General features: G+C 39.7%; 4 protein-coding genes and 3 long non-coding RNA genes across 20 annotated transcripts in view; 5 read left to right on the forward strand and 2 right to left on the reverse strand.

Annotated features, from left to right (window-relative positions):
• The first annotated feature begins 3,296 nt into the window (after positions 1–3,296).
• PPM1B (protein phosphatase, Mg2+/Mn2+ dependent 1B) lies at positions 3,297–64,450 on the forward strand. Of its 4 annotated transcripts, none has more exons than XM_062636986.1 (8): positions 3,297–3,434; positions 18,182–18,296; positions 28,132–28,276; positions 41,584–42,447; positions 44,286–44,403; positions 51,879–51,990; positions 54,910–54,967; positions 60,666–61,767. In XM_062636986.1, the coding sequence occupies exons 4-8, from the start codon at positions 41,602–41,604 to the stop codon at positions 60,969–60,971; spliced, it is 1,440 nt and encodes a 479-aa protein (XP_062492970.1). In that variant the 5' UTR covers positions 3,297–3,434; positions 18,182–18,296; positions 28,132–28,276; positions 41,584–41,601; the 3' UTR covers positions 60,972–61,767. The 4 variants fall into 4 exon arrangements, with proteins under 4 accessions (XP_062492970.1, XP_062492971.1, XP_062492972.1 ...); XM_062636987.1 differs by lacking the exon at positions 18,182–18,296 and adding an exon at positions 32,188–32,346; XM_062636988.1 differs by lacking the exons at positions 18,182–18,296; positions 60,666–61,767 and adding an exon at positions 62,570–64,450.
• On the reverse strand, positions 16,086–25,228 carry LOC134173214 (uncharacterized). 2 transcript variants are annotated; one of them, XR_009968175.1, is made up of 4 exons: positions 25,159–25,228; positions 23,148–23,264; positions 19,900–19,966; positions 16,086–16,288 (listed from the first exon to the last, which is right to left on the reverse strand). It is a non-coding gene; the product is annotated as an uncharacterized LOC134173214 (long non-coding RNA). The 2 variants fall into 2 exon arrangements; XR_009968176.1 differs by lacking the exon at positions 23,148–23,264.
• On the forward strand, positions 56,137–58,189 carry LOC134173213 (uncharacterized). The gene is made up of 2 exons (XR_009968174.1): positions 56,137–57,816; positions 57,881–58,189. It is a non-coding gene; the product is annotated as an uncharacterized LOC134173213 (long non-coding RNA).
• An 8,918-nt stretch (positions 64,451–73,368) lies between the features above and the next one.
• Positions 73,369–86,706, forward strand: SLC3A1 (solute carrier family 3 member 1). Its single transcript, XM_062636982.1, has 10 exons — positions 73,369–73,868; positions 75,075–75,254; positions 76,280–76,434; positions 77,385–77,510; positions 80,440–80,559; positions 81,202–81,326; positions 81,886–82,084; positions 82,835–82,981; positions 85,233–85,349; positions 86,125–86,706. Exons 1-10 carry the CDS (start codon positions 73,472–73,474, stop codon positions 86,563–86,565), a joined length of 2,007 nt encoding a protein of 668 aa, XP_062492966.1. The 5' UTR covers positions 73,369–73,471; the 3' UTR covers positions 86,566–86,706.
• A 1,584-nt stretch (positions 86,707–88,290) lies between these two features.
• On the reverse strand, positions 88,291–106,102 carry PREPL (prolyl endopeptidase like). 7 transcript variants are annotated; one of them, XM_062636975.1, is made up of 16 exons: positions 105,830–106,102; positions 105,091–105,320; positions 103,478–103,549; positions 102,359–102,559; positions 101,803–101,869; positions 100,938–101,144; positions 98,755–98,878; positions 96,236–96,452; positions 95,508–95,693; positions 93,879–94,082; positions 92,960–93,135; positions 91,333–91,549; positions 91,000–91,149; positions 90,429–90,555; positions 89,288–89,370; positions 88,291–88,389 (listed from the first exon to the last, which is right to left on the reverse strand). In XM_062636975.1, the coding sequence occupies exons 2-16, from the start codon at positions 105,307–105,309 to the stop codon at positions 88,312–88,314; spliced, it is 2,328 nt and encodes a 775-aa protein (XP_062492959.1). In that variant the 5' UTR covers positions 105,310–105,320; positions 105,830–106,102; the 3' UTR covers positions 88,291–88,311. The 7 variants fall into 7 exon arrangements, 6 of the variants coding, with proteins under 6 accessions (XP_062492959.1, XP_062492958.1, XP_062492962.1 ...); XM_062636974.1 differs by having other exon boundaries at positions 105,811–106,102; XM_062636978.1 differs by lacking the exon at positions 103,478–103,549 and having other exon boundaries at positions 100,938–101,141; positions 102,359–102,556; positions 105,811–106,102.
• Positions 90,646–98,878, forward strand: LOC134173211 (uncharacterized). Its single transcript, XR_009968172.1, has 2 exons — positions 90,646–90,677; positions 97,753–98,878. It is a non-coding gene; the product is annotated as an uncharacterized LOC134173211 (long non-coding RNA).
• A 6-nt stretch (positions 106,103–106,108) lies between the features above and the next one.
• CAMKMT (calmodulin-lysine N-methyltransferase) overlaps positions 106,109–143,216 on the forward strand; it is a 208,922-nt gene continuing 171,814 nt past the window's right edge. For 2 of the 4 annotated variants that reach the window (XM_062636993.1, XM_062636995.1), the window contains exons 1-3: positions 106,110–106,356; positions 112,217–112,383; positions 120,447–120,511. In XM_062636993.1, the coding sequence (XP_062492977.1) occupies positions 106,258–106,356; positions 112,217–112,383; positions 120,447–120,511 (331 nt within the window). In that variant the 5' untranslated portion in view covers positions 106,110–106,257. Of the gene's footprint in view, positions 106,357–112,216; positions 112,384–120,446; positions 120,512–143,216 lie in introns of all 4 variants that reach the window. The other 2 variants (XM_062636996.1, XM_062636994.1) reach the window with 2 other exon arrangements.

A 143,216-nucleotide genomic window follows, 5' to 3' on the forward strand; every position in this document is an offset into this window, starting at 1 on the left:
TGAAAATGCTGTCAGATCAAGTAGCTTCCCAAAGTTGCTGATATTTTGTCAAGACTTGGTTTACAGCTCATACATTTGAACATGAAACAAATTTAATCACTGTGAAAAGGACAAATTTGTTCACCAATAGCAACAGAACTTAGAAAATACGAGAATTTTAAAAACTCTGTGCTAAGAATTTACTTTCATTCCTTTGAGGTGCAGTGTCAGTTGTTTGCGAATTAACTTTATCTTGTACAATCTGGTTTTCTATAGTTAATCATTATTTTCATCAGCACTAAGAACTGGATGCCCGCACATTGCATGTGTTAGAATACGCACGTACTTTCCGGCATGCACACATTACTGTCAATCCAACACACGTGTACTCTCAAACAAATATCCTGCTTCAGTAATCTTACGGGACGCTTCACTGGGGCCAGCCATGAAAAGGCACAAAATCCCTAGATTAGCCATTAACTCCACGTTGCCACATACAACCATTATTTCACCTACTTATTACTTCACCCCCCACCCCTGCTGCCCGTCGCTGTGCTGCTTGCCTCTTGCCACACACCTCTTGAGCAATGCCAGTGTTCAGTTTTAGCCCACATAAACCAGCCAGATACGCACATTTTCTAGTGGTTAGCAATGTGCTGTTTACACTGGGTTGAGGACTCGTGTGCATGGTGTAGATTTCTAGTTAATCTCTAACATTTAAGCAGGTCATGTTTGAGAAGCAATAGAGGATATGATTTATTACATTAGAGATAAGGGTAATATTTTGGGAAGTCAATTCTGTAAAGGTTGCACTGGTGGTGAGGTGCTATGATAAGCAAGTATTTGATTATGTTCAAAATTAGCTATAAAATGATATCTGCAGTTACAGCTGAAATGAAGGGGATAAGAACAGTGCCAAATCTAGAAGCCAAGGAGAAAGGCAGGGCCAGAGAGGGTTTGAATGACAACTGAAAAGACAAACTTGTGATTTCCTGTGGTATTTCTTTATGCTTTTGTTTTAGCAGTCACTGTGGCGAAAATGGCTGCTACCGTCAATTAGACGGAGGAGTTAGTTAGCAGCTGAGTATACCTTGGTCACACTGAGGAATATTATCTAATGCTGCCTATGGTATCTCTCTGGCAGGTAGCCAGGAGGCAAAGTAGTGGGTGTAAACCAAGACCTGCTAAAATTACAGCCTGGTTCTGTCCCTGCTGAAATCTGTGCAAGGTTTGCCATTACTTTAAAGAGTGGCAGGCTCCAAGAAAATTCCTGGGGAATCGCTTGAAATAAAAGCTGTTTCAAAAGGCCAAGAAGTATCTAGGCTGAATGAAATTTACATTCATCAACCTGAAGATATAGCAGTTTTTAGCCCGATTTGTCATTGCTTTAAGAATACATGAATTGTGTTTAAATGCCTACAAGATATAAGCCTGAGGAAAGAAAAAAAAAACCCAAACCCAAAAACCTAGCTAGACATATGAGTATCTTGAGTCTCAGATCATGTGGGCACCACAAAATTAACTAGGTTGATTGGCAGCTGGGTCTGGGCACTCAAATTAGCTTGTCTGTGAGCAAGTTTTCTATGACAGAAGGCTAACTGCAGGCTCAGCGTTCTGGCTGTTTCTGAACTTGCTCACGAGTGCCTGTGCTGAGGCAATCAGGGTTTCATTCTCAGTCAACTCCATCAGCCGGTACAGAGCTGTGGGAAGCAGCACCATCATGCTGGTGTGACCCTTCCCAATGTGCTGTTGAGGAACAGGTGCGCTTGAACCCAGTAAAAGCAACGCTTCGGCTCTTAGAGCTCCAGTTGCATCAGTTACCTGAGCTCAAAGTGCCTCCAGAGCTCTATGCAAGGAATTTCTAAGTGAGCAGTGGTGCTGATGACCTGAAAGCTAAAAGCTGCATAGCATTTACTATGGGTGTAACTGGGGACCCTGGAAAAATAACCCCACAGTGTGCCTGTGTGGAAGACTTAGGAAAGAATGCCTGCTCCAAAGGGGAAGTTCTTGTCTCCAGAGGAGACAAGGATAAATCAAAATGTTACATAAACTGTGTTGAGACCCATGATCTCAAGTCCTGCATGTTACAAGCAGACACATGTAGTGTGTGTGGAGGAAACACCACATAGTACATGGACAAGGGATCAATTAATGTACAGGTGGTACATTAAGTTAGGGCACCCGGCAGTGAAAGGCAAGGACATTACTTCGGCCATTTAGCTTACAGGTTAAAACCGATGTCTGACCGCAGTGGGCAGAACGGCTGTAAAGAGCGGGGCAGGAGTCGGGTCCGTCTCCAGAGGTGAGCCCCAGCTGGCTCTCAGTTGATGGAGAAAGGCGTCAATAGCAATGGGTTAGGAGGCATGGGCACATTTTCATGCTCCTTCCCGATCAAACATTTACGTGCGGGGGTCAGAAAGCGGCCAAAGACGAGGCGAGCTCCCGCACGGGCTGAGCTGCGGCCTGCCCCGGGGAGGCTCCGGCTCACAGCAGTTGCCCGCTCCTGCGCTGGCCTCCGTGTCCGAGACCAGCGGCCCCCGTGGGCGGGTGGGGGGGGGTCCTTGCGGCAGTGAACGGGGCGCGCACCGGAACGCCCCGCGCCTCCTCCTTCCCTCCGTGCGGAGCGACGCACGCGCCGGGACTAGCTCCGCCGAAGCCCGCCGGCCCTTCCCCAACGCCTTGATTGGCGGGGGCGACGGCCAATCAGGAGAAGGCACCCAGCGGCTGATTCACGCCTACTTCGCGGGGCGAGCGATGCGGGACTGGCGGCGCGGAGAGCCAATGGCCTGCAGGCAAACCGCGCCGGGAGGGAGAGGATGTGGCCGGGAGGAGGGCGGCTGGGAGGGGCGAGGGCGCTCGCTGACAGCCGCTTCCGTCAGTCCTGCCCAGGCTGCGAGGCCGGGTAAAACGTGCGGAGAGAGGCAGGGTCCGTGCGGTGGCTCCGTGACTGACGGGAGCCGCAGCCAATTGTGACCAAACACAGGGGAAAGGCCCAATCACGAGACAGGTTTTGGGCGGGGCTGGCGGGTGAGCGGTGAAGGGTTCGACCAATGACACCAAAGCAGGGTGGAGCCGGCAAGGCGACCGGCCAATGGTCACTGGGAGAGGGCGGGACAGGGTGAGCGACGGCAGCGGCAGCCACTAGGCTGGGGAGGACGCGAGGCGGCCCGTCCGGTAACGGTCGCGGGGCGGTGGGGGTGGGTCCGTGTGCCGTGCCCCGCCCGCCCCTCCCGGGGCGCTGTGACGTGTGCGGTGGGGAGGGCGGGCCGAGCTGCGGCCTCTGGGACAGGGGCTCCCAACATGTCTGCGCTGCTGGCGGCGACTGCGGCCGGCGGCGGCCAGTGCGGGGCGGCCCGCGCCTGAGGCCGAGCCAGGGTCCCCTCAGCCGGGCTGGGCCCTGCAACGGCTGCCTGGGGCTGTGACGCCGGGGGACGCCGGCGCTCGTCCTCCGACAGGTAGAGGGGTTAGGGCCCGCCGTGGAGCGCGGGCGAGCGGGTCGTAGCCGCGCCGGGGCGGGTGGAAAGGCGGAAGGGTCCGGGAGGCCGGGTCGGGCCTGGGCGTGCGTGTTGCCGAGCGGCGGGGCCTGCGCCGTGCCGGGGAAAGTGGGGGCTGGCAGCGCCGGCCTGCTCCGGGGGGCGGCGGGCAGGGCCTGCTGCTGCTGAGCCTCCCCGGGGGGGCGGGCGCCGCGCAGGCCCGGCCGACGACTCTTTCCGCCGGGGAAAGTAGAAGAGGGCCGGTGGCCGTACTGACACGGCCTCCCTCCCAGCGGGGGAGCCGGGGCAGGCGCACGGGGGATGGACGGCGAGGAAGCGGCGGGGAAACCGAGCCCGCCGGTGTAGCTGGGGATGGGGGACGGCTGGCCCGCCCTCCGCGGGGCGGGCCGGGGCGGTGGCAGGAGGCCCGGCGGGCCAGGCCCCGCACGCCGACCGCTGCGTGTGCGGGAGCGGGCCGGCCGGGTTCCGCGTGGGTAACGCGCTGTGCCGGGAGGGCAGGGGAAGGGGCCTGGAGGTGGCCGGCGGGCCGGTGCCTGCGTGCGGAGCACAGTCGGGGGGGTCGGCGGGCCGAGCCTGTGCACGTGCATTGGTCGGGGCCGGGGGAGTGGCGGGGTCGGTGTTTACCGACGGGGTGGGGTGGTGGGAGGTGGCGAGCTGCGGAGCGGCCTTGGTGTTAGAGCGAGAGGCTGCCGTTGGGCCCGAGTGGTGGTGACGAGGTGGTGGTGTGCAGGGGGGATGAAGTCACAGATGGGCAGTGCCTGGGTGCTGCCTCTGGCGTGGAAGGGGAAAGAAGTTGAAGGCGGTTCTGTCTTGTAGTTTGGGACTTGCTGGCTCTGTGAGCCCAGTGGATGTAAACGTGGATATGCTTTTACTGTAATTTGTGGCTAGTTGAAGGCAGGGAGTCATTTTGACGGGCTGGAGGCAGCTGGAAAAATCTCTGTTGTTTTATGTGCTGTGGTAGGTTGAGGGATGTGTTTGTGCTGTGGGGATGCAGACGGTGCGTGAAACCACATGTATTTAGGAACAGTGGTACATGAAGGCCTAAGAATTTAGGAGTGATAGGTAAACAATACTGTGTGTGTTGTGAGAAGTAAGGTGATAACTTGGTTGGCTTCTGGGTGTTGTGGAGGAGGGAGGCTTTGGGTGGTAAGCCTATGTACAACTTAAAGGAACAGTGGTAACAGGTTGCTACAAGGTTCTGAACTTGTTTTGTTTGGTGGCCAATGTGGTTAGACTTAATGTGTGAGACCTTCGTGTGTAATATGAGATGGTATGTAGACAGAAAGGCACTCATGTTCCTACAGCGTGTACATTGGTTTGCTGCTCGCACCGAGAGAGGTGCCTGCCTATCGCCAGCTCAGAGCACCCTGTTTCTTGGGCATTGAGATGGGCTAGGGCAGCAAGCAGGGCAGAGAGCCCTGTTTCTTGGGCACTGAGGTGGTCTCTGTCCTGGGAACATGAAAGGTGCTGTCAACTGCTGTCTTACCTCTTGGTGAAACTGAAAGGCAGTCATGTTGGGTGGTTATTGTTTGAGACATTGGATACAAATTTGAAAGCATTTAGCAAATGCCAGGTGTTGTTGGGGTCATGTTAGTGCTGTTTGGAAGAAAGCCTGTAGGTACCTGTATTTGTGACAGGTGTCAGGCAGCGTAAATTTCTGTCTATAAGGGCATCAGTACACTCTTGTGGGTAGATTTCCATGGGTCATAAGAAAGTGAGGGGACTTAGGTGAATATGTAGAGGTAGAAATGAATGGTGGAGTCTTTGACAGATTTGTGTACCTTTGTAAAGGGAGGATCTGATGAATTTTTGGGGATTATGCATATACAGGGTGAAGATTGTTAGTCTATGTATATACGCGTGTATCAGGGGAATGGCATTTGTGCAAAAGGGAGACTGGAGTTTTCGTATTGCTGAGTTAGTGGGACTGTGTGTGGAGAGGAGGCAAGCGGTTTTGGCTGAGGCTAGGAAAAGTTGAAATGGTGGGGGGAAAAGATGATAAACTGGGTCTGGTGTCCCAGGTACATCCTGAGCAGGTGGGAGCCTGTAGGGATTCTTTGTTCCTCTTGCTATGGAGAGAAGTATTTTATAGTTGTGACAGCCAGTGCAAGCTAAAAAAAACAAAAACAAAGCAAAAAAGTGAATGAAGATCAGGCAATTTGTGACCTTTGTGAATATTATCAGATTAAAGGAGACTACAAAATAATCAAGGGGTTTCTGTTTAAGGTGCTTTTTGTCTGTTTTGTTCTTTTTGTTCCACTGGCTGAATTGGCTGAAACTTGCACTCATAATGGTGTTGATAGGTCAGCAGCACTTAATGTGGTGTGCCCCGATATATGTGTGAGCTCGGGCTCAAATGTCTGCTATATATATTTATGATGTGTGTTATATATAACTTTATACACTTTAACAGTTAGAGTGCATGTATCCAGAAGGTATGAAGTCTTTTGTATCGAGCTTACACTTGCATTTGAGAGGGTTAGTGCATAAACATTTGAGGGTCAGAGATGTGTGAAAAGACAATCTGTTTAGAATGGAAAGCTGCTTGGCTCAGGTGGAAATGAGGAAAAATTGAATGTGTGTATCTGATGTTCTGCAGGCATGTAATAGTATTATTTGTTTACACAGCCCCTTGTCTCCTGCTCTGCAGAGATATTTAGAGGAGGTTGTTATATAGGATGATGATTTAATTAAGGTACATAAGATAAAGATGAGGGAAAAACAGAATTAATGTTGTATGGAGAGTGCCCAGATCCATTTTTCTGTTGCGGTGGCTGTGAAGTGGCCAGTTAGTGAGGTAAGGAACTAGAGAACTATAGAAAAGAGTAGTCTTCGTAGTAATTATCCTGGGTAATCCAGTTCCTTTCTTGTCTCCAGTGTGGAATTAGCACTGTTTACTTGAACTTTTCCAGTGGTGATCACTGTGTGCTTCTGACTTAATAAACTTGAGACCCTGTCTTGCAGAAATATAAACCCATCAAAGTTGAAATTAAATCTTGTGAAATCTGGTTTGAACATAGTCTTTTAAGGTGCTCAGTGTCAAGAACTACTGCTCTCAGAGGGGACAATTGAGAACGAGTATTTATTATACGAATGTGTTGCCTCCATATTACAAAAAAAAAAGGGGAAAGGCAGTAAAATTCCACGCTTAACATTGGATCTAAAAATCAGTGTCTGTGAAGTATTATAATAATGAATACCACTCTTTGGAGCACAGTTTATTCAGACTGCAGGAAGGGATGGGGTTGTATGTTCAGAGAGTAATGTCAATCCTGAAAGAAGCAAACTGCAGCATACCTAGCTAAATACTGCCATAAAGTTCCTAGGTGTATGTGTGGGTGGTTTTTCATTCGTATATTTTTTTGTTTGTTGGGTTTTGTTTGTTTGTTTCAGAATTTCTTGGGTTAAAAAGAAATAAATTGAAAGTGATCATTTGTTAGTCTTGGATCATCTGTCCAGTAGGAATGCTTAAATCTGCTGCGCAGGCCTAGTGCTGTAGCTTTGTGAGTGCTAAATAGCTGTTCTTTTCCAGTCATCACTGGAAGATAGCTAGCTTACCATTGGTTTTTGCAAGCACAATCTCTTCTGAGTGAATGGGAGAGCCTTGGTGAAAGAATGCAAGCTCTACACTCAATGTATGGATTGTAGAGAGTGATTGCTGCAACAGGTCATGCATATCTTTGTGTTTACAGTATTTGTTTTCTCTAATGTAAATTTGTTTTCTGCCCACCACCCTGATTGCATCAAGGATGCTCTGTTGGCTGGTGGGTTATTTTCTCTCTTTTTAATTCTCACAACCTTGTACAAACAGGTTTTCTCTCAGTGAAAAAGAAGCAGCAGTGTTCAGATTTTGGGCCTCTTAACAACCCAGGTGATTTGATCTGAATATTCGCCTCCTCAGACCAATGGTGGTTTCTTTGGAAAACTTAAAAGTTTTTGCTATCTTGGATCCTTCCCTCTCTTTCTGTTCGCTCATTCTGTTCAGTTGTTTATGCTTGATCATCTTCAAGATTTGGCTTATAGAGAGGTACAGCGTGTGCGTTATGGCTTCTTTCTCACTGTATGTTAGCAGTGTGAATGCAGGATAAATGTTCTGTGAAACTTCGAGGAGGGTCTGGTTTAGCCCTGGTCTTCAGCATATCTAGTATATGTAAAGCCATCAGGGAATTTAACTTAAAACTCTGGACAAGTCACTGCATGTTCTTAATGGGAAAAAAAGAAATAATTAAAAAGGCACCCCAACTGAAGTACCATCAGACTACCAAAGCCCAGAAGAGAGAAATTGTTTGCATTGACAATGAAAGATGTGTCCCAGGTGCAAGAACAAGGATGCTGTTTCCAAAAGGATTGTCAAACCCATTTAACAGACAAACTTGCAAACTTCTCAGCTATTTGGCTGGTGTCTTTCAGTCTTGGGCAGATAAACCTAGCATGGAGTAACTTTGGTCAAACTGCTTAAAATTTGGCAAATGAATCTTGTACAGATTTCTGTCTGTGCTAAAGCCAAGTAAAAATACTGAAGAACTAATGAGTGTCACTCCAAAAGGAAGCTTGTCTGAAAACCTTTGCATGAGATGGTAAGAAATAAGTGAGCTGGTGTAGCTCATCTCAGTTCCTTGCAATGAGCAGTTCAGTTCATCCCAACTTGATGATGATAAAGTTCGTCCCAACTTGGCATGATAAAACACAAGGGTTGCCAATGAGTGTAGGTTAAATTAGTCTTCTGGCTCCTAGAAAAATTCCACTGGGAGAGAAGATGTTTTAATGTAGAAAATCATAGAAGGGACAATGCCATATCTCAGTGGACAGCAGCCATTCTTATAATTTCAGAGGAAATTATTCAGGCTCAGCTATTGTTCTGCTAGGAAAAATGTCAGCCACAACTCTTTTTCCCCATGCACCATTAGTTTCTCATTAACATTACTTCAGTGTGTTATTTTGGCAGAAGTTCTCTTAATCTTTCATGGGATGTAACCTTTTCATTGAGTTTTCTGTCAAATAGCACAGCTAGGTACTTAAATCTGTTTTCACAAGAGTTAACAGGAATTCAGCTCAGAAAAACATCATTTAAAGATGTTTCAAACCAGGCTACTGGGGAGCTAAAGATGGCCCTTTAGTATCTATGGTGATGTGAAGTCAATGACCACAAACTTCAGTTAAATCAGAAAGGAAAGCATAGGTCTTTCTTAGCAGTTTTCAGGGGATTAGTGTGTTAACAGAAAATGTCCTCTTCAGTAATCCTAGTTCTGTGCCTGCACCCCAGTGCAGGAAGTTGACCTTTACTGAGTGTAGAGCAAACATGGCTCTGCATTGTTAGTATGTGAATTAATTGTTTTTATCAAGGAGGTAATGAAGTGAGATGATAATGATTTTGTTGAGTAGAGGAGGTAACGCTTTATTGTAATGAATTCATACAATACTGTTTTGCCCTGTTCTCAGTAGCTTATCTGTCTTCCTAAAGCCAGTATTGTTTATTCAAAACTCATATTTAACATTTTGTGTAGCAAAAGAAAACTTACTTAGTGACTCCATCAAATGTTGGAGTTATTTGTAAAGAACTGATATTTTGATTCAAGTGGAAAACTGAAACAATGAATATTACGTTAGTCAGCTTATTCCAAACAATAACAACAAAAAAACTTCTGGGTAGCTTTGCTGGTTAAGCTGATGTGCAAGTAATATAAAGCATTATTGAGCACATGCTACTCTTCCTTTTCTATCACCAGCTACAGTGGAGCCATTGATGTGGGTTACTGGGATGCGTTTTCACTGCTAGTTTAAAAGTTTTATAAAACAGGAAATGTAGGTGTTGCAGGAAATGTGTGGATCCTTGGGGTTTGTTTAACTTTATTCAGAGAACTTTCCTAGATGTATTCCACTAGCTTTTGACACTCCTAGCTCCAAAGGGGTGGAAGCAAAAACAGGTGAGTGGTGATACACTGCTGCTATAGCTACTCCAGGAAAAGGAGCACTGAAATTCACAGTGCAGCCTGTCTTTTCAGGGCTAATAAGTGTGTGTTGGCAGCTTAGTTTAGTTACTACTGCTTGAAGGCTCTCTTAAGTGAATAGGCAGTATCTGCCACATTGATTATATTTACAATATGTAAGTAATATTGCAGTATGCTGCAATTGATACTGTAGAGTGAAGCTATAATAAGTTAGGCAGACCCACTGTTCATGGTGTATGTACTTCAAAGGGCTTTATTTCGAATTAGTTGTAGTCTTGTTCTGTGGACCAGGTAAACTCCAAACATAAGTAGCTATTACATGTTTTCCCAGAGTTTTGGTTCAGATCAATCTGAGATCGTGTGTTCAGGAACTTCTTTGAGATGTGAACCAAAGCACAGTAAGTGTTGTGACTCAGGTTTACTTCAAAAGTGCTAACATAGATATACAGACTGGGTCTCTAAAAAGCATGCTGGGGATTGCAGAGGGTGTTGGTCTATGTGTGAGGCTGGGTTCTGCCTTCTCCTGCCTCCAGAGTGCTGTTTGGACTGCAGAAACTGTCTTGCTGCTCTCTGACTAAGGATTGTTTGTTTATCTCGACGGGTATCTAAATCTCTGCTCCCAAATTATCATCCCTAGTTTTGAAATTGTGTGTGGAAATGACTGGTGTTGAAACTACAATAAATTCTAGAAAGCAGTTCTTTCACAGTTTTACCTCAGTTAATCAAGAATGAAACTAGCTGTGTGAGCAACAGGTTATGAAGCCTGACTTCCTGTGGCTTTGTGTCTTTGGTTGGATTTTTCTGGGTATACTGTATTGTGAGCCCTGAGAGTATTTTCACGTGTTTGGGGCACTATCTATCCTGCTGTCCTGTATGGGAGGTTGGTTTTTGGTAACATAGCTGAGCTGCTGCTGCACTCGTCCTGAAGGGGCACTAATTTGGGCCTCTCTCCTTGATCTGACTTTGTTTCCACAGAACTCACTGGAGCTGATTATCTATGAAATATTTACCCTTGTGTTATTGTCTGGACTGAAGCCAGTTTCAATAAAACTTGGGGGGGGGATGACACACACGGTAGCTTGGCTTTCTAAATTTGTAACTTATTTTCCACTAATGGCATCTCTTGCTTTGCTGTCTTTTTATATTTACCACTATTGAAAATTTATTCCAGAAGTGTTAGTAGTATTCACCCTTCTCCCGCAGCATTTCAGGCAATGTATCTAGAAGTAGAAAATTAGGTTCCTAATGACAGCAACTTAAGGGCTACTAAAAGTCTTCTCTGTAGGATAGATAAAGTTTTAAAGAGTATCTACATGCTTATTAAACCACCTCCAAATAAATACAGACAGGTCTAAAGTCGCCTTTGATATGCATTGCAGCCTTTTATAATAGACGCTGTTACCACATATGGTAGTTTTGGACCACGATTCTAGGAGAAGTGAATGACAGTTTTGAAAATGAATGATGTATTGAAGTCTGAAGGAGAGCTAGAGTGGATTTGGAGGGTGGTGGATTAGGAGTTGGAGGGGGAGGGGACTTGTGTTTGTGATTGCCCTTGTGACCGTGAAAAGCTGCTGGAACTGTAATCTGCTTTGAAACTTCAGATGGGAAGTACTGTACTGAAGTGATACGGTACTGTAGGCTGAGCTCTCAGAGTTCTGTCTTCACTGTATAAAGCTGAAGAAGTAGTTCCTTTTGCTTCCACTTTAAGTGGGTCTGTACTCAAAGCACTGACTTCAGAGAGCTTCTGTAAAGGTATGAAAGGTGAACCTAGCACAGATATTACTCAGGTTCTGTGTCCTTTCTGTTCTGCTCTCCATTTCCCTAGTATAGTAATAAAATACTTGTTTAATTTTTTCTAGTTCTGATTGTGGTCAAAAGAATACCACTTTGTGCACAAGACTTTACTTCAGGTACGATACTAGTTGCAGGCATTGGTTTCTACTGTCTAACATTTAAAATTTGATTCTTTGTGAGGCATTCGAGGAAAAAATGTTTATAGCCGATTTTTTCCAAGAAAAGGGTCCTCTTCTTTAATATGTGTATTCAAGACAAAGATTAAGCAGTTTTCATATTTCAGGTGTTTTAAAACTGGAATCCAGACCAAACAGAGGTAGTCTTGACTCCCTGAGATAGTCAATGTAGATCAGTCCTACATCTTAGAAGGCAAAGCAGCTCCATCTATCTCAATAGAGCCTCAGCGCACAATGTAGTCTAAGACTCACGAACATCTCACTCTGTGTCATCCACAAGAACTGAAGTGATGCCTCTAAGAAGGTTATTAATAATGCCTAATTACAAGTTGGATTTACAGGCATCTTTAGTGAGTATTATCCAGTAATTGTGGGGCTACTACATATAGGTATATTAAACTGACTCCTCAGATGTGATGTTTATCCATTTGCTAGCTTGTCATGTTTGTTGCATCTTTACCACTTTTCCAGGAGATATATTGCAGCAAGGGATTTCTTGTTTCACTTTTCCTTTTCTCTGAAGTGATGCCTTTCCTGCTGTTTTTCTTACTGATTGCTTAACCTGGTGGATGAATTTATTGGAGTCATCCAAAGTCTTGGTTCTGGCTGGTTATGTTACTCTGAGGAGCGCTTTTCTAAGCTAGTGGAAGGTTGTGCATAAAAGTTCAAATAGTAGGGGTTTTATACATAAGCAAAAGGGAAACGATCTTGTGAAAACAATAGCTAGAGTTGGGGGTAAGGGTGCGTGTGTGAAACCTGTTTGTAAATCCTCCATAAGTGCACCACAATTTGAACTGCTGTTTAAAAGATAACCTAGAAGTTCATAGGCATTCAGTCATTTAATAGATGCTTTAATAATAGGAAGAGCCTGTTGTGGTTTTTTTGGGGAGGTTTTACAACCAGCCCTCCTTTAGGTTCTGTGCATCTCTTACAATGTAAAGAAACTGGAAGCAGTTTTAGGTGTCTCTCTTTTAATAGTCATTTGTGGGCCCAAAAGAAAGACGAGCATACCACTTTTGCAGACTATTATGATGGAAAGAGAGCATTCCCCAGTTTCCCCAGTGTTTGCTGGAGTTAAATAGCTGTGCAGTCTCCTCTGCAGGCAGACATTTGAGAGCTCATCTGTTTTTTATAAATGATAAAGGCTATAGTTTAATGTTTTCCTGTGTTTTAAAAATGAAATAATAATTAGGCTTTGTGTGTGGTATGGAAGGAAAGCATTGTTAGTACTCTGCCAGATAGTAACCAATAGTATTTATTTCACTTCTGTTTCTCGCTTGGTTTGCCTTATGGTGAACCAAGTCCATGCTTCTATATGTTTTATTACTGTATTTGAGTGTAAGAGCGATGGAGGTTAAGAGCTTTTGGAGATCAGTATCTAGCTTGTAACATTAAATCCAGTAGGATGACTTCTCACTCTGTTAACTAGAATGCATTTAACACAAGCAATTCTAGACCAGAGAAGAAATCTAAAAATACTTAATGAACTCAAAATAGTAGCTATTGTTAACCATAGCAGCATACCATGTGGTTTTGACTACTGCTGTGCTATTGTTTTAATTTAATGAAAACCCAGAATTCTGTCAACTTAAAATATCTAGCTTTGGGAGGGAAGAGGATAAGGTTACAGGCTGTCCAAAGAATTTATGATTTAACATGAAGTAAGGTAGGGCTTGACTTAAAAAGTCAGAGGGGAAGAAACAGAATTCTAGCACAGGTCAGGATTCTTGAAATGAGCTTGTGGGCTGCAGTTGCCAATGGCAGGGAATATAGAATTTAACACAGTCAGAAAAATGTCACTGGGGAAAGTACTCTGAAATTGTTGGGTTTGGGGTTTTTTTTTAACCCTCTATTAATTTATAGTTGGAAAACAGTTGCCTTGAAAAATACTATGTATTCTCAGATATATTTAATGACCATCCTCTTTTCAATCTTAAGTTTTCCCTATTTCTAAGTCTGTATAGAGGGAAAGTAGGCCTCATCTAGGAAAAGCACTGGTCAGTTATTACTTGTTTGCGGTTACCAGATTCAGATGTGTTTGTATAACCAAAAACTTGGGGTAAATTCTGTAACTTGAAAGGTGTCTTAAGGTTTGTCCAGACTTGAAACCTGGTTATATTGTCAGTTCCACAAAGAACAGCAAGCTAATGTTGAAAACTACTTAGTATGTCCGTGTTGTCCCTTCCTCCGTAGGTCTTGTTTGTTTATTGAAGCACTGATTAAAACAGCCCTTGCATACAAAGCAGACATGACAGCTTAGATCTGTCATGAGTTGTCAGATTTGTGCTTGAAACCTTTCTAAAGTCAGTCAGTCCTAGAACACCATATTGAGTCTCCATCATCCTTTTCTGCTATTTATCTGTTTTTGGTAATAACCTTAAGCTATCAATAGTACAAAAAGAACTGGTGAACCTGGGCTATCTGTGAGCAAACTTTCTTCTGTACTGTTTATTTTGGTCTGAGTTCAGAACTGTTGATTCTTTCTACTTGCTGTTTGTCCTCTCCTTTCTTTGGGTCAAAGTCTGATACTGTTACTGCAGGAAATAAACTGAAATAAGGCAGGAGAGGAAATAATCTGTGCTCTTAATGAGGAAGAAAAATACAATACTTTCTGAAGAAGTGAAGCCATAAATCCACCAAAATCTTAAGCTAACCCAGACAATACTTGAGTAGGCAGAGCACGTTACTCATTGAGGAGTATTCTTCCTTATTCTCTTATCACAGGGTTCTGTTTTGTATTCATTTGTCAGTTCATAATGTGAAAGATTTTTATCAGCAAATATGCAACCTTTTATTACAAAGTTCTGCTGTCTGCTGCTAGCCTACTGTAATTGTTTGCCTTTCAGAGGTATCATGACTCTGATACTGGCATGGGTGAAATCCAACAAGTATAAATTGACCACTGACATCTGTGCTGCTGGGTGAAATGGGGGGGGGGGAGCTTCTTTATATTAGTCTTCATTCTCCTTATTTTTATTGATGTGTGGTTTGTTTGAGCTCATTTTCTCCTGTTTTGTGTCCCTTCTTGAGAAGGGTTGGGGTGGATGGGAGAAAATTTAGTCTATAGTGCTTTTTCCTGAACTGTGTAAATGTTGGCTGTGGCTTTTTTTGTTTGTTTTTACCCTGAACTGTGTCAAAAGCCCTGCAGATAGAGGAGAAATTAGTGCATGGCATGATCTATTCTTATTACGGATTTAAGGTGCCATAGAACTGGCAGACTCGCATCACTGTTACTGAGGAAGGGTTCCTGGAAAGTCTTTGAGTGATTGAAAGGATGTACTTGGCTAAACTACTGTGTTCAGAGAAGGAAAGGAAAATTAGAGCGGGTTTATGTGACCCAAATAATTTTTCTATTGAGAGTGGAAAAAGCAGTAAGTCTTGTTTGGTTCAACTGCCAAAGGTTAGTGCCTTCAAAACCCTAGAGGCAGGGCAAAAGTAAGCCCATCTCAGTTAAAGTAGTAGCTAGTGTATAATTCAGTTGGAGCCGAGTTTTTAATTCTGAATTTCTTCTATATTGATTTCTAGTCATTAAATCTCTTGGTACCACAGTGGAAGTGCTGGGCAGTAGATGTATTTGCTTCCTTTGGCAGCCAGGCACTGATTTTAAGCATCTGTAAAGAAATAATAACAACGGATGTAACGTCTTGGAGGCTGGCTTGCTTGATGTATGTAATACAAGCTTTGGTTTTGTCTCTTTGTTATGGGGAGTTGGCTCCCCCTACCCAAACAGCTTTCTGCTACATGCTGCCTAGTTGGTGAGCATCTGGTATTCCTCTTTTTGGTTAAAAGTCCTTAGAATCATTTGGTTGGGGTTTTTTTTTGCCATTTTTCAGTGTTACAGTACAGAAAAAAAATCTTATTAGGCTTCTGCTCCGGCATTTGCTTCTGGAACCCACTCATAATCCTGACTGTTTCATTGCAGAAAAGGTTCTTGTATAATTAGCTAAGTATGTTAATGCTGTTGTATTTCTGCAGCCTTCTTCCTCTGACCATGTGCCTTTCTTCCTGCTCATGCTGATATTTGGCTGTGTCTCATCTCATGGTGAGAGATAGTTATGTGATGTGTGTATGTTTGGTATCTGTTGCTAAGGTTAATTTTCTTCTAGTTCAGCCTCTTGAATCAATTTGCTGCATGAGGATATGAGGGCAACTACTGGTGCAGAAATTGGAGTAGAAAATGCACAAAGCGGGAGGTGAGCTTACGATAGTTACTGGTTTAGCTTAGCCTATCCTCTTGTAAGACTGTACTCTGAGATGTTTCAAAGGAGGTTCTTCTAAGGTGTAGGTATTAGTGTTGGTTCTTAACATTAATGGTTTGGATACCTGATGAACTGTCTTGCGAGTGCAAGTCCTAAACTTACTTGGAAGGCTACTGGTGATGAAGAGAAGGCTGTACTGGGAGTCGCATATCTGTGACATTTGCAGCAGTGTCACCAGCCGTGTTACAATCCTGAAGTAAAAGAACTCTCAATTAAAATGCAGATATTAAAACCTGTATAATAACTAAATTAAAAATATCCATATCTTCCTTTGGATTTTCCCCAAATGCATAGCCTGCTGCAGATGTTGATATGATTCCCTTCACAGCAGTCATTCCGGTTTAATTAAATATCAGCACTTGCTGACAAGAATATTTCTATTCTGTAAGCACATGAGAATACAGAAGAAACCGAAACTTTACATAGCAAAGGTCACGGTAAGGAGTTTGTCGGAAAGTTCCTGAGCGAGTCAAGCTGTTTCTCTGTGCTTTTTGTCACGTTTGCAAATTTCCTTAGGGGATAAGATGAGCCTCTGCTCATCCACTGTGGTGTTGTCATTGTTCACTGCTTAATGTGGAGCTGGAGAATCTTATCTGCTCCCTTCTTCAAGCACGTTTTGGGGATCTGCAAAGGGACTGAAGTGTTTAGGGTGAAACATGAGTAATGTCATCACTGGGAGAGACTAGAGTTGGCAATTATCAGGCACTGACTGGTTTTGTGTCCAGGAGTTCCTGTAGTTGTTCAAGTTCAGGGGTCTCGAAGTGGGTGTTGGTTTTCTTTTCAATATAGGCCAAGAGAAGTTAAACCCATCTGAAAATGTGTAAGCCACCTGAATTTCCAAAATGCCTTCTAAGGTGCATAATGAAATATGCTTAAGTTGTCTTGGCCATTTGCTTTTCTTCTCCACTCCTTCCCTTTCTCAGCCACCAGTTGTAACAAATACTAGGTACAGTTACGAACACCAAGTTTTTCCTATCATGATCTCTGCTGCTATTACCATCTTGTTGCCAGATACCTTGAAAATGGCCAGAAACTCAATTGCTTGATGGCTGTGCTCTCTTGTTGAGACCTGCTTATTTTTATGCGCAGAGTTTTTAGATTTTAGCTTTGGAACATTTGAATCCTGCAAACTGTTGAAGCCAGAGATGGTTCCTCTTCACTGTTTCAGGCATCCTTGCTATGTTGTAGAAAGTTTTCTTTATTATATTTCACTTGATAAAAGCATTAAGGTACTGATTTACTTTGGTAGCACTACCAGTAATAGTTTGTATCAACCTGCAGCAAAACATTTCTTGGCCCTTGAAGAAGAAGGTGACTGGAAATAGCATGGCATTCATTACCAGGGGTCAGTCATGCTTGACCCATCTGACTGCCTTCTGTCAAATGACTAGGTCTTCAGGTGAGGGTAGAGCTGTGGATGTTTGTGGCTTGGTTTGGGTTTTTTTTTCGCTTTGACCTTAGCAAGGCTTTTTACAGTGTCCCACAGCATACTCCTGTTTACAGTCTGAATGGGAGGATGACTGGATAAAGTTAAAACCAGTTGAAAAGTTGTCTCAAAGGGTAGCTGATAGTTCATACTCTGCCTATAGAGTAGTTACAGCTGGAGCTCCTCAAGTTTTTGAATTTCATAGTGATCATTATGCCTTGTCTCTCACCTGCCTTCACCCATTTTTCCAAACCTTGTGGTAAAACAAAGCAATTTCTAGAGCATTTGTTGTTTGAAGTTACTGGTGGAAAAAAAAGAGACTGGAAAAGGAAACTAAATCACAGTTTCTCTGAGATTGATTCACTTCCCTCTTTGCCCAGGCCTGTGAAAAGAAGCTGTCATCCCAGATGCTGCAGGTAGACATCTTCAAAATAAAGGTTTTGGGTAGATTCGTGCTGCAGAAATTGTATGCTGGTATAGTGGGCATAGTGGGTTTAACTGTGGTAGCCCTTCTCATATCTTTGTGAGAACTTTCTTTCTTTGTAATCAAGATGATTCTGGTGAATAGTCAGATGAGTTTATGCTTTTGATTTTTAAGAAATTTGTAGCGTAACAGGCTTCTTCGTTGTGTTTTCCATGCTTTAGGTTTAGTTTGAATCTCAGCTTTTTAGCCTTTCTTCTCCTTCAAGTCTGGGAACTGGATATATTCTTGTAAATGACTGCATTAGTATGCCAGACTTTTCCATCCTCTCAACACTTGAACAGGCATGCATATGCAGAAATGTATGCAGCCTTTCTCTCTTACATGGTTTACATATTCCTGGTTTGGAAATGGGTTTGCTTACATGCGGTGGTGGAATGTATTGATGGTGGGAGTTTCTTGGCAAGTAGTGGCCATTGAAATGTGTAGTTCAGCTCATTTCATACTTTCATCTCTGACAAGTGAAAGGTATTCATGTGATCTTTTGCTGCGTAACCGTAGACAACCAGGAACTTCTGGACTAACGTGGCCGTTTACAGTCAAGTTGCTACTAAGCAGTTCTTGAATATTGTGTCGAACTAGCAGAGAAATTGGTCAATTCTTCCATCTTGCTACTTTCAGACTCACAGGCTCTTCTGCTTTATTCACCCCTTACATACAAGGAAGAGTCTAAAGTGAATCTGTATCAGAAGGACAAAAGATCTGGAAGAAATTTTACTTTTGTACTACACTTAAGGTAAGACTGATCAGATGACAAAAAGCATGAATACCGAGGCTTGCAAAATGGTACTGTTTCTGCATTCTTGGCTTCTTGCGTATTAAACTATTTCTGCAGAGTATTGTGAGTATGTATTAAGTATTAAATACTCCTACATAATTCTCTGGAAATACACTAATGATCAGAGGCATATAAACTATCTGCGGCTGTGTTCCTTATCTAAAATAGTATGTTGTTAGTTGTAACTGATGTTTACTGTGCAAAGCTGTCTTTTGGGTCGCATAGGTGTTCCTACTTCTAAATCTGGTACACTGAGTTGCATGATACGCAATGGCATGTCATACTAAATTAGCAATGCCTTAGTAACTCTTTCTGGTTTACTTTTAGGTCCTGTGCTTAGCCATTTGTAATTTCTCTGTGAATACAATATTATAGTTCTTTAGTACGTTTCTAGTCGATTTCCAAATATCGGGACATAACTGGGAGTCAGCTTGCTGTGCTTTGGAAGGAGTGAAAAATGCATTTCTTTCAGTAAAGCGCATGAACAGTTGCAATCTGTCTGCAAGTTAGAGCACCGATGAAGTGATAGGAGCCATTAGCATCATTTGTCAGAGTGATACCATTGCCTTCAGCTTCCACTCACAGTTTAACTAGATGTCTAATAATATTTGTTGCGTTGTGCCTACACTACTGGACGGATATCACAGTGGAGGGAATATTGCTAGGAGTAGGGGGATAAAACCTGTAGCGGAACAAGTGGAATTCCTGCCAGTGGGACCAGTGTTGGGGATAATGCAGACTGGGGTATAGCTGCAAGGGTAGAACTAAAAAAGTGGTAGAGAGGTATAGAGAGGCACATAACTATCCCTGGCCGAGACAGTAGTTTGTGTAAGAGGGGGAATGCGAGGCCATGGTATCCAGCCATTGAACAGATGGTGGAGACATTCACATGGAGTCACTTAGAAGGACGTAGGAGATGTTTGGGGACTGGAAAGTACAAGTAGCACTTCATGTAGGCAGCTGATTGCCTAATGCTAACTCTTCAATTTTAGGGAGGTGGAAACCTACTGAAATTGGTTGGCACTCACGCTGAATTCAGCATCCATTTGAAGGCTCACATCAGCAGTCTTCTATTCATGTACCGGTTTCTAATTTGTTGTGGCTCTGGTTCTGGTTTTTATATAGTAGGTTTTACTGAATTATCTGTGTAATCCCCAAGCTGAATGTCTACTTTTCTTTTTAAACTGCTAAATTCATCAGATTCTTTTAGTTGTTGTTCTGCAAAAGCCTAAATACTTACGAGTGTTCCTTTGTGTGGCTTGATGTTATTTTTTTTTTATGGATACCTAGTTTTATCCAGGCAGTTCGTTCTGTCTCAGAATACATGCGGGTTAAGGTTTACATGTAGTTAAGTGGCAAGGCTGAGATGTGAGCTTTGGAAGATAGAAATAATTTTAAAGTATCTTGACATGTTGCCTCTCTAAATAGGATGAGAGAGTAGGGTGTTTGCCCGCACACTACAACTGACGTGGGGTTTTTATGCGCCTTTGCGCTGATTTCCCATCACCATTCAGTCCAGCAAGGGCATGTCTTGCAGCCAACAGCTTACAGGAGCACTAACCTTTGATGGAGCTGGAGATGGTGTCTTAATCTGTGTTATCCACATTTGCCTGCAGCTAATGTCTGACCTGATGAGTAGCGTAAAATGAATGTTGAATTATTAACATGCTTGCTTCCTGGAATCCTTTTTGCTGTCAAGTCTATGTAGGCCTATCATTACTGCATTGACTGCCTGTAATGCCCTTAAGCACCCTCTCTGATTTTTTTTGAAACTGGCATGGTCTTCTTGCATGTTAGTTTTAACATTCTTATTGACAAAATTGCCCTTTGAATTTTTGCAGGTGTAGTTCGACACCTATTATGATACTTGCATAATAGCAAAATTAAAACAGTTCTTAGTCAATAGATATATCTGAAATTGCAGCATTGAAATACATGTTGCAAATCAAGAGAGTTTAAACTGTATTGGTTTAAAGTGAGTCAGTGATTTATTGTGAAACTGAAGTTGTAGTGCTAATTGGGCAAAACCTTCGAGTATTTAAGCTTGCAAGTTGCCGAACGGCTGCTTCTTGCAAAGTACTCCTCTGTTTAGATGACAAGTGAAGCAGTTCAGATAGCCTCAATGCAGATACCTGAAAATGATTCCATGTGTCCAGGCAACGATACTGGAGGCTGCTGCCAGAAAAAAAAGGTAATGGAAATTTGCTTCACTCTGCAGTTCCTAGAAATAGTAATTTTTGTAATTAGACTTCAGACTTGTAAAGAAGAGGTTTCTCTAGCCTGCTGGAAAAGTAGGGCATGCAATAAAAGTGCAGGGGGGAGTACTGTGTTCTCTGAAGTAGTCTGACAAGCCATTTGTGATCTGAAACTTAACTTCATATACCACGCTGTGGCTTGAATAGTATGTATCATGTGATTACAGGTGTATTGATCCTGTTAGAGTACAAGAGAATACCATTACATATCATTTAGGACCAGCTGCTTCTGAAGTGTTTGTTTAGAGCTGCCTTAAAAATGCTTTGAGATATGCCTTTCTTGAAATGAACCAAAACCCTGATCAGTTCAACTGGTTTGATTTAGGAAGGTGGTAAATCTGTGTTAGCAATAGGGGAGTAACTTTTGAAGTAAATAGACCTCTTACAAATTTTAAGGTGTCTTTGCATTTCTGCCTGCTGATTCTTTTCATTTACACAAAGACAGTGCTGTTACTGAAGTAACTTTACTAGTAGCTAGAAAAAACTTCTTAACATGGAAGAAACCAAGGGAAAAAAAAAGATGTTCTAAAGCTGTAATTGAGGGATAAAAATAACTATGTGTTTTAACAATTCCTATTTGGAGCCTTCAGTTCCCATGTTATTTAAATTAGTTCTTTTGGAAGATTGTGTGTGTAGGCTGTTAGTTGATATAACAGATGCTTGAATTATCTCTTTCCAAGTTGCGTGTTTTGCAGTAAACATTAAAATGCCTATAGCATAGTAAGTGTTAATATTTGGCAGCTTGTAGTACTGGTGTTCTTATGCTACTGATTTGAATGTGCTGGTGGTTTTATTATGGTGTTGAACGACTTTTTTTTTCTGTTTAATTTAACTCTTTTTTTGTGTATAAGCCTAGCAAGTGGTAATACGGCTAAAATAAAACCACAGATAGATCCAAGTGGCTAAATAGTGCAGCAGAGAATTTGTGCTTCCGATAACTACACATCAGCTGTATCCAAATTTATTTTAATCATCTGTGATGGCTCAGGTTAGTTCATTTGAACCTGAAGGCTTACCCTTAGAAAGTGGGGGAAGAATAAGACTTGCAGAGAGGTGAAGTCCTTCACCTAATCATCAGTGTCATATAAAGAAGTAAAAAAACCATTCTTGCTGTCCCTTATAAATTTGATACAACTTGATTTGTCGTTGTCAAACATATCAACATTAGGGAATTCTTCCTGTATTTTCTGAACCTGGTGCTAACTGAACTACTGTGATTTTTTGACCTTTTTCCCTATTTTTTTCACTCCACTTTGCAGACTTTAAATTCCTTCTGAATTTTGGTTATACTTATGGTCCCGCTTAGGTTTGTGTGTTTTGTACATGTAAAATGGGGGGAAAAGTGATTAGCTGGCATGTGTATTGTAATGGCTTCAGTCCGCTGACAAAATGTGACGCCGTTGTGCCTTTAAGAATACATTTTGGGATATTTGCTATAAATACAGGATTGGTACAGAAAGACATGTTCTAGAAACCATGTTTAAGCTTCCTTCTGTAAGGAGAAGCACAAATACAGGATGTGATATAGAGGATAAAATAAATTGTTACCGGCTTTGATAGTGATAGCAAGACTTGATCTAAAAGCTGACTTGTTCTGAATGAATTGTGAGCCACTAGATGCTAGAATGAGATTCTCTACCCAGATAAAAAAATTAACTTTTGGGAACTCCAACTCTTGGCTGGCTTAAAAATCACTGAACACTGTTTAGAGAAGAGTTATCAAGACGGCCTTCACAGTATCTGTTCTTCATTTGTGTAAGCATTTCCTTTGGAAGACTCAGTGATATTAATCCTTTGAAAACTGTCAGACTTCCTGCTTGTATCCTAGACCTAGAGCATCTTAAAATTTTGGAGAAAATTGCCAGCAGACAATTATGTCAGGTTTCTTACCTCTTTATCCTGTAATGTTTTGAAGTCTGCAGCAGTGGAGTTTCTTTATTATCCAAATGCACATGCTTGCTACAAAACCAGATCCAAAATCTCTTGCTTTCTCTGATTTTCCTAAGAACTGGTTCTGTAGGAGTTTTTTATGGTATTACGTTTAAGATGTTTTCTTGAAAGCCTTAGCTGGAAAAGGCTAAGCCCTTTCTACTGCATAATCAACAGAAAAAGTTTTTTTATTTGGAAGATTACTCCTGAATTTGAGTAATACTATGGCTTGGTAACACCTTGCTCTTCTCCTGGGGAAAGGGTTGACAAACTTTTTAGTACTGCTATAGTAGATAGAGTGGACGAGACACCTCACTTCTGTGAGGGACATGCCATTTAGGCTGAGAGCCCTTCTGAATAGATGTGCTCTGTAATACTGTCAGATGCCAGGTGTGGTGGATTCTTTCTCAGAACATTTAACCAGTGCTCAGGTTGTATTTTCTGATTGTTTTAAGCAGATGGATATTTACAAAATCTAAGTAATGCACCTGGAGTGACTGTTTTTTTTTTTTAACAATGATTTGAAGGCCAGATGTTCACAAAAGCAACAAATGGACAGATGGTTTCAAACTGACTCATTAGCTTTTGCTACCTAGGTATTCTAGCTAGGTGGTAATAAATTTACCTCATAGGGAAACACCGTAGGCATGTGCTCAAAAGAGAGGCACTTCAGTACACTCTAGTATGTCTGAGCTGCAATTCTGAATCTCCATCAAGAAGATGGATGTTTGCATACTCTGCCCTTTGCATTAAGAAAAAAAGAAACACAACCCCATGCAGAGTATGAATGCATCTTCCTCAATCTGTAACTCCTGGATTGCCATGGAGGGTGTAAAGCATGTCTAGACCTTTACTTACAGCTATAATGTAATAATATAATGTAGAGAGTGATATGTATAATAGGAGCTAGTTAGAGACTTTTGTATGCTCTTCTCTAGAAAGTCCTAGCAGTCCCAATAAACATCTTAGTTCAAAGTAGAAGTCCTCTGCTTACAATCCTTCTTCGTGGTTTTAATTGAGATTTTTTTGCAAAAACCCACTAACATAAATGGACCATATTTTAACTCTTGAAGATAGTCTCTTCTTAGGTCAGCTAAAGATCAGATAACTGAAAATCTGAGGTTTCGTACTTGGATATTTTTACTGAAGCATGTTAGATGGCTTTTCTCTTCAGTGTTCCTGAAACTGGATGTTTGAAAAGCTGTCCAGCATAACTGATGGAGAGAAGATTCCTTATTTCTGTGCTTGGTTATGTTAAGCATTACTCTGATCTGTTGCAGGAGAACAGGAGGAGTAAGTGCTTGCCATTGATCTCCCAGTAGGCAAATGTATATTGCATACGTGCATTCTGAATTCTAGTAAGGCTGGCTTTTGGTATTCCTTCATCTTCTGCTCATATAATTCAATAGAGTTTGAGTTACTCATCAGCTTCATGAGCAGTCTCTGCTTCAGGCATTCACTTGTACCAGCATAACTATCTATGTCTGTTGCTCAGCCACATAGCGTGGAAATAGGAATGAGCTGCTGAGAACAAATACTGCTTAAGCCATCACTGTTGCCAAGACATCTGCATAGCCATAATGTGAATTTACTGGTCTAAAGCTTACCTAAAAGAGAATTACAGAGAATTTAGGAATTAGAGGTGCTTTACAAATATATATTAAAGATAATAAATATTTTTAATGTATTTTTAAATATGTATTTTGCAGGAAAAAAGTTTGGAATAGCTTTTGTAAGATGTATCAAAATGCAGCTTTCCAGTGCTGTAGATTAAGCCCACCATTTGTGAGGTGATACTTAAAAGTATAGACCTAATTAGAATGCTAAGCCCATAGTATTATCAAGCGTTTAGACAAGTGTGAAATACTAGTCTAATAGTGTGTTTCTGTTGGAAATTCAGTCTTGAATAGTTCCAATGACTAACTGGCAATAAAAGTTGGAACTGCAGACTTGAAACTGCTGAACCAAATGTTCACTAGAACCCCAAGTACATTAATTTCAAGGCAACATTTAGAGTTTTAAGAAGCTCTGGGTGTTCTGAAATGCAGTGGCAAGATACCATTCCACTTCTTCACAAAGTTACAACTGCTTCAAAAAGGATTAAACACTTCAAAATTACTGAGTTCTTAGTTTAACTTTTGCTTATTCTCCTTTCTTTAACTGTTGTAATAATGAACATCTTAATGCAGCTTCCACATTTGAAGGGGGGAGATGGAATGGGACAGTGTAAAAAGCCCACAGCCACAAAAACACAAACCAAGGCTTTGCTTAGTCTTGGCTGATTCACAATGTTTTTGTATAGAACCAAGTACCACTTAGCAGATGCAGAGAGAATTCATTATCCTTTTATTACAAAGGATGAGCAACTTTCTCTTCAGGGTGAAAGTTGCACATTGTCTTAAGTAATTACACATAAATTAACTCCTGTTTTAGTTCAGGCTTTGTCATATATGTAGACTAAGGGAGAGCTATGGCATGAACTTGAAGTACAGCTGGTGCACTCCCTTGGTGTGTGCTCTAACGTTCCTGGGAAAAAATCAGGTAACCTAATGAATGCCTCTTTGAGGACAGAGATGTTATCTTACGTTTACTGTATGCTAGGAACATGCAATTGGGAGACGCAATATATAGCTAACCTGTGGTAAGCTTACACTAGTGCTCTTTTCCTTCTCCTTCCCAGTATCTTTTACTTCTGCAAAATCTGTTACTGTCTTCGGTGTGAGCCAGTTTACAGTGCTGGGGGATGATAGCAGTGGTGGTATTGTGATGTCATGAGGTCAGTTATGACACATCAGATTATAGCTCTTTCTACTGGTATTCAGGGAGAGGGTTGGCTGCTTATTTACTTCTTTTAAAGCAGCAATGATTTGGTTATCTGTAAAAGGCCAGTCATAGCTGTCTGTGGAGCAGAGTAAAGCCTGTTTTCCTGGTGCTTCTCTGCCCAGAAACTTGCAGAGGACTGGTTGTTGTCATGGGCTTGTGTGTTTTAAGCATTAGGATCCAGCTTGAGGATCATTAGTGTTTTGCTGCTGGGGTGTATGTATTTTATCATTGGGAAGACCAGAATTTGATGGTCTTTTTCATTTGCTTACTTTTGAATATTGGGTTTAGTTCTTCAGCAGTGATTTACTTATGATGGCTTTGGCTGCATAGTCTTTACCTTCCGAGAAAATATTGTAAACATGGTGAAATTCAAATTCTCTGTTAGCCAAGGAATATTTAAGTTGTGCTTAATTAACAACTGTTCTACTGTAGAGTATTAGTTTCTTAATAGCAAAAACTGTAGAAGTTTACTGAACTAAGTCCTACTCAGATATTAAGCGTTTTTACATGCTCGAAAGATCTAAGGAGCCCAAATTAAATACTTAATACGTCTTGTTATTTTGTTAAGCCTCTAATAGGAAGCATTCAGCTTTATTCTGGGGATGTAATTTATGATGAGCAATCTGGGTAACACCTTTTCATTGTGTATGTGAGCATTTTCTGTGCACGAATTATTGGGAGCTGGATTCAATAGCTTGTTATCCCAAAGCTGTATCAAGAATCTAAGTGTCTTTTAATATGGAAAAAAGAATTGTGCTGCTTATTTGGAGAGGCAGGAGTCACTACTGTATAGAAGTAGGTAAGGAGTAGTGTCCCCTCTTCATGCAATGTTCAGTCATGGAGTTCATATCTTAAGATGTTACTGTGTTTTAGGACACTGCATATAGTATTTCTCACTTCTGATAATTAAGGTATAAATAGGAGCATATTCTGGGGTAAGATGCTGTTAAACTACAATATATGTGAAGCTGCCCTACTGTAAGCTGCCTAAGGTTAAAAATCACCTGTGTCTAATGAATGCTCTCACGTCCTCTGCCGAGTAAGAGAATTTGGGAGAGGTCAAGCCTCTTGCTTCTGGGGAGCATAATACTTGTCTTCCGGTCTGCTTTTGTTAGTCAGCCACTTCTGACATTACTCTAGTAGCCTTTAGAACTGAGGCTTTTGAGCACTTCATCCTGCAAGCCCCCTGTACCCTCCTAATTAAGGGGATCTTCCGAAGGTGGAAGGAAGTTCTTGAAGGGAGTTGTGTTCTGTGTTAATGCCCTTATCACTGATGTAGTTAAGAGGGAATTAGGGGCTATTTTGTGCAACTCTGTGAAGCTGTACTGCTTATGTTCTGTTGTGTTGCGGTGTTCTCCCCCCCCCCCGAAGCTCTTGGGTGTGGAAACAACTCTTCTTTTACTGAAACATTTTACCTTTTGGGGGAGGGCTTTTGCCATGTAGTCCAGTACAACGATTTAAGGTACTTGCTGTCTAGTTCTTTCAAAATACTTTTCCAGAGTTCATTAATGATTTAGTGCTAGTTAAGGTGTAATTTCACAATGCTCTGGGCAAATCTGAATCCGCAGCAGCTGCTGGTTCTACCTTTCTGTCATTGGCACTTGACTGCATTTCCTGAGCTGGTTCAGAGAGCTCAAGTGGCAGAAAGTAATTTACCTTTTCTGGCTTAGTTTGATTCCTTGAATCGTCTGTTCTGTTGTGGTGCCTGAGAAGGCAGAATGTTGGGGAAAATACAGGGCTTGAAGTATTACAGGCATAAAACTTACTGAACCTCTACAGTTCTTCAAACAGCAGCACAGTATTCCTCTTGAGGAATTTCTTGTTTATGACGCTTTATGGTAGCTGAAAATGGCAAACCATTATGAAATGTTCTCATAGCTCCTTTCTTCAATCGACAGGCTTAAAGTCAAGGTCTGTAGTATGTCTCCCTTTATCACTCATTCAGTTCATCAAAGTCCTGTAATCAGTTGAAAATCATCAGTGTTACAGTAAGGGCTTGTATTTTCCTTGTGCCCCAGACAAAGCTGGCTGTTACGCAGACTTCTTCCTTGTGACAGTTCCTTCTACCAGTGTACTCTCATGGTAACTTGTGTAAGATGCAACAGTTTATAAGATTAAATACGTAGTCCCTGACCCATGAAGGAATTTGGACATTTGCATCCCGTTCAAAAGAATGGGTAGATGCTTAGGTGGATGCACACATTTAAGTTGTTAGTCATCTGCTGCTTTTGCATTTTAAGCTGAGTTTATGATTAATTTCGTAAGAGCTTCCTCAAAAGAAACAGTGATTCTTATTTCAGAGGAGCCGAGATACTTTTGCAACTGAAGCTTACTGCTTTTATTTTAAACTCTTGTGCATTTTTATCTAAGTAAGCACAATAAAGACCTTACAAATTATACATGCTGCATTTGGTGGGTTTAAGTCTTGTCAAGTACTCAAGGGATACTCTGTCATTGGAGCAGGGGAATAAAATTAAGCAAATAGCATGAGCAGGCATGCAAAAGCTGTTCCTTCTGATACTGAATTGAAGGACTTGAGTACTAGGTGATAGGCTAGATGACTTTTTAAGTGCTGTGCTGGTGAAGGAAATAAGGAAAATGAATCTTTGTGAGTATTAATCTTTAATATGATGTTTAGAGAGTGTACTGGAAGGTCTTTTGACATCCAGGCATGGCTTTAGTTCAAGCACTTCTATTTAGGAAAAAGTTATATTCATGAAAAAATTCATGTACAAATCTGTTGTAAACCATCTGGAGTAGCTAACTACTTTCCTTGTTTCTTTTAGGAAATACCAAAATAAAGCAGATGCTGTGTCCTGTATGGTTATCTCAAGGTTTTGCAAGTCATTCTGTTATGTGCTTCTTGGCAGCAGGAATGTAAACTAATTCTTCGAGCACGGAACTAGAACCTTGACAAAGTTGCAGTTACAGGTAAGAACAAATTCTGTCACTTGGAAATTTATAGGAAAGGTATACTTGCTTTTTCTTTAGCTGTGTTTTAACTTGCAGTTTGTAATTGGCCAAGAATTTAACAGATATTTCAGAGTAGATTGGATAAAAGGATGTGGTCTTCTCTAAAAGCACTTGAGTTTTGCTTAATCCTATTTGGGAGGAATTTGAACTTAAAGTACAGCTTTTCTCTGCTCTGGTACAAAGCTCTTTCCGCAGTTGGAAAGAAATGTAATCTTTCAACACCTAAATATATGCTGACCCAGAGTTTGAACAAGGTATATGTTTACACAAAGGACTGTACGGTGTCAGTCTGTAAAAGTCATGAAGTGTTTTGCCACTGTGCGTTGAGGTCAGCTTGCTGTCTGCAGGTGGCTTTTTCTCCTCAAGGTCTGTATTTCCTTAAATGCACTAATATCAGCAGTACTGCTTAAGTTGCCTTTTTTAACTTTGCTATAGAAAATCTCTAAATTCTTTTTACAAATTCACTGTAGTTTCAACTCCTGAATCACCTTTTCAGGGGTAAAGGTTGATGTCTTCTTCCAGGTCAGTGAAAATGTTTTGGCTGCTTATTTTCTATCATAACTTTATCTGACAGTGATGGAGATAACTCTTGTCCCACTACTCAATCACTGTATTCTAAACTTGGGTGTAGGGCACTACAAACCTATATTTAAAAAAAGAAACAAAACAGAACCAAACCACCACAAATACCTGTCACTGAGATTGCATATTTTGGATGTATATTTCTGAGTAATTCATTTATGTTTTTAAACAGGGAGTATGGTTTTTGAAGACTATACGTGAGATAGCTTTATTGCATATGCTGAATCTGCAGAATTATGATCAAGTTAAGGCCTTTCAGTCTTGATTTCACGTTTTGGTGTCTTTGTCAAGAAAAGTTGCTTGCCTTAGGCTGCACCTTTTTTTTTCCTTAGTGGTAGGACAGGAGTCTGCACTGTTGATATAAAGCAGGCTAATATGTCTTACTCTGAAGTTGGATGATGCATGGGTCAGTGACAGGAGGGTCAGACAGTGCTGAGGAGATGACTTTGTTTTGCTGCTACAATGAAAGAAGGATTCAAATGTGGTTTGGGGTTTTTGGTTGGGCTTTTTGTTGTTGCTTGTGGTTTTGGTGGGCGGTTTTTTTGTTACTGTTTTGATTGAATGCTTGTACTTAATTTGCAGTGATGTAACGGGTTGAGAAAAGGCACAACTCTTGTATTGTCATAGACTAATTTATCTTGGAATGGACCTCTAGCACTCATTTAGCCCAACCCTCTGTCTGACTTCCTCAGATTTTTGTGTAAATCAACAGGTCGCTGCTCAATTATGTAAATAAATGGCTTGGTGTTTTACTGTGGTTCTACAGACCTGCTTATTCCGGACTTTCAGTCTTGTTTAGGAACATATTGGTGATATGAATTGGTGATTCACTGCTACCCCATTCTCACAAAAATGTGTGTGAAGCTTTTAGTAAACAAACATTAAAAAAGGTAGGAAAAGTTGTCTTAAATGCCTAAATCTAGAATAAGGGATGACTCATTTCTAGCGACACACTGCGTCATGCTAATGAGTAAAATAAGCCTTCACTTTTAATACCAGTAGTGTATTGGCTAAACACTGGTTCTCTTTCTTCGAAGTTTTAGATGCTATTTGTTTAAAAATTCTGGCTGGTGGTGATTAGATTAATGATTGAAAAGGAGCAAACTAAATTTAAACTCAGAATAGTTGGTCTCCTGTTGAATTTGAAGAACAAAAAAATAAGATTCAAGTAGTTCTGCATAGAGATAACTATAAACTTTATTATGGAAGAACCACTTTTATACTAGGGCAATGCTTTGTTATATTCAGGTGCCGCATGTGTATCTGGTTTGAATAGCCTAGCGCAGAAGTAAGAGCATGCTTATTGGCTACAGGAAGTACAAATGGATACAGGGAAACAAAAGGAAATTCAGTTAATATCATGCAATGTAAACCGTGTCGTAGTGTGGTCAGTAGGGACAAACAAGCCACAGTACTGTGTGAAGTTCACTTTTCTGACTTTATGTAAAGGTGAACCTGCATGATAAAGGCATGGTGACTGTAAAAATGCATCAACCTGATCACTTACGGCTTTGTACTATATGCTGTGATTGCAAAACTACATTCAGAGCCCACTTTAAGGTTTTTGTGAAGCTCATCTTGAATATCTGAAGTATGATCTCTTTGTACCTACTAAACTGCATTCCAAAAAAATAAGAAGGCTCAGCACAGAAGTGTCCAAGTCGTCCATGAGATGGTTGCCATATAAGTTGCTCTTGAAGATCTGCTACCTAGCTTCATCCATGTTTAAATAACATACAAGAAAGCAGAATATAAAATGAACCTCTGAAAAGACCGGTGTGTATGTTGTTGTGGTGTTAAAAACAGCAAAAAAGGTATAGCTCCTAACCTAGCTTCTGGTGCTCTTTCTATTCCCACCCTCTCCACCCCCCTCCCAGCTTCAAAGTACTGAAGCTAACTTGGTACCTCTTCAGTGAAGCAGTTCAAAGAGTAAGGGCAAAAATGTCTCAGCCAGCAGTTCCAGAAGAAAAGGAATTGCTTGCACAGTGTAGTGGTGAGTAGCTGAGGCAGAGCAGAAGTGATAATGTATTCAGGTATTGTTGCTGACATTGAAAATAGATACGAATCCAGTGTTAAATTACTCCTGTGGTTGGTTTGTACCTCCAGACCAGTTTAAAGCAGCTTAAGCACATTCTCAAATCTTTTTCCCCATTTTAACTTGCTGGTTTAAAAGTAGTGTGGTGGGGGAAATGTTTTGTGTTTTCTTTTTTGTCTTAACTGTTCTAAGAATAGAGATGCAGAGATGAATTTCAAGGTTACAGCTGTAGCTCCTGGCGTCTAGTCTACCTAGTGATGGGGATAACTCATAAATTTTTGTTTAATTCCTTGTTTAAAAGCCTATTGGGCTTTTTTCATGTCATCCTGACAGGAAAAGTTTCTGATAGTAGGCTCTAGATTAAAGGTTTATATTGTTATTTAATTTCTTTGTGTCACTGGCTTTGGTCAGCTGAGATCTTTCCTAATAGTAACTCCCATGGCCACAGATTATTTACAGACAAACCAACCTTTCAAAACTAATAAACCCCAGAGGGAGTGGACATGAATAGCAATCACTGTCTCACCATTAATCTTATTCTTAGATTTTGTTAACTGCTGCTTGACTCTGCCAGTACTTGTGGCTACATAGTTAGAGTAGCTGTTGCAGCCAAGATTCAAATAGAGCTTGTGCTCAAAAATTCAGTGTTTGCCTAATGTAAATTATGTAGTGTCAGTATTTTTAAGGTCAGTAAATCAAAAGCAATCCCAAGTTTTGAGATCAGTAGTGAAGACCTTTAAAGCTGATTTCAGTCATCAACTGAACTTGTATTTAGTCTATATAGTATAAATAGCGTAATTTAAGTATGGCGATAGTACAATGACAGTATATTGTAAATAAAAGATTAGTAAAAAATTACTTACATTATTATGTCACTATTTCTTGTGTAAATCGACGGGTATATAGAATCATTAGGAATGTCAAACTATCTGCAGTGTGTATAGATGCATTTAATGTGTAGAGTGTGTGTATGGATATATGTATACATGAGAGAGTGCAAAGTAGAGTCAGACAGGAGCTTTCTACCAAGTTTAAGTTTGATTTTTAATTTTTGTTTACTTAAACCAAAGAAGTTATTCCTGCACTTTCAATAACCTTGGAAGTTGCTTGTCACAGATATTTGAGTATTTATTCATCATTTACATCTTTAATATCTAGTGCAGTGTTTTCTCTTCTGAAACGTCATTTTTTTTTATAGCAGGAGCACATGTGTTTTGTAACAGGAAACTCTGGCGCTGTTTCTTTTCCATAGCACTGACTTATTAAAAATGACTGGCCCGTTGAGTGAATCCTTGTGAGGAAGAGACATTTTACAGTACACTTTTATGACCTAAGCCCTAAAGATTGATGTTGGACCATTCTCATTATATGAAAAGATACGATATTGCCTTTGGGACTGTTGACCATCAAGGTATTAGTCTAGTTTTGATGTTCTCTTTGAAACTGACATGTGATCTGAAAATTATTTTATAGTATCTAAAAAAACTTTGATTATGGCTTGTAGACCTTTATAATCTAATTACATTTTGGCTGCTGTTGTGGTTTAACCCCAGCCAGTAGCTAAGCACCACACAGCTACTCACTCACTCCCCCCCAGTGGGACTGGGGAGAGAATCAGAGGAGTAAAAGTGAGAAAACTCATGGGCTGAAATAAAGACAGTTAAATGGGACAGAAAGGGACGACATAATTATAATGTTAAATATTATTTTATAATAATAAAAAGAATATAGAGAAGTGATACACAGTGCAATTGCTCACCACTTGTTGACCGATGCCCAGCCACTCCCCAAGCAGCAGCCCCTGGCCAGCTTTCCCCTGGTTTATATGCTACGTATGACATCATACGGTGTGGAATATCCCTTTGGCTAGTTGGGGTCAGCTGTCCTGGCTGTGTCTCCTCCCAACATCTTGTGCATCCCCAGCCTCCTCATTGGCAGGGCATGAGAAGCTGCAAAGTCCTTGACTTCGTATAAACACTACTTCGCAACAATGAAAAACATCAGTGTGATATCAACATCGTTCTCATACTAAATCCAAAACACAACGCTCTTACCAGCTACTAGGAAGAACATTAACCCTATCCCAGCCAAAATGAGGATACATCATCTACCTCTTATTCTATGCTATTTATGTCCATACTGTAGGTTCTACGCTTTCCACAACATCTCAATTACCTCCACCTTTTCATGTCTTTTGAAATATACAGGCAGGTATCATTCCCTGTATGTGCCATATGTCTAAAAATGCCTGATATTATTTAATCTGTGACTTTGGGTCATCTGTCACAGTAGTCCTTCAAGGCAGGAGAGATGGTGTGTGGTGTAGGGTTGCTGCATGCTGAAACCAGTTCTAGTTCTATCACCACTACTCTTTTTTGGTTCTATCCTTAAAATTAATTCTTCATTAATCTGGATAATTTTTATCGTAATACCATTTATACAGCAACCATAGTCATGACATACAGTATCTTGTAGCAGTTAACATCATACAATTCAAATCATTGAATATTCTCACCCAGAATCAAATTCCCTTGATGTACACATTGGACTTTACCATCCTACTGTATTACCCACCAAATGCAGCCAGGTCCTTGAGCAAAAACAACCTCACAAATGGATTTGCCTTTGCCTGAGGCAGAAATAATCCAGGCTGTCTTCCCAAGCATATTTTTTATGTGCACTACAGGGACTTTGTCTCCTTCTACAGTATGAAAAGGCTTTTGATTTGGCAGGGCCAGCTTGATTGGCAGATGCCCTAGTGTTGACTAGCCAGGTGGTATATCCCAGTGTTTGAGTGTTGAACCACCTGTTGGTATAGTCTTTTAGCAGTCCATTGTACCATTTGATTTTCCCAGAGGCCGGGGTATGATAGGGGGTATGATATACTCACTTGATGCCATGACCTTTGGCCCAGGTGCCTGTGAGATTGGTTCTGAAGTGAGTACCATTGTCTAGCTCAATTCTTTCTGGGATGCCATGTCACCAGAAGACTTGTTTCTCGAGACCCGATACCTCTCTTCATGGTAGTTCTCGACTTGCCTCCAGAAGCTGAGGGCTTGTGCCCCTTTTCTAATTGTTTTATCAATTCCCCTGTTCCCTAGAAAGTGATCCTAGCTGCTTGGTTTCCCTACCCTCAAATTCCAGATTACTGGCCCCATTATCCCAGCATCAGAGCAGCCAGGTGACATTGGGCTTGCCTAGATGATGACTGAAGTCTTTCCATGTGTGTCTCAGTTCACTTGGGGATAGGGATTGGGTGGTTACCATCTCTTTTATGGGTTCTGCCTCTTCCTTTTTTCACGATGGCCCTACTTATTCATTCCTTACTGTATGAGGTGACTTTAGTATTTATTTTTTTGTGTGTAAGGGCGACCGATACTGGGATGGGTTGGTTCTCTGGTTCAGCCACAGTGCCTGTTACCAGGGTTGAAGTAACTGCCTTGCCTGTCACTTTGTTATCAGATCCAGAGATGTTCTTTTCCCCTTGAGGGTACTGAATAGTGTTGAGCAGGGCTTGGTTGGCATGGGCAAGGCCCCAGTACATTGCAGTCTTTTGTGTTTCTGGAGCTGCAAGGGTTACAGCATTCTTTTTCCAAGTCCTTAACTAGTTTTTGCAGATTCCGCACTTGTTCTGGGCGAAGTTCCAAAACACCGGGGATGCCCAGTGGCTTAGGTACTTGCCCATACTATCCCACACATCCTGCCCTATCCGTGCTTGAGGCAGATCCCTGGATGGTTATTCTTAATATAGTTGTTTAACCTTAAACAAGACATGGAACACATTCAGAAGACAGAGCAGTAGGAACATGCTAGTTTGAACATCTCGAGGATATTAAAAATTCATAAGAGATGTTGTAGCTAGCCTGGAGGAGAAGGGGAAGAGGAAGGGAAGTAGGGAGGTGTCTCCCCCATGGCTTGGGACTCTGGAGAGAAGGTAGAAGGTGCAATTATTAATAGTTTCCTATAGATGGCTCCCAAAGTACAGCGATGATGGCAATGCTGAGTATGAATACCAGATTACTTTCGCCATCAGCAATTCTGTCATATCATAAGCCAGTGTTAGAAAGTATAACATAACCTTAGGCGAGTTCCCATGGGTGATAAACAGCACAACAGGGAACATATGAAGCGAGTAAGATACTATGTTTAAGAACAAGCACACCAACTTTAAGAGCAAATAAATCAACAGTGTGACCAGTGCCTATTAAACCAGTATAACAAATGTGCATAGCAAATCTGTTCTAGCATGTTCAAGTCAGAGTTGTTGTTACCTCAACCCGTTATTCCCCATGCTAGGAACCGAAAAGGACTGTTGGGGTTTAAGCTGAGATGGCACCTAAGCACCACACAGCTGCTTGCTCACTCACCCCCAGTCGGATGGGGGAGAGAGTCAGAAGAGTGGAAGTGTGAAAACTCATGCATTGAAATGAAGGCAGTTTAATGGGTCAGAAAATTAATAATAATAATGATTATGATGCTGATAATAATGAAAGAATTGGAATATACACAAGAAATGATGCACAATCAGTTGCTCACCACTTACCGAGGCCCAGCCAGTTCCCGAGCAGCAGCCCCTGGCCAGCTTTCACTCAGTTTATATATTGAGCATGACATCAAATGGTGTGGAATATCCCTTTGCCAGTTGGGGTCAGCTGTCTTGGCTGTGTCCCCTCCCAACTCCTTGTACACCCCAGCCTTCTCGCTGGCAGGGCATGAGAAGCTGGAAAGTCCTTGACTTCATATAAACACTACTTAGCAACAGCTGAAAACACCAGTGTGTTATCAACATGGTTCTCATACTCAACCCAAAACACAACACTCTTACCAGCTACTAGGAAGAAAATTAACTCTATCCCAGCTGAAACTAGGACTGCTGCCTTCATGAGCCAGCAAGTGCATATTTTTGCCTGTTAAATATCAATCTGTATGGAAAGGAGTGTAATTTCATTTAAAGTAGCTACCTATTTTGCCTTCGTGATGTACTAGAAAATCATGGATGTCTGTACCCGAGCAAGAACCGTTTGCTATTTTATAACTAGATCTTGGGGAAAAAAAATCAGTGAGTGTGGTTGTTTTTCTGTTAACCAGAGAAATTCAAAGCTTGAGCGCAGACCTGATTTGAAGACCATTTACTCCATGGTTGATCTAATACCAAAGAAAGTCTTCACTGTGTAGCTGTGGGGAAAAGGATACTGATCACTAACTTTTCATTAACTTTTTGTATGTGTCAGAGGACATGGCTTTTGTCTTCATATTTCCCTACCTCAAAAGGGTAGATGTCTGGTTTCCTGAGCCTGAGTTACTGCTTAAGTTCTCTGTATAGGAAGTAAGGACTTCAGGTAGGATTTCTATCAGGTAGGAAACATCAGAGAAGAATGTGTGTTAGGGCTTCAGAGAAATAAGCCTTGGGTTAGGTTTTGCCCTGGGAAAGGGATGTCAGCTTTTGTTAGAAACTTACTGCCCTGAACTCTTAGGAATAGCTTATCTATTGATCTCAAACTATATGAAGAGTGTAGGGTAGAGCGGTAGCTAGAACTGCTGCATTGGCAGCACACCGCTCAGTCTTGGTTTCTTCCATTGTCAGAGAGTGGGGGGGAAAGGGCAGTATTTTCTTCCTCTAAAGGCCTTCCAAAAGCCTTTGAGCCTTGGTAATCGTTGTCATTTACCAGGTGATGATGAAGATGATGATGAGTATTATTATTATTCTTTTTCCCAGAATTGGGGAGACTGCTGGGGGAAGGGAGTCCTAGGCTTCCATTCCTCATCTGAAGACTATGTATTATTTTAAAGAATAGTCTGTGGAGCATGGATGAAAACAAAGGTGTCCTCCATTTCTAAGAAAGTTTGGGGAATTACAGTAGGTACAGTCTTCTGTATTTTGAAAGCTTCCACTAATAATCTTGCATGGGTAAATGTTTTCACCAGGGGGAAATTAAATTGTGTTTTCAGACCACTGTGTTACACAAGTTGCATTTGAAAACGGGATTTTAGGAAATTAAATCTGAAAGGCTGAAAGGGTACTGAATTTTTTGAGCTTACAGGTTGGTTAAAACCAGGGTTGAATTACTAGGTGAAGGTGGGCACTTCATCTGTTCCTCTGGCTGTGTTTTAAGATGGAATCTTGGTCTGCAAAGATGCTTGGGACTTTAAGGCATTAAGTCCCTCAAGAAATGGTGAGAGGTGTTGACCGCTGAGAGGAAGCGTAATGAAGTCTTCATTAACAGCCTGGATAGTGGAAGAGTATTTGCTCTTGGCACATTTGATACCATATTGGAGGGAGAGGTCAAGATAAAAAGATCTTGACAAGTTGGTCAGATGGTCTGATGGTGACCTCAAAAAGTTTAATCAAGTCATGTACCTGGAAGAGAGTAACCTTATCTGTCAGTGCAGGCTGGGTGATGACTGCCTAGGAATCAGCTTTGCAGAAAAAGAATTATGGGGTCTTAGTGGACAACCAGGACAAGTTAGCTTAACATTAGGGAACATTGTATCTATTGTGATGAAAGCCTGGGCCACATTAAAAAAGGTTTATACAGCATGTTGGGAGAAGTGATTATTTCCCTCTTTTTGAAACTGATGAGGCTGGAATACAGTGTGGAGTGTTGGAACCCCAGTACAAGAAAGATGCAGTAGAGCGAGTTGAGTGGAGGACCACTCTTACTTAGGGGCTGGAGCATGTGATGTAGGAAGAGAGGAGAGAGCCAAGTTCCTTCAGTCTGGAGGAGGAAAGGCCAACGGGTGGATCCAGTTGCTGTCTTCCAGGCAGGTAAGGGGAGGGTATAGATAAGATAGAGCTATGCTTTTCCCAGAGATGTGTAATGAAAGCCTAAAAGGACACAGACTGCACTGATGAGAGTTCTGTTTTCATTATGATGTAAACTGGTTGCCCAGAGGTTATAGAATCTTCATCCTTCAAGATGTTCAAAAGTTGACAAGGATTTGAACAGCCTGAACCATCTTTGGTGTTAGATATTATATTGATTGAACTTTGAATAGGGGCTTGGACTAGGTGAGTTCTAGAGATCTCTCCCAGCATGAATATATGATTTTGTAACTTGTGAATTCTGACCTGACTCCTGACTTAAACGTTAGTTAGGTGCTTGTCAGGATTGATTTGTATCTAGCTTAAAATAGAAGATGGAAACACCAGGTTAGACCTATTATAGGCTTTGCCTTCTGTAGGATTTTTGAAGGTCAGTTTGGCTGAGTTCCATTTTTAGGTGCTCAGGTGTGTTTATTGATCTAGCCTGAGCTGTTAAGAGGGACAAAACTAGATGTGAGAACCAGGGTACTGTTTCTCCAGTGGAACTGTTTCGTTTTGTGCCTTTTAATTTTAAAGAAAACAAGTAGTGTTTTGTTTCTTGTGTTGTGCTTTGTTTGTTATACAAACTGCTTTACTAAAAAAGCAAAGTTTGGTACAATACTACCAATTTTATTAAGGTATCTCAGATTTACTGAACTAATTTGTACATAGGTATATACACAGCTGATGTACTCCTAGAGATAGTGTGTGTGTTGGCATTGTAGATGTGAAGTTCAAATTACATTTGTGCATAATATCTGATAGGAATATATTGTACTCACCCATGTGCCATGTCATTTGTCTGTTATTTTCTGTAATTTAGCGTTTTTAAAATGCCACAAAAAAAGTGCTATTGTTAAAAAGGTGTAAATCATCTTTGTGCCTTACTGTCAGTGATAATTTTGATTGAAAAGCTGAGTTTCAGTGTTTCTTTCATGCTCACTAAATGACCTGACTTTTTCATCTGGTCTTGAAATCAGTTGGCTCCTTTATATAGCCTACATAATACACACAGGGATAGAAAGGCTTATGTGTTTGGTGTCTTTCATATGGCCAGCCATAAGTTGATTCCTAGACTTTTTGTTTTCTTACTGATTGCAAGTCAATTTCTGCATCCTTTATTAAAGCTCTGTAATATTAACCAGGATGTTTAGATTATCAAGATTATAATCTTTAGTATGATCTTTTCAGTTTCTCACTGCTGTAAAAAGTGAAGCTACTTACAAATAGGTAAAGCCAAGATGTGAAACTTACCTTTGTTTTTTTAACAATATATTTTATCTTATACATATAAAACACTACACTCTACTGAGCTCATAGGCTCTTGCAATTAAATAGGTTTATCTTTTTCCATAGTCATATTATTTTCCCCCATTTTTTATTTTAAGAACATAAGGACATACAGTTAAAGGACAAGGTCTGAAGTGTTGGAGGGCTTCTGTCATTTTGGCAGCACTTGAGTCCTGTGTTAAATTTTTGCTGGTTTTGTGTGTAATCTGTGAATAAGTGGTCAGCAGCTATTAGAATTCTTCCATGAATCTCCTTTACCGATGGCAGTTGAGCTATTAAACTATGTGTAACTTGTTGAGTTCGTGACTGAGAAGGTCAGTTGCTGAGGACACGTACTTGTGGTGTTCTGCAGCTCTGCCTTGCTTTGCTTTCATGACACTATTTCACACTGATTCTTTTTTGTTTGTTTTTTAAAAGCAAGATCAGATCTGTCAAGAGAAAGGGTTGTGAAAAGCATTTTGGCTGAGGACCTTGTTAAGTATTGAATTCTTCATTCCATTGCTGTGTGTTGCTTACTACTGATTTGCTATGTTGTGAATATTCTTTTCAGATAAAGAAGGAAAAATAATGATGCAGATAGTTGTGAGCAGAATGTCACTTACTACTTTCACTTGCAAATTGCATACAGTATGAAGCTTACAATGCATAATACAAGGTTGTGTAGGCCTTTTATCTTCATCTTTACTATCCCAGGTATTATAATTAGAGGCCAGTGGATGGTGAATACAGAGATAAAGAATAAAGATAATATTTGTGGTTTCTTGTGCATGGAATTCTTTAGATAATATCGTGACATTGAACTGATTGGGAAAGTGGGAAGTTTAGGATGGACAGTATGTGTTTGAAAGTATTTTGAGAATGTTAGATGTGGGTTTGAAGTCATTCTGTAACATACTTTTTTTGTATGAGATGTGCCATTATCTGAAGATTGGTATTTCTGGTTTTGTTTCATAAGATTCTGTTTGAGGACTTTTTGTGTTTATATGGAATAAATCAAATTGGTAACAGTCTCCAAGCGTGTTCTCTTAATAATTTGGGTTTATTCTAGATTCTGCAGATGTGAATATGTGCCTTGTACATGGAAAGCCTGATTTGGAGAGCAGAAAAGGCTCAAGACACTTTCTTTGGTGTCATACAATTCCTATTTTTAATAGCTACTTAAGACAATTTAGCAAGCACAAGATTTGTGTGTTGTAAATTGGACTCAGTAGCAGAAGATTGGTACCTAGAGACAAGAAGTGTGGAGTTCCCTAATAAATGAGAAAGTATCAGAAATCATGGTAGCATCTCATAGCTGGACTAGAGGGGGTAATTGCACAGTGTTAGCATTTATACTGTCCATGCAAGACCTCCGTTTCTAGCTGACTGTTCCAAGAAATCATCTTCTCAAGTAAACCTTTCTGGAGTCTCATTAGTGGTTTATTCTGTGTCAGAACAGATGATATGAAGACTTAGAACAATGCAGAGTACTCAAACATAAGAGCTGTTTCAATTCTGGCATTCCTCAGTTGATGTGACTTAGCCAGATGCTTACTCTACTCATTTTAAGAAAAAGTACATCAAGTTATATGATGTTCAGTCTCTTACAGAACCACAGTGCTCCTTTCACATAATGTTAGTAGCAGCTGAATCAAAAGCCATTAAACCTGAATGAAGACACACAGTAAAACTAGACTAAAAAGTAAACCAAATATGGAGTTGCATCAATATTTGGGAAGGTCTGTAGAAATTTGTATCGAAGTAAGAGTGAGAGACAGAGTTCAAAAGAGGCATAACCAGTGAGCAGACTGCTGGGGACTGTGTAGTAAGTGGGGATCCTCAGCACCTCACAGAGGCCACTGTAGGAAAGAGATAGTGTCAAGTCTGGATTATCTGAAGGAAAGTCCTGACTTTTTGCCCTAAAAAGGGAGGTTGGATGTAGAATCTAACTATATTTTTTTCCTGATTGCATTGTACTATAATTATATCATTTATTGAGAGAATCCAAGGGAAGCTGTCTTGGGTCAGAGCAGGATTTGCCTTCTTGTTTCCTTTGGCAGATGGTCTGCGTTCCCCTATTGTCACTTTTGCCATGCTTTACTAGAATGCAGAAGTACCAGAGTACATGCAGACATAGTGAGACTAGTCCTTGTTTATGAAGTATTAGCTTCTCTTCATGCTACAGTAAACCCGGGAAGAGGATATGAATGCTATGGGTGTTATTTTTCCGTCATGAATTAGTTTCTGCAGAAAACAACAAAATGGGCAGGGCTGCAAAGGTTTGTGAACTGCTCTGCCTTCCTATGGAGAGCTTTTAATTTTGTTGAAGTAGCTCTTTGAAAGACAAAACACCCCACCAAAAAAAACCCCAGACAAACAAAAAAGCTACCTAAAAATGCAAACAGGTGTCTGTAAATTCATGCTTTACTAAATTTTTTCCTCCTGTTATAGTTGTTGGCTTTTGCACGTGTGCATGCTTTATCACTTGTTTTATAAAGAAGAAAGATGGCAAAGAGAGAACAAAGCTTATATGAGTGGTGATTTTACAAACTAAGACTTTTCTTCTCTGTTTTCCAGATTCAATATTGTATAAACATGGGTGCATTTTTGGATAAACCAAAAACTGAGAAACATAATGCTCATGGTGCAGGGAATGGCTTGCGTTATGGCCTCAGCAGTATGCAGGGATGGAGAGTGGAAATGGAAGATGCTCACACAGCTGTTGTAGGTATTCCCCAGGGCTTAGAGGACTGGTCCTTTTTTGCTGTCTATGATGGTCACGCAGGATCTCGCGTTGCAAATTATTGCTCCGCACACTTACTAGAACACATCACTAACAATGAAGACTTTAGGGCGACAGAAAAATCTGGATCTGCTCTTGAACCTTCAGTGGAAAATGTCAAGAGTGGAATCAGAACTGGCTTTTTGAAAATTGATGAGTATATGCGCAATTTCTCAGACCTCAGAAATGGGATGGACAGAAGTGGCTCAACAGCAGTGGCAGTTTTGATTTCACCTGAGCATGTATATTTTATCAATTGTGGTGATTCACGTGCTGTTCTCTATAGGAATGGACAAGTCTGTTTTTCAACACAGGATCACAAACCTTGCAACCCAAGGGAGAAAGAACGAATCCAGAATGCAGGAGGCAGTGTAATGATTCAGCGTGTTAATGGTTCATTGGCAGTTTCTCGAGCTCTGGGGGACTATGACTACAAATGTGTTGACGGTAAAGGCCCTACAGAACAACTTGTTTCTCCAGAGCCTGAGGTTTGTGAAATTTTAAGGGCAGAAGAAGACGAGTTTATCATCTTGGCTTGTGATGGAATCTGGGATGTAATGAGCAATGAAGAGCTCTGTGAATTTGTTAAGTCTAGACTTGAAGTATCGGATGACCTGGAAAAAGTGTGCAATTGGGTAGTGGACACTTGTTTACATAAGGTACGTAACTGTTTTCTCCAAGCAACTATTCCAAAATGATCTTCTGTTTAGATGGGTGCGGTGTTAACAGCTATTCCTGGCCTACTCTTCCCCTTTTACCTCTTTATTCCCTCAACCTTCTGTACCTATTTGACTATATATCCTTTCTGATGAATATACAACATCATCCTTTGTGCCTGAAGAGGTGATGGCAATTGCAAAAATAAAGATTTGTTATTTCCTCAAGTAATACTTGCTTATGTTTCCAGATCTAAACTTTGTTTCTAAATACAAGGTTTTTAAAAATTAATGAATTCTGTGCAAGGTTGGTTTCTTATTGCTTTTCTTTCAAGTTGGGCAGTGCTTCCATCCTTTGCATAAATCCAGTGTTTGCATAATCTCCTCTTCAAGATATGGTTTATCTGTCATCTGAAGTGGTGTCCTCAACTCATTGTTGTAGCTTAGGTGGAGAAGCACTACTTCTGCATCTGAGCTTTCTCATCAAATTTTGAGTTTGCTCAGAGCAACTACAAGTCGGTCTATACACGTTTTGTAGGTATACCATTTCTAGCATTCCCGGAAAAGTGCAACTCCTGCTAGGGCAAATAGAGTTCCTTCAATAGGCCGCAGACCAAATGTGTGATTTGAATGGAAACATTAACGTTGGGAATTCTAACGCTAAAGGGTAGGTTTTCTGACCAAGTACTTGATCAGCCTTGTTAAAGGGTGATCACACTAGGATACTTTCAGTAAAACTGAGCCCTGACCTCATGTTTATAAAGTCAGATCCTGGATCTCTGCAGTTTGTGATGGTATTAGAATGGTGTCCTCTGTCTTCAGGATGTGAGTTGTACCATATGATATTAACTGCTGTAAAAGATAGGTATTCCTATATGCTTGGTACAATAGGGAATGTAGAATAACTCCTGAGTACTTCTGAAGGAATTTATTGTAATATCAGATTCCTACTTAATTTCTTTAGGAGGAGGAGCTGTTGTAAAAGATCGTAGGAACTATCCAGGAAGCTGAGCTTACACAGAAACAATATGCAGTTACCAGTGGCACTTAAAATTCTACCAAAAGTTGGGGGGAGAAGTTACGATCTTGATTTCAAACCAGGAATCTAAATTACAGTTCTGGTAAATCTCCTTGTAAGAGACTTAGACAGTGAGGTTTTAAATTTGGCAGTGGATTATAATTTTGAAAGTTAAATATGAGCAGAAAAGTGGCATCAGAGCTTACTAGTGAAGATCTGACATTAACATTAGTATCTGACAATAGCTGTTGGCTGATACTGCCGAGCATGTGATAGTCTGTAAGGTCAGCTTGGCCATACTAAATGAATTACAGTTCTGTACTTAGTTTCTTCAAGGTGCAATACATGACACAGGTGCATTCTGATAAACAGATTTTAATGAATACAGTGTCTTCTATGGACACTCTCAAACTGAAATAAATTAGTAGCTGTAGCTAACTATTCTAGTAGTGTAGGATTCTGCTTTTTATTTTGCGACAGGAGTTGTTTTTTTTTAATTTGGCCTAAGGTAACATTAAACAACTGTCAAATTTCTGACCTGTCTTTTTGATACTATTTTTAGATGGTTGACATGTAAGTAAGTCCACTAAATATCTTAGACTTAAAGGATGTACAGTAGAAATCGGTAAAATCCATTTTATCAAATAGTTCAGTTGGAAAACTTGGAGGCTCTTTTTAATCAAAATAGAGTTTTATTGCAAGGTTTCTTCTTTCCCAGGTGTATCACAGTACTGTATTTGGAACAAGTGAAAATGTGACTAAAATAGAAAAAAATACAACGAGACTCAAGATTCTAACTCTTGTTTTTTTCCTTGTCATATAGGGGAGTCGTGATAACATGAGTATCGTACTAGTTTGTTTTTCAAATGCTCCTAAGGTTTCAGATGAGGCAGTGAAAAAAGATGCTGAGTTGGATAAGTACTTGGAATCACGGGTTGAAGGTAAGAAATTCATTTTGTTCACTAGAAATGCTGTCATAACCTTCTTGAACATGAAAATAAACCCCCAAAAGCCATCATGCCACTGTATGTTGGGTCAAATTCAGGCCTGGTTATAGGTATGATATTTTCTGTGTCAGGAAAAATGTTTTAAGCTGTAAGTTTAGCTTATCCTGGTATTCTGCAAGCATTTTCTTAATGTGAGCTATGAAGTAAAGCTTTTAGGGGTTTACTTCTATCTTTACAGGTCATAATGCAACCACTGAGCTTGCAGAGTGTTGTATCAGCTAAGTAATTTGTGATAATGCCAACGTCTTGCTTATATTAAAAGGAACTCCTGTGATACCTGTTGCTTTTTTTGTGGAAGTGATAAAAAGAAAAAGCTGTTCTGGGATTTCATGAAGGGACAACTTACTCATCTAGTTATTAAAGGTTTTTTAACTGCTTCTATTTAACACACCTGTGAGTTACTTTTTACAGCAACTTTTTCTAAATGCACGTCTATGAAAACTTAGCGGTGTATAAATGATCAAAGTGGTCAAAATGATCAAAGTCATCCCTTTAGATTCTGAATGCTTATCCTGTGTGTGTATATGTGTAAATAAAAATGTGTAATCCTCTGAAAGTTTCATGGAGGACTAAACTGAATTCCTAACCTGTTTCATTTAGTCACTGATTTTATAACTCTTTAGGTGTCTGAAAGTTTGAATGCAACTTCTTTCCTTAAGCAGAAACAGTTGAAAGAAAGTTAGCTTACCTAAGAATGAAAGGCTTGCCCTTGTTTATTTATTCCTTCTCTGCAGTGCTCTTAATGTCAGAAAAACTGACATTTGAAACGGGGCTTTCAAACTGTTGCTGCTAATTTATATTCTTTTGTCACTGATTAAGGCTGTTCTAAGGTCAGACAACAGCTATGGGTAGCGGTCTCCTGGTATCTCGAATCTTCTCAGTTATGTTAGTGATCCAGGTATAGCTCAGTTTTGGTAGAATTGGCTGAACTTCAGGGCTGATATTTAAGATTTGCTTTTTTTTTCTAGTATTGTTCTTATGTTGGCACAGGTGTTTTTGCAGAAGCAGCCCAGGCATGAAAAAACCTGAGTTTCTGGGACAGTTTGTCTTGCTGTTATAAATGTTGCTAGGATAATACTGCGAAGTAGCATCACTGGAGAGAAGCAATCAATGGCTTTGAAAGCCTTGTTGTTATGATGCTTTAAACTTCTGTGATCTCATGAGAAAAGTACTGAAGCACTATCACCCACTTATGGTGATGCAGCTTATTAACCCATTTGTTTGCGCTATAAATTACAGCAGCAGTATTCAAGAAAGGAAAGGGTTTACTGAAGAGTAAGCTGGCTGAGATAACTTGTACCCTTGACTTCTTTCTGGCCTGGCCTGGATCAACAGATCCTGGTTCAGCTGTGAGTTATGAAGAGATGGTCACTTTCTAGACGGATAGTAAGTTAGGTGGCTGCCTTAGACGTTTTTGTTCCAGGTGCTGAGACCAGTAGCTTAGCTATAATAATGCTGTCTTGATGAAGCTTGTGATGTGTTTGTATGGAAAAACGTGATATTGGCAGTCTACAGGACTATTCATCAGAGTTCCCTGAAAGTAATTTTAAATTTGGGTGCCAAGATGTTTGAGACTTTGCAGGTCAGAACCAGCATGAAGCCACCATTTGGAGGCTGAAACAAGGTCTCAATAACATCAGCCACAGCTCTGGCTACAGGCTGCTTGAGTTTGAGCATTTTTTATCAAAGAAGGTGTGACTGATCAGATTTTCTCAGTGTTGAGATGGAAACTTTCCCGGCATATAGGCATGGTGTGTGTAATTTGTAGAGATACCATACTTACTTTTCTTCTCTTTATACCTATTGGGTGAGAATTACTAATACAGGACTACAGCAGTATCACATAGGAGACAGGTGCCACTTCTGTTTCTCTTGTTTTAGTTTGAGTATCTGAGTCACCCACTGGCTTTTTAACATGCTGTGATGGATACTGAAAAGGCTGATTGGATGTGCCTTCATTAGAAAGTAGTTGATATCCAAATAAGGAGCATGAGAGGTGAGTGAGAAGTAATCCTGCACTGTAGGTCTCAGGAAATCAGGAATCTTCTGAGAGTGTACAACAGCAAAAATCCCACAGCCAACCATGCAGAACTTACCTTAACACTAATTCAGTGTAAAATGCAACAGTGACATGGAAATGTACATGCTGCCACTGTAACCTGGTTTCTGTGGGCAGCTGTTAGTTTTGTCACTTTGGTATCAAAATTCTCAACCTTACTGTTAATGCTAGAAATGACACTTATTGTAGATCCTCTCTACTGAGTTTTCATTTGTGTGAAGCAGCCGTGAAAGGCACAAATCACTCATGTTCTTTGTCTATTTTTTTTTATTGCATTCTTAATCAAATGAGTTGAACTTGGAATTTTTTTTGTATCTGCTCCAATGTCCCAGTAATCTAGATAGTTGATATGTAACAAACATTAATTTTTAAATATATATAAGAAGGCCTTCAGGTAAGGATACAGGATATCTATGAATGTGCTGCTGCGTGGGGTGTCTTTCTGTCTTGTTTAAATGGGATCTAAATTGAAATGGCTTGCATGTTTGTAGTTTCTGTTGAGATTAGAGAGAGCTAATGGTCACTTCAAATGCTAACTCCAGGTGTGTTTCTCAGAACTTGGCTTTCATCCCAGGCTTCCTAGATGACACTAGTTAAGATAAATACCTGTTATCTTCCTATGTCTGAAAAGAGTACATGAGCTGTTAATAGGCTCTGGGAGAGAGCCAGGAGCAGTTACCTGCGCTGACAGCAGTCAGGTGTGCTCTCAGTGCTTACTGGCTAGTATTCCCAGCTTCTTGGTGGCTCTCCTCTCAATGTATTGAACTGCCGTGTATTTTATTGCTTTCGTAAGTGAGCTTGAAGGAGATTAATATACAAGTTGTCAAATAATTTTGATCAGAGTGATTGAATTAACTGAGAATGATGTAGGAGGCACCATTTGCGTGTAACAGTGCGGTTTTATAGCGTAATTTACTACTTATCAGAATAACTTCTCGGCAGAAATGTATTTTAGCTGTATTGTCATATTTAACAAATTTTACACATGCCAGGAAAAAAAAGTGGAGAGTCTGTAGGCTGAACTGATGCAGAGCCATTCTAAATGGAACTCTAAAGGACTGTTAAGCTTAAGTGCTCCAGAGGAATAAATTGCTTCAAAGCTTGGACTTCTGTTGCTTCAGCTCTTCTTGATTTCCCTCCTCCCCACCCCGCATGAGCTGTCTGTGTCATTATGTGTTCTGCTTATTGGACGGAGTGCAAAGCCTTTAAATGTCAAGCATTTGGCATGGAATGAGGGCATATTTGAGGGAATTCTGCCAAAAAGTGGAGAAAAGAAAGGAGACTGACTTCAGAACTTGAAATATTTACCTATTTGCTAGCAAACTCTTGCATTCATAACAAGTCCTATGAAGCTGTCATTTTGGCACAGTCAATTTCTACCTTACGTTTGTGCCTTGAGTGTTAACTAGTTCAGAAATTACACAGAGAACCTTTAACAGAATGTTTCAAACTACTAAGCAGCATGGGGAGAATCGTTTGGAAATATGTTGGATTCTTTTGAAAAAGTAGGTTTAAAAGTTCTTTTCATTTGTTTAGATGCATTCTAAATATGGTTTACACCTTAGGATATTCTTTTTCAGGGAAGTATGTTTGTTATTTATTTATAGTCCTGATGTGTTTTGAAGCTCTGAATGTGATAAGCTAGGGAGCTAAGTCTGTATGCTTAGTTACAAGTGATTGCATTTAGTGAGAATCTGTAGTAAATCTACTAATGTCTGAAATACCCAACTAGATGTACCTGGCAAAAGGCAACTACGGGACTTTGCATGCAATAATTTCACATGAACAGCAGTGTTTCTGTGTCTGTAAATAATTAGCAGCTCATAATATGTTCAGTCTGCTGCTAGCCAATAACAGTTCTATTTAGACCTGTAGTAAAAACATTCTGGAGGGGAAAAAAAACAACTGCCCTTAGAAATTCTAAGCTGCAAAGATGGAGAAGTTGTCAAAACCACAAGGTATTAGTTCTCTTAGATACTCTTGTTTCTGAGACTAATTTAAATCAGGGCGACATTGGTACTTAGTATAAAATCCTTTAGGACTTCCTGAAGCAATTTTAGGTTGATCAGTGGTGTTTGTTCTTCATGAACATACACTGTTCAACATGGAATGTTTTTTCTCTTCTTTTGAGGCCGTTAAATTTCAATCTGGCAGGACTAACCCATCAAACCTTTTAGACAGCAGGGTTTTTTTTTGCTGCTGCACTTGGGTGTTTTAAGCTCTGGCTTTGGAGAGAAGGGCATTGTTTGAAACATGCTGTTGTTTGTTTTAAAACATAAAAAAATCTGTGTTCAAAAGCAGTTTAATACTTCCATGTGTAACATTTGCACTCTGTCTTTGTACGTTCCTAAGCAGACTGCTGAGATCCTGTGTATTCGTACAGTGAGTTGAATTAGTAGTTACATAGGGTCTTTCCAGAGTTATGAAAAGGGAATTACTGTTTCAGTACAAAAAAAAAGTTGCCTTTTTTTTTTTAAACAGTTATTAAAAAACCACCCCAGGAGGTGATAGGTTACAGAGATTTCTAGTGTAAGAACTGTGTATATACTGAAGCTCTTCTGCTTGTTTGGGTCTTGAGGGTGACAGAATGTGCACAACTGCATTCCAAAGCTGCCAGTTCAAGAGTATTCCACAATATGTATGAGGTTGTAGTCAGTAGCTTGTAATGGAGTCGTTTATTATGGTGAGCACAGCCCTGCATCTTTCTTGAGTCACTTAGCCGGCTAATTTCTACAGTAATGTAAGTGTGTTGGATGGTAGTTCAGTTATGCCCCAAACAGGGGCACGTGTTCTGTTTAGGTTAACAGTCTTAATAGTAAATGAACACTCAGTTAATACAGGAGTCAAAAGGTGGAAGATATACTGTATATAAAACTGATTTATCATAATATAGCTGGAAATCCAAGGGGATGCTGGAACATAGAAAACTTGTGACGCTGTCTGGTTGGGGACTCGCATTATATAAAATGGAAATAAAATTGAATTTTCAAAATAGTCAGGTGTTGAGCTTTTAGTGAAATATATTTTAAGGAGTAAGGTAGACTTCATAGTGGACTTTCATGGATTTACATATACAGTAGTATAAGGAAATGATTCCATAAGTGTCTGAATTCTATTAGCAATGAATTAATATTAGCAATTAGCAGATGTAGAAGTTTCTGTAATTGTGTTTTGTACATTCATGGAATAAGAATTAATTGCAGGGATGATGGTGAAAACCTTGTAAATGCCTCTAAATCAGTTTCCAAAAACATTTGGTTTCTTTCTCTAGTGGCCTTTGTCAAACAAATCCCCAGTGTGATCTGCTAACTGATGTGTAATGAAAAAAGGTCGTGCTGGGTCATTTGCTTTATTGTCGAATTTTCTATTAGGAACCTTTTTAGGAGATGGTCAGCTTAGAATTCCTGATTGCGCACCTTCTAGAAATAGATGGAAGATGCTCATGGTTCAGTTGGGCACTGCCTGAGTAGTAGTTACGCAGTATAAACTAGAAGTTTACACAGTACAAAGTAAAAGCTTCCAGTACCAGGGTTATGCAGTAATCCTTAGTCATGATTGCTTTAATTCCTTTTTAAGAAGATCAAAAAATCTTATACTTGCACCAATATTTAGTAATTGCTTACTTCTGTAGCCTTTCCTTTCTTCTTATTCATTCTTGCTAGTTGCTTACTTTTGGTATGTACAGAACCAGATGTGCTCCTGGTATAAAAAGCAGTACATGCACAAGACACTTTCTGTGAGATGTGAGTCAGCAAAATTGCATTATAGTGGTATAGTCTACTTCTAACTAGGTAGAACAGCACAAAAGGATGCAATGACTTGTGGCAGGTTTATGTGAATGTGTGTGGAAGAAGTGATCAAAATACTACGATGCAAGCATACCTATACAGTTGTCACTTCCGTTGCTAGCCATGATTCATTCTTAATGGATGGATGTGTGATAATATACTTAAGGTTTCATGGAAGAATGTTTATTAACTTCCAGTGGTAGTTTATTCATTGCAGACAGTTTATGGTACGGACTTTTAAGTTGGGTTTAGAAGACAGTACCTTATTTGTTACAGAGCAGTAAAACTATACTAAGAGAATTGCTTTGTGGGGAGGGGGGCTTTCCTGATACAGAGTGAGTACCTTGCAAGCACTTTGTTGTTTTCAGTAGTCCCAAGAGAAGCCTGTGTATCACTTGCTTTCTAGGTAGGGGATAGGCATGATGAGAGGTTCAAATCCCAGGAAATCTGAAATGTAGAACTTAAAGTAGGTTGGTGATACACTTTTCTGCTAACTTCAGCAACTTAAATTGTAGCTTCTTCTGACTTCGGTTGCAGGCTCCAAATCAGGCATCCAGAATCTAATCAATAGACTGTAAGGAATTTTAAGGTATTTGTTTACCTTTGGATAGTAGCCAAGATACAACATGACTGAAGTTTATTTAGGTTGATACTTCATTTGTTCTTTTTAGTTCTTTTGTGGCTCAAACAGAACTTTAATCTAGAACGATGCCTACAGGAAATAGCACTCCATTCATTGATGTAGCTGATTGTCAGAAAAAAGTCATTCTTAAAAATGTGACACATACATACAGCTACAGTGTGTAGATAACTTAGTGAACCTTTTTCTGCTATGGTAGTAGTAGTTGAATGACTAGAGGCTGATGACTGGTACTCTTATACCAATGTCAATATATGTGCAGCTAATGTAAGTGCGCCTTACAGCAGCTTTGATGAATAAGAACATGTGAAGATTTACTTAAGTTTAGGCAGTTCTTTCCCAAGGCAGATGAACTTCCTAGCACTGGATTTTCATGCTGCTTCTGCTTTGAATACTGTATTATTAATTATCCATCCTCAGTTCTATATTCTGTTTTGACCACATGAGCGATAATAGACCATTATATATGCCACTTGATATGTGTGATGATCTTAGTGTTTATGCATGGAAGATTCAGGCCTTTGCGAATACAAGGTATTAATCTCAGTGAAGTAGGACTGAATTCCAGGGAAGCATTGGCTTTATGGCATGTAACTTCTGAGTATGTATTGTAATGCAACAGGAAGGTAATTGAAACGGCCTCTGAAAACAAGCTGCTACTTCATCCAAGTCGTAGTCTGCTTCTGACATTCTCTGAAAGAGAATGGCTAGAAGCATACAGGAAAGGCAGGCTATGGATTTGAATAGATCTGTTCCACCATGCAAAGTCTGTGTACCTAAAAAGTAAAGAATGTTTTCCTATTTACATGTAACTCTTTCATAATGTCTCTGTTAAATAGTGATAGTATCTTGTATTTCAGTGTCTTTAGGAATGGGTGGTATTAATGCAGTAATCTAAGGACTTCTTCTGTTTTTAAATTAGAAATTATGGAAAAATCGGGTGAAGAAGGAATGCCTGATCTTGCTCATGTTATTCGTATTTTAACGGCGGAGAATATCCCTAATTTACCACCAGGAGGTGGTTTAGCTGGCAAGTGAGTACATTGCTGGAATTGCTTGAATTGTTGAGTTCACTGAAACAAATATTTTCATTTAAATGTGTTAAAGCTTTTCTTATTGTAACAGGTATACTCAAAGAAAAAAGTTGGGCTTCATATTTGAAGCCAGTTTACCTTTTGTGTTACATAAACGTTTGCGTCACCATTCCTATTCCAGACTGGTAAGAGGAAACAGGTTTATCATATTCTGGTACATAACATACTGATTTACTATTTCCATATGGCCATTAAAAAAAATAAAAATATTTATTCTTGTCTTTTTACTGCTTTACATTTGTTAAGAACTCTCAATAATGTAACCAGAATATTGAAATACCAGCTCAGTTTTTGTGATGTCATGTTTCCTTTACCACCTAGTGTCCATTACAAGTTTGGGCTGATGCTTGTTTGCTCTGCATACATTCTTGTACGCAAACTGTTTTTCTTTGTTTAGTCTTAAACTGAATGTTAGATAAGCAAGAATATTAAACTAGCATATACCTTTTAAAACATAACTGGAATAAACATTCAGAAATGACATTGGTTTTCTGGAGAGGCTAGTGGTAATGTTCTAGCAACCTATCATTTAAGCGTTTTAAAGAACAGAATTTGGGATTGCATAAGCAACTGTTGATCTAGAATTCCCCAAACAGTGGAACCCATTATTTGCTCCCTGGCATAAGTCATGTTCCTTTTGGAATCTTTGTGTTTTTCCAAACATAAGATCCTGTCCCCTGAGCATTTCTGTATACATCCATTTTCATTGTGTGTTCTTATTAATGAGCACTGTTTGCCATGATAATTTTTCTTTCTAGCATTGAAAGTTCCTGTGTGTTTTGGTCCTTTTTCTTCACTTGTGTATGCGCTCCAGGCATTCAGGAAAGTTGTGGTGTGCCTGTTATTCTTCTGTTCTTCTTAGCGCCTCGCAACTGCTGAATGACTTGGTGTGTTTTGTTGTTTAGCTCATTAATAACTGCAGCATGTACTGCTTCATTATTCTGGAACCCATATATATAATCCTGTTTTCATTTGTTGACCATGTTACGTTTTAAATGGGCTTAGGTTCAGAATTTGCCTTTTGATGCCTTTCCCTCAATTTTGACTTAAGTTCTGCATTACAGAAAACTGACTTTGGGAGGTATGCATGCAGCTTCTTTTGAGAGAGTTCTTACTGCCTCATATTTTGAGACAGGAGGTCCTGAGTTTTTCCATCAAAGGACGGTACGGAGAAATACACTGTTCAAAGAAAAAGTGAATTGAAAAGATAGGAGAATTCCCAAGAGCCTGAGTTTTAACTCTGATTCAGAACTTTTGCAGTGGCTGTCTGCTGCTTCTGTGGCAGCCTTGCTTGGACTGTGGAGGTGTTTTCTGGTACAATGGTGTGAGGTGCCTTTGCTCTCCGTAGTACAGATATTAGGTCAGAATTGTGCCATTCCTCTGTCACTAAATGTGCAGTTAAACTGAGAGAGCCCTTTTCTGTATCACCTGCAAAAGGATTGTTTCTTTTCTCTAGGAAAATCTTCCACCAGTGTCAATGGATCTGATACTAGCTCAGCCATGCCTTCTAGATTTCTTCTTAAAGTGTTGACTTGAACTGATGTGAGATCCATCCTGAGAGATCTGATGCACTGTCCCGTGCATTCACTGCTCCATAAACCATCTCCTAGAGTTCTGAATATTTTAATAAACACAGTTTAAAATGTTGGATCATGACTGGAAAAATACATTCTGGTGCTGGACACTAGATACTGAGATGGCCTGATTTATTGCTTTGTCTCAGAGTGGACATACTTGCAACATCACATTCAAAACCTGAACTCTTCTGTTTTGAACATGCTTTGTGCTTCCTTGCTGTAAACATAAGAACATAGACATACAGATCAGACCAAGGATTGTTTTAGCTCTGTGTCCTAGCCACAGGATAGCTGAAAGTAGGTGCCATGGGAAGGATATAAAACTTCTCCTTTCGTTACTCAGTTTCCAGCTTCTTACAGCTGAGGTGCTTTCTGATCTTTTCCAGTAAGTTAAAATATGTTCAGAAGGAGTCTCAGCAAGCTTTTAGCATCCTTGGTGTTCTGAGGTGGAAAGTTCTGTTGCATCAAGAGCCATCACTGTACTTTTTGAAACTCTTGCTACTGTCTTAATCTGATGCCCTTGTGGTCTTTGGAAGAGTCAACAGTGTTTATCCACATTCTGTAAGACATAGTTTGTATAGATCTTGGCCACCTCCAGACTTGAGAACCCTAGTTCACTTAGCAGTTCTTTTTTTCTTGAAGGTGCCAGTAACTTTGATTGTATCGTGTACAGACATAACCTTTTTCCCTCTCAGAAGTCTGTTTATACTTCAGGGTTTGTTTTTCAGTTTTTACCTAATGGCATTTGGGGTTTAATTTCTACAGCATGAATAGACACTGGACAATGCATCTCAGACGTTGTATACTCTGAACACAGCACTTAAAAAGTTCATGGCCAGTAGTAACCTAGAGATATGTAATACAAATGGGGAAAACCCCATCTGTCTTCAAGTTCCACATCCAGAAATAAGGGAAGAAAAAAACATGAAGTATGAATAATTTTATTTCAAGTAAAATACACATTTAAGGGTTACTCTTGGCAAAATTTGACTATGCTGGAGCTTCTGAAGATGTAAAGAGGTAGATGGTAGACCATGGGGAGGGGAGAGTAAGAAAATGTTTTGCCTTGCTTAGTCTTCACAAATCCTAACTTACTGCTAAGTCCCCACACATCATATTAAAAGTGAGTAAAGGCACTAAGAGCAGGCTTCATCTTAATAAGAGGCAGGTTAAAGGCGAAACGTCTTAAACACTTTGCAGTTGTTACTGTGCTCAAACTTTTTAAATTCTTAATATTTTGAAATCCTTTCTTGTGCTTAATTTTTTGAACTTCTCTTTTTAGGCGTAATATTATTGAAGCTGTGTATAGTAGGCTGAATCCACACAGAGAGAATGAGGGGGTAAGTTCCCGTTTTGATTGCTACACCGTTTCGGTCATGAGAACACCAAAGTAGTTTCATGCATTAAGCAGCAGTGTACATCACTGCCAATAAAGGATTATAAACAGAAAATATGTATTTTAGCATACAGTTCATTTTGACCTTGTTTTGGATGGATCTGGTACAGACTTCATCCTCAAAAAGACAGTGAACTGACACCCAATTCTAAAAGACTTTTAAAACATTGGTGCTTTTTCAGCCCAACCTGTGAGGCAACAATGCAGGGGGTTTCTAAATTACAGGTTTTTCTATTGTAAAAAAAATTATGGTCAGCATATTCATTATTTAACTAGCTATTATGCCTGCTGTCTAGAAATCTATTAGAAGAAGGGGCAGACACACTTCCTGTTGTCTTCTGTAAATGTGGAAGACTTTGGTACACTGAAAATAAAAGACTAATATTGACTACTCCTGTAGAGTTTACACTATCTTTAAATATCCCATGTGCAGTGGCCTGAGAAAAGCATAAAGGGCTTTTAGTTTACTTCAGTTCTGATTTCTAAAATGGCTTATATTCTTCTGCCCAGTTCCCAGTAGTCTGGATGTTAAATAGCATGTTGAAATACAGTTTAATTTTAATCCTGATTATTAGGTGGTTATTAATATTAGCATAAAGATTAATAATTGGTGTTCGTATTAGTTGTGGTTAATTTGAAGAAAATAATCATTGGAAAACTGAAGAGCTGATAAAAACCACCACTGCTTGTGCATATGTTCCATTTCCTGTATGGTTTATGTAAATTAATGTGAGGATATCCATTTGATTTCTAGTAAATCCTTTGTCATTTTTTCATCTTGTGAGATGGCTACAAGGTCCTCAGTCAGGCAGTCATTGCAATGAATGGGGCGATGTCAACTTGTATTTTAAATACTTTGAAATGATCAGTTGTGTGCCTTGAGATTGTGACTCTGCAGTCTCACCACAGTTGTGTTTTTCTCACAGTCATCTTCTGTTGCCTACTTGTGTTTGGTTTATTCTGTTCAGTTAGAAAGCTTGTATACATGGGGGGGACACTCTTCTGTTAAACTACAAATAGAGAAGACATTTCTAACATTTTTATTTTGGGGTGGGGGTTTGTTTGGTGGGTTGTTTTTGTTGTTGCTGGGGGTTTTTTTTGGGGGGGTGTTTGTTTTGGGTTTTAGTTTGAAAGTGATAGAGTTTACATTTCTCATTTAACTTTCAACAAATTGTCCAGCAGTACCCCCAGACAAGCTAGACAAAATTTTCCTCTTTTCAGCTTCTTTAGTCCTTCAGGAAACTCTGCACCTCTGTCAGCCTGTTACTACTTTCCATATTTACCCATAGCTTTGTTTCTGTTCATGGGGTCAAGTTATTGGTGAAAGTGGCTCATTTGATGATTATGGCATAGGTTTTATAAGCTCTTGTTGTTCGCTTGCTTTTAAGATAAAACAGGTTTGTCTGAAGGTAACTTTCTAGAACTGTCATATGCCATAGTTGCATTTATGATGCAACTTTTCTAAGTCCAGATTTACTTTTCAATAGCCATGCAAGCTTGCTAAAAGTCCTAACATCCAGTACAGCATCCTTTTTGTGTATTGGCTACTTCCATGAAATTTTTGTACATCATCGGTTATAATTTAATAAAATGAAGTAACTGAACTAAATATGCAAGTTACTCATAAAGGAATATATCTTTAACCCTTATTACCATTAATAGCTTTGACCTTTATTGCCATTAGAATCCCTGGATAGTTGTCTTGAGAGTGGGTGAAGGATGCAGTTCCTTTTTGCACTTTTCCAACAAGTTGGAATTGCTGTCTTACTGTCCTTGAAATGGATGACTTTAGTGGGCCTCATCTCTGAGGTGATGAAAGCATGACTTCCTTGCTAGTCTTACTCAGTTCCAAATGTATATGTCATGATCTCTTAGTCTTTTGAACTGAATACTCTAGTGCGCAGGGTGGAGGGGTGAAAGGGAAGGAATCTGTTCAGTTACTCAACGTCAGACTCCCCACAGTATCTACACACTGTGATAATGTTGCTACGCATCTCACATTTAAACAGTAAGCAAAGGTAAGAAGGAAACATACAAGGACGTGCTAATAATGACATTTCCAACTGAGACCAAAATCTTAACTAGTAATGCCCATGTCTAAACTAGTACGAAGCAAGAGCGGGGCTTCATGCAGAAAATTAGGAGCTACAGACACAGATGCTGAGTCTGCAGAGCATAAAGGTGCAGGCTTGCGCTGAAGAATCCTTCCCTATGTGTAGTTACCCATTATTCTCCTGTAGAATGCTGCTGCTACTAACTGTAAAGTCTGCCTGTGACACTCATCTTCACCTGATGATTTTATAAAGGCTAGAACCATTTATTTTTACTTTGACAAAATCATCATGTAATTAATTGCTGAAGTATTTCTGTGAGTAAAAAGTTTTTAAAACACCACTAAAACCCATAAAACCAAAACCCAAACCAACCACATTGACTTTTGCAGCTGAGAATATCTTCCTTCTAAAGAGTATACTTTTTAGCATTGAACAATTAAACTACTTACCGTGAATTACTGTGAACTGGATCATAATAGCTTTACAAAGTAAGTTCTTAGTATATAAATTAAAACCAAGGTAGTATATTCTAGATTAGCTTTGCTTTTTTCTCAGCACTGTAAAGATTCTAGTGTTTTGCTTAGAGTTTTCTTTGTCATCCAAGACAGTGATTGTGAGTGGTAACTTCTTCCAGTTCTTCACATGCACATTTTCTTGAGAATCCTTGAGATAAAGCTTAAATCCTTGAGATAAAGTGTAAAGTGAGACACTGGGAAGTGAAAGAATCCTGACCACAGCAGTAAGCAGAGATCATTAGTGTGGCTTCAGGGTACAGCATTCATGTTTTCTTTTAGGCATCTCAGCAGAGTTAAAAGTATTTTGTAAATCCAGGGCTGGAGAGTGCCCTGCATTGGGCTCACAAAGAGCAGTGTTTGAGCAGAGACTTCTGCTATAAATGTGGTGCCTGTTGCTTTTACAAGTGCAAGTGAAATCCTAGATACCTGTTACGTGTTGGGGCTTGGTGTTTTCAGATCTTAAAAGGAAATATAAAAGAACTTCTAAATAGCTAAACAGTTGTTGCCACTCTGATACCACTGAGTCTTTGCTCTAGTTAACTTATTTAAATATTACTCTTTCTCTATTGGCTCTACTTTGACCTTATTTAAATTGAATTTATATATATATATATATATATATATATATATTCCTAAAACTAAGACATTACTATCCAGTTAGGTACAAGGAATAATGTCAGAATTTCAGTGGCTGTGTTAATAGTTTCAGTGGCATTTGCTTAAAGCTGTGTTTGAGCATCTTGTTTGAAACCAGTCATGTTTATCCCTTGCCTTTACTAATACTGTACACTTTGATAAATCAAATCACATGTCATTAAGGGCTGCTACAGATAATATTACTGGACAAAATTCTTGCATCTTCAAATATTGTAAATCCTGTCCCTAATACATAGTAGCCCGTTTTAGTATATACATAATTTAACAGAGCAGAACTTGTGTACAAGTTGTGAATGCTCTTGTCAAATATAGCTAGCACAAATTTATTCTTGGTTTTGTGGTCAGCAGCACTAAGATGAATTAGCACATAAAAGAAGACAAATAGTAACTTGCACAGAAATCATACTTTTCAGGGACCTGTTCTGGCCACGCATCATTAGAGAGAGAACCGTGTTATAGTGTATTGATAATGTATAGTATATCAGAGAGGCAGTTTCTGTCTCACTGTTGCCTGTGGGTTTTTTTTTTGTCTGCTGAGACAATGAGGGAATCTGCTAAGATGAGGGAAGCACAAGATAGCATGCACTCCTACTACCACTTGTATTGTTTAGGAGTCTCAGGGCTGCTATTACATTGCTTTCTGCTTTTACGCTTCAGTGTTGTAAGGGAGCAAAAGTTTTCACTTCAGTCTGCCAGCAGAATTTTTAAAGCTGTGAATCTTGTGAAATACGGGGATTTAGAGTGTATGTTTGCTAATGCCAGTCTTGGAGCAAAACTGATGGGATGGAGCAACTATAGACTTTAGATGTTCTCTGAACTTTAAAAAAACTGGAACTCCAGCTCCACTGCCTTGTTTGATATTAGCTAGATAAATGCATAAATAGTATCCTTTTGTCAAAACCTAAGATGTGGGATACATCTGTAGATTAATCTTTATGCCCTGAGTTTTCACTGAGGTTTGTGCTCGTGGGACATTGAAACAGTCCCGCTTCATATATTAAAACTAACTCCTTTAACTTGCTTCTCCTCACTGGGCTCTTGGAGAGCTCTCTGAACGTGAAGATGCTAGTACATGGGAGTCAAACATCTCTAAGACCTGCAAACAACAGTTGAAACAAGTATAAACTTAGAAGGATAGCATTATATGCAGTAACACTCATTTTTGTGGTTAAATTGTCCATTTTTTAACTGAGACTGTGTTAATGAATCTCGGGGCTTCGATTCCAACAACATTAGAGCATCCAAAATCTTATTGAACCCAAGAGATTGTCTTAATACTGCAGCTAAGCTTGTAAGTGAGTGGCTGCAATACTTGTAGTTCATGAAGCTTTTGGTCTAGAAGACAATAAAATAAGGTCAGCATGAAAATAAGGCAGTCTGGATTTTGCCTCTAATGTATTGCAGAATGTGCCAGCTTCCAGTGATACAGGTCCATTTGTCTAGCTTGATAACTTGCTAGGTATTAATAACTTAAAATGTATTATTCCCTCTAAGCAACGATACCACTTTAGCCCTTGGAAGTTAAAATACCTAGTATCAGTGTCACAGCCCTGTAATAGATGTGCACATCTATTGCCAGTTTTTTTCAGTTGAAGGCTTGTAGCCAAATAGGTGGCTTGCAGAGGAGACCCCCATTCCTTAATCAGTGCTGTTACTCGGATTCGGTGCTGTAGGTTATTAGGTTTGACTTTATGTAACTGTTCTGTTAACTTTTATAAACGATAACTGCCAAAAGTAGTGCCTTGTATTCAAACACCGCCACTCCTGGTGCTGATAGCTGCTTGTTTCTTTTGTGGCAGCAATCATGCATGCAGAAATCGGGGATTGTTTCCTAAAACTTTCGTGAGCACTTGTTTTGATGTGATGCTTCAACTAAACTGCTAGCAGTAGAGTTACCTCCTCTCTTCAGTAAGCTTTTCACAGGACTGTGTTGCTATTGGCTGTGCAGAAATTCACCATTAAATGTATTGACCTGATGGCTAAAGAAGCTTACCTTGACAAATTTTTCACTGACAACTGACCAGAGTTGTGGGGAATGTGAGCTAGGTTCATCAAAAGACAATTTGAATCAAGATGTAGTTAACTGGGAGGAGCTACCGCCTCGACACTGTCTGGCTCAAAATAAATTGGAGTTATTAAAAATGCTGGGTTAGTGGATATCATTTCTTAAGCTCTTGTGTTGTATAAGAGAGACATCTGAGGTGTATGTTGCCAATAAGGTGGTTTGTATTCGAAGTGAGCAAAGCTGATGTTTTCTCAATTGGAAAAGTTGCGGGTTTGGGTGGGGTTTTTTGGTGGGGTTGGTGGGGTTTGGGGTGGTTTTTGTTTTGCTCGGGTTTTGTTTTGTTTTTAATGTCGTTAGAAAATATTCTAGTTTAACTGCTGATTTTTCTGGGGTCTTGAATCTTAAAAAAAGGACCCTGGCGAAGCCGAGGAAAGTGGAACGCAGGGAAAATTGGTGGAAGCACTCAGGCAAATGAGAATTAATCATAGGGGGAACTACCGCCACCTCCTGGAAGAGATGCTGACTAGTTACAGGCTAGCTAAAATGCAGGGAGAAGAGTGCACTGCTGAATCAGCTGCAGCATCTACTTCAGATACTCATGCTGGACCCAGTGACTCCGTACCAGACACTCACACAGAATCTGGGAATCTCCTTGCTGAAATACAGAGCTCAAGCGAAGATTCAGGGATGAATGAGCTGAGTGACAAACAGACATAACGTTTTACGTAGTGGATTTAACGCTTCGCTTCACTTGGCCTATCTTCCTTTGTTTATGTCTCAACATTTGTCACATCTATCCTAGAAGTCTGTTTGGTTTTACTTTAGTTATTTGTATAGATTGTTCATACTAAGCTCTTTTTTTCCTTAGAAGTTTACCCACTATGGTATATTATAGCAATTGCATCTTACGTTGTGTAGCAAGCAGCTAAGTTCCCATCTGAGGTTCTGATGAATTTTTTTTAATCCTGTGACACCAGCAACAGGAATCTACCATTCTCATGCAAAAATAAATTTTAACACTTTTTCTTCTAATTACATTTTTACATACTAGTTTTGATGGTATATGTTAGCAAAATGTAAAGTCATTCACATCTTAATTGTATCTTTTGTGCAAATAATTGAATTATACGATTTCGTCAGGGTGGTTTTTTTTCCCCAGTATCATATACTGCATGTTTGTATTTGAATTGTGTATAGTTTATAATACAGCTAAATTACAAAAGCTGTTAAGTTTTAGGTTGTCACTTACTCTTCATTAAATGTGTTTGATTTTTTTTTCAATTTAGATTGTATCCACTGTTGATTATAAATAGCAATTTTTCCAGACCGAATGTATTATTACCTCCCAAGTTGTAGCATACCATATATCCAGAAATGCAAATGTACTTAGATTTAGTGCCTAGTGCCAAGTTCTAAGAATTTGTGTTCAACTGAAAATAAAGAATATGCTGTGGAATAATCTGTATGCATATTGACTCTTTTAAGCAAGTAATAAACTTCCTTTGAAATGTGATTGTTATGACCTGATGTGGAACTTTTCATAGCTTCGAATATTAGCTCCTGATGTTCGGTAGCTTCTACAAATATTTGAGTAATTTTGGGTTTGGCACATTCGTCATATTCCTGTATTTGGGCAGCATTTCTCAGGTTCAAGTTAAACATCATCCATATAAACGAATAAACTGGCTCTTCTACCCAGGTTTGCCCCTCTGCCAAATCTTTTCTGTGTCTTTCAATGCGCAGCACATATGTGTACACAGACCATATATTTGAATAGATCAGTGATAATGCTGGGAGTTTACTTTGGTGGTAAATAATCTGCTAATAAACCAAATCCGGAATTCTTGGGTCAGTGGTGAGTTCATAATGTAACACTTGCACAAAAATATCGTTCTCCAAAATAGGTACAGATTTCATTGCCATAATGAAAAAGAGCCTCTGGGAATTTCTTGTGGACCAGGAATGCCTGAAGAGCTGAGTTCCTTAGTATTTTATAGATCTATTTTTTTCATGTAGTCCATAGATGTAGTATCTGTTGATAGCTATGATTTAGAACAGTTTCAGATGATACTTGTGTTTAAGTCTTTCTGCCATAATAACTTTACTGCATTCATGTTTTCTAAAAGTAAATTCCCTCATGAAGTTGAAGAGCAGAGAATGTTTGTGTGTGGAAGTGGGCAGGTATGGAAAAAAAAAGGAAAATGTCATCTGTCTTACACTATTCTCCTTCATTATGCCACTGAAATCCAAAGTGCAACAAAATGTTTTCATTTGTCTTGGTGAGTAGTAATATTTCTCCTCTTCTTTTCCTGTAGGGTGCTGGAGATCTAGAAGATCCGTGGTAGCCTTACAAATCTACTAAAATGCTTTTGATTCTGAAAGGGGGAAAAAACTTTTAAATCTGTTTTCTTCAATACAAGGGAAAAATTCTGGTGGATTTCCAACATTTTGTGAAATGGGCAGAAAGATATTAGAATTTTCCATCATTTGTTCATTTTTGTGTTTTCTGATATTGCCACTCTTAGCATTGCCTGTACTACAGTATTTTTACCAGCCTCAGGCACACTGATTACATCTGTAATGAACTTTGGCCCTAAAAAGGAAAGAAGGAATGATTCTCTCAGCAGATGGGTACACGTACCTGAGGTGCACGGGATTGTGGGTGTACTCTGAAGATACACTATGGCTAAATGAGATGTGCAACACACAAGCATGAGAGAGAGCAAGTAACTGTTGGAGACGTGACTCATTTCACTCTGCCGAGTCGGAAGGCTTTGCAGCTCTGTGGCTTGGAAATGATTTCAATTGGGCAATACGCTATCAGATGTGTATTTTTATTTTTGTGGGTTTTTTAAGTTTCCAGTTTTACCTGTATTACCAGGCCGTTAGGTTTCCCTGCGGTGTCCAAATTGTGATACGTTGCCTACTGCTTGCTTCAAGATAAGTGTATTTGGCAATAGTATATGAAGATTTAGGCATCTAAAACCAGTAAGGATTTTACGCATGTGTACAACACACCCTTAAACTCTTGCTAGAGAAAGATCTTTTAAAAGAACCAAACTGATGAATTTATAGTTAGTAGTGACTTGCTTTGACATCTCTCACAGCTGCAGGTTTTTTAAGAAAAAGAAAAAAAATTGCTGAAAATTTGCCTTTATTATAATGTAAATTGTGATTATTTTTTGTTCTATACGTGGTTTTCTATAGTTTTTTGATTTTTTTTTTTTCAGCTTAAGATACAGACAGAAGTCGTGTAATATGGGTATAATTTTTAATTGTTTGCATTATTTTCGAAGTTCAAATTATCACTTTGAGATTACTATAAATACACTTAAAATTATCTATTTTAAATTAAGAAAATATTAGAGATATTTTCATGGGTTCAATGACCTTTCATTTTATAAGCAATGGGCATGGTACAGAGTGGCTGTCATGTAAGGTACTTGAAGATTCTTAGTTTAATTCTATTTTTGCAATAACCTTGACTTTTTTTCTGACTTTTGAGTTGTGCATGTAATGAGTCCAGTAAATGCTGAAAATGGGGAAGAGTAAAGTATTTATCTAAAATAAAAGCTATTGGGGAGGGGAAACAATGAATGTATCCATCTGTACATGATTTACATGCTGTGGATGCCTTGTAAACATTTTCCTATTTGTTTAAACTGTGTTTCAGCGAGGATGTAATTGCCCTTGTGTGTAGTTTTAAGCTAATGACAGTCATCAACTGGTTTTGTGTGAAATGGAATTCATGGTATTTTTCTGTAACTTTATCCCCATGGTGAGTCTGTAAAAACCACACGCTCCTTTCATACTGGTGCCGAAGGGCAGCTTTCCCCATCATTTGATTCACTGTGTATTTTTTTTCTTTCTTTTTTTTTCTCTCTTTTTCCGTTTTTTTTTTTTTGTCTAGAGAGGATTATTGCCACAGTATATTTTATTTATTCATTAGATTTTAGCCTTGTAAGTTAAAGTGTTCTAAATGATGATGTTAACAGGTATTTGTCCCTTTACTGGTTTTTTTGGGGGGTTGTTAAAAGCTAGGGAATGAAGAATGCAAAATGGTTTATTGTTCAGACTGTCCGCTCTGGTCCAACCCTGTACTGATAGTACCTTCCCAGTATGATATTGTGATGTTTCATACAATACAGTGAACATAACCAACTTGTTATCTTCAATAAAGGATTGCTAAAACAGTGTGATACGCTTTATATTTTCTTGAGAAGGATTTGTCGAGATGATGCGAGTGTTCTAATATAAAAAGATAATGAAATAGGACTTACGAGGTATCTCCTAGTGATGGATTTGTGTTTGTTCTGTAGCGAGTGTGGCTTTGTGCCACAATAAGCCAGAAGTCTCAAAGTGGGCTTCTTGGGGAGACAGAAGAGTACAAACGACATTTGGAGCTCCTAGGGCAAATCCAGCCCAAGTTCAGCTGGAGCGAGTCTTACTCCAGCTATAGCAGAGCATTCATTTAAAGTCTCTGAGAATTCACATTAAACTTGAGGTTTTAATCCATCATTTTTTTTGAAGTTTCTTCAGGATCTGAGGGTAGACCTATGGGGTTTTACTTTTTACAGTGTTTTTGAGAAAGTTCTCCCAACATTAATGCTCTCATGTTAAGATTTTTACTGGTCTGGGTTTTTTTTTACCTTGGGGGTTAGACTGGATGATGTGTGGAGATCCCTTCCAACCCCAGTGATTCTGTGATTAATGATGCTTTTTGGCTGAGTGGGAGAGGAGAACAAAATCCACCATGTTGTTGATACTGCATGGTAATAACCTGTGTGAATACATCAGTATTACCGTGGAATGTGTTTAGAAACAACCTGTAGATTTTGGGTCTGAAGCTCTGTGAGCTCTTTGAGCTTTTTCCTTGGATCTGCTTGTACAGCCTAACACCTGCACGCTCTCCTCACGAACTATAATACCTTGCTCCGCTGGTAAGGTTTCCTGTGCTCCATAGGCTCCATCCCTATGGACACGTATACGTGTAGGTTTTTTACATCATGTTGGTAGTCTCTCTGAAATAGAAGCGTTTATGTTTCTATTCTACAGAAGTGAAGCATTCGTATAAGCTTTTTCAAAGAGAAGGACCATAGCTTGCACGGCTACAACGAAACATCAATCAAGGCATCTTTGTTTCCTGTAAGTCAGTACTGCTTTCCATTTATGCACCCACTGGATTGCCAATGCTAACAGTGTTTTTAGCTTAATCACTCTTCGGATTTCAGCAGCCTGCAGGAAAACCTTGTGCTTGTTGACTTTGTATTCTTGGGGTGAGAACTCTGAAATCTTGATAAAATTTGTTCATTATTTGCTCTGAGTTGTCAGTTTGAACATCAGATTTAAAACCGTGTTCTCTTACTTTGCCAACCGGTAGCTAACATAAAGATACTTCCGTAGAACACCAAGAGCGAGGAGTGTTTCTCCCACCTCAGGTCTTTCTGACATGTCAGATTCAGCTTGATTCTTCCCTTTGTTTTTAATGACATCTCTTGTAACAGACACAAAGTCGTCCGTGTTAGGTGTCAGATCTGCTCCCTGATGGTCTTGAGCAAACTGATCCTTGTTAAATGGACTAGGGAATAAAGAAACGGATGCAAATGGAAGTGGTGTCATCCTGAACTCAAAAGGCTCATATGAGGGGTTAACTACAATAAACCTGTTAACAGACTGGATCTTCATGTACTTATTTGAGCCTGCATGCAAACCTCTGCAGGGTTTGGTGAAAATACCCATCCTTTCCATGAAGGAGCAAAAAAGACCCAACAAAACAACAAGTCAACAGCCAAACAAAACCCATGTACGCTCAAAACGGGGAAGGGTGGCCGGGTAGCTTTTTGGTGTCACACAGAAAATGGAGTTAAGTAGGCCCCTTCATCTGTGAGCTTTATTACACCGTCAGCCACAATCATTGCTTTAAATCTTCCACAAAAAGTGGAATTAGCCCCAGAAAACCAGTCCTTTTTTTTCCTGTGGCACTTTAAAGGTCCATAGTGCAATCAAAATCAACAGGTACTTAATCTTTGTAACAGCACTGAACCAAGCTTTAGTGCACAATTGTTACTTCTGGAAGATGAAGCAAAAACCACTGCTGCCTGACATCAGGTATAAGGTCCACTGTGGCAACAAAAGTCACAGTGCCAATCAGTTGTAAATCTATCAACTTGGGTTTTGTTGGGCTGAAAAGCAGATTTTACATGTCAGGATTGTCTGCTGAAGGTATATTGCTTTTAGCTCTTCATAGCTGTTAAACTTAAGTCAAAGGAAGGTAGCTCTGTTGGTGCAGGTGAGCAACTGCATGGGATGCTCCCGGAGATGAGGGCAATTTGGCAAACCCATGGGAAAGTATCCGTGTCACTGAACCTTTGCTATCTAATCCAGGTAAGTGTGCAGCTTGTGCAGTTGAAACTGCCCCTGCTTGGGGTCTTGTGTGTCTTTGCAACCCCTTTCTCTGTGCGCCAGTCTGGTCTTGTCCTGCTTATGTTTAATTGGGCTGTTGCTATGCAGGTCTGTGCTTTGCTTGTACCATCTTCTGTTCCTACCTAGCTGCTGCTTTGCTGATCAAAAGACAAACAGCTTCGGCATTCTAGCATGACTGTGCCTCCTTTTCGTGTTTAGCTCGCTGCTTGAGGTCATCTCTCATTTCCATCTTTCCCTTTGTTACATGCTCGACCGCTGCTGCTGTGCTTTGCTCTTTTTACATCTGAAAGGTCACGTTCCCCCACATCCCTGGTTTTGTTCCAACTGGTGGTGTTCCAAGTAGATTGGAGTCCCACTGCACTTGGTACCACAGACTGGCAATGCTGAAAGCATGAGAACTGTGAGAGTGCCTCATAGAATGAAGGGCAGACACTTTAATTACCTTCTGGTGGGGGGGAATGGGTATGTGTGATGGTTGTCCCTTCACTACTTGAGTTTCAGAGATGGGGGATTTAAGGGCGCTGTGTGAATCCTTGCTGAACGTAAGATTAAGTTCTTTGCCTCGCTGGTATAAACAAGGTCCTGTTGTATGCAGATACGTGATGTGAAATACGGCACCTGAAGAGCCCACGCAGTACAGTGAACTCCTTCAGGTCGAAATGGAAAGGCTGGTGTGTGTTTGCTGCAGGCAGTGCTTTCACCCGGGTCACTGGATCCTGGAATGCCAGGTGATTCTGGAACAAACCTTAGTTTAGGAGGTGTTTAGAGGTTATTAGGATTAGTATTATAGCAGTTGCTCTGACTTACGGGAAGTAAAGGTTGTCTTCGGTTTCGGTCTTTGTATGTTCAGGGGAGTCTGAAATCTCAGAGTAAGTTCTGCTCCCCATGTCCACACTGAATGGGATGTTTGTCTTTGGAAATGGCTTCTTATAGTTGTGCAGCATCGTCTTGATGCAGAGATCTAGTTTGTGCTGGCCAGAGAAGCCCCTTCCTTGAATATAGACACTGGCATGCACCAGCTGTTGCTGTGCAGAACGCGGGGTCAGCCCACCTGAATTATAGAGGGTTGGTTTTCTGTTGGTTTGGGGTTTGGTTTGAGCATTTTTAGATAGAAATGGGTACTTCCAGTTCTTTGTTTTCACTCCCAGTGTTCACAGTGACTTTTACTCGCTCGCTCACTCACATTCCTGTTGCTGGACTGTGGCCTGACGTGAAGGCGATGGACTGTTGGTCTCAAACAGCCACTGTAAAACCCTTGGGATGGAATTCAGTACTACGGAGGGAAGCTCCCTGCACAAAGACCGGAGATTTCTGATCTGAGCCAGGCTCTTCCAGCAGGGAATTATAACCTGATAGCAAGGAACTATAACTCAGGAATATAACCTGAGTGGGTTTGGTCAGTAAATGCCTGCCACCAATTTGATGTATGTGAAAAAGCAGGTTAGTTGCAGGAAGGACAATCAGATGCGCTGATAGAGACAGGGAAGGAGTAAACTCATCATTCTAAGCTCTGGCGATGCTGAGTGGAGTGCTGTATGTAACTGTGTAGTACTACATGTGTAATACCTGCAGGTGGGGAAGCAGGCACTGTGAAAAGCAGCACACAGGTCACGTAGTGTCAGACCTGCAGAGGCAGAACAGAGTATTCCTTGCCTGACAGCTCCCCCCCAAAAATACTTTCATCCTTCCACATGATGAAGTTCTTAGCGCTCAACAGAACAAAGCTTGCTCCGCAGTTACTGCTCAGTGAATGTAGGTTGTTGGCAGATAGAAGTTCTAGCAAGGATAGATGTACCCCTTGCTATGGGGTACAGCGTGTTTGGTAACCCAGAGGGTGGATGTGGTGGAGATGCAGTGCAATGCCATCTTACTTTTGAGCTTCTGCTTGGCTTCCTGTTGGGCTTGCCTGGCTGTGCTGTCTGTATTACAGATCTCATTTCACCAAGTCACTCTTGAGTTTAAGGCCATCAAAACTTCATCAACAGACTGTCAGGGTTTAATACTATGCCGAACATCCCCAGCTCATCAAGGGAAAAACTGAGGTTTGGGGCTCTCACTGGGCGGGTGTTAAGGGTTATGCTGGAAAAGAAAACTCTTTGCAAATCATCATCCTCTAAGGACAGAAAAGTGATGGGCAAATGCTGTAAGGGGAGGAGTGCTGACCATCTAAACGGAGAAGGATGCAGTTAGGTGAGCGAGTTTCCTTCTGGGGAGGCAACAAATCTGAAGCTTTCTCTATGGGTGCGTGACCATATGGTGTTTGACCCTCTGTGTTGGGAGGGCATCCAGAAGGTGTCAACTCAGCGTGCTGCTGCTCTTACAGCCGTGATAACAACAAGAATTAGAGGGTAATCTCAGCAGCCATGCTGATCACCCATGGAGGGCAGGGGCCAGGGGCCTCCTTCCCCCAAACCCTACCCCTGAAACATCACATGAGCTGAGCAGTAACTAATTGCAGCGTTTATAGCGCCATTAACCTTTAATCACGGAGTCCATTAGTGGGCTAAAAGCATTTAAAGACCAACAGAAATCCCCACCAAACCTCATCGCAGCGTCCCACGCGATTGCGTTTTGCCACCCCTCAGGGCTGCAGGCTGATGGCAGAAACCCCACACACACCCAAGGATGCCCAGGGGAAAGGATGCTGCATCTGAAGCTTGTTCCTCGAGAGCATCTCTCTCTCGACAGCTGCCCTCTGCACCGGGGAAGGACTTTCAGTGCTGAATGAAACACAGCTTTAAAGGGCAGCTTATCCATCAGCCTTATGGGAGCCACTGAGGGGAAAACTGACAACCTCAGTGTTTGCCTCTTTGCATGGGTGTGAAGCTGGCGCGGATTCTGTAAGCCATGAGGTTATAGTTAAAGTGCATTATGCCAGACCCATGCCAGTGCTAACAAACCGTTTAATGAGAAAGCATTAGGCAAGAGAACTTTCTAACAATGAGCATCTTCCTACACTTGGCACGTTAGGGCGCTTAATCACCCCTCTGTATGGTTTTTGGTGTAATATGTACAGTAATAACCGGTGAGCCGCTTGGCATTTGTATAGCATCAAACAGCAGCCTACTTAGCCGGTGCATCTAAATAATTATATATAAGGAATACTTGTGGAAATTAACCCCTCCATCTTACAGCAATAACCATGGCAATCTGTGTGGAGATAGCAGCTATTACTGCCCACGTACAGGTTGGTTTTGTTTCCCTATCTAACCCTGAGGTAAACAGAGTACCTGGCACAGGATATGAAGTGTTTTCTTTACTACTTACTGCTTTTCAGTGGGTTCAGCTAATGCGGTTGCATTGGCTGGTTACTCCTGCTAAACTGCAGAATTGCCCAGGAGGGAGCCATTTCAGAACCGCTTGAGAGCAAGCCAGAAGCATAACGCCTGCGTACGTAGAACGCATTTTAAAGGCAAAAGTTAAAGCTCGGTGGAAATCAACAGTGATCTGCCTCTCCTAAGGTAAAGGTCACAGCTTTCCTTTACCAGATAATTCCAAGGTGAGAAACTCCTCAAGATGAGGAGAGGGGGGAAAAGTAGATCAGGAATACAAAATAAACCCCGTGTGGCTCTATTTCTAAATACATTGAGAAGGAGGTACCAGGTTTAACCTATTGAGAAGGAGGTACCAGATTTAACCTATTGAAAAGGAGGTACCAGATTTAACCTATTGAGAAGGAGGTACCAGATTTAACCTATTGAAAAGGAGGTACCAGATTTAACCTATTGAAAAGGAGGTACCAGGTTTAACCTATTGAGAAGGAGGTACCAGGTTTAACCTATTGAGAAGGAGGTACCAGATTTAACCTATTGAAAAGGAGGTACCAGATTTAACCTATTGAAAAGGAGGTACCAGATTTAACCTATTGAGAAGGAGGTACCAGATTTAACCTATTGAAAAGGAGGTACCAGATTTAACCTATTGAAAAGGAGGTACCAGATTTAACCTATTGAGAAGGAGGTACCAGACCCCTGGACTTGCCCTCCAGGGTCTGTGGTACTTGGTCATTCAGACCTATTTTAAGCTCCTTTGCTGTATTTTTCAATAGAGGTTTTATAGAGAAGTGTTTGGTATTCAAGGTCCACGTCTGGCCTAAGCGTACCTGTGCTCTGCTGGAACCTGCTTGTGCTTCAGCTCTTACACGTGGCAAGGTGGAGCTTTCTGTGGTATGGAATACCCCTTTGGCTAGTTTGGGTCAGGTGTCCTGTCTCTGCTTCCTCCTGTGCCCCTCCTCACTGGCAGCATGAGAGTGAAAAGTCCTTGGTTGGAGTAAACATTACTGAGCAGCAACTAAAAACATCGGTGTTATCAGCGCTGTTCGCAGGCCGAAAATCAAAACCACAGCAAGGCACCCACTACTGAGAAGGAGAAAAATGACTGCTACTGCTGAACCCAGGGCAATGGTGAACAAGAAGATCCTCAAATTCCAGCTGTGTTCTTCAGAAAAGATGCTGACGGTGACTTGCGACAAGCGCTGCATGGTGCAGTCAGCATGCGGTACCACACAAGGCAGCAGCCTTGCCTCTGTGGGCTCAAGCATCGGGGTGACAGTAGAGAGGAACGGAGAAGGGAATAAGCAGCACCAATACCTGGTTGAGATGTCACTGTTAACTTTGGTGCTTTGTCCTGTAGTTGTCTTCTAGCATGAATACATCCTCTGTGTTCTCTACAAAGGAAGGGAGGTTGTTCCCTGGTAGGAAGCTGCTTGGGTAAGTAATGTGTGATCTGCTTGTCAGGGTCACTCCTAGTTGGCTTCTTTCAATGAACGTCTGTCTTCAACTCTTTTTTTGCATACGCTTTACCCCTCTCTTTGTAAATGTCACAGCAGGAGCCGAGCCTTATCTTACAGGTGTTGGGTTTGCACAGTATCAGGATCTGAGAGACTTGGCTTTGTTCTTGGGGTGAGTGAGGAGGGTTTTGGAGGTCAGACACATTGCTGGGGGCTCTGTGTGCACACATGTAGAAACAGAGGTGCAGAACACAGGTTTACCTATGCGGACAGACCTGCATTCCCAGCTCTGGTTCTGCATTAGGGCAGCCCCACATTTAGAAACATGCTCATGGTCTCGGCAAAAAAAGGGAGCGGGGGACAATGATGGGACAATCAAAACCACCCCGAACAAACACAACCCAACGCCTCACAGCTCCCCGAGCTGAGGGTGCTGAGTCAGTTCCCATGGCAGGCAGCAGTGCTGTGGTCATCCTTTGCTCCTCTGTTCTGCTGTGCTTGGGTGCTTGGAGGAGCCTTTGGGTAGTGCAGGAAGCTGTGGGCACATTTAAGCCTTTGGGGCTGGGGGAAGCAGCAGGATGGGAGCACTGAGGCCTGATGCAGTCTAAAAACTCTTCTGCATTTGCACATTTCCCTTTTTAACTGGAAATTAATGAAGTTAAACAGTTGAAACAGGGTGGGGAGTGGTTGGCTTTGTACCGAATACAAGCTTATGGCCTCAGATGCTCTGGGCACGGCCTGACTCTGCACAGGGTGAGGTTGCTGCCAGGCACTGCTATGAGGAAAGGGAAGAAGCAGCTCCAATCTGTCAGAGAAAAAGACCTCTTCTTAGCTCAGCTTGTCAAGAAACAACACATTTTTCACTCGTTTGACTGTTCCATGCTGAATTCAGTCATTAGTTTGTAAACTTCTGTCAGTGTTTGAGGCAAACATCATAAATACTTTTTTTGAGCCCAAACCCAACCTTTTCTCCACTGCAGTTTCCCATGGGAGTTTCCGTGGGACCCTGACCCTAAGGTTGTGGGCAGGTGATTGCTTTTACGCGTGATAAGGCAGCTCTTTGGCAAACACGCATTGCCTTGTGCTTCCTTTGGCATGCCTGGGCTGGAGGGGATCTGTTGGTGGGTGCAGGCTCCCTGGCTCCAGGGCAGCTGGGGCTGAGGGCACTGATGTGTAAATCTGTGCACGCTTGTGGAGGCTTTGGGCACTGGTATTTTCCTGGCCTGAGTAGTAGAAAGGGAGGAAAGGAGAAAGGAAAAGCTGCTTTCCTTTCATCAAATAATTGGCAATAACAGTAATATTGGGCAGTGGGGTTTGGTTTTTCTCTCCTGAGTCTTGCTCATGCCTGTGCCGAGCTATCCTGTCCTGACCCTGGGATAGCTCTGGGTGTAGCAGCCTGCGACATGCTGTGAATGGCAGGGTTGGAATGCGCCTTACCCTTGTTACTGCTTAAGGCTTGTTGGGTGGGCTGGGCTCGGTTAGTTTGGTGGGTTTTGCTTTTCAAAGGTGTGAGAAACAAAGCACAACCGGCCTTTTGTCCTTCCTTAGTTTGTATTGCTGCTTTGGGCCACAAGCTGTCAACACCTCCTTGTCTTCTTGTCCACGCTTAAATGACTCATTAATGCTCAGACCGCTTTAGGCAGGGACGACCCAGACCAGTGTGGAAAGCTGCATCTTCCCTACATCTTCTACTGGCTAAAAAACCCCATCATTTCCTCTTGCTGGCAAAAGGAAGTTCGGTGTGCAACAGCAACAGCAAACCCAGCTCTGCTTGGCTGGCAGAGCAATAGGCTTACCTCCCCCTGGAAGGCTGCACGTTCTTACAGTGTGTTGTTATCTCGCTGGAGATGCCTGCTATGCAGAAGAGCAGGAGCACTTTGCCCTCCTTGTCTCTTCCTGAACTTTGTCCACCGGGTCAGGATTGATTATAAACCCAGGGGCTAATTACGCTGCTTCTCATTTCACCGAACAAAGGTGTGTGGGCAACACCTCTGTGCTGTGGCCAGAGTCTCTAGGACAAGACCTGTGAAGGGAAAGGGTTGAGGAGGAAGCAAAGAGCTTACCGATGGAGCTGAGTGAGAAGGGGGGTGTGGAGAACAACGGGTTTGTTCAAAATGAGCCTGTTGATGACAAGGGGACCAACTCCAGTACCCAAGAAGAAGTGCCAAAAGCGTGCACTGTTGATGTGGATGCAGCAGCTACAGAGGAGCCGGTGCTGAAGCCCTATGCAGGGATGCCAAAGGAAGTGTTGCTCAAGTTCTCCAGCCAAGCCCAGTACAGAGTGACCAGGGAGATTCTCTTCTGGCTCGTAATTGCCACCGCTGTCCTGCTTGTATGCGCCACGATTGCCATTATTGCTCTCTCTCCAAAGTGCCTTGACTGGTGGCAGGCGGGTCCTATTTACCAGATCTATCCTCGTTCCTTCAAGGACAGCGACATGGATGGGAATGGGGATCTGAAAGGTGGGTGAATTTCCAGTCTTGGTATGTGCAAAGCTGTGTAGCCATTGTCCATGTGTATGCATATATATATATATCTGTGTGTGCATGTGCATGTATATACATATATAGATGTATTTACAAAACCACCATACAGTCCAACAGAGAAAGCCACCCTAATGGAGAAGGGAAGAAAAGTTGTCTGACTAATCATTAATGGCAACTCACACTGTCCTGAATAAATACAGGAGCTGCTTGCTCAAGTTGCTAAGTCTAAGCCTGGAGTTTGCATGTTTAGAGGTGGGGATGAGGGCAAGAAGCAGCACCACTGCGATCAGAGTGAAGTATCCCCTCAAAACTGAGGTCAGGCAGGAGCAAAGGTGGTGCTGAGTGCTTTGCAGTGTTGGGTTGGCAACATTTCCTTAAGGAAAAGTGTGTGAGGGGGATATAAAACTGACAAAGAGGAGAGAAAGATACCTTATTTCTTCTTCCTGGCCTGGGTGCTTTTGAGCTCTTAATGCCTTGAGAAGGTGTGCCCCATAGCAGGAGGCAATGCCACTTACCAGTAGCTTAGCTGAGACTGAGAAAGAGAAGGATCAACGCTGCAATGGACCATTTCCAAACAGGAAGCCCCGGCTGTAATATGTTCTGCTGACAAGTGAAGAGAAGGAACTGTTCCTGTAGTTATGTGCCAGGAAGACAGGAAAGATTTGGGTTTAGAAATGCTAGGGGAGGCTGCAGTGAGGTGCCCTTACAGCAAACAACAGAAAAACTCCGTAAGAGACCTTTCCTAAGGCAGGGAAAACCTGGGATCTTTGCATTGAAATTGTGCTTCCCTTTGGGTGGTTTGAGGATTAATGGCTGTGCCTTGCAACGGGAAAGCATTTCAAATGCTGTTGCTGCATTTTAACAAAATACAGGAGTTTTCCAGAAGTGAGAATTAACTTTATTAAATTGTAAATATTGTTATGATGCAGAATAGAGATTTGGTTTGATCTGATGTTCTTTCGTTCCTGCTTTACCTCCTTTCTAAAAGTGGCATTGAACGGTTCCATTCTGTGTTCTATCCCTGAAGAAACACCACAATTGCCCTGGCACTCCTGAGAACAGGGGACGGTTGTGCATCCAAGGGACCTGTGTACCCCCTTTGACTGAGGGCCCACAGCAAGCTTACTTCAACAGAAATAGTTTGTCCTTTCTAAACAGACGATGCTCTGCTCCTTTAAACAGGTATCCAAGAAAAACTGGACCACATTACGTATTTGAATATAAAAACTATCTGGATCACCTCTTTCTATAAGTCCCCGTTAAAAGACCTTGGGTATGGTGCCGAAGACTTCTATGATATTGATCCCATGTTTGGATCAATGCACGATTTTGAGAACCTGCTTGCAGCCATCCATGACAGAGGTAAGCTGCAGCTCTGAGCAAAATAACTCTATTAAGATATTCAATTCAGACCATAGAGGTGCACCTCACAGCGCTGGGTTGTGATCTGAGATTTCAGCTCACGCATCCGGTGGTTCCCCCATGGTGGTGTTGAGCAGAGGCAGATGGAGATGCCGGTGACAAGTCTGCATCAGCTCCACAGCAACATGAGCCCTGCCATTGCCATTTCACACCCATGAGCATTGGGGTAGTGCTGGGAGCAGGACTGAAGGTGCAGGGAGCTACAACAGCACCGTCAGGCTGCTCTGTCCTCTGCAAGTCATGCTCCCCACTGAGGATGCTCGTGGGTGTCGGGGCTGATGTGCTGTCTGTGCTCCCTGGTGGGTATAGTGTGGGCATCCATGGCCTGGGCTGAGGTGGGATTGGTTTTGACTGAATTTTATGACTGATGGCTGCTTTCTGAAGCAGACAGGAAAACAATTACAGGCTTGGGAGGGAACATACGCTTCCTCCCTGTGACTGCATCCTCGGTTGGTGCCTCTATGCCTTCGGCCAAATGGTTTGCTCCCAAAGGTGTTGCCCCTTACAGCTGTAGGGGGAAGGGAAAATGGTTTGCCAGGCCCCAAAACACCTGGGGTTTCAAAAACCGTCTAGTCTTCAGAAAGGGTGAGGAAGAACATGTGTTCACTGATGCTAGACTGGTGAGGTGACTTTCCCATCTAGGAGGTGTGGGAGACGGGTATGAAGCCACAGTTAATGGAAATGGTTCTTAACAGCAGAAATCTGACTCTTTTCTTGCCCCTTCTTTCCCTCCCCAACAACGGGCTGGGGGAACAGTACCAGCCAGATGTGTTGCAGCTGCCTGCAGGTTCTAGTTTGTCTGCGTTGGTAGGTTGGAGCTTTTGGGGTGGTTTTGCCTCTCTCCTTTGCCAGACCTCTGGGATGTAAGCACCCCAATCACTTGTGATACTGCACTGGAACAAAAAGAGGTGAACTTTGTCTGAAAAGGCTCCATGTAATGGTCGGTTTGTGGTTTGATTTTTAAGGGCTAAAAGTGATAATGGATTTAATACCGAACCACACCAGCGACAAACACCGGTGGTTCCAGCTGAGTCGCAATCGCACTGGCAAGTACACGGACTACTACATCTGGCAGGACTGCGGCCAGGCTGCGGGTTCCATCACTCCTCCAAACAACTGGGTAAGCGCTGGAGGCAAACATGCAAATACCAGGCTGGATTCAGGTGGCCACAGTGTGTGCTGGGTTGTAAATGCCTGCAGGAGGTTCAAACCAATGTGACTCAATGAGCAAGTGCAGATTTAAACCATCTTAGGGTGAACGGTTCCTCCTTCAAACAGATTACTTGTGTTCCTTTACCTCAGTGTTAAACCTTCACTCCTTAAACACAAAGAGGATGGTTGTGCACAAGCCATTGTGTCCTCTTCTGTGACTGGTGCTTCCCTCTAGAAACTCCCTCTCGGCTCCCCTGCAGTCACGGTGGGTGGGGAAGGAAACAAACAAGTGTGTTGGTGGCTTTTTTCCTTCTTCAGGAGGTGATCAGGCCAGAATGTGTGTTCCCTGTTCCAAATGTATTTACTTGATCCGATGGGTGCACAATCAGGAGCTTGTGTATTCTAAAAACGAGGTGGAATGAGTATTTTGTACCAGCTTGTGTAGCTTCTCTTTAAACTTGGCCTTAAGAGCTATCCTAGCCTTTGGAATCTTCTGTTACAGAGATTTTGACAAAGTTAACATCTTACCATGCTGGCTGTTGTTGGTGCTTCGAAGGGGTAACACTGGATTGCAGAAAGCTCAGTTAATTAAAGCTGGTTTTGGTAAGATTTAGGAAAAACAATTCCAAAAGCAAAGTTCCCACCCATGTTTCCCCCTCTATTCTGGATAATTCCCAGTGGAAGCCTACTTAAAGGAAAAAGAATGAAACAGAACCTTGAGCAGCAAATACGTGTGGTAAAACACAGCTAAAGGGAGAGCAATGAGTGGGAGAGGGAAATGTAAAACAGAAGCACAAAATCTAGTCCACTCATGAGACATTTGGTGCTTTATTACGTGCACCGCAGCTTAAAGTGAATGCATAAGGGCACGTTGGTTAAATGGGGATTCCTGATTATCCTCCTCCCTTACCTGAGCAGGTGAGCGTCTATGGGGATTCCAGCTGGCAGTTTGACGATGTGAGGGAGCAGTGTTATTTTCATCAGTTTGGGAAAGAACAGCCGGACTTAAACTTCCACAACCTCGCTGTCCAACAAGAAATCCATGTAAGTACGAGCCCCGCCGCGGCGCCATCAGCAAAGCAGCTGCTTCTGCACTTCAGCTCTCTGGTGATGGTCAGTTCTGTAGCTGGAAGAAATCCAAGGCTTGCAGTGTATGTAAGCCATTGTCCAAGCAAACATGAAGTCTATAAGCAAAACTGAGGGTTTGTGCTGTAATGCTTCCAGTGCAGAGCTACACACCACTAGAACTGTCCTTGCGCGGAAGCATTGGCAGAGGGTGCTGTTACAGCCCTCTGGAGTTTACAAAGGTACAACTATGGCATTTTTTGCTCTCTTAAGTCCCCTGCTCTCCCAAGTGCCTGGCAAGATCTGGATGGGGTTTTGGAACAGCAGATTGCACTTTAAAAGGAGCTCCCTTTCCCCTTCCCTTCCCACTAAAGGCTATCTTAAAATTGCTTTGATGCTTCAGGAGCCCCCTGCTTTTCAGCCCAACCTTAGCTGCAGACTACTGATACTTGCCTCTCTATAAATCAAACCTATCCTTCAGCTCAAATAGCTGTTCCCACTCTTGTTTATGCTGATTTATTTTCCATCTGTGACAAGATCCCCCTTAAGCTTTTGTTAAACTAGATTAAATGGGCTGGGATTTTCCAGTCTTTCCTGAAGTGAGAGGCTCTTCATCCCTTTGTTTAGCCACTACTCACTCCTCATAGGCTTCTCTCACCTGTGGTTGGCCAGAACTGAACAAATTGAACAGAAAAGATGTCTGGGCAGAACCTTGCAGTGGTATAGGCACTTCTGTCTGTGTATCCCAGGATTGCTGTTACTTGCTTTGAAGTTGGTGCTGTTATCAGGTAATCCAACATGAGTGCTCCCTGGAAGCAGTTAACTGCTTTCAGCTCTAGTCTCCATCAATAGCCAAGGATGAAGGCACTTAGGTGGGTTTGGATGTATCAACAACAGTTAGTGGAAGTGGAAGGCAGGGAGAGAAGTCTTTGTTGATGAAACGAGCTGTGAATTAGCCAGTTAAATGTGGGGCTGGCACCTTGTTTTAGCAAAGAGACGTTTGCATGTTCAGGAAAGGGAGACAAAAGTTGATTTGAATCACAAGGAACGCCTGGGCTTGGGGATAAGGGGGAGATAGTGAGTTTCGGTCTGTCTGCACCGCTGATGACTTTACAGGGGAGACAGACAGCAATCACTGCCTCACCAAGGCAAGGCGGTGGTGCTCTGATGAAACCTCACGTCTGTCTGCACCACATCTCCCCGCAGACAATGTAGAATTCCCTAAAATATGAGGCAGGGCCTGAACATGGAGAATCTGAGAGTTGCTGCTTTTAATCTTTTTAATATGTTTTTTCCCCCTAAAATTTGCACCCCAGCAGCTACTTCAAGTGTTTTGATTTTGTCCTTTAGCGTCTGTTACTTTGTACTGTAGAATTCTGGTGCATTTCTTTGGTGGAAGCCTTCACAGCTGCCCACTTTGTGTTGGTCTCTGTCTCTATGAGGCCTCCCCCCCTCATGGCAGGCACTGATTGTACATGAAGAAATAAAACACATTCTTGTTAGTGAAGGCATGAAATGAGGCTGCTTTTGCGAGGGATCCTTGGAGAACTCCACAAGTAACCTGTCCGTCTTGATACTTAACACCGCATCTTGCCACTTGCATCTTTTTTTCCTAGCATTGCTCATACTTTTCAATGCTCCTGGCTAAATTGGTTTTTAGGGGTACTTGAGATACTATTGAAGCTCCAGTAGCAAACGGATGCTGCATTTCCTATGCAAAGAGATGAAATGAAAACGATGAAGTTTGGCCTGGCAACACCAACCTATGGTAAATGCTTATGAGCATCATTAATTGCTCCAGCATGTTAAAGAATAATCCTTGCCTAGTACCTTAATTCAAAGCCCTGTTTCAGAAGGGTAAGTGGACTGAGCAGGAAGCAAAATGGACTCTTCCAGAGAGTCTCAAGCCTTCGGTTTAGCTTTCTTGCACAAATGAGTACGATGTCAGTACTCGACACTTGCACTGCTGATACCTGGCGCTGCCTCTGTGATGAGCACTTGTGTAAGCAGGAATTAAGTTTTGGTGGATTCGGCATTGGACAGACAACACGAGAGCTGCTGCTTTCAGCATGGCTCTATGGGAAAGTACAGCCCAGTAAGGTGGAGTCTTTATTTGCCAAACTAAAATCTGTGAAGCTGGAGTGCGGACTGGTTCTGCTCCAGCCCACTGAGACAAGTGCACATCCCACATTAAAAAAAGGCAATTCAATAGCTGTGTTTAAAAAGCAGGTTTTGTCCTCAGACACAGCAGAGTACCTGATCTAAAAGAACATTTACAGAAACAGCCCAGGAGGGATTGAACTTTAGAGTCGCTTAAAACTAGAGCAATTAAAACTATAGTAATGTAATAGCTAATGAACTAGGATATAATTTTACTAATAGTGAAATTAGGAATTGAAAGCAGTTAACTTGGGGAAAATAATTTTCCATGTGCCTACAAATCAACAAATAAGCCTGCAAATAACATAAAAATTTTACATCAAATGTTTTAAGAGCTCTACTGTGTAAAAAGAATATTAATGGCACAAGGTCTGTGCAGAACAGGCTTATTTGAATCAATGCGTTCTAACTATGTGCAGCCATGATGGGTGCTCAGCAACAGCAGCACTTAGCCTGAGCCCAATTGTTTTGATGGATGAGATTAGAAATGGCTTTTAGTGAGGCATGGCCTGGCTTTGGTCTCCATGGGAGAAGTTACAGGCCAGTCTTTTTTCCTTTATATGGGATGAAATAACAAGACATGCTTTATTTAGACTTCAGTTTGACTTCTAGTAAAATCTGAAGTACAAATTACAACATAAGCTGTTACAGATTCATACCACCTAACAGGTTTAGTTTCCTTTTCGAATATATGCTGTTTTGAATGGGGTGGGCTCACTTGGGCTTCTCAACTTTTACCTTTGTCTAGGACATCATCAAATTTTGGCTTGGCAAAGGGATTGATGGATTCAGTTTCAGCGCTGTGAAGTATCTTCTAGAAGCAAAGCATCTCCGAGATGAGCCTCTAGTGAACAAGTCCCAGAATCCAGTAATACATATGTTGTGTCTTTGCTTTTGTCCTGTATTTGCTACTGGGGCAAGAGCGTGTATGTTTTTACTCTTTGTTCTTAATTGTGGCTTTAAGAAGACTTGTAAGTGGTGTACCTTGGAAGGTGGGTGGCTCTTTGCCCTGCAAGAGCATGTACAAAAAGAAGCCCCTGAGCTGAGGTGTAGGTCAGTGAGATACCTGCAAGCAGGAGCCCCATGGGTGGGAGGAGAATTGGTCCATACACACTTTGTAGTTCTGTTCTGACACTGTTGCCTTCAATTTTCTGTTTAAAATCATCTGCTTTGCAATTTATAGTTTAAAAAGACCGGTTTTGTGATTTTAATAGTTGATTGGTTGTGTCTGGGGAGCCTGCTGCAGGTGGGATCAGTTGGTTAGAGCTGCAGTTAGTGGGCCCTCCCTCTTGAAGGATGGAATCCAAAATAACCAGCCCTCTGCTATAACAACTTTACAGCTCCCAAGTGCAGTTCAGCTCTGCACTGTTAGCATTGGTATGCTAAATTCACTTCAGTTAAAACGGATTTGGGCTGGTGCATTGTCTCGGGAAAAGATGGAAAGAATTCGGAGAATTCTGAAACCTAAAATATTGGTGAACTAATGGGAAATATTGTATCTTTCCTTAAGGAGAATATCACTGCCTATTCCCAACTCTACCATGACTACACCACCACACAAGTTGGCATGCACGATATCATCCGTAGCTTCCGTCACACTATGAATCAGTTCAGCAGAGAACCTGGCCGATACAGGTAATCATTATTGCAGCCAGTTCATTTATTCTCTATCAGCTTCTTGCTAGGAATAAAATGGTGGTGGTGGTTTTTGATTTTGTTTTTTTTAATACCATAATATGCCATAAAAAGTTTTTTTTTGCCTCAAATGCAACTAGTGGTGCATAGGCTGTACTATCACTTCCCCTCCCTTAACCTGGTGATAACACTCTTCCTAATGGAGCCCAGGCCACCATTAGCCAACTTTGCTACAAGGGCACATCACTGGCTCATGTTCAACTTGGGGGACCCCCAGGACCTTTTCTCCAAAGGTAAGCTTGGAAATTGCTGGAATATGGAGTGTGTGGATGTGGATTCAGAAAGATAAGTCTTCGGTCAGATACTTACAGCCTTGTGTTGACTCTTGACGTTTGCAAGAAGAATTTCTCCTTGTCTGCTTTACAAAATACTTTTCTCTGTATTAATCTTTGTCGGGGAATGGGATTCTTAATGCAGTGTTATTTTATATGTATGTCCAGCAGCATTCCTAGCTTCTTTCTGCTCTGTGCAAAAATGGGATTTGTATACTCCTTTGTAGATTTCTGGGTTCTGATGGTGATGACAAGGAAGACATGGAAGCAACAATGACATATTATGGAAAAACTTTTGTCCAAGAAGCAGATTTTCCTTTCAATTTCAACCTAATTAGCATGAAAAATCTATCAGGCAACAGTATTTTTGAAGCTGTCAACCTGTGGATGAAAAACATGCCTGCAGGAAAATGGCCAAACTGGGCGGTAAGAGTTCTAGACCAGCTCTTATAGGAAGAGCTGGTTCCTATAGTTCACCTATGGGTGATAGTTCCTCTTATGGTGATAGAAACCTCCCCTTCCCAGTTGATTTCAGTGGGATCAGCAGCAGGCTAAGCCCCTGGCTGGGCTACAGAAGAAAACCATGTGAAAGTCTCTGCTGCTGTAGTCACAGTTGTTGGTGCCAGCCGGCTGCCTTGCCCTTTAAGTTACACTCCCTGTGCAAGGGTGACAGAAGGGAACTTATGATCATGCCTCTCCCTCAGTGTAAAATGGAGCACTGGTTTAAACCACCAGCAAGGACGGGATCAGTACAATTATCTTTGGCCATAAGCTGACTTAGTGCAATGAACTTTGTAAACCTCCTGGGGCCAGGAAAGAACATAACTGGCAGCTGAGAGCAAGCACATCTGGGCTGTTCAAGAGATCTTTTCAGAACAAGCCCCACTTTCACACAGCAGAGAAAATAGCAGAAACTGGGGGGAATTGTAATTGTGGAGAGTTGTTATTTGTCATCTCTCCTCACTCCTGCCTCGTGCTGCTGGCAGGGCTTCTGTGCGCTAAACTACTTCAGCCAGAAGCTTGTAACGGCACCAAGGTAGGAGATAGTTGCCCTCACAGGCCTGGAGGGGGAAGAAAAAAATGAAAGAGAAAAAAACCCTTCTGCCTTATTAAAATCAGTTAACCCATTTCACATCTGCATGGACATTTGTGTTTAACAAATGATGTTTTCTTCAGGTTGGAAGCCCTAACGCTCCTCGGCTTTCCTCTCGGATTGGGAAAGAGTATGTCAATGTCATGAACATGCTGCTTTTAACCCTCCCCGGTACTCCAGTAACTTACTACGGTGAAGAAATCGGCATGGAGAACATCGCATCAGAAAGTGTAAGTGAAGAGCATGAAAACTTTGATCCTGTTGTTGGCTAGTTCCAAGTAACAGAACTCTCAAAAATGGAACTTGTGTTAACCAAACCAGTCTTTATCACTGTTCAGATGGTCTTCTGTGCTCGCCATAGCAAAACCATTGGACAGCACGTGGCCAGGCTAGAAACCAGAAACAAGGCCCTGATGTGTGTCTGAACTGCTAGACTGCAGTCACCGTCCCCAGTTTCTGTCCTCTGCCAGAGCAGCAAGTGCCAATACCAGGCCTGGGCTAGTGGTTAGGGGAGGTGTGTTGCAGTCATCCAAGGAGAGAGGAACCAAGTCACTTTCTCCTTCCTCCCATGGAAGTATCCTAACTGCTATGCCAAAATCCATTATTTCCTGACTGCTACTAAAGGAAATCGGAGTTCATGACAGACCATAGCTACAGCTGCCATCTCCTGCTACTACAAAGGCATCTAAGCCACAGTCCTCTATAGCGTGCCTAAGCTCTGAAGAAGGCATCTCCAGAAAGGGGTGGGAGTACAGACCAGCCCTGCTCAGCACTGGCTGGTAGCAAGCAGAAGCGGCTTTTGCTTGTCCTGCAGGATATTTTCATTTGACTTTTAGATCCCCTTCTACAAAGGATTTAGGTACCTCAGCCTGGGAGCCAGGTGTCTGGTTCACTTGATCACTGCTAAAAGTAATGTGAAGACGTTCCACACTGTGCTGGCCTGTGGAACTTAAAAGCTTTCACATTCAGGCCCTGTAATTTCTTGTCTCTTTTGTGATCATACCCAACTTGTGTTGTGTTTCATTATCTAAGATGTATGGGCATGGTTGGAAAAGGTCATGCACAAGAGGGAATGGGTTAGCTCTGCCTCCCACGGCTGTATTGGAGCACCACAAAAACACGGTCCTGTGGCAGATGCTGGCTTCACTGTAGAAAGTCTCTGTTAGGGAGTCAGCCCCAGTGATATTACCAGTGGTGTTGGATGGCTGTGCATCAAAAGGAAAAAGATATCTGAACAAGCACAGGACTGCCACCAGGTTTGTCCAATTCAGGTGTGAGATGATTCTCTGATTTAAAAGGAAATCTCATTTCCTCTGAGGAGCACCTAGGCCAAACTGTCTCCTGCACTTGCTTACTGCTCACAGAATGATATTCTTCAGAAAAGTGGCGTGCCATGAGCTCCTCAAGGTTTACTCTGTTAGAGGCTGCCCTGAGGTTCTCTGCTTTCTAACAACACAGAGCCACTCAACCTGGAGAGGAAGATTCCCTGATTAATGGGTGTCATGGAAAGACACAGAGTATTTGCTCAGGGTATAGTCTCTAGCCACAGCATTTAAAATACTTCAGGAGAAACTGAAAGAGGTGAAGATGAAAGGGAGTGTTACCAGTGCTCAAAACTTAGGATTCTTTTTCCCTGCTTTTCAGAACACGCTAAAAGGAGAAACCCATTATTTATAATGTCACAAAGCAAAGTGACAATTTCTTTTGTTGAGCTGCTGTTCTGATGGATTGTATTGAAAAGTGCCCTTTGTATGAAAAACAGTTTTCATGGAAAACAAACACTCAAAGTATGTGCAACATATTTTATGCCCTCTTATATCATTAAATTTAAGTGTCAGATCTTTTGGCAGCTCCTCAATAACAAAGAGGAAGCTTTTCCAGAAATCTTCTGAATTCTCTGAAAGAGAATTTCAGCCTTTTTACATTGACACTTTTGAATCAGCTAAAGCTGGTTTTCAGTAAAGTTTTTGCACTTGGAAATAATTTTATCTTTCTAATGCAAACAATCCTGTCCAAACTGTACCCCCTCTAAGCCTGAAGAGTTCTAAGGTGAAAAGCGTGATAGTTACAAAAGAACAGACGCTCAAGAAGATTTGAGTTTATTGTGATTGTAACATTATCTCTTCTTAGGACTCATTACCATATATTTGCTCACTGCATGGCTAGGTATTCCTCAGAACATCCTAGCTGCCATTAGTAGACTTCTATCTAACCATCTGTTGCAAGGGGAGACAACCCTGGTAGAGCCACTTGGGAATTCCACATTTTACCCATCACTGCGGTATCCACGAGACCATCCATTCTCCATGTCAGTAACAGTTTTGATTCTTATTTACTCTTTGGATTTGGAGCAGGATTACATCCTCCTCATTAAATTTTAACTTAAACTCAAGGAAGCAATACTGAGATGGTGATTGTTTGGAAGATGTGAGAACGTGCTGCTTAAGGGGTAAACATACTAATCGCCACTTTATTTTCTAGGTGACCTTTCCAGAGAAATCCCCCATGCAGTGGGATGGCAAAGTTAATGCTGGTTTTACTGAGGGCAACAGTAGCTGGTTACCTGTTAACCCCAACTACCAAAGCGTCAATGTTGAAGTAGGTATCTGCCTGTCTGACAAACTGATGCTCTAAAAATATCTATTTTGCTCCCACTCCTTTTACTGAGTGGGAATTGACAGTTGAGAATAAACTCAAAGGAAGAAAAAGCACTGAATCCTCACAAACTCTACTGGAAAAGGAAATCCTTGCAGCAGCAAGGAGCCTATGTCATTTACATTAATTTAAGCAGAGCAACTGCAATTACGATGTAGATCTGGCAATTTGGCTCTTTAACACTCTTTAAACTATTTTAGTATCAATTTGGAACCTGGTTGGTTTGGTTTCTTTTAATTTCTATTACCATGGAAAGCACTGTCCTTGTAATAAGAACCATAGACCATCTCTTAAGCAGAACAGTGAATTGAACAGATTTTGCTGCTCTCCAGCGCTGACCAGAACTGAAGACAGAAAAAGTAAATCTAAGTCAGGAAAACATAAACCACAAAACCAACCTGTGGCTTCAGTAGATAAGACTCAATAAAAAAAGCTCAGTAACAGTACTAGGACACCATGGGAGGAAGAAACAGTTGTTAGAGCTGGGGAAATTCTGCCATACCTCATAATCTCTGTCTCTGCCACTCCATAAATGCCAAGGAAGTGTATGTGAAAAAGCAGTTTTTCAGTGGGATCTGCAGACAAATATGATAAGAGATAATTGTCAAAACGGAATTCTACTACGTGTGTTCTCAGCAGGCTGGGTGGATGTGAAAGGTAAGCAGCATTTCCTACATTCAGTACAAAGACATGACCCTGTTAATGCTGGCTGTTGCAGATCCAGATGACCTGGTCCAACTCAACCCTGAATTTGTACAGAGAGCTAACTTCGCTTCGCAACAATGAGCTCCCCATTCATCGGGGCTGGATGTGCTACATCTGGAATGACAGCAATGTTTTTGTGTATGTGAGGGAACTGGATGGGTTAGACACAGTCTTTCTGATGGTTCTCAATTTTGGGCAGGAATCAACAATTGACCTGAAAGCTGTCATTCCTAATCTTCCCCCTAAAGCTACTATAAGACTAAGTACTAATTTTAGTGATGCTGGTAAAGCTGTCAATACTGAACAAATTAAAACTGAAATGGGAGAAGGCCTCATCCTTGAATATAAAACAGCAAAGCCCGTTCACACTATGAAAGCTTTTCAAACAAATTGTTTTGTGGCAGAAAAAGCTTGTTATTCCAGTGCCTTCAATTTACTCTATTCAACCTGTTAAGTGCAGGAGTAGAATACCCAAGCTTCCATGTTGATTTAGAAAGCATTGGTTTCAGGGAAGCATTCAAAAATTTCACTTTGTCCTTTAAAACTTCATCTGTGTACAAAATAAATGTCCTGAAAAATAAAGCAGATACCAAATTGTCTTGCATCTGTACTGGTGATGGATAGGAAAAAGTATGGTACAGACTTACCCTTAAGGTCTGTGGAGAAAAGAAGTACATCTGCTCTAGAAAACTGCCCTGTTTAAGTGCATGTACTTCTGTGAGGAAAGAGAAAAGGTGCTTCCTGGGTGCTGTCCTTATGGTTGCTGGTCATTCAGAGCTCCTGCAGAATCTAAAGCCGGTAGCAGTTCATGAAGTAACTGTAAAAATGGCTGTAGATGTGCAAAACGGACCCTAAAGGTGGCCCTGTATTTGTTAAAAGAGGTAAAAGCAAGCAAGTCTAATATAAAAAGTTGTGATGCTTTACCTCTTCTCTCAACTCTAAGAGCGCTGATTATCCTCAAAATTAATAAGAACAACAAGAAAATATAGCAAATATGCCCAATTCTACACTCAGGACTGCATTTCCAATTGATTGTCTCACACCCCCTCCTCCCCTCCATGTACCCTGCTAAGAGTGCATTCGCATTCCTCAGTTCCTTTTTCTACCCAAGTAGGTAGGTGAGGTGGGCAAATGTTAGCTCAGAGTAAGCAACGGAAACAACTCTACTGAATGTCACACTTGTTCACAGGTTTTGATCTCTACTGGGTGTACCTACATTATACCTACAGTGACACACAGGAAGGATAAGCATTTGACTTAGTGCAACCTGTTTTTGACATAGGGGTGATTTGGGGAACTCTATTTTGGTTTGAGGACCTTATGGCTGCCTAGTGTATTTTTCACTAATGGTACCATTAGCTGCCCCAAACATGTGTGTTAACAAATAATGTGCAGCAGTTTGGTGCCTTGCTCAGAGCTCAGCTCAGTATGAGGCAGGCTGCTTCAGTGGGGTCGTCCTTTGTGTTTTATCCTCTGGAGAAGCTCTGGCATCCCCTTCTCGGGTATTCATCTTGTCTTCTGGAGGACTTTGGCACCTCTTTTTTAAAGATTATCATGCTAGTTAAGGTACCTGCAAGATTTTGAATCTACTCAGATGAAAGAGTTCTAAGATTCCTGTTCTTGAATCTTAGAACTCTTAAGATTTAAAAACTAACTCAAAAAAGAACCATTTCTTTTTTGCAGTTTTTCTGATCCCACCATATGATGAGTACACTATGGCTGTGACGTAGCTAGGAAGGGCAACAGTCATCATCCCCTACACACGGGGATTAGTTTTAGAAGACTTCTAACCAGTGAGACTTCTAAATCAAATACTTCTTGGGAGTTTTACTGCCTTGTGTAAAATGTGGTTTTGACAGAGAGGTCTTAAACTGTCAAGGCTGTGAGCACGAAGTGCATGTCCTTCACATGTTGGGCTTTGCACACTAACTGTTGTGAACAGTGCTGCACTGCTCGCTTATGTGAGAACGGTACTGAACAGATTGATTAATGCAGGTGGCTACTTCTGTACTATCTGGCAGGGAAGAAATTTGGCTATTAGTTTGTATGTTTATAAGCCAATGCTATATCCAACTTTGTCTTTGAATTTGTCTGCTTATGCCCACAAAGCAGGGATCCAAGAGGAGCTACCTCTGGAGACTGTGTTCACTTTTTATATAAATAAAAATCTGACCCCAAGTTCTTCAGGTGGTCAATGTGTTTATTTGCAGGGTTTGCTATGATGTTGGAGATGGCATACTTCAAGTTCTTTGTTCAGAAAAGCAAGGTGTCTTGCAACCTAAAACAACGATAATAGTTCATTACAAAACAGAAAAATTCTTTGCTCCATAAACCTTCAGGTTCTTGTACAGTTATTCTAATCTTATTCCTTTCCCATACTAATACTAAGCAATACCTTAACCTAGGACAGAATGAGGCTTTTCCTGAAAGAATTAACTTTGGGAATAACTGTCTCAACCACCAAATAACATTTGCTAGGATTTATTAAAATTAACAGTAATAAAATTTGTATCCAACTGTGATAGTCTGAGACATTGGTAATGGTATGTCAGGTCTTGGCAGTATGCTGCTGTTAACATGTACACTTGTACAACGGGCAAAGTCTTGAAACCTAATTGTAGTAGCATTCTTTTGATAGTACAGCTTACGTAAAGATCAAACCCATCACATATGTTTTACTCATGAGGAAGATGGAAGAGCCAGTATGACAATTTTAGGCACTTACTGCTCTACAGTTCAAGACTCTTCCTGCTGGAACGATGTTTGGCACAACTTAGAAACTTTAATTCAAAGCTCTCAGTACATTACAATGGACATTTAACACTATTTTGGGTTTTAAGGCATGATGAGGTCAAATAATCTGGCTCTGTCACTGGCTCTTCTATATCTCTAAAAATTATATATTGATAAATATATAAAATTATCTGGGTATGTGTATATATATACACATAAGAAACTACTGAATTTTATACATATCTAGAACCAGAAGTTGCTCTTGCAATATTTATAAAAGGTTGCACGAGCAACTTTAATTCCAGCAGGTCTGTTTTCTTTTTCTTTTGATACTTCAAACACACATTCAAGCATACATTCCATGAACTACTGAGGCTGAAGTACCCAAGAAGGGGACACCTGCCTCCACCACGTTATGACTTTGTGCAGCAAAGGGAGCATACCTCGTTCAGTGAATCCTCCCAAGATGAATCGCAATGACTCCCGCTTGCCTGGATGTCTAAGATGATATTAGGGATCCAATTTCCTGGAACAGTGAAGCTAGCGATCACTTGACATTGAATGAACAAGGAAAAGGGTAAGTGAGGATGTGAGTTGTTCAGGATAGGTCATTCTGCCTCCTGTCCTGACAGAATTTCTGTTATTGCTTAAGAAGAGAATCATATAGGGGCTTGCTGGATGGACTGTTTGTATTTTTGTTAACTATATGCTTGAAAAGTGTTTGTATGTTTAGCATCTTTGTTCTCGCTGAGTTTCTTTGGAAAGACATGCTTTTTAATTTCTGAGCAAAGAAAGCAGCAGCAATTACAGTATCTCCTATCCCTTCTCAATCACTGCAGTTGTGCTGCTAGCAGAGAAGGAGCACAATGAAATGTAGAAAAGCTAATTCAAGATCTCTGTTGGTACTGATGGTAAAAGCCTCTCCCCAGATTGGGTGGTACTAGAAAATAGTAAGGCTTGAGTGTTACCTTTTGCTGGAAACAGTCCCAAAGCTAGTGTTAACTTTCAGGTATAAAAGTGTCCCTGCCTTGGCATTACTGTTATTCTAACTTGGACTAACACCTGCAGTTGGAGCAAACTGGGAAAAGCAGTTTTTTGTAGAGCAGCAAAAGTGATTTTTATCCATGTGTTGCTGAGAACTGCAGGCTGAATATATCAGTAGCTGGACTAGACAGTATGGGTTCATCTAGCACTGCCCAGTAGTCACCAAATGTTGAGGCCTAGGAAAGTGTAAGCCCCACTCATATTCTCCTAGTCTTTTTCATCTCAAAGAGGGTTTCCTTAGCCTGTCGTGGTTTATCATGTTTCACATTTAACACATGGGTTGAACTATTTCAGGCAGGTCTACAATACAGAGATATCTGAACCCTCTTAAGGCTCTGGAGAGTGCATCTCAAGAAGCTGAGGTTTATGTGTCAGTGTGACTGCACATCTCATCTCTGCAGGTAACAGAAATTACTCCAGAGCTTTAGATACTGGATTGTACTGTACAAATGAATGCTTCTAAGGAAGAGTCAATCACTATAGTGTTTAATTACATGACTTACTAATATTCTGGTTTAGTTAGCTCTATCTTTTTCTTACCTTTCTCACTTGTTGCGCTGGCATGATCTAGTGCAGCCTTCCTAAGTTTCTGAACATATCGTAAAACTCCTGTTAGTGGTACCCGTTGATCGTTTTCATACGCCGTGATAAAAACTGAAGGGTAACACTGAGATTAAAAACCAAAACCAGTTCAATACTTGACAACTGATTTTTCTCATAAAGTAACAGATTTTTCTCTATTTATTTTACTGTAATACCACAAAAGTAGAAGGTATTCTACATATTAAGGTTGTTATACGACAGAATAATCTATTACTTCCTGGCAGTCCTGTAACAACAGCTGGTTTTGAAACCTGTGGATTATTTAGGATTGATTTCAGGGGTCTTTTATGACTCCAAATATTGCCAAGATCATTACTGAAATAGTTCATATTTGTATTAATAATTCATTTTCACACAAAGCAGCAGCAAAGACAATTCTAAAGTCACCGGGGTTTAAAGCACTGAAAAGGTAAAATAGGCTTTTTTAAAAAAATTCCAGTTTCCACTTTTTGTTCTATCATAAACTGTTATATTACAGTACTATTCCACACAGAGAATATAGTTTTACCTGTGGCTTAATATTCTGGTATGGGCAATAGCTTTTGATATACTTCATACATTTTTCATCTGCTAATGGGTTTCCCCATTCCTCCTGTTCTTCAACTGTCAGTGGGAGATGAGTTTTCATCATTGTATTTAGGACATCTACGAAAGGAGCCTTAGAAGTTATTGAAAAAGAAAAATTAGCAAATAGGACAGAGGACCTCACAGGTCTAGTTCAAGGTTTTCTCAAATGAGGAAAGGGAACTTTGAATTGGAATGTTTCCAATTCTGAAACTGGTAGAATGAACCAAAGACACAGTTGAACATCATAATTTATGCAAGGTCTGCAGCACCTCACCTGTAAAACCATGGCTCTGACGAGTTCTGGAGCAGTGTTGCACAGGGCTCCTGCAAGAACTCCTCCAGCACTGGCAGCTGCTAGTGCTGTGTATTTTGGCTGAGAAAATCCTAGCTCGTGCAGCTGCATGATGCAAGCCTTGAGGTCATGGAGCCCTTTGAGTTTATTATGCCGGCACCCATCTCTGTGCCAGCTAAGGCCTAGCTCTCCTCCACCCCTGAAATTTAAAGCAAGTCAAGTTGGAGTCTCTTTGGAAAACATTACACAGCAAAGCTTCAGTTAATGAAAGGACATCAGCAGCCTCAGAATTGTGAAACCATAGCTTCCCTTCCCAGTTAACTCTTCTCTATGCTTGTCTTTACCCGCCTTTGTGGATAAAACATTCAAGCAAAAACATCTGTGCACGATGAATGGTGAAAATCCTAACTAACTGCACAGGCGTATTCCTTGCCTTTGTGTCCTGGAACTCACAGGAAAAACCATCACTTTAGGAAATGCCACCCTCACTGTAGGCAATACAAAATCAGACATTATCTTTTTCTACGGGAAGCTATTAAAGTAACTGAAAGATTTTGACTACTTATATAACTAACACCAGCATTTATTAAAACCAGTAAAATTGTATTTCTCAGCTCCACACTGAGGCCCTCAGGATTTGTCTTCTGTACAGCTTAAATTCTGAGAGTGTTAGAAAGTGGGGCTTTTTTTCTAGTTTGTGGATTTTAGATACTATTTGAAATGTTCTATTTTGTAATACAGGATTTAAAAATTTATTTCTATTTCTTTCTACACAACCACGATTTTAGTTCTAAACCACCTGAAGTCTCCTCATTCGGGTTTCAAGTTTAAAATTAACTGAGTCGTCTGCCAAATTTCTTCAACTTTGGATGAAGAATCCATCTTCATCTAGGCCTGACTTAAGGTACTTAAAGGGGTGGGAGGAAGAACAGCACAATGCTTGTCACCAACTATAGCAGATTGAATGTATTTGTATACTGAATTTGTTTTGGAACTGGTGTTTCTTCTCCTCCATAAAGCAATTTTTTTGCTCTCTTCTTTAGCTACTGAATTATTATCTCAATGAAAATGTGAAGTAAGAATTACAGTGGTTACATAAAACTAGTAGGTTTGTACCTAAACTGGAGACAAGAGGATTTAGCCAGTAAAAGAAGTAGAAATGCCAGTTAAATGCTTAAGTAGTTGCTGTAGAAGGCAAATGGCTTTCAGAAGATGCAGACCGAACATCAGTACACAATACTCTTGGAAAGAGAGGGAGGTAGCGTGTCACTGCAATTTGAGTGTTACCAAAACTTTTCTTGAGCTAAGGTGAGACAAGAAGTAATGAGGTGTCAAAAGACAAAAAGCTGCACACAGCAATCCTGTCGATTGCAGAAACCTACCTGCAGTATGTGGTCTTGAAAGTACTTTTTTTTTTTCCTGAGGTAAATTCACTTTTTTGTTAAAACTACTTTTAAAAAATTCTAAAATGAGATGGAAGTGAAAAGCATGAACAACTGGGTATAGCTACATGAAAAAAAAGTATTACTGTACCTCTTTAGTTGCATACCAAGAAATACCTGTATATCCCACAGATTAAAATCTGAATGCCATTTTCTATTTAACTTACCTAACATGGCAATATGCTAATATCCAGCCCTCCTCAATTAACATCAGCTTGTCTTCTTTAAAGCTCATGTTCAAATCTATGCCATAAGCTCCATATACATGAACTAGAAGTGGTTTCCTGTGTAGCTCTTTAGAATTCCTATTATGAAAAACTGTAATTGGCACCAAAGTTTCATCCTGGAAAAGAAGGAGTATTTTACAATAAAGGACATTGCAGAAATCTCAATGACACATAGCAATGAAAACTTCAATTATTTATTTTAAAATGTGTTTTTCTGATTACAGTAATTTTTTTCACTTATAATGTACAAAGCACTCTTGAAAAATAAAGCAAGAGACTGAACCTCTGCTGTGTAGGCTTACGGATGCAGAGTATAAAATTCATTTAAGTGCAACACCTGAGGAGTTTTTAAACTACCAAAGTACCCAAGTCTCCCTTCCCCTGTTAACACCAAGAATAGCTATTATTAACAAAATAGTTTACCACTTACTGCAGCACAAACTCTTTATTAACATCTCCAAATTTTTATGTTCAGGCTGTTAAAACTTTCCTTTCCTGACCTATGCTGTGCAGCTGGTTGTGGGGTGTTCTTTCCAACAGCTGGCACCCTTTTCATTTATCATGGAGAGCATGACACTGCGTATCAACTAGCAATTCTAAGTTATACCATACCAAGAGTATTGACTCATCATGTACCATTATCTCCTTTAGCATACCCAGGTTAATGAAAAAAAAAATATCACGACTCTTTCTTGTTCTTCCCTGTAGCACTGGAGAAAACACCCACTGTTTAGTAACTATAGCACCAACTGCTCTTTACATTTTTTAATCTCTATTCCCTGCCAAATGCATTTTCTTTAAATGGGTGGGGAGGTAGGGAAGAATAAAAGGAATGAGAAAAGGACTGCAAAATTCTCACCTTGCTTTTAGCTAGTAAACGTGTAGTGTGACAATTCGTAATAATTGGTACCTCTTGCACAGCTGGTTCAATGAGATTATTTTCTTTAAATGAATATGCAAAACGCTTAGGGGGGTGTACCGGGGAGGTGAGCTGAAAATAGCAAGCGCTGGTGGTATGTTCAGGTCGAGATTCCAATTCAAATTCACAGGCCCACGTAGGTAGCTGAGAAAACATGGCATTTCAAGTGAGACCGACCCTTACACTGCTTCTGTAAATTTTGCCTAGCGTGTCCTTCAGAGAAAAAGATTCTGAGTATCTTCCGCTTGTCTGTAGCACAATGAGTATTTTTTTTAAGCTCGGTAATGAAACAGTCAAAAACTGAAAGACATTGGCAAACTTTGTCCCTAAGGCCATGGGATAAAGCTGTACAATGAAATAGAAAAAAAAAAAAGGGAAAATAAATCCAAGTTCAGTTTCAAATGGGCATTAGTGCAGGTTTTCATTAAAACATTCTTTGAAATGATTCTGCATGGTTTTTATTTTTTAGATCCTATTTCCCCTGATTTTTCAGTTCTACTTCAACATGTTATACAGCCAAGTCCATGTCAGTTGTTAAGCCTTTGCTGTGAGTTAGCTCAGTAATGCTAAGCCACTGAAAACCCCTGCCTCTTAACTTTGCTCCTAGTGCCAGCCATTGTTGAAGAACAAAACCTTTTCCTGGCACGTTCACCTTCAGACACTTACTGTTATTATATTTAAGATTTTTAACTCTGCTAAGAATAAAAGAAATCAAGATTCATTCTCCGAGAGCCGCAGGGACACAGTCAAACCCTCTGCCAGACTACTACTTACTTGGGTTGGGTTGCTAGTGACATCTGAAATGGCAGCAGAAGTCCAAGTTCTCCAGAGTAAGTGCAGACCCTTTCTGAATAAATAAACTACGACCATATTCAAAAATGAAGGTTTTAGAGAGCATACAGTGCACTTTGTTGAAAACCTTTTTCTGTAGCAGTTCTATAGAATGCAGCATTGGTAGCTTGTCGCAATAAACTTGGGAGTAGTTCAGATTGTATTTTTCAGGCAAACAAATCAATCAAGTATTTCGCCTGAATGGCCTCCAGGAATCATGGGTTTGAATTGAGTCATTTTGGTTTTAATCCACAAGTATTTAGCAACAACTAGAGAAAGGAAGAAATACTTTGCACAAATTCTACTGCAACATCAACTCTTCCCACTCATTATAGGACAGTGTCCATACTTGTCTTTGGAATGTTCTGATGTTTCTTCTGTGGGAGGGCCAGGTTTATTTCCTTGCTTATGCTGATGAATGTAACCAAAAATAGGCCCAGTAAAACCAAGTGGAGTGTTTAGGGAATCAAGTCCTATTTTACATTAGAAATCAGCTGTATTGTAAAAAGCTTGACTGTAATAAGCTGAAGAAAGAACTGTATCATAGGATAGCTGCTCTCTAACTTTCTAAGTGCTGTAGTAAGCCGCCACATGAAAACCAGCCACAGGTAATGTACAGTAGGCATAATACTTGGCAGTATTACAGTTTCCAAACAATTTCTACTCTTGGAATTTATCTTTGTCTTCATCATAATGTTAAAAAAAAAAATATATATATATAATAGTGTTAAAACATACCTTTATTGACCGAACTGAATGTGAAACAAAAGAAATCACATTTAAGTAAAGATGACCAGCATTCTTCAGGAACATAATACAGTGATCACTGAACATCTCCAAATCTACTAGCTTGGTTTTCTTTTCCAGTGCATAAACCAACTGCCAGTTCTCCTTGCCGCTGGCAGCTACAGGTGCCTTCATCAGCTAAAAACCAAGATGTAGGTAAGAGTTATGAATAAGATGTACAGACATTAAAGTGCACTCATACAACATCTTTATTGCAAAAATGTTTTAGTTCATATTGGGGGGGGGGGGGGGGGGGGTTACCTGACTAAAACTGGAGGCTTTGAAACTCCCTTCACTTGGGCAAAATGGAAGAACAATTCAGTAACATTCAGAAAAGTTCAGTTCTCATAGATTAATCTGTAGGAAATTTTAATGCAGTAAGTGCTCTCAGCATGGCCAGAAGTGTAGGTGGTTTGGTTATATAGACTGAGATAGCCAACTTAAATTTTAATATAGGAGAAATGACTGTTAAAGCATATTCATTTATTGATGTTGCCAAAGGAGTTAGAATCAATCTGGCATGCAGCAGGTAAGTCTCCGTGTATTTCTATCAGTCTTTCAGTGTAATTCTCTAAAATTATTTCAATAACCTATGAAGTACAGAATTAAAAGCCAGCTTTACTATTTCTATATGATCTGCAACAGTTACCTGAATGAATCTTATTATCAGTTAAAACTACCTTATATTCTGCAGGTTCTCCATACGTAGTAAGAATATATAACTCGTCATCTCTGTGTTCAATGTGGTAAACGACTCCTTCTGTTCGTGCTTGTACAAGAGCAGGTGACTTAAAAGGATGTCTACAGTCAACCAGCCAAACTTCCGAGGTGGTCTTGCTGTTGCTGTTGATAGTGAGAAAACGCCTGTCTTTTGTGCAATATATGTCCACAAAAAACCTGTAAGGAATAATTATTTTTTAGAAAAAAAAGCTTAAACTTGATTATTATTATAAAAATAGATCAGATGTTTCAGAATCATGGGCTTCCCTCTGCAAGGTGAAAAACGCATGCCTGCAAAGGGGCTGAAGAAATTCCAGACTACCTGGCTCCCAAACCCACTCCTGCTGCATCGATCCTGGGATTCAAAACCCCACAAATATGACAAGCAAGCAGTTCAGTTGCTGCCCAACTGAATCCAAGTGTTTGCATTACTGAGATAAGATTGGAAGCTCATTGCTGTATTTAGGCTTTAAAATTCAGGCACAACACAGAACTTTCTATTGAGCCTGTAACCTCTTTTTTTTTAAGTAGTAATGGCTAATTAAATTCAAATTAATAAAAGATATTGTGGGAACAGCAATAACAAATAAGAGCTATTATAAACTGAGAAAAAGCCTCAGTGTTACTGCCGTAAATTTGTCTGAAGCAAGTAAGACAAAAAGGACTATTTTTAAAAGAAGTAGAGAGGCCTATATGAGACAAGACAGGCAAGTTGCACTGGTAAAGCTGGAAGCTAGGAACTGGGTTTGGAACTATGTAAGAAACTAGGAAGTATCTACTGATTTGAAATGCTTATAAAATCTAGAAACAGAAAACAGGATGATAACCAGAAACAGAAAACAGGATGATAACCAGTGGCTGGATGTTAACAGTACACAAATTCAGGCTAAAATTCACAATCAATTCCTTAGGAGTCATCCAAATTAACTGGAGCATCCCATCTTGAGACAGAGCAGTTTCTTTGCCATTTTGAATCTTTAAGACTGGATGTCCATAAAAGCAAAACTGTCCAACACAAAGATCCAGAACATTTCATCAAGAAATTGCAGGTTTGAGTACTGTAATCTGCATTAATACAGATCAGATACATGACTGTAATAATGATCCCTCTAGACTTCAAAATAAATTTGACTGGTGAAGGAAAGGACGCGATACACAGCATTTTCAGTGCCTTTAATTATTTGCAGGTGGAGGAACTCCAGTTTTTTTTTTGGTACTATTGTTTTTTCTAATTGTACCCTCCTGACATCTGAAAGAGGACAGGCACAGCAGGGGATCTAAAGTCTGCAAGGAATCAGCCTCCTGCCTCTCTAATACACATGAATTTGGCAAGAGTGCAGTACTGCATTCAGTAGAGATTCCAACAGTTCAGCTCTGCTGACCTTACCTCTGAGAGAGTCAAACTGAAATGCAGGTTACACTTCTCCCCAAGGACTCTGACCTTGATATTACTTTATTTTTTCTTTGGTCTTTGTAGCTTTTCTCAAAGAAGTCAAGAAATCAAAAATGATTTGATTGCACCTAAAAGAGCTGGTCAGATGTAGAATGGAACTGCTCAGTGTCCATACAAAGGAATGTCTTGCCATCTCCAATGAACATGTAACTTCAGTTATGAGCTGCAATAGCACATGAACCTTTAGAGTAAGTTTCTAGTAGATTTACTGTAATGACTGTGACCTTCAGAATTATGGCAACAGTTTCCCTGTGGGGAAGTGTCAGGTCAGTGCAATTTGATTTTCCAAAAGTATGCATCAACTGCCGCTGGAACAAAAGGATCTTATTTACTCCATCTCAACTGCAGATTTTTTATTTTCCTATTTTTTAGATGAAAATATAATAGCAATTCCTTTATTATGTAACTTGAATTAAGAATAATCACAAACATTTATGGAATGTTGTATAAATCGACCACATGCTGCATAGTTGAAAAACTAGTTCTGCACTCAATTTAGCTAGAGCCTTCTTGTCTTCCTAAACCACTGCTTCAAGAAAGGTTATTGAGAGGGTATTCAGTCAACAATAGTTCTGTCTCTGGGAATGCTGTAATGATTTTGCTCATCCATTACCCAGAGCAAGGATTAGCCTGAACTTCTATGTTGTTTTTTTTTTTTTAAAGACTTATCAGACATCAATAGCAGAGGAAACAAAATGAAATCCACAGTCTGATTTACCCTGTATGAAACTGTCACACATTCATTAAAGGACAACCTGACCTGAAGCTGACCTTGACATTTATAAACTCAGCTGAACTCATGAGGTAAGAGAGGAAAGTTAAATCTCCGCTGATCATGTATCAAGAGGAAAACAGAGCACGTTCTCAGACTACATATGGCAATACTGACAGCAGGACACAAGTTAAAAATGCCTTTTACCATTTGGAATATGATATGAAAGGCTATGTTTTCCAAACCAGTTATATTTTACATATAAGGTACTCTAGAATACATAAAGGACTTGTTACATTTTACATAAGTATTACCTTGCATCTTGTTCTGTATAAACTAACTTAGTATGTTTCTGATTAGTGAAAGTGGTCATAAACACATTCTGGCATTTAAGGTTCTTCTGGCTTGTGTAATACAGAACATCATTTGCAGCCCATTCTGGAAAAAAAGACAAATGCATATCAAATTTGGAACAGTATATACAATTAGTGAGAGAAAATGGAGCCCCATGAACACTACTGGACCCACTGTTAAAAAAGGTGGGCTGCAGCTGACATCTAATGGAGGACAGCACTTCTCTATCCCAGAGGCTGGGGTAAGCCACAAAAAGATTTTTCCATGTTTTCTCTGAATCCCACAGAACAAGAATCTCATTTGGAAAAATAAATAAATAATCACACAAAGGCAGAGGACCATGGTCCAGGGCCCAGGAAGAGGAAGCTCTTGACCCTGTGGGGGTTCTGGAGGTAACAGGAAAACAGAAGGTGTGGCTGTTTAAAACTGAGCAGAGGAACAAAGATTTACGTGGAGTCAGCAAGATAATAAAAGGAGTATGAGCTCTGAACCACTGCATGTGACTGCACGCAAACCATTTAGAGAAAAGAGATGATGCATGTGCCCCATGGGTACTGCTGAAATAAAAATTCTCCGGTTTTCTATGTGTGTACATGTGTTCACTAACATTAGAAATGTATAAATACAGGAACCTTGCTATTTAGTAATCTGACTGATCCAGCCAAATTATTGCTATCCCCGGTCCTAAAGTCACCAGAAGGATGTTTAATACATATGCTTTAAAAAGTTATTGTATGCTGTCTTATGCATAAATACTGATTTTCAATACAGAACTGGAGGAAGTACCACACTGAAGTAATGCAAACAATTTGCTCTCTGAACAGCACTGTGGCTCCAAATTGCACAGGAAGCTGAAAGGTTCACTAAGAAGAGGGAAATTAAAGTTTTTCTATAGCCTAGCATTTAAAAATCATAGATGTAAATTTTCAAGCACTTTCATCTGTCTGCCTGCTATTGTGTATCATGCAATACACAATACTGCAAATACAAATTCTCTTGCTTATGACTGAGGGACCTCTGTACTTCATGATACCTCTGTATCTCACACCTGAATGAATTGTAATCTCTACTATTCTGATAGTAATTTTTTCTACACTTATTACCTGCCATAAGCTGTCACACCTATGTAGGTAACAGGGAGTTGGTTTATGAACATACTGATTCTTCTGGACAAACCTAGATAGATGTTCAAATCAAGTATAGTGAAAAACGTCACTGGCAAATTTGCAGGCCTGGTTTTTAACAGGCATTATAAATTTCAGTTGTGCAAACACAACACTAAACTCTTGTTAGTCATTTTTGTAGCTAGGAAGTTTACCTAGATTTTTAAATTTTTGTCCTGCATTACTTACACTTAATGACATTTAATAATATAATCTAAAATACAAGATGTGGAACATTGTATGCACACTACTGCACTATTTTCTATATTCTTTAACATGGGGGGTTCCAGCCCCCCCACAGCAGAGGGGCTGGAACAAGATAATCTTTAAAGTCCCTTCCAACCCCCAAAATTCTGTGATTCTATAAGAAAGGAAAGATTCTCATTTCACTTCAGTTTACCTCTGCTTATTTAAAAGCAATGTAAAGCTCTGTTATCTATTCTTAAAGAATTGACTTCATTGGGTGCTGAATTGTGACCCCACATCCTAGGGTCCAGTTGAAATTCCAGCCAGTACTTAATCATAGGTACCATGTGCACGCTTTTCAGTGAAGTCAAGTGCCTACAGCTATCATCAGTGACTGTAGTTGTAGCTGTAAGAGTTTAATAACTAGAACATTCCTCACAAGGATCTTTATAGTGTAAATAGTTATGTCAGTAGTTTTTAAAGAAGCGTATTGAATGAAATACCATTCTATGAAATTAAAAACCCCAGATATGCATGACTGTTCAACATCTATAAATGCTTGCTTTTACAGTGAGGAAAAAACTGTATCATGAAAGCAGTCACTTCCATCTACATCAGGTAACTTAAAACTTTGCATTGTGGAAGAAACTGTAAATAAAAAAATTATACAGCTGTAATGATTAAATGGGAAAATGTTGCTTATTTCTTAAAAATATTTTATCATTATTTGTAGATTGACAAAAATGTTGTGTTGAAAGCTGGTGTGATCCACAGGGTATTTATAAACAACTTACCAAAACTAAATACACTTGGAATGACTTTTTCCACAACAGGAAAATGACCAAGTTTCATAACAACGCAGGTTGCCTCTTCGGAGTTTTCACTTTTTAAGCTGATGGCCATGTATCTCTGATCTGGTGAAATTCTGATACGTTGAATAAAGGCATCAGAAAAGCCAAGATCTTCAGTACTGAATAAAATGTCACTCTTTTCTTCATCTACTACATTTAAAAATAGAGATAGCAAAGAAATCCTGTAATTAAGGCACTGTCAAAATTAACAGTGGTTATTAATGTCTGTTTTTAGAGCAAGTCTGTCAGCAGTGTTCACAAGCATATTACTGTAATTTATTAATACCAAATATTTGTCTGGCAAGATACTTACAAATGCACTTTGTAAAAATAAACAAAAAAAAATACAGTTGGGGGGGGGAATAAAGTCTTGTAGTTATTATGTAAAATATTTCAAAAGTGTAGATCTTGGCTTCTAGGAAACATGTTAAATTTTAAAGTTCAAATACCTAAAGCACAGTTGTTTTTACTAAACACAATTAGTAAAATCTTTCCCCACTCCCTCAGCAAATAAAAAAGCATCAATGTGCTTTTCATGTTTTCAAAATGTTAATTTAGGGCTCTGAAAAAAAATTACTTCTCTCTTTCTCCTCCGGAAACTTGCCTTAGTATTAATATATACTATTCACTGTTTTCACCTCACCTTTTTGGATTCGCTATTAATCAATCATGAAAGAATTTTGTAAAAGTAATTTTCTTTAGTTATTTAAGAAACACAGCAATTAACCTTTCATGTAAGAAAAGTACATTAAGTGATGCATACAATATTTTTAACAATTGTGCCATGTTAGGAAGAGAAATCCCTTACCATCACCTGCTTTTGAAAGAAATATACAGCCATTCTCTTCAAAGTACACGTTCTCTCCAAACCTGATCTGTTCAATATAAACCAAACATGTTTCAAGTCCAACATACATAGTTTGACTATTTCCTTAGAATCCCTATATTCAACACAATTGTAACTTACACAAATGACAAAATATAGCACATGTATTTGATAATGCAGTAGGAATTGAATGCGTCAGAAAGGTTCTTTCAAAGTTAGGGTACTTAAGCTACCTATACCTACTCTAAATTCAACAAAAGACTCACATCACCTGCAATTGCTCCTGTAAATGAAAATGTATTGTATTCTTTATTAGAAAGTCAGATGATTATTGTATCTTTACTTGCTTTGGCTTACAGAGAAATTAAGGTAACTACACTACCACGTTCTAAACACATGCTGTTACTATCCACAAATATTAAAACATTCAAACCTCAAAACTACAAAAAATAATCAGTAAACCAGCATTTCATAGCAAGAATGGCTTCACTGCCTTTTATTTGTACTCAGTTATAAGTTTCTATTTTTTGCCACTTACCCTTGGACTTTCCAGATTGAACGTATACTTATTGTGCAACTCTTCTAATTTTTCCTTGATTCTCTTTGTCATAGCTTTGTATCTTGCTGAAATGTCATTCCAGTTTTCCTGCTCTGATTTCAGAAGATCCTTGTATGAAAGGTCTGATGTTGTTATGGATGCGTTTTGCTTCCTTTTGGAAGGGATTTTTGTTCCTTCCTGCTAATAAGGAAACAAAACAACAGCTACAAGCCAGTGCTCTGTACTCCAACATGAATATACTGAAGCAACAATAGTATTTCCTGAGCTATAGACCCAAAACCAACTTTGCATTATTATAATAGTATGTGCCATTAAAAACCATAGTTGGAGTGAGTCAAATAAGATCTTCCTGATCTTTTAGTGTTTGAGGCCAGGCTGAATGGGGACCTTGAGCAACCTGGTCTAGGGGAAGCTGTGTCCATGGCAGGGGGGGTTAGAACTAGATGATATTTAAAGTCTCTTGCAAACCACTCTGTGATTGTCAAAAGTGATTTACTTGACATATTTAGTGAGGTATTCTCTTCAAATTCAGGCTACTACCAACGTATGATCTGAGTTGATTATATGTAAATATGTTTGTTTTTGTTCTAAAACTAGGTTTTAGTTGATTTTTTGTGGAATTCTATTATTTTTCCTTCTTCAGAGCTGTTTTCTCACAGTCTTTCTGTCACAAAGAGCATCATTTTCTTTCCTAGACAACAATGCAACCCACACCTCTGTCCCTGTACCTAGGAGTCCTGGCAGCTTGTTCAGGTTCTTGCTCCACCTCCCCAGAAGTGTTAGCATAAATGTTCACAGGGTGCAGAAAGAAGCAATGAAATTATATGGGTTCTGCAACAATTTTATCAGGAATGAGCTTAAGGATCTGGTTTTCCACAATCCATGAAGACAACACTGTCTTCTCTTATAAAATGTTAAAAATTCATTAAAATTGATAGAGCAATGTTACTTTTGCTTGCTGTAAAACCTCATTTGTTCAAATAATAAGCTTAACAACATATATTACAGCACATAACACTGCACAGATCACAAAAAGCAGCATTTTATAACATTCAAGGTATTATGTGAATGTGCCTAAACTTAAAAAGTAGGACATACTTTCACCCCATCCTCACTTTGCACCAAGAACCATTGGTTTCTTCCTGATTTGTCTTCACAGAGGCATGAGATCTAAAACACCAATGTTATGAGTACACTTTGAAAGGAGGAGAAACTACCTGCTCCAGTTACCATACTCCCTGTGAATGTAAACCACACTGTTCATGAGAATGGTTCAGACCAATGGTCCCTCTAGCCTTAAAATCACCAAATCCGAAGCACAACTCAAGGAAAACATGAAAGCCCTTAGAGAAGCTCTAGCACAGCTGTGTAATTCATCAAGGTACAGGAACTGCAGTATGTGTTAGTTGTAACATCCTCTCCCCAGTCACTGGAAAAATTGCTGTAAGTCTACACCACTCCTCAAAACAGAAGCAACTAAACAAAAACCCCACAGTGGCCATGAATTGATATTTAGGAAAGCGTAAGAATGTGACAAGCCCAGATGATATTCCCCAACAGGTATTCCCCCAGCCTTCAATGATTTTAGCTCAAGAACTTCCTAAACTGAATGAGGTTTCTGGATATTTAATCTGGAAAGATTCTGAGGACAGCAAAGTATCTCAGTGACAATGTTTGAAAACATTTGCTCCAAAACTAACAGGCACAGCTTCCTTTCAGGTGAAAAAAACCCTACCTTTTTGTACCATGGAACCAGTGTCATAGTTCAGTACTTGTAACTGTATTAGTGAACTGCCAAGGAATAAACAGAACCACACATTCTCATCCATCAAGGCTTCCTATGTGCTCCTCGAAACATTTGGTTCCATTTTAGACACAGACTTAGGAACTGTTTACATTATGATTAGAAATAAGAGGGTTACAACAAGATGATCTTTAGGTCACGTCTGCAGAAACACTGTCAACTTGAAACAATTTTATAACAACCATGCATCCATCTGAAAAAGTTTAAGAGAAACGAAAACACCAATCTTTTTAAACAGTACTTATGCATTATGCATATAAATTGGTTTACAGGCTGGGATACTGCAGTAAACTTTGAGAACACATTCAGCACACTCTGTATGAGAAACACGAGAAGGCCTGAAATGATTTCATTCCATTTTCTAACTGTGCACGATACACTGCCCCCCATGTACACAGTATTTACTTTCAGAAATAAATCCAAGTACCTTTAAAAGTATCATTTATCACATGTGAATAATTATGAGAAGTCAATAGCGTTATTTTAATATTTAACATGGTGCAAACCATGACTTACTGGTCAGCACGGCAAAAGTCCAGGGTTTTTTAGCAAGCTCACAATGGTTTATGTCTGGTGTCATCAGTTTGGATGCTTTGCCTCCATCCTAGGTTACTTCTCCCCGCAGCTACCTCCTGACACTATATCTGAATCCTTCTGGAATATGCCAATTTTAAAAAAATCACTACAGCAGGAAATTCAACCAAAATGCAGCTTTCCATCAAAACAGTACAGGCCAGCTGAATAACTGTACAGAGCTTTGAACGTAACTGAAATCTTAATACTTATCCCGCTGCTCCAAACTCTTTGGGAAAAATGTGTTTCCTCTACATTTGGAAAACATGAGAGGCTTCCTGAGCAGATGTGCCAAGGTGGTTGTTGACCTTAAATCCATACTTAATCAGCGTACCTTGCAGGAAAAGCATCTCCACGGCAGGATGCTTCCAGGTGGCAGAGTCCTGTGCGTGCATGTACTTCCTGAACAATCCAGGATGCAGCATTGTTTTGGTTTTATCTTACTATAAATACATACTGCTTGAAGACAGCTATGCTTAGAGTAGTATCTGACACTGCAGCTCAGCCCTTGGAGAAGATTTCTCAGTCCAACACACGATGTCCTAACCTTCATTTCTTGATAGCCTGAAATTCCCAAACATCGTAAATTGCTGATCATTTGCAATATGTGAAATATACATTACCGTAAACTCCAGGTAAAACTGCCTCTTTGAAAGCAGTGAAACTGATTCATTAGGTGTATCAGTTGAGAAGAAACAGATCTTACAGTTTCTTAACAAGGGGTACAGTTTAGCCTGCAGTGTTACTGCAAAACGTGGTTCCTGGCACTTTAACTCCAGTGAAACTATCAATGAGAGAAGGGAAGGTGCAAATGTTTTACGTTTAAATGTTGAAGAACCGAAGCCAGGTAAGGTTTGGGCAGTTTTCCTGGAAGTTGTCCCCCCTTTATAACTATCATGCAACAATAAAATCACTTTATCTCAAGAAGTAACTTGACAGCAAGGGCTGACCTCCCCTCGCAGGGACGCTCACAGCTCTGCAGACCCTCCATGTTCACCGCCCGCGGTCCTGTTCCCCGTCCCGCTCCCCACCAGCCCTTCCCGCCGCCCCTCACCGCCGCGGCGGGGCCGGACCGCGCTCTCTCCGGCGGCTCGGCTCACGGTAAGATGGAAGGCGACAGGAGCAGCGCCCGGCTGCCTCGCGGGACTGCCCGTAGCCAAGACGGCGGCGGAGGCTTCAGTCAGCCGCACCCCGGGAGGGCTAGCACGGTCCCTGGCGGGGCTTCCTCAAGTCACTCCCGTTACAGATACTGTTTCGTCCCCTGGCGCTGAGGCCACAGGCGGCCAACGCTGAGGTGCGCTCCTGCCCCTCCGGGGCGCCTAAAAAGCCGGGCGTATCGCGGCGGCACGTCTTGCCAGCGCTGCCCTTAACAAAGATGGCCACCCACTTCCTTCCCCTGCATCCCTAGCCCGGCCGGCCCTGGCAGCTGCTGGAGTCTCAGCGGCGAGTCCCCGCTGGGCAATGCAGAGCGAAAAGGGGCTCTGAGCCGTCCTGCCGCCGCATGGCCGAGCCTGCCGGCTCTCCGAGCCGCCCCGCCGCGGGCCGGTGCGAGGTGAGCGGCGCGGGAGCGGCGAGAGCCCGCTGGCGGCTGCTCGGGCAGGTAGGGGGAGCCCGCAGATCCCGGTAGGGGATGGCGGGTGGCGCTGCGTCGCTTTGGGCCAGGGACCGTTCGTGTTCCCACCCGTTCGTTTCTCCGCGCTGGGCGGTCGTGGCTTGGAGCGCTCGAAGGGCCGGGCTCTGCCCCGGGCTGGGGAGGCGGTGCCGGGGAGCGATACGGAACGCTACCAGCAGTGGAAGCGTGTGGAAAGCTGAGCTGCGCAGAGCTGCCTGCACCTCTGACGGGGGATAGCGAGGAGTAGCGAGCTGGGGCTTGCAGAAGAGCTTACAGTACGCTTCTTGCTATAACAGTAATAAGAATAAACCGTATAAATGTATATACACGCACACGGCTTTCTAAAGTGTGCCTTAAACAGAAGCAGCAAGTGGGTACACCTGTGCTGGAGGGCAGCAGTAGCTTGTTGGCCTTGCTTTTCTGGGTCCTTTAGGAGTGGTGCGAGGTTGGAAAGGATTTCTCTTCAGATGAGTGTGTGCATAAAGGCTTAAAAACTATGAGGTTAGTGAGGCTCTGGCACAGGACGTACAGAGAGGCTGTGGCTGCCCCATCTCTGGCAGTGTTCAAGGCAGGGGGCATGGCGCTTGAAGCAACCTGGTTTAGTGGAAGGTGTCCCTGCCTGTGGCACTGGGTTTTGGAATTGGATCTTTAAGATCCCTTCCAAACCAAACCAGTCTGGGATTCTATGGAAAACCTGAACCAGTTTCATTAGTTGTTGCTGCTACTGGATGTGGTATTTGTGGTCCTAACTTAACACGTTCAGCTTTGTTTAAGTGGAAGCCTGGAACTGCCCATGGGAGCTCCCCTCATGAAGGCAGAGCGGTAGCAGGGTGGCAAATGGCGGCCACTGGCCTCAGAGGAGCAATGGCAGCAGCCAGATTACCGTGTGGGAGGCATGAGGAAGTTAATACTGCACTTCTCTTTGTGTGTGCTTTTGGTTCGTAAACTCCCTCGGCAAACTTCTTGTTTATTATACTTTAAAGCACGAAATGTCAAAGTTTCTGGTAGGAGTAAAAGGTTTGGTTTTGTACGTTTCCGTTCTAGCAGACTATGTAAGCTGCCTGCTGCGGCTATGCTGTCTGTTAACGCCTTTTGAGCATACTGCCTTTGGCATTACCCTCTCTCTTAAAATCATAAGGAACTTTTCATGCCAATGGAATGAGTGTGTAGGTATGTGGGGAGAAGGCTTCCATTTCTTCCTCAAAATACATGTATCTGTGGCCTTTTCCTCTGCAGATTCCCTGGGGTTTTCCATGTTCTTTAGCTTTTCTGTTGATTTTTGTATGGTATGATGAGCAAGGATAAATTTAATCTTACTGGTGCATCTGAAGTAAAAAATCAGTGCTGCACTCTTTACTGCAGTGATGCTCAGATCTATCTATGGTTTGGAGAAAGGTATCAACCTTCCTTTATACCCATCTTTAAAGGAGCACCGTCAAAGTGTTTCTTACAGTGCTTTTAAAAATGCTTTTCATACTGCTGATAATAACACCTTACGTGAAACCAGTTCCATGGTGTGTTTATATATTGAATTTGCTTTCATTCAGTGCGTACACAAATTGATTCGCCATGGTGAGGATGCCTGAATGTGTGCTCTCTGATTTAATTAAGAAAAAAGGCCTTTTTGTCAGGTATCCTGTGAAGCTAGCATAAAGAACCAGAGGTTTGCATAATTACCTACGAGTTCTTTATCAATAAAATGTTTTATGTATGTATAGAGTTTAAAGTTTGACAATAGTTTTAAGCTTAGTTTGTCAGAATCAAAATGATTTTGCATTAAAAAACTCCAGTACTAAGTTAAGTTACATGTGTAGTGTGCACTTATAAATTACTGGAATAAGTTCTCAAAGGCTGTGTTTTGAGCCCTCCAAGTCTATGCAACTGATGGCATTATCCAGCCAGTAGTTTTTGGCAGAGAAGTTAGAGGAATGGGCATAAGTTAAATTGCTCTCTCTCTCTAATTTGCTCCATAGAGAAAGTTGTATGAAAACTTTGGGGAAATCTGTAAATTTACATATTTATCCTGCCTGTTACCTTCCTCTTGCTCACACAAGTCTTGCTCACCTGCTGATGTTCACCAAATGTTTTCAGTTCACCAGAAATGAAAGCTAAAGTGAGGGCAGGGCAGAACAGAGAAACTTCTAAAATCATTTTTGTTCTCTTCCCACTCCTCTCTCTGTGATGGGTGCCCGTGCTCCAGATCTTTTTCCATGTTTTTGTTAGTCTTGAGTTTGTAAATTGTTTCAATTTGTGTAAAACTATTTGGTAAATAAGCTGTTTGTAAAAATAAATACTGCACAGTCCTACTGATGATGTTTAGAGATGGTTTGACCGATCATGTAGAAACTTTCTTGCCTGTACAGCATCCCACATTATAGTCAGTGCCCTGGAACTGGACAGAGGTTTGTAGACCATCAGCTGTTACTGAATTTGGCTTTTGAAGCAACTAGGCTGTGTGCAACGAGATACACAAATAAATACAGGGAAATTCAAGTGATTGCCATCCTCCGTGTGGTTGGTTGCTCTGTTTGATTGTTTTAATAGAAATCAATTAGGTTTTATAGGGAGTACAAAAAAATGGGCCTAATATTGCGATTAGATGCTCGGGGCCCTGTGGTTTTGATCTGTGGTAATATGTTACTGGAATCTTTCTAAAATGGAGACAGTTTCATGATACTTGTTTTTTAATGTTCTCTGTGTTAGTGAAGAAAGAATTGTTTTAGAACTCTATATTGCTAGGTGAAGTTAGAAAGGAAAGGAAGTACAAATTGGAGAGGGAAAACTGCAAGGCTAACAGTGTGAGTTTGCATGGTTTTTTTTAGTTGTTCTTGGTGTTTTTTTCTAATTTTTGGAGCCTAATTTTTGGAAGATAATTCTGTAATCTATACGAGAGTTCTGTAATCTATCATTACAGAACCAAAACATTATTTACTTAGGTAACATTTGTATGTATGACCCGTGTACAAGCTCAACACTGTTAGGGTGGTGAGGCACTGGAATGGGTTGCCCAGGGAAGTTGTGAATCCTCCATCCCTGGTGGTGTTCAAGGCCAGGTTGGTGACATGGTTTAGTGTGAGGTGTCCCTGCCCATGACAAGGGGGTTGGAACTAGATGATCTTAAGGTCCTTTCCAACCCTAACTGTTCTATGATTCTGACACTTGTGTACACCTGTAAAGGTCTTGTGCCGAAGACAGGGCCTTTCTGTACCAAAAGATCTTGGAAAGAGTGAAACAAGGCTTCTGGAATTTTTTAAAAGAAAAGTATGTGGAGAAACATAGCTGAAAGTTACTGAGGGAGGAGATAGGGGCCACAAGTACCAACCAAAGAACAGTGTCTGGTAATTTCTTCTCCATCACAGTTCCTTCTCTTTGCCATCACTAAAACCAAGAACTGTGTCTAGCCTGCTGAGAAGTCTTTAGCCTGCTCTAATACTGGCTACTGGTTTTATAAATCTCTTAAGATGTGTTCCTTTATAGTGGCAGCGTGCAGGATGCTAGGGAGCTTCACCTTCGTTGGAAGAGCATCATTGGAAGGGCATCATCATTTCTTCAAAACATTATTATCAGTTTAGATAGGTTTGTCACCTGTTATTTTTCATCAGTGGATTATACTGTAGCAGGAGCATGTCTTTATAGCTTTTAACACAAGGGTGATGCTTTTAGGAACTGACTGTAGTTAAAAAACCACTTTAATCCTTATGTAAATACACAGAGTTAGATATAAATAATGTAACATATTGTTCCTTTGTGCTGTTTTTTCTCAGTTATACACAGGTTTTTAAAAGATCCAACCTACTGTTGTAATTTTCAGATCTTAGACTACCCAATTTTAATTTGAGGGTATGGGAGAAATGAGTTCTCAAATGCTCATCAGGTTTTCTGCTAAGCCAGAGAGTTAATTTTGCAGAGTTGCTAGAAGATGTCTCTGTAGAACAAAAAACTGAAAACAGAAAAGTGTTGTTACCCCCCTCCCCTGTGGTTTGTCTTTGCTTTAAAAAAGCCCTGAACGACATGCTTTACTGAAAATTATGCCTTGGTAGTTTGCTTTAGTTGTCAAAACGGTCTGTTTTGTTTCCAGACATGCCACTATTGTGTGAGGATCTTCAGTCTGCTCCTCAAGTTCTCCTGTTTTGGTATTTTAGTAATTTCCCTCGTGTGTGTTTTTCTTATGTGTTACAGAAGTAGAAGAAATAGTGTGGACAGCACACAGGCATTTTTAATGCTTTGATGAAAATGCCTATGCCTTTCGTATGCTGAACAGATGAAAATAGATCCAAGAGCAGTAAGCCTGACGCATCAGACCTGCTGTTAGAAACTAACAGCATAGCAAATACAGTTGCTCTGCTCACATATCTAATATTTCCGAGTATCCTGCAAAATAGTAGCTCATGGTACCAAATTGTAAGGCTGTTAAATGTGACTGCATTTCCAGTTAAAGCATGTTGACAAAGGTTGGGTGCAGCCAAAAAAATCGCTGACCTGTTATTTTGCTGTATGCATCCTGTATGCGAAGCTTCTGTTTCATAATTCTGGAGAGCTGTTTCTCATTAGACTTCAGATTGATCTCTGGTTGGCAAAACCCTCTAAATTGCGGTACTGGCCTACTCAGTGGAGCTGTTCCTTGTAGCTATTTATAGGGATGAGTTTATTTTCTGCTCTTTTTTTTCCCTCATTGTGGACTGCATAGGCATCTTGCTTATAAAAAGGCAATGGTAATCATTTATGTATTCTGTCCAGTGTTAGGAGAAACAAGTTAAACCCTGGACATCCCTGCCCATGGCAAGGGTGTTGGAACTACATGATCTTCAAGGTCCCTTCCAACCCTAACCATTCTGTGATTCTGTCTCTTCTTCCATATCTGAAGAATAAGCCCTGACCTAAAGAATAAGCCTTTTTTTGTCTGGCAGGGAAAAACATCATCTTTTGTGCACGATACAGTTCAAACAGGCTGGGTGCTGAGTTTTCCTGTATGAAGGGGTTGATACCTCACTCCCCAAAGATGGCTGAGTGCAGTGCACTGTGCAGGGCACAGACCCCATGTTTTCACTTTCCTGAACAAGTGTCTTAATCATTAAAACATGAAACAGTCTATTCTGTCTCAGCCACTGTCTTGAATTCTTTAGTCTCTTGGTACTGAGCTTGTTGCTGTCAGTGTGTTTTGGGGCTCACATAAAGATTAGCTAATGCATCAGTCCCCTTACGAGGTGCCTCATAGGGGAATAAGCAATTGTGGCATCTGAAAGCCTGGGGCCTGACACAGGTAGCAAGTTTCTCAACTCAGGCAAGTTTGACAGCAATTCTGGAAGCGTGCAACAGTAGGCTTCTAGGCTAGGAGGTAGTCTACCTGGCAAACACGTGTCATTTGGCACCTGAGGGTCACATTTTGGGTTTAGTCCCTTAAATTCTACAGAAGATACCCTATCTTTTATTTTCATTCTTCCATCTGTAGGGGAATTGCATTTTGTGTGCTTGGTGAGGGCATTGCTTGGTCTGTGAAACTTCCATTGTGGTGGTAATGGTGGGAGGATAGGGGAGAACCCCATTTGCCTCTGTGGCATGGGTTTGCTGGAGCACTTAAAAAAGCAAATTTGTGTACTTCTGAACACAGTGTATGTGCTTTACATTTATTGAGACATAATAAATTTGTAACTCATTCTCTTGATCACTACCATCAATACCACTGTTGTTTTTCTTAGGCTTGATGTATTTGGACTAGTTATTGATAACTGTTAGCTGATAGCAGAGCTATTATGATTGATTCCAGACTTGCCTCTTCAGTTAAATAAGCCTGTTTGTTCTTTTCTTAAAAGTTTTATCCTTAATGTTTAATTTGTTCTTCATTTCAAAGGTTCTGAAGAAAAAGCACTTGAAAGATGTCCATCTTCAACAAGTGTCTGTAAGAAGGTTTGCATCGTTCAATCTCTTTATAATAGAAGATCAGAATACAGAAGAGGAAACGGGGACCTGGGTTCAGTATAAAAGCATCTTTTATCCTGAGTACAGTGTGTCCTTAAGGTAACCGTCATATAAGTTTTAAGTACTTCTGAAGATCTTGTACAGGCCTCAAATAAAAACTCATTAGTCATTCTCCTAGTGTTTGTGTAACTAGGGCATAGTTTACAAATAAACTGTTAGATGTTATTTTTAGTTGTTTGTTACAGTAAGCAGCTTGTCTGTTTCTTCTTGGTAAATTTCACTGACGTGGCAGACCTTGAATGAAAATACTGATAATTGTGCCTATAACTGAATGCAGATATGAGCATTTATCTTATATTTCTAATAGCTTTCTGTTGTGACATTCTTCAGATAGAAGTATGTAAAACAGGGTGTAAAACACCTGAACACATTTACTTGTAGTCCGAATAAAAATTTTAGTGATGGGGTATTATTCAAAAAGTTCTAAAAGCTTTTTGGATAATGATCTATATTTTATTTAATTTTCTTCTTAATAATTCTTGTAAAACTCAATGATAGTTTGGAAGCCAGTTTGCAAAACAAAAGAATAAAATATTTCCCCTTCCCACAGAAATGATTTTACCTAATGAAGAAATCTGTTTTATATTACGGCAGGTAATCCAAATGAAGGTATTTTTATTAAAAATAAACCCTCCCCCCCCAAACAAACAAGCAAAAAACTCCAAAAAACCTAATCCCCTTCCCCACCCCACCAAACTCTGAAGGAGTAAACCAGAAAAGTTTATAGCCCCCGTGCATTACTATGTGGAGTAGTTTTTTTTCCCTTCTGCTTTGATCTGTTTTTCCTTGTTCACTTCTATACATATTTATAACTTGTTTTTGCCTCAGCAGTGTCATTGCAATAGTAACTTAATCATCCCTGCATCAATACTTGTTCTGCTGCCTCTAATAAGCTTTGCTGAGGATGTAGGATTTTGCATTATGTGAGCAGTAGAGGATATTCTGGAGAGCCTAAGTCATTGAAATTGTAAAGTGCATTTTTAACTGAGAATTTAAATTAAAGCCAATTTTAAGGAGAATAGGGACATTGTTTCCTGGTGGGGATTTTTATCTTTTCGCTCTATTTTGTTCCTGTCCAGAAGTTACTCGGTGATCTACAAAGTGGTGATCACTGATTGTTTTAGGAGGAATCATTAGAACTTAGTGTTACACTTCTGTATTAAAATGTTTTCTCTCTATTCTGAAGCAGTGGCAATAGCTGGCATATGCTTACATTTCAGACTACTGCAGGATGGTAAACAGGAAAGGAGAAAATACAGTGTGTTTTGACAGAGTATGAATACCTGCAATAAAATCCACTTTACCTTGAATTTGTATTAAATAAAATTTCTTCCTTGTTTTCACAGAATCAGTAATTTAAGGTGCTAAACATAACATTTTAACATGCATAACAGAGCAGCAGTTGTCCTTGATGAAACTTGCATATCTAGAAGATAAGAAATCTTGGAGTAAGCATTCCTGGGTCCTTGAGGACTGGTTATGTCTTGGAAACTTAAGGATCCTCTGTATGTCTTACAGTCTTGCCTTAATTTTTCTTCTCCCTTTGGCAAAATATTAATTATAATAATTTCCATCAATAGGAACAATTTTAATAGGATAATAAGATCATATTAATAGCATATTATTAACAATAACAAAAACATCAGTCAGGTAAACCCAGAACAGTGTGCTTGAGTAGGAGAGGAGTAGGATTAGCCTTTTTATGTATCTTTTTGTTAGGGAAGAAATGTTGCTATGGCCCCTCTAAAATCTTGACAAAAGTGCTTTTGCATTTTCATCTACATATGTTTTCCTTATGCATTAATATCTTCTTGAGAAAGCTCATTGCATATGCTGGATGTTAAAAGGGCTGTCAGCTAAGATCTTGACAAGACTAAATGCTTAAGAAAGTTCGTAAGGTTGTTAGTGGCTTTTGGCAAAGAGTATAAAGGTCAAGCTGTATCAGTTCAAGGGCTATCAAAACTGATCAAATTGTATATTCAGATATGCTATGACCTAGCTGGAATTATTGCTCTAGAGAGTCTTGGGGACCAGTTTATTAGGCAAATAGAAGCTCTGGCAGGAACTACCAGTCATATACATGTTTTTCTGAACTTCTCATGCTTGTTTTAATAAGCTGCTATTTCTCTAACCAAATTCAGGTTGGATTCACATTTAGGAAAGAAGAGCTTACACCTTGTTTTCCTGTCATTAGTTTATTTTTAGAATTGTTCTTAATGACAAATCATCCAAAGCATGAAGCCAGAAATGCCAATTTTTGCTTAAAAAATTCTAGGTGGATTTATATGCCATTTTGACTAGATCTTTGAAGTGATAGCATCATAGGCTCCTTTTTAAAATCCTCACAACTCTTCTGGTTAAACAGTGATCTCTAGTGTGCTTAATGAAATGTAGATTCACTGTACATGGTAGAAGGTGGTCTTTTGAAGTTTGTATAGGTACTAAGGTGCTGTGTGGTTCTAGGGTATGAAGAGGAGTGTCTGATGAGTGTGGGTTTTGGTAGCAGTGAAAGATGTTTCAAAACGAAATTTCTTGTGTTATAATCCAGAATCTCATTTGATTAGTCTTCTTTGAATTTGTACCATATTTGATGCTCCTACACACTACATACTTGTCTTGATATGAATTGGGTGGCTACATACGTGAAATTGCTGGGTTTTTAATTCATAAAACATTCACATTAATTAGTTAGCTTTGTTCAAGTTCTCTTTAACTTTGGGGGTATTTCACTTTGCTGCTAAAAAATTATGTACATGCTAAATATGTGTTTTCTTGGTGATAGGAAGATACACAGTGAGTAAGCAGAGCAATTTAAAAATGTTTGTTTAATATTACATTTCTAAATCCTTCTATTCTTAATCAGGAATGTGCTTTTAAATTTAAATTTTGTGTAAGTAGGTTTAGCAATGAAGTGACACATAGATTGCAAAGATGCATTGTCTCACTATGGACATGGTGTCTTTTAGACAGGAAAATTATTCTTCTGTTAAGAGTTAAAAAAGGAGCAATCAATATCTTCAAATCTTCTATTTCAGGATATGGATTTACTTCAAAATCGTAGGCTCATTTTAAACAATTAGAGAAAAAATAAATTATTTCTGTGTAAAATATTTTCTGTTGATCAGTCATTTGATGTTTCAAATACAAAAATGCAGAACTCAAAAGAACAGTGTCAGCTGCTTATGAGAAGGTTTGAATCTCTGTAAAGAGTGCTAAGTATTCTTTGCAAGGTGTCATGCTTTTATTCTGAATGTGAATGAACCTTTAGATAAAGACATGAAAAAAACCTATTAGATGATTGTAGACCATTGGTTTCGAAATGAGGCATGTTATTTGTCTGTGTCACGTAGTGTGTTAGAAGGTGGTTTAGGAGTGAATTCTATTGGCAGTTCCTATAGGATATTCCTGCTAATAACATTTTTAAGTTTTAATGGATTTTTACTTTAGGGATAGACATAAAAAGAGTGAAGGGAAGCAGATTTCAAGGAATATTGTCTACTCCTTATGGACAATTTGTATGATATGATAAAGCTGCTTTCTTCCACTTATTGTGTGCTAAGAGACAGTGTGTGGGTTTAGCAACGTAGAGGCTTGGTCACAAGAGGAGGAAATAGAGGGAAGAAAGAAAAAGTGATTTGGAAACATGTTTCTTTCATTCACTGATGGAGTGTTCCATCATATTGCCCAAGACACGTATATCTGCAGAAAGAATTAGTAGTCGAAGAAGCCATTGGTTTGGTTTCTTGCCATATTGAACTGTGCTATTGAACTGGAGTGAAAGAGGATTTACCTTGTTTTGCTAGACCCTGGCCCAGAAAAACCATCTGATCAGAAAACATCTTACTGGGCTACAATGACAACTGATGGTGACACTCACCAAGTCTTTTTGTGAAGTACCCTTAGCAGTAATGTTTCTGCCCTTGTCCTGTCTTTCATATTCCACAAATACATTAGGTTTTTTTTTATAACCAGGTTAATAATATATTGTGATTTATTGTGCTCTGTTTTATTCTGAGTATTAAATGGAAGTGCAGCCTTAGTTCTTTTAGATATTTTTTAGTTTAGTATATATATTTAGTTGTTTGTATTATTTTTTCTCATTCAGTTGAAGAATAAAATAAAAGAAGGAACATAGTTTTATATGGTTGATGAAAAGCGTACCTTAACAGGGAGCTACTGGAGGATAATTTTTATTCTACTGTCTATAGCTGTTTATAAATAAATGTAAAAGTCTGCCACTTGTGTTGCCTGAGTTGGAGAGGAAGGAATGTTGATAGATTTTAAAGATACCTTTCTCTCTTTCTGTGACTTCGTTTATACATCCAAAGTTGATTTATTCATATTCCAAAGGAAGGAATTTTGCTTTGCCTTAGCTGAGAAGAAATAGGAGTTTAATTAGTTTATCATTCATAGATTTGGCTTACATATCCATAGAAATGTTTGCATATTTTACCTTGAAGACTTACTATAAGAACACTGTAGATCAGATTAACCATGCTGGCCTGAAATTCGCTTTCTCCATTAAGCTTAACTCTTCTTTTTTGGAGTACTTTGTTGATCTCAGCAGTCACAGCTTTGAACTTCTTTGGAGTTCTTGGAACTGTACAACATCCATGACATATTCCAAAGCAGTAAATACTGCAGAAATGTATTTTGAGATGGCTGTGGAAATCTGTGGGAATACTGGGGTTGGGGTTTAGCCACAAGTTTCTGTGATTCCTTTCCTTGACTTTCATAGTTCAGTGTACATGACACTAAGAAACTTTTTATGGGCAACTTGTAAGACATACTGTGGAAAACTGAGATTATGACAGGTGTTTACAGAAACAAGATGTGACATGGATTGACAGTTTTCCCTGGGCTTGGTAGTGGAGTAGCAGCTGATGGGATGGGACATGACAGTGAAGGAGCAGCTGTTAGATAAGTACTGGGGAGGTATACACAGGGCAGTGGATCTCAAACTGTAAGTTGTGGATTTTAGGTGCAGGGCTGAGTAGCATGGTATTTGTGGCAGAATTTGGGGTTAGAGAATACCTGTATATCCAGGTGTTTTTAACTTTTAGTCTGCAAGTCAGGTCTGTGGTGGAAAAGAGTTGGGGAGTAGCTGATGCAGGCTCTACAAACGCAGTCCTTCAAATGGAGAAATGTAGTTGTTGCTGTTTGGAAGCGTATCTCTCCTTTCACAAGTACCTCAGCTGTTGGCACATTGCTTTCCTTAGTTCTAAAACTTGTCTGCAATAGATGTTATGCTCGGTTCTTCACTGTTTGGGTTCCCTAACTGTTAAGTAGCTACCAGTAGAATGTGAGTGCCTCTTATTTTAGGCTTGGTGTAGGGAGGAAAAACTATCACAACAGGAAGAGGTATTCTTCCATCATGCTAATTGACTTTGGAAACAAACGTGGAGTAGTAGTAAAGTAGTCCATAATGGTAGTATCGTTAAGACCTGAGATGTGATTTTTGGAGTGAATGAGAATGGCTTTGCTATCCAGATCACTGTTGAGACCATGACTGTGCCTCTCATTCTATGATGAGCTTGCTCCCAGCTTTTGTTCAGTGAAGGTTCCATAAACTGATCAGACTCAAGGAAGCAGCTGTTAAACCGTGTTTCACAGGAAGCGTGGAGTGGGCATCTGGAAGACTGAGGAGAAGGGGAAGTCCCTCATAGCAAAGCTGGATGCTTCTCATCGTTAAATTACAGCTCACTTATGTGCTTGCCATGCACAGTGTCTGTGAAAACAAGAAAAGAGGTTGTTGAGGCAGAGTTAGAAGAGGCTTTGAATGTTGCAGGCAGGCAGAAAAGGGTGGCCAGCAGAGGCATTTTGCACAGACAAGAGAGAAAACACTGGGTATGTTGTGTTTGTATGTTGATGCCACAAGCTCTTGGCCCCTGTATAATAAATGTAAGAGTGTGTTTGAAATGCGTGTGTTGATTTTAATTATGGAAAGAATGTTTTACAATCAGAGGAAGAACTCATCCTTAATGAAAGCTGAGTACACCAAATATAATAATGTAGATGAAGAGCATTGTGTTAAATGAAACATCAAAATTTCAGGACAACCTTAAAGACCAGATGTGTGTGGCATGCACCTTCTGTGGCATCTGAGTTGCTGTGCACTCAGAGCTGTCCACTTCTCAGCTTTAATTATAAACCTCATTTCAGAAACAGCCTGAAATATGGCTTAGTGATAATTTTAAGGCCAGTGCTGGTAGATTCATTTCCCTTTTTGCCTTTATCTACCTTTTGACCCTGCTTTTCCAGACCAGGAGACTCTACTTACTTCTGGTTTTCCTTCTTCATAGCATTCTGGTAAACTACAGGTACCGGACTGCTAAACTGTTCAACCTCACCTTTGCTTCACTTGGAGATTTGCATGATAAGTCTCCTTTCTATATGGACTGTGTATGTATAGAAATTGGGAGGGTGAGTGACCCAAACCACAGCATGGTATCCCAGGACTAATCTGCATGCCAACCGAGATTAGAATATTTCATTACTTAGCATCTCCCTCACCCCCATCTTACATTTATTTAGAGATAAGAGGTTCACAGCTGTCTGGGAGACCCTAACTGTGTCAGACATATACACAGTGATGGAGTTCATAGGATACTGAGGAGTCAGCAGGGGACAGTTTAAAGGGCAGCTCTGTGCTTGGCAGAACTACTGATCCTGTCTGCTTCCTTGTCACTTCTCTTGAATTAACTGTGCTGCACTGGTTGTCCAATCCGATTGAAAACAAACTTGCTAGGAAAAAAAAAAAGAAGGAGAAAAAGTGCATTTTAAGTCCATATGATCCAACAGAATTGGTCTAGGCTTCCAGTGCAGCTAAGGAATGTGTTTTGGGCTTTTTTTTTTTATGTAGCTGGGAGAAGAGCTCTGATGTCCAGTTCAGTCTTTTGTAACATCTTTCCTATGTTTTGTTGCCTGTGTTTATAAGCTCATTTCAGTTTATTAATCTGATTTTCATTTGACTTTCATTTTTTTAAGAACTACTCTGGTTGCCGTTTGGTGCTTCTCAAAATTTAACATGTAAATGTTTCTTTCTTTAATGCTTAAGCTTATCAGAATCTCCCAATAGGCTTCTTTGCACGATAAATGTGCAATTTCATATTTTTTCATTCTTACAATGATCTTTCTTTAGGAAAGAAAAGCTGAGAGAATGAGAACTAATTTTGTAGGTGCTAGAATCACTGGATTTCTTCCATTTTTTTCAGTGTTTCAAATTAGCATGTTCCTAAACAGCCTGAGAAGCTTCATTTAAAATACTGTTAAAAGGCTGTGGTTTTGCATTTTACTGCCTTGCTGAATTCTTTTTAGATTTTTTTAATGCATTTGTGGAACAGCTCTGTGACCTGATTGTTGTGAAGTGTAAGTTTTTATTTTGTGCATTTGGGGCATAGACCAGATAGGTATAGTTAAAAAATTGTTAGTTGCTTTTTTTTGTGTGTGTGAATCCAACTACCCTGACATCTATAACATTTAGAGGAAACTTTTTAGGTAAAATTGCATTCAACTTTGGTGCATGTTGTTTCTGCTGCAGTCAGTGTTTTCTTCACTGTGGTATGTAAAAATCAGTTATTTAATTTATTATCCCCAGTTTAGAATGTTTATTTCACTTGGGTTATGTAAATGTAAAACCAAAGAAAATGCAGTTCACTGAACACATCGATCAGTTTTATTGTTCACATTAACTAAGTGTTCTTGATTTTGTGGGAGAAAATAGGAATTTGTGTACAGGTACTTGCTGTTCAAAACTCGTCTTTACCAAAACTATTCCTTTATTATATGTGACTTCCACAACTAAACAAAAATGGATGCTTTTTGGAAGGGTTTTTGTTTTGATAAAGTATTCGTTTCTGTGAAACATGTTTATGGATTTCAGTGATGGAACTTTGCAGACTTGTGGCTGTCCCTTTGTTTTCCCCCTGGTGGCTACAGTGGTACCTGTTTGTTACTTGTCTGTGGTAGGGGTTTGTGAGAAGTGAGCGCCTGCAGTGAACTTCTTTTGTGCTAGAGATGTGTGTGTTATGTTGTGGATTGTTTGTTTGTTTTTTTTAAGTTGGTTATAGGTTGGTAAAGTCATTGTTTATGTTTTCTTCCAGATTTCACAAGGGACTCTTAAATGTTAAAGAAGTTCTTACGAGTTTTGACAACACAGGGAATGTCTGTAAGTCATTGTTGATTTAAATACGGTACTATGGTAACAGAAGTCTAATTGTATCAATATAAAATATTGCTGTATGAGCCCTCAATAACCATTTCATTTATCTGAGAAGCACCATCAGTGTGCTCAGAGATACAGATCTTCCTATCATAGCGGTTTATGTGTAACCCTGATTTACGTAGTACGTAGCCCAGTTGTTTGTGTGGATGCACCTGTAAGTCAGTGTGGGTTATTTCTGGTTCTGTGACTGTGACAGGAATATTAGAGTAGCTGAACTGGGTTGAGTAGAAAATTAGTTTAGCCCATTGGCTTGCGTTGTCCAGTGGCCAGCAGTGGCTATCTGTGGAACAACAGCGCAAAAACTTGGGAAGCAAACACTGATACTTCTGTCTTGGAGAGGGCAAACTCAAACCAGAGTAAAATGAAAGAAAGCACATGGTCAAGTCCCCACAGAATTTATTGGAGCATAGAACATGACATGCATTAAAAAAACAAAGGGCAAAGAATTGTGCAGAAAAAATTCACTGTGGCTATTAAATATAAAGAAATTACTTTATGGCTCAGGAAGTGCTGGATGTTAGGAGAATTAATGGCACAGCAGGATGATACATTTGTCCTGATCTTTCACTCTTGTCTAAGCATCACTTACTCGGCACCATTAACCTGAGACAAGATGAGACATAAGTGGACCTTCAATGTCTGACCCAGTATGTCTCTGCTTCAGTGTACTTATTAATAAAATTATCTGTGCTATTAATGGACTTAAATTATAAAATTGTGGTAGATCATGGAAAAGGAGCTGAAGAAAAATATTTAAATACTTCTGATGTAATGAGTATTACCATTATATAATTAACATTTCCAGTTGTACATATAATTCTTGTTTGATTATTCTGCCTTCTTTTTCAGGTTGGTTTGTTTTCAAACATGCAGCCTGATAGAGTAAAGGGGGTGGGTGTGTGTCTGTAAGTTTGCCAGATATTCAAGAAATGTGCACATATCTCTTTCTCCTTGTCAAAGCCATGCTACAGAGACTGTTCTGATATATATATATATGTATATATATATATATGTTTCCTCTCAAAGCTCCAGTCTTAGTATTGCTATAGACGTTGGCTTAGGACCTTGGGAAACAGATCAGTTTATTTAAGAAACTTTTGCCTTGAAAGGGGAAAAATAATCATAAACGATGTGCTCTCCTTTTTAAAATTTGCTAGCTTTCATTCCATTCTGAACATTGAAGATGGTTCTGTGGTCCTGCCACAGAATACTTCAGGATATATTCTTTAACTGTTACCAAAGAGAAATGTTCTCTGATTTCTGAATGAAAGTTATATCTAAGGGATATATAGCTATCCAAATTGACTATGTTAAGTCTGAGAAACAAAATTCACATCTGTAATTATGGTTGACATCAGCCACAAAGGTAGGCATCATGAGCTCAATGATAAAACCATTTTGATTTAAGACATTTAGAATCTGGAAGAAAATACTTTGCTTAAATTATGGGAGGCATTTAGAGAGATTTGATATTGTAAATTCTTAGAATAGGAAGCTAGGGGGATTTCTATAGCAAGTTACTTTATTCTTATAAACTGTTCTTGATAAAGGAAAAAAAATAAGGAAAAATAAAAATCCAAACTGGGGGTTTAGATCCAGAAAAGATAATTTTATTTTAGTTTCTTGGATAACAACTTGGGAATTTAGTTTGGACGGTAGAATTTTTTTTTTTTTTTTTTTAATTTGTCTGAAAGTGCTTCCCAGTGGATCAAGACAGTGTACCTTACTCTGTTAAACATGGTAAAGTGATTTCTTAATCTTTGTGTGAGTACTTGGATGGTGATCAATCTACACAAATTCCTTGTTAACACAAACAATTTACTCTGCTAAAGTTTTCATATGCTTTCCTATTGATAGATGTGCTGTCAGCTCTTCTGTTGAATTTTTCCAGTATTCTAGCTACTTTCTTATTGATTGCAGATGGCAGAACAAGACTTATACTCTAATAGGCACACCACCAGTGCTAACACAGAAGTAATACGACATTTGTAGGTCTTCTTACTGTTTCTCTGTATATATAAAGCTTCACATGCATCCTTTTGGATTCAGTATTGCTTTGAGGGTTCATGCTGTGCTATTTATTATACACAGTGTTTTCTAAGTCATCTCCAGATTTACTGCTTCCCCATTCTTAAATGTCTGTGAGTGTCTGTCTGTGTTGATGTACATATTACTGATTTGTACACATTTTACTAAGCACTCTAGATTATACTCAGGCTAACTGATCTTCTGGCAGCATGCAGTACTGGCTTGGAGTGTGATAATCATACTTTTTTGCTACCACCTGTATGGATAAATGTCCCCACTGTCCAAGCCACAGTTAATTACGTATCTGTTGCACCATCATAGTAAAGTTCCCTCAGTCCTGTGTTTACTGAGCTGCTTTATTTGAATCATAACTGACTGAATTTGTGTGCACTCCCATAATTCCTTGATGTGAATTGGCTCTTTCTTTGACCTTTTTCTGTGTATTTCTTGTCTCTTTTTGTGTTAACCCACAGTGGAAATGGTAGGTAGTAATCCTCCCTCCTTTTACCCCCAAAGGTAAGGGCAGTTGTAGTATTTGTAAAATTGCGTTGCCTATTTTTCACAAGTATTGTGGGGTTCTTCAAGAACTTAGTATTATCAGATGATACTCTACCCTAAAAAAACATGCCTATATTGGTCTTTAATGGTATTAGATTATTTCTTCTAATACCTAATACTAATGGAACTAGCCAGTATCATCACTCCCATCTGCAGTAGCATGCTTTTTAAGGGGACCCATTGAATATTGCAGACTTCAGTGTTCTTTAGGATACACTGCAGAGTCAGAACTTATTTATTGAGCACTAAACTTAAATGATTTGGAGTTATCAGAAAAGAGTTTTAGTATCCCATGTGTTTGTTTTGGCTGCCATACTGAGTATCTATCAGGAAGATTCGTGTTTTGCTAGTGATTATTGGATTATGAAAAAGCTGTGTATTACGTAGATTAGATTTTTAAAACCTGAAACATTTCACATATTACACCATTTTAAACATAATTTGTTTAAAATAACGTGGTTTGTGTGGTTTTGAGGTGAGTTTATTGTTTCTTCTAGTCATGTTCCTAAGTACCTCGTTTTAAAGAAAGCTTTTTCAGGGAGCATTACTAGATATTTTTATTTTTAAGAGATAATAACATTAACAGCCACATCACCATGCACCATCGAAAGAAGAGTGGTAAAGCAGACTCTAGTTAATAACGCTTTCTCTACAGTCCCAGTACAAGATATGCCACTAGCTGGCAGCATTATATAAAATATCAATAAGCAGCTTTTGAGGAAGACTTGGGACTGCTTCCAGAAGTGCTGCTTTATAGCAGAAAGTCTTTAGGACAAAAGTGGAGTCACCTGCAGTAGCTGTAAATGGTGTATTGCAGGGTCCCAAGTGTTAGCCCTATAAACCGCCTCTGCACGATGTCTGGTTCAAACTTGGTACCTAAGCTTGTATTCGCTCTTTTTCCAGAAGATTTCTGAAGATGCATTTTTCAGGGTAAGATTGCTACTGTGAATGAAAATTCACACTACAAATTACAACTGGTTTTCACTTTCCCAGAAAAATGTGATTTTTTTTTTGTTTTCTCTTCTGTTCATCCTTCATGAGAGCAGTTTCCATGTGAAAACTCTAAATGAATTCTCTACAGATAGAATGCAATGCTAAATGTTCAGCTTTAACTCTGTGTATAAACAGGAAGCAGGGAAAAGAGGACTGGAATGAAGGAAAGGATCAGTCTCTGGTTTAGACAACAGTATGCCATCTGTTAAAAAGATGGCACATCCTGAAACCATCTCTAGTCTTAAGATAGTCCTTTCAAAGAACTGATGGATCCCAGGCAGAAGGTTCAGTGATGGCATTGTGGGATAGCATCAGCTGGCTTCAGGAGCCATGTGCCATGCTCATCCTTGCAGAAGAAAAGTCTCCTCTGCAACACTGTCTGGAAAGCAAGGAAACTCTCCAAGAATTGGCTTTTGAGAGTGTCACCTTCCCCTGCCTCTCCTAGTGGGAGAAAGCAGTTATGATCGAAATGCTTGTATAATTATATCCTTGCAGTAATAATTTCAAATTATGCATACATTTAAATTAAGTGAAACGATCAAGGGCCAAATTAAAATCCTCTTTACTAACTGCCACTGGTCTAAGCAAGCTGCAGTGTCTGTAAGGGAAAATTTTAAGCAGTGAAAGACAGCACATTTTGGGATTTTTATCTGGTATCTACCTGATGTTAACACGGAAACAAGCTATTCTAGAGTTCTCAACTCTTATAAAATCACAAATACACTTTAGATAATAGCAAAACCATTTTCTTGTAAACTGCCAGTAGCATCAGTTAATAATATAACTACTTTCAGGAAGCAATATGTTCAATACATATTAATTTTCTTTTCTACTTGACCAAGCGTACAATTACATGTTTTGGAACTGAAAAAGCAGCAGAGGGTGCTACAGGTACAGGACTACCCAGGCACATGTTCCAAAATTGTTGCTCCTGTAGGGAAGCAGATCCTGCAAAGGCTTTAGTTTTCCGTCTCGGGCACGTGTAAATAGGATAGCTCTAAATTCTGTTGCATCTTCTTATACGGTAAAGCAGGTAATCTACGTGAAATGCAGGAAAAGCAGAGGCACAGATTTACTTGCTATCTGGATTTTTATTTTTATTTTTTTCATTTTTGAAAACACTTGTTCTTGCTGGAAAATGTTGCATAGTTTCTTGAAAATGGTGCCTGGATGTAGCTACTGTTATAAAACACGCACTCACCATCTTTAGAACTGCTTTTTTGTTTCTTTGTTTTAATTTGCCTCCCCCACACAAGTAAATGAGCTAACTAAACTGGAGAATATTTTCATGAAACTAACAAGAGAGAAGGACTTTTTCTTTTTTGGAGATGCTTAACCAGGAGAAAAAAATAAATGATTTATTTTTTAGTTTTTACTGCTTTAATTTTTTTTTTTCAGACTGTCTAATTTTAAAATTATGCTTATTTAAAACTGGTAATTGTGTAACTTTTTGGTCTTTTATTTACTTAAAAAAAGTTAAATCTACTGTAAAACAACCTTTCATACTTTCTTGCTTCCTCTCGAATAACCTGGAACAAGAAGGGTCCTCTTTCCTGGTAGTAGTATATAAGGATGTGTTCAGAGAGCTGCTTGTTTCTTCAGAGCTCCCACTGCGTGACTCAGAGGTATCTGAGCTCGTCTATGGAGAAATTGTGCAGCTACTGATTTATCATGCCTGGAAGGATAGATGCCATCAAGCTGCCTGGGGAAAAGCATAGGATGGCATCCTTTATGGCAGGAGAGGTGCTCTTGTATTTCATGTAACATTGCCTGGAATGAACGAGAGAGAGGATTACATTTTTCAGGTGCTGCTGTGGCAGTTCCCCCCTACTCTCCCTCCTATTTTGGAGGAAACATCTTGTTTTCTGTGGTGAAAAGCATGCCGAATATGATTCCTACCTCCCTGTGCCTTGGTGGGTATTCTTACCTGGAGAAACTGCCACTCCTTGACTTCTGAGCCTTTTCTCATTCCATCAGTGCAGCAGTTTGAAATTGTGTACTGTGTCAGAACCTCACACCCTCTTGAAAGTCTTCAACAGAAAATAAATTGGCTGGAAGAGTGTTTAGATAGCAACAATATGTGTTGTTTTGAAAGAAATTTTGTATTTATGATACCTACAATTTACTATTCACTATGCAGCTTCCTTTAAAATAAAACATTTCATGGTCAGGGTTAAGAAAAAACAGCTGTTTCCTCCCTCCCCCATCCAATTCACTTCACTGCTTCAGTTTACAGCATCATTCTGAGCAGTCACATTGACATAACTGGCATAAAGCTTATGGAATGGAGCAGAAAATAAGTACATGGCGAGAAGCAGGTACCTTTTAAATTACTCTTGCTACCAGAGTTGTTTTTATGAAACTGTTCTCTGATGTTCCATCAGAGGTTTGTCTAAATACTGTCCTTCAATTCTCTGCATTTCCTCACTAAAATCTTGTGTTTATCAGAAGCCTTTATGTGAAAAGGATAATCGTAACTGTGGTTAGGGATCTGTTTCCTCTAAAGTATCTTATTTTTTTTCCCCACTGTATACTCCCAACATAACTTGACTCTGTGTCTACTTTCAAACACGGTACCAGCTTACGGAAGTGGAAGGTGAGCAAGCTCAGCTGAATTCTTCCAAGTACCCTCCCTCTTCCTTGGTGAGTTTGAAGTTTTTTGCAATAATTGGTTCTCCTGTTCAGGATATTCCAATGAGAACCTTTTGATAAAAATATATGAATCTATCGGAGCAACTGCAGTTACTTTTCTGTATTGCTGAGCAGTGTTTTGTACCATGGTGCTCTGATTAGCTGGGTTTTTGCATCAGATCTGTTGTCTTAGTCTTTATAGAAATTGTCAGTATACTTATATGATTCTAAGTGTACTATTTGTGCTAGTCTGACGTTATGCTCTGGTGTTGACCTTGTGTAATCTGAAGCATTTTTTAAAGCATTTTGTGTTTTCTAAATGGATTATTGTGACAAGTTGGATCTTTTCCAACTGTTCCAAGTCTTCAAAAAACATGTAGATGAGGCCGTTGGTGGACTTGGCAGTCCTAGAGTAAGTGCTGGTGGACTTGATGATCTTAAAGGTCTTTTTCAACCTAGTTGATTCTATAATTCTATGATTTTGATCAAAATTAATTAAAAGAATTTGAAGATAGGTATATCACCTTAAATTAGACTGGTTAGAGGAGAGTATGAAATATTTTAATTAATTTCATGGGTTTTATGTTAGGTAACTTATCTTAATCACCTTTTAATTGAGATAGGGAAGGATAACTATGGTAAGCATCCCTTTAAGATGTACTGTGTTGTTAATTAAGCTTAGTCTGTTAATGTATTGTAGTTTTCTCTTAAAATGTTTCAAATTTGAGCATAACTGAAATAAATAGTTTGAAAATAGTTTAATGTAGTTTGATGTGCAGTGGGTTGTTGCACTTCGGGTGGAACTTGCGTGTTTCTTTGTAATCATTCCTGTTCTCTTTCTTCAGCATTCCTTGCTATATTCTAGCCATGCCTTCACTGCAGCTCTTCACAAAAATAGAGGCATGAGGTGCAAAAACATGTTAAAAAATGCCACTCTTGGAGTACGTCCTTGAGTTGCTACCCCAGATAAAGTTGCTGGTGGCACCTGACTTGCACGTCAAATGGGCATTTCTCCCTATTGTAGTATACTCTCATGAGTGGCTGTAGTGTAGAGATTGCAAGGGCAATCCCTGTTCTTTGTTTTCTCCGTACAAATGTAATTGAAATGTTATGCATAACTTGCACCTAGTTTTGGTTTTGTTTCAGGGCTTTTTAGAACACTTTTTAAATGTTGAGCTGTATTTCACTTAAAAATATGTTCAATTGGGTGAACTCATACTGTCTTTTAAAAATGCCTGGGTGAAAAGTTTCAACTTAGTTCAGCACCAGTTCACAGAATTGCATCCAAACAAAACTGTGTTGAGTAAAATATTTCTGGAAATGAGAATTTGAGGCCTTTGGTGAATGATATATCCATCTGATTATTTTTTTTTATCTGATGATAGTTCTCTCTGCAAAGTGTGATGAAAACTAATTACATAGTAGTGACCAGATAAAAATCCAATATAGAACTGTTATTCACATACTCTAGCTTGATAAATTAAATGCTCTCATTGAGTCTCTGTATGGTTAAATAAAAGTCTATGTTCTAATAATTTTTCAAAATCTTTTAAATAATGTGGAAAGAAACGGACGTTATTTGAGAAATTGAAAGAACTAATTTTTGGTATACCTGGTAGAGTAAAAGAGCCCCCAGACAAGTGGTTTGGTAAATGGAAAATGTATGAAGAATATGTGTACAACTGCATGCTTGTACTAATTATTGGAGGTGCAGCCTTGTGATTTTTAATTAAGACTGTAGCCCACCTGCAAAAGGCTTGAGTGACTAGTTCATAAGACAAAGATTCAGAAAATACTGGTTCCAGCAATAGTAATTTTCTATCTACTCTCCTTACTGGTAGAAAATATCTCCAAATATTTAATGATAAGCTCAAACTTATTATTGTTTTGCTCATTGGCAGAAATGGAACTTTTCTTTTGTAATAGCTATTTAGGTATTTTAAGTCAGCACATAGTCTTGCCTACATCTTCTTTTCCTTACATTGAGCAAGCCAAATTCTGTCATTTTTTCTTACGCTACAGTTTTGGTAGGTTGTGACTTTTCTTTAGACTGTGCGTTTGGTTTGTATCTTTTTTGAAAAGTATTTGTCGAAACTGAGCACATTAGTTGAGACCTTCACAGGTCTAAACAGGTTCTAAACCAGGTGATTTTGTATTTTACATTGTATTCTCCTCTTGTACAACAGCATGATTTTAACTCATATTGAGCTTTTGACCTGCCATAAGATCCTGGTCCTCTTCAAAAGGTACCTGTTATTTCTGATTGTGTATTTATGTAGCAGACGTGCCAGTGCCATACTTGGAACTTGTCCCTGTTGAAGTTTCTCTGTTTTCAGACTTTTGTCCTTTGAAGGCTATCTTTCAACATGCTGGACTTCCTAAGGTGATACATTGCTAATTTAATAAGCACCTTCCTTCCATCATCTAGATGAACAGTGAAAACACTGCACAGCGCAATATAGTGTAGGCATTTATGGAAACTCCACCTGATAAAATCCCCTGCTTTTACAGCAAACCCTTGAGAATTATTCTCCAAAGTCAGTTTTCTTCATCAGCTCTGCACCTATCTTAACCAAATTTTATTTAGACTGTTTTTCTCATGAAATAGTCAAAAGACTTTCTGAAGGTGTGATACAAGACATCTGCTGTTTCTGCCCCATACACAAGTCCCTTATCTGGTTGCTCTGGTGAATGTTTATTTAATTAAAATTTGTAATTTATTTTTTATTGTTATACTTTATCATGGAATATACAACAAAAGAATGAAAAACATTGTTCTGAGTTTTTTAATTATGTGAAGATGAGAGAGGATGAATTGAATGAAACATTATACTTAATTATAGAACGCGTTATTGTCTTCTGCACTTAAAGTCACCTGATGGTTTTCTGTCTTAGAATTTCATTCACCTCCTGAAAGCCATTGTTTTAATCATGTGTACTACAGATGTATCCTATCTAAGCTTCTAAGCGTAGTTTTGTCTTGTAGTTCTTTGGTGTGCTGAAGGAGAACTCCAGCTATGCTGAAACGTGTACTGGTTTTGTGACATATTTAGTAGCCAGCAAAAAATAGAACAGGATTGCAGTAGCTTTCTACCGTAATACGCTCTACCTCCCGTCTCTTGACATTCCTTCAGTTTGTTAGAATGTAAAATAATGCAAGATTTTGTTTTTATTTTATTTTGTTTGGGTATTTGTTCTTTTTGTTTGGTTGGTTCTTTTTTTTTTTGTAGTTTGGAAGTACTCAAATGTGTTTGTGTTTCTTGTACCTGAGAAATGGAATTCTGCAGGCTAACAGGACTAACATGAAAGTAATTTGAACCTCTTACACCTTTTAACACCAGCTCCTTGTCTGTTGTTATTTATTGTTGAACTGTGACCTCTGCTTTGTGCATTAAATTAAAATTCTTTCCATCTACAGTACTGCTGGTGAAATGTGAGTTTCACTATTTAGATAACTCTTTACCAATTTAATTTTTAGGTTTTCCTTTGCATTTTGTCCAATTCCAATATCTTAAGGCAGTGTTTTGTTGTCTTGTTCAACTGTGTGTTTTGTATCAGTTTAGAAGAAGGTAAATATCGCACTGTACTCCCCAAAGCACGTTTTTTGGCAATAACTAATCAGTACAATATCTCATCTGTGAAATAAATATTAGATCCATTTTATAAGTAAGAAGTCTCATAAGCCTCTATATTTGCTGGAAAGCTGTTCAGGGAGACAGAATCAAGGCAATTTACAGTGGTGTTATGCTGAGGGCTACTAGCGGATCTGACTTCTAACCTCTCCCACATGTATGTTTATTGTAGGCTTTTATTAAATGGTACAGTACTATGTTTTCAGGAGTGCCTGGTCATTTTAAATGCTGCCATTTAGGTTGTCTAAATTGAAGGACTTAGAGCTGTGTCAGAGAAGAGACTTTGGCATTGCTGAACTTCAGCTGCCATGACAGTTGGATTCAGTCCAGCTTCAGATAAGGGGGACTTCTATGTGGCATGGTAACATGGGCTGGAATTTATTACAGGTGGAACTCCAAGGTTTGTGGGTCACTAACACTCCCTCTCTTTGGAGTTTCAGTTCCTAACCTGATATATTCATAGTCTTAAACCCTTTCCTTTATTTAAATGTGTCAATTGTGTGTGTCAAAAAGTACTGAAGGGATATTTTCTTCTCTTTAACCTCCCACGTGGCAGCTGCAGATTTTATGTAGAATTTATTTGGTTTCAGACACTAGTGTAATGATTATAACACTCACCAGGTGGTTTCATGACAGTAGGTGAGGCCAGCACACCTGAATTGGAAAAGGGAACAGTCTCAGAGCTTTTATGTTCTCACCTACTGGAGGTCTTACTGGACAGCAAGACAAGAAACATACCCAATACTACATGTATTGGGTAATCCCTCATGACAGCATGTCAGAAAGAAACACACTGCAATCCGCCAGTAGGTAGGAATTTAGAATGTGAGAACAGCAGCTTCATGAGTTTCTCACTATAAGCACATACCTAGTTCCATGAAATTTACCTATTGACACAGCTGAAACACTCTACACTCATTTTATAAATTGGCACCTATGAGCGTAAATTGTCAGGCTAAAAATACACTATGAATGCCTTCATAATAAAACATAATATGGCCAAGCAGTTTGTATGCAGTGTCATTATCTTTGCTGTACATTGGTTCTTATTTCAAAATCGTGGCAATCTGAGGCAATTTGTAGATTTATTTATTATTTAATTGGACATTCCCAAAGTAGAAAATGTTATTTCCTTTTGTTTGTGTGGTTAAAAACTCAGCTTAAAATGAGCTTAGCCAGATAAACAGAGCTTTTATGACTAAGAATTAATTTGATAGTTTTGTCCACAGTCATAATCTGCTTTCAGAATTATGCATTATATTTTCTGTTGAAAACTAACCAGTGTAAATTCCCTATGAGGAAGGGGTGTTCAGCTGCACATCGCCTATTGGAGAAGCCAAGTTATGACAAGTGAATCTGACTCAATTCTAACAATATTTCCTAAGTTAAACAAACAGAGAAAGATGTTTTAATCATAGATGGTCTCGGAAAATATTTGCTGTGTGGGCAGGTTTTGTTTGGTTGGTTTTGGTTGGATTAGTGCAGTTGTTTATTAAGCAGCAGTGAGTTACCAGTATTTATGAACTGGGATGTGTCTCTTTGCCAGCTGAGATTAGTTCGCATTGCTTTCAAACATGGGTCTGTGTTAAAACCCCAAATCAACTACTTATATAACTAACAGTTATCAATAACAAGGACTGGTTTTGTTGTGTCTGTTTTTAGTGTAATAGTCTTTGAAGAAAAGTTGAAGATCTGTGGGCCTAAGGTATGAGCTGAAGTTTGTGTTCATTTTAATTTTTTTGTGGTAAGATGTATGTCACTTTGTTGATCTGTATTTAGATTTTGGTAAAACACAGTTTATATTGTTTTTCATAAAGAAACTCTGACATATAGCCATCAAGTTAAAGGACTTATGAATGTGTAAGAGGAAATTTAATTATCCTTCATTGCATGTAGGCACACTCTTAAAGAATTTGGAGGCTTTTCCCATAAAGAAGCAGACTTTTTACTTAGTATAAAAGTTGGGCGTTAAAATGAGAACAGCTTTGTAAGCCTTGACTTAAAAGTGATTACAGTTGAATGGTAGTAGTAGCAAAAGGCAATATTCTCTGATGATTTGAAGCTGCCTTTGAAAGGTATGTAGCTACTCAGAATGTCGGTAGGACCAGCAAAATGCTTAAAGATACACAGAAATAAAATGGTCATACAGGTTCAGCATTTAAGAGATCTCTACAGTAGTTTCTAAATGGACACTAAAATATACTGTCTTTGAATTTAACATAATTTTAAGGGAAAAAAACAGGTATACACTAAGAAACTAAGATCATATGAATCAAGGGAGAGACAGCTTTGGGGAGCTTTCCAAATAATATGTGCTGTTTGCTCAGTTAAACTTCCTGTTGAATAATTTTGCTTATTTTCAAAGCACCTGTAGAAAAGAATTATTTATCCTTCCCATTTCCATATAGAAGTTCCCAGTTCTAGAATTAGAAACAAACTGTCATAGCTGTCATTGGAAAAAAACTTAAATTACAGTAGTAGTATTAAACACATATTCAAGTTCATCTACTTAGCAGAGACTTGGTTCATTGCAATCTTTGTTCTGACTGATAAATGCTTTACAATGTAAATGTTTGCATAATGTAACAGCCAGTTGCATGTCTCCTGTGTTAACCTCCAGAAGCTGTAATAACTCACACTTCCTTTTGGCAGGCAAAAGTAATTATGGTCACAATCAACACTTATAATACAGAATTCCAAATACCTAGTTTTGTTGACAGTACATACAGCACAACAATATAGATTATTTCAGACAAATAAATATTGATAGAGATAACCTAAGTGCTTTAAATTTGTTGTAATTCTTATTATTTCAAATACATATTTCCTCATAATTACTATTGCATTTTCTTTTGAGGATTCCATTTGTGTGCTCTTCAGAAAATGATGTGGTAAATATTTGGCATTGAAGTACACAGCCACATGTTTTACTATTTGTTAGGGTAAGTGACAGCCTAACAGAAGGGGAAGATGTTATGCCAGATAATTCTGCATGGCTGATCCAGAATCAGACTGAATTGCTGATGAATGAGAACAATAAATGAAAATTCTGTGTTTTCATAAATGAATTGGTTTTTTGCTCTTTGCATTTTTTTTTTCTTTAGAATAAACATTGTCTAGGTTTGGCATTTAAACAGCTCTGTACAACTGTTGTAATAGTTGAGTGTGAACTGTCAAAAAGAAATAGGCAGAATCATTGAAATGATTAGTCCAATTATATCCTTTAAGATGCTTTTACAAATTGGAGCATTTGATTTTTAATTGCAAAATGTTTCGTATTCCAGACTCAGAAATATGCTTGTACTGCTCAGAAGAGACTATCCTGTGATTTTTAAGTAAATCAGTGTAATTGGCATGAGCTTTTTGTGTGTGTGTATATGTATATGTGTATATAGTGTATATGTAATTAATACACATACAATTTCATATATATATATAGAAGAAGAAAATCTGGATTTTTAACAGGTTGGGGGTTTTTCTCGTAAGACATTGTCGAAGTTTTATTTTACCTGACAGTTTACTTTGACCCTGCCTGAAATAGGGTCTTACTGGTAACATAAATATTGTAAAATGATGAAACTAGTACTGCAATGTGCCATCTTCCCCCAAATGTTTGAAAGCATTGCCAGCTTTTGAATTACTGTCATATTTTTTCAATTGTTTTTAGTACAAGTCAAATTTGAGTTGCCTTAGTAATATAAAGAATCTCATTGTCTTCCACAGGGCTTGTCAAATGAATAAGAAACATTGTCTTCTCTCTAAAATTGATTAAAAAAAAACTCCCCCAAAATTATTTTAATTTGAATGAGGTGAGAATCTGGTAACTATTGAAATGTTTTCAGTGCTGAATAATAAAGAGCATGATAATTGAAACTTGGCATAGAAATGAGTAGCAAATTTTACTCTTGCTTCTCTTTAAAAATCGGGAATTTGAATGTTGGATATCATAGAAGTAGACAACAAAACAAATACAGCGCTTGATATTCCTGAAGTACCATTCCAAGAAAGAATACTTAAATAATGCAGTTAATGCTTACTAGATGTTACTGCTTTCGTATAAATGTTTTTCATATTTTGTTTATTTTGTAGATACGTATTTTGTAATTTGTAGATGTGTGTGGTTTGTAGATTGTGTCCATTTCATTTATATATATTTAATAATTTGAAAGACAGTGCCAGATACTGCTAGAATTGTTCACTCTTAATCTTTAAATCATACTTTTCTCCTACCACAAGGCTTCAAAGGGGAAAGGATCCATGTTGCTTTTGGATGCTAAGTGCAGATAATCAGAGGAGGGACTGGAACAAACCATAAGCCTAGACTCAGAAAGAGTCATAAAACCAGGAGCATGTGGTGGAGAAGAATGTGTAAAAGAGTAGTGGCTGAGCAGGAAGGAGAATTGGAAATAAAGATGTATTTGATGAGGGTTTTTTCCAAGAGAGAAACAGGATTGGCCAGAGAGGAGTCTGGGCTGAAACTGCAATGAATTAAATGAATGTGTCCTAAGAGTAACTGGACCTAATCAAGAAGTCAGAGGTGGAAAGGTGGAAAGGAGGCTGTGGTAGCTCAGCTTCAAGAGGGCTGGAAAGAAATTGTGGGTGCACCAGAAAATGTTTCCTGCAGGTCCAGCAACAGAACCATGTTCGCAGGGATAATTTTGTACATCGCCTTCCTGTGCCTGCTAAGGTGAAATACATCTTTCATTCTTTGTAACTGCTGCCTTTGTTGATGCTGCAGTGTTTTAATCTACTTCACTTGTGTAATCATAAAGAAGTTGAGCTAGTCTCAAAGTTGCAGTCCTTCTGACAACCTGTGGAGGAGCTGATATTCCAGATGGTAGGATTTTTGATGTTTATTTTTCACCTCAAAAAAAAAAATATGGAAGGAAATATGTTTTAAGTCCTTGGCTCTACAAAATGCACTGTTATTTTAGGGTTGCCTGTGTAAATGGGGATTTCACGATTTGTGCAGCTGCTTGTTGCTTGGAGAGCAGTTTCTCTCCATCTGCCAGAGGGTTCCCTGTGATGGTGGCCTAGTGCACTGTTTTTCTGAAAGGCTAGGGTTTGATCTTCATAAGTAAATCACATCTGAAACAGTGATTTCAATGGTTAAAGCAGGTTCTAGGTGCTTTGGATGCTCAAGAATTAGTGGATGTTTTTCTGTTTTCTGTGCCTCAGGGCTTCATCTAAAGAAAGTCTCTTTCTGACTTCCCCAGGGATGCTACCATGTGCTGTAAGGAACATAGCTATGATTGTGAGGTAGAAATTGCTGTATTGGGGTAACTGGTTGGGTAGCTGTCAAAGTGAGCGAGACACTGAAAAGCAGTCAGTGAATTCTGGCAGGATGCACACAGCTTTCAAGCCGAAGGCTGTAGAAACCTGCTTTACTAAAAGGTAAATTCACAAATGGGGCTATATTTAACTGAAATATAAAGATTGATTATTTTACCATACTGTCTTTCATTCTGTGTACGAAAAGGAAGTAGTAGTCCTCTGTGAAGTATAGTATGTGGCAGTACTCAGTTTCATGTTCCTAAGGTGTGCATGCAAGACAGCTGTGCTAAGGGTATAGTAGCATTTCCCAACCAGTTTTATAATTTCCTCAATCAAATATTTTGTTTGACAACCTTGATCTTACTTTAATGGAAATGCTTGTTGTAATTTTGTGTAAAAATTTGTGCTATTTGTACACATTTTATGCACAGACCTCGGATCACAAAATCAAGGATCTTTCATGTCCTGAAGTAGCATTTGCTGAGATAACTGACATGCTTCTGCAGAAAATGTACCCAGAAGCAATAATAAGTTTTAAAAGTACTCTGCATCTGAATATCTAACCCTTACACCCTGAATCATCCTCTGATTCATAAAGCTATTATGTTTTAAAATAGATACATTTATATTTTGATAGATGTTGTTGGTGTATGAGGGCCAAATTGCATGCAGTAATATAGCAGTTGGTAGTAGGTTCCAGTATCCCTGTGTGAGTCCAGAGAATATATAAAATGAAGATTCTGTTGTTTTTTGAAGCACCTTGGTTTTGTACTTTTTAATTACAAAATTACAAAATAAAATAACAAAAATAAATCACTATTCTTTTGATTAATTCCTGTAAGAATCAAATTCTAATGGGTAGCAAAATGTAGTTTTGCTACCTGTTTTCCTCAAGACCTGCCTAACCTCAAAGCATGTATAGGTTGTGTATTGTACTTGTGAAAATAAATGTATATACATTTATGTATAACATGTATATACAACCTATGCCATTTCTCTAAGAGGCATGAAATGCAAATATTTAAGCCCCCCCTTGTTAGCAAGTTAAGCAGTTTCTGATTTATATCATCTAGTGTAAATGATGTTTAACAAACTTCTAGTTTGTTGTTGTGAATAGTCTTTCTTACACACACTGCTTCTCTCATGATTCAGCTTAGACTTTATTGTTGCACACAGCCTTCATTTAGTAAGCTCTTGATCAAGAAATGTTCTTAATTTGGAGTAGGTATGTAATGAATACTAGGAGCTGGTAAATAATAGCAAGGAATTTTAAGCAAGTGTTGAATAGGAAATTTAGAAATCCTTATTGTCCTAGTAGTTAAAGTTAACTTTATTCATTTTTTTGAGACAAAGAATTTGACCCCCTTGGGAAGCTGAACCTAAAAGCTGAAGTGGATGGATTTTTTTTTCTTTACATTGATTGCATATTGAACATAGAATCCACCTAATTATTAAATAAACAGACCTACAGGATTACAGGTAATTTGTGTCTATGTGTGTGTCTATAGTTAGTAGCATAGACAAAAATACACACCAGTCTAAAGTTTAGCAGTTTGAATGACTTGTAGAAAGTACTGGTCTGTTTTACAATGTATATACCAGGGTCTTAAACTCACCACTGGGCCAAGCTAAAAAGGTAATGTCTGATTGTGATATTACTGCAAGACAAATGGTAGCATGCTACTCTGCTTGAAAACATAATGGCTTCATACTATAACCTTTAACCCTGAAATGATGCTTGAGTGGACCTTAACTCCTAAGTGAACATGCCTGAGTAAATAAAACTGTGGTTTCACATAACAGAGAGATACATTTTTTAGATCCTTTGCTGATTATATTGTGTGAAGGTCAATCTTCTGCCCCATTTCTGAAAGTCAGGTCAGAATAGAGATTTTAGGGTCACTTCTTCAAGTATCTAAGCCATTACAATGCACTAATAGGCCCTGATAGCTCATTTTATAAGTTCTTAGCATTAAGCTGGACATTGTTTGGACTCATTTCAAATCCTGCATGTACCCTGCAGGGTTAATTAACATCTTTTTAAATGGATTTTTTTTAGTTATTTTGAATTAAAGTGCTTTGGTTTAGTTTGTTACAATTTACTATCATTTACCATGAGTAAAGATGTAGAAAGATTATATTTACTTAACTCAAGATCTGTATATTGTTTTGAAATTTAAGTTTTTTTTTTTCTGATTTAAATGCATCAAGAGTGTAGCATCAAGCGTGCAGTGGTAGTCACAGTTGAATAACTGTACAAAGTGGTTTGGAGTGGAAAATATTAGCGACCCATTCCAACTGTGTTTTGCACAGTGGAATTTTCAGATTATTGTCTCCTGCTCTATTTAAAACGCCATTCTGTGTTACTTCTGTCACTGCTATGAATCTTGTTTAAAGGATGCTGAGATCAATTAATTAACAGTTTAATTAGAATGATAAAGCAAACATGTAATTAGATGGCGTATTTCAGTTTTCCACTGAGGTAAACAGAAGCATATCAAAAATGACATAATGGATTAAAATTTAACTAACTATTTTTTGAGCATATTTGAGCACAACGGTTTTGAAAACAGTATAGACTGGGTAAGGTTGAGACAAGAAAACCACAAAATATCACTGCTAATGAGTATGTTGATCTCAAAAACAATGAAAAAGCCCCCCCAGTATTTAATGCTTTTGAGAAAAATGTATTTTTAGTAAATGGAAGTACACTAAAACAAGTACTGTGTTTTCAAAGAAGAGAAACGGGATTAACATTTGAAATGCTTAAACTAACCTTGCCTTCAAGAGCATGCTTCAAATTTAACATGCCTTAGTTTCAGAAAATATCTTTTATAGTTGATCTTAAGGAGTAGTTAACAATTGTTTGGAAACAGTCTTGTCATCACCACTCCCAACCTTGTGTCTGGACTAGTGGAAAACCTTAATTGCTCTGCTAGCAGTACCTCTCTGATACGTATGGATTCAGGATGTAAATTGAATTTGTACTGTTCATCAGCAAGATAATTACTTTGTGCATCTGGAATGTTCTGTCACAGTGTGGTTCCTTTTAAATCTTGTGAAAAAGTTGAGTATTTAGAAAGGTAGTTGGTGTGTGTATGCTCTGTGCCATGAACGCGTAGAGCTATTGCATCATCTGATTAACCACTTGAGGACTTCTTGTTTTGCAGTTTACCTGGCAGAGTAATGCTGGAGGTGGATTGTTGTCTGGTGTGTCATATTTATGATCTGCTCTAATTTTTTCATGTAGACCATGTATTGCTTACTTCCTTTCTTCCATGATTTCTTATGGCTGCAATCACTTGTGTTGCTTTGCTGTGCTTCTGGCCGCTTTGCTGTTCTACTTTCATTCCTTCCCTCTAAAAGGAATCCTGACTTACCTAACGCTCCAGAAAATTTCTTAGCTGAGCAAGAGCCATTTTCAAAGACAGTGCACTACAGTCATCCATAAAACATGTGCTCAACTGTTACATGTATGTATGGAGATTGAGTTCCAGAACTCAACACTTTATCAGTGGGTGGCTATAACTTGTGAACATCCAGAAATGGTTGATAATTTCACAGGTTCTTACCATTGTGTGGCTTCATTCATGAAGCTGACATAAAGAATTGACCAGTAAAGGATTTTTTTCTGACTGTCTTGCCTCAAACCGAGCTCTATTCATTTTTATTAACATGCCATCTGTGAGCTTAACAAAAACCCCAAACAAAAAAAACCCACAACTCCATCCCCAAAAAACCCCAACCCAACAAAAACCTAAAGCAACAAACAAAACCCAAGAACAACAGAAACAACTATTTTCATGTGCATACAGTGTGGTAAACACTGGCGGGTTTAAGTAGTGTGCAACCTAGAAGATTTTATTCACGGGCTTCCTCTTTCATCACCCCATTACCTCTATTTTCCCATAGTCTACTTGCTGTTCCAAAATAACTTAGTCTACCTCCCCTTGTCTCAGGGGTGATAACCAAGAGTTGGGAAATATATCAGGTCTGTAGTTACCTCGAGGAGGAGAAAGCAGTGATGTTCAGAGCAACCATAAAGGTGCAAGTACATATGCAGAGTAAGAGTCATTTTGTTTTGTTTTAAAGAATATGGATTAAGGCTGGTGAGGACTATACATGTGAAACGAGAGTCTTGGCACCATCTTACAGTTTGTTAGCTAAGCACCTTCCAACATATGAAAGCCACCTCCAGTACACACTAGTGCTTCTCTACTCAGTTAAGTTCAGATTTCAGTTAGTTGGCTTCTGATCTGTTGAGAAACGTGTCTAAGTTATGGAGCCTGTAAATGGTAAGCTGGACACTTGCTAGTATTGTTCCAGCATAGGGCTGTGTTGATCTAGTGGCTTGCTGCTGCTTAAAGGAGGTAGCCCTGCTCTCTCTCTTGTGTTGCTCCCAATGCTTTGATCATCTGCTCCAGTTGCATGCCTTATTTTGGCTCTAATGCTTTTGATACCACTCAGTTGGATCGGTTGATGTAATGAAAAAAGTAGCACAGCTTGAGAATGACTGGTGTGTTTGGTTTGGGGTTTTTGTTTGGGTTTGATGTTTTTTTGTTGTTTGTTGCCCCTTCCCTCCCCCTGCCCCAGACTATCTCACACACCTTATATCCTTATTATCAGAAGATCTAATAATCTAACACAAAGAAGGTTGCTGTTTATGTCCCTGAGGAACTGCTAATTTTGATGTTGAATTGGTTAGCTTGAAGTAGGTGTAGTTTGAAAGCACATCTGTGATTGATGCTTGTTCTGAAACAGATTTTTCTGACTTACTTTAGGCTGTATACGACCTCAGTTAATAATATAAAAACACTAGCCAACTTCATATCTTGTTAAAAGCAAGCTATTGGATCTCTTTCAGCTTTTTGGGTCTAACAGTGTATGAAAGGGCACATATTTTTAGTTGTTGTAATGAGAGGCAAATGTAGCTATGAGTAAATAAAGGCAGCAAGTGGTATGAATAAAATATTTTGTATGGTCACTTTGCAGAGTAGGACTGCAGTTTAATTTCCTCCAAAGCAAGAAAATTAATAGGTCAAGAAGGGCACAGCTAACTTTCTGAAAAGACTAAGATCAGAGCATGTAGGCCTCTACAGAAGTCTTTTATTGTTCTCTGTACTCCCCATCTTAATATTCAAGGGACAAGAGCTAAGAAAATACTATGTACGCATGTTCAGTATTTTTCAAAATGAGGATATTGGCTGTTGCAGTTTTAGGGCACAATGAACACTGATTGCCTAAAAAATTATTTTAATAATTCAACCTTTTAGCTTGAGGTTTAGGGCAAAGTGTTTTGAAACTATTATGTTCCTTTTCATTTGTTGTATAACCTAAAATGGATAAAATAATTTATGCTTTTGGGGGATGTAGACTAAGGCATATTTTGTGTCTAGGATGAGGTATGGGGACAATAAGTTTAAATCTCTAATTATCTGAAATTATTATACTTCTAAATCCCTGAAAATACATTTTTGAAATAATGAAGAAAGAATTCTGGTCATTTGACTCTATCAAATGCCTCGTAGACACCTTCAAAAAAATCACCCTTTTTTACATATAAACTCCCTCTTTTAGCATGACCGTGCAATGAACATTCAAGGAAGAGTGGTTTAGAACTGATTGAACATTTGTAGTCTTTCCCTCCTGCTTCCCCCCTAGAATCATAACTTGAAAAATGCAGAGTTGTGGACTCTTGACATTTCTATATTTCACTGCCCTTGGTTTCTCTATCATTTTCATACTCGTGTTTATTCATTTCCATTCCCTGCTCTTCTCAGACTTCCATGAGCTTTCCTCCCTGGAACGGGGAAGAAGGCTTGCTTGAGATGCATTGCACTTGTAATTACTGTGGTGTTAGGAAGTCTTCTCATTAGACCATGGGTTCAATGTTTGCTTCAGTTCTTAAAGTGCTGTAGGTAATCATTATCCTGTATGTTTCAATTTCTAGAATTCATTGTGGTCAGATTAACTTTTAATTCTTCCCACTGCTCCCTTCACCCACCCAGACAGGGCTTGGAGAGTCTCCACTTCTCTCAGGTGTGTGAGACCTGGGAGGGTTCTCTTTGTTGACTCTGAGCAAAGGTGTTAGAGAATTGCAAACTTGTGAGTCATGTACTAATGTTTGTTTGCTGGGTTTCAGAAGAAGCTGTTTATTTTAGTAGGCAATTTTCATGTGTGAAATGTTGAGAAGGCAGCCCCTCATCAGTGGACAAACAATTCCTCAGAATTTAGCTAATGGCCCCCCTTCAGTGCAGAGAATAGATGGCAGCAATTGTACTTCCAGACTAAACCAAGAACTACTTGTTTGGCTGCTAGGTGTTAATGCAAATTTGTTCTTCAGCTCATTCAACCCTAGGGCTCCCATCCTTTGATTTAATTAAATGTAATTGGTTACATTGCTCCTCCCAGGCCCCTGAGGTGTTTTTGTTTATTGCTCACTCTTCGCAATAATGCTTCAATTCAAGGCACAAAATGCTCGATAAATAAGAGCTCTTTATCCTGTGTTGGATTTGCATGGAGATTATTCCCCTCAAATAGTTTGGTTTTACTGTTAAAAGTGAATGACTAGCGAAATAAACTCATTGGGTGGCAAACCTAGCATATCCAGAAGCAAGGAAATAAGAAGGGTAAATTAGATGAGATTAGAGCAAGAAATGAAGCTGTAATGTTAAATTAGTAAGGGATTGTAACTAGTGTTACAAGAGCCATTGACACTTTTAAATGATGCTTCAATTAATAGGATTGCTGTTGGTGCAGTAATATATTTTGAGGGTTACTTTTTTGAAGTTTATGATTAAATTGCTTGTGTATTTTTAGTAAGGTAAGGTTTTAAATAACAAATGCATCAAGTAGCAAAATTTAACCTTAGGAAAATATGTTTTTCTACCTGACAATAATATCATATTTGGTCTGGATAATTATTCTAGCTTGGATTTTAAAAATTACAAAATTTAAAAGCTTTCTTTAAAGGGGAGGTTTTATTCTACTGACACCGTTATCTGTCTGTAAGTGCATATGCAATGTATCTTAGTGTTTAGAGTTGGCAGATAGCCTCAACAATTTATGTTGTTGAAGTTCCTCTGCTACTGTCCTAAAAATAACTTTGAAAATTTCCCCTTTATCAGTATCTTCACTTTCAGCATGTAAGCACTCTTCCATCCAGGTGGTCTTTTTTCTTTCCCGCAGTGCTCAGAGAAAAGGCATCTTATTGATAGCGCTTCTGTCTTTATTCTGGCTTTGCTTTCTCTCTTGAGAACAGATGTATGGGACACGGCTTATTAATACATCTGGCTCTGTAGGCATTAGGAATCTGTAGGATTACCTCAGAGTAGCTCCTGGAAAAGAATGAAACTCTGTAATAGTTGGAGTTTGATTCCACAAGCATTTTAAGCCCATCTAAAATGGTTCTGCTGCTCAAGATGAAGACTGCCCTTCTTATTCTTCCTCCCAGACTCTCATTTTCATTCTGCCCCATCACCAGGCTCAGGCAGTAAAATGTGAACAGCAAATGAACAGGCAGGACTAAAAGT

Source organism: Pezoporus occidentalis, unplaced genomic scaffold, assembly GCF_034315485.1.
Source record: "Pezoporus occidentalis ecotype Australia unplaced genomic scaffold, CSIRO_AGI_Poc_V1 ctg50, whole genome shotgun sequence".
In the NCBI taxonomy this organism is placed as follows: domain Eukaryota; kingdom Metazoa; phylum Chordata; class Aves; order Psittaciformes; family Psittacidae; genus Pezoporus; species Pezoporus occidentalis.

What these genes read in the sequence shown, in the direction of transcription:
- PPM1B (XM_062636986.1), top strand. Translation starts at nt 41,602, where the DNA reads ATGGGTGCATTTTTGGATAAACCAAAAACTGAGAAACATAATGCTCAT. An exon ending in CTTGGAATCACGGGTTGAAG is followed by an intron (nt 44,404 to 51,878) that starts GTAAGAAATTCA and finishes TTTTTAAATTAG; the next exon opens with AAATTATGGAAAAATCGGGT. An exon ending in GGAGGTGGTTTAGCTGGCAA is followed by an intron (nt 51,991 to 54,909) that starts GTGAGTACATTG and finishes TTCTCTTTTTAG; the next exon opens with GCGTAATATTATTGAAGCTG.
- SLC3A1 (XM_062636982.1), top strand. Translation starts at nt 73,472, where the DNA reads ATGGAGCTGAGTGAGAAGGGGGGTGTGGAGAACAACGGGTTTGTTCAA. An exon ending in TGGGAATGGGGATCTGAAAG is followed by an intron (nt 73,869 to 75,074) that starts GTGGGTGAATTT and finishes TCCTTTAAACAG; the next exon opens with GTATCCAAGAAAAACTGGAC. An exon ending in TCACTCCTCCAAACAACTGG is followed by an intron (nt 76,435 to 77,384) that starts GTAAGCGCTGGA and finishes TTACCTGAGCAG; the next exon opens with GTGAGCGTCTATGGGGATTC.
- PREPL (XM_062636975.1), bottom strand. Translation starts at nt 105,309, where the DNA reads ATGAAGGTTAGGACATCGTGTGTTGGACTGAGAAATCTTCTCCAAGGG. An exon ending in AAAGTGAGGATGGGGTGAAA is followed by an intron (nt 102,560 to 103,477) that starts GTATGTCCTACT and finishes TTTCCTTATTAG; the next exon opens with CAGGAAGGAACAAAAATCCC. An exon ending in ACCAGAATATTAAGCCACAG is followed by an intron (nt 90,556 to 90,999) that starts GTAAAACTATAT and finishes TTTTAATCTCAG; the next exon opens with TGTTACCCTTCAGTTTTTAT.